Source organism: Battus philenor, unplaced genomic scaffold (assembly GCF_028537555.1).
Source record: "Battus philenor isolate CCGP_79_NKW_IND1 unplaced genomic scaffold, ilBatPhil1.0.hap1 SCAF_16, whole genome shotgun sequence".
NCBI lineage: Eukaryota > Metazoa > Arthropoda > Insecta > Lepidoptera > Papilionidae > Battus > Battus philenor.
Genome location: NW_027181678.1, coordinates 60,339 through 200,458, shown reverse-complemented (window position 1 = coordinate 200,458; position 140,120 = coordinate 60,339). Strand labels below are relative to the sequence as shown.

General features: G+C 47.4%; 11 protein-coding genes and 1 pseudogene across 17 annotated transcripts; 6 read left to right on the top strand and 6 right to left on the bottom strand.

The window, feature by feature from the left end:
- Positions 1-44,638: 44,638 nt before the first annotated feature.
- On the bottom strand, positions 44,639-48,431 carry LOC137919483 (uncharacterized). The gene is made up of 3 exons (XM_068762570.1): positions 48,425-48,431; positions 47,998-48,381; positions 44,639-45,352 (listed from the first exon to the last, which is right to left on the bottom strand). The coding sequence occupies exons 1-3, from the start codon at positions 48,429-48,431 to the stop codon at positions 45,180-45,182; spliced, it is 564 nt and encodes a 187-aa protein (XP_068618671.1). The 3' UTR covers positions 44,639-45,179.
- Positions 48,432-54,796: 6,365 nt separating this feature from the next.
- On the bottom strand, positions 54,797-66,967 carry SA1 (stromal antigen). The gene is made up of 19 exons (XM_068762447.1): positions 66,297-66,967; positions 64,756-64,926; positions 64,337-64,541; positions 64,033-64,258; positions 63,614-63,737; positions 63,286-63,464; positions 62,734-62,953; positions 62,198-62,329; positions 61,825-61,944; positions 61,235-61,393; positions 60,656-60,868; positions 60,128-60,289; positions 59,175-59,369; positions 58,274-58,442; positions 56,579-56,709; positions 56,297-56,467; positions 55,955-56,158; positions 55,730-55,868; positions 54,797-55,510 (listed from the first exon to the last, which is right to left on the bottom strand). Exons 1-19 carry the CDS (start codon positions 66,774-66,776, stop codon positions 55,446-55,448), a joined length of 3,465 nt encoding a protein of 1,154 aa, XP_068618548.1. The 5' UTR covers positions 66,777-66,967; the 3' UTR covers positions 54,797-55,445.
- Positions 66,968-67,799: 832 nt separating this feature from the next.
- Rab10 (RAS oncogene family member Rab10) lies at positions 67,800-71,142 on the top strand. The gene is made up of 4 exons (XM_068762448.1): positions 67,800-68,011; positions 68,319-68,518; positions 68,912-69,001; positions 70,530-71,142. The coding sequence occupies exons 1-4, from the start codon at positions 67,885-67,887 to the stop codon at positions 70,722-70,724; spliced, it is 612 nt and encodes a 203-aa protein (XP_068618549.1). The 5' UTR covers positions 67,800-67,884; the 3' UTR covers positions 70,725-71,142.
- Positions 71,143-72,435: 1,293 nt separating this feature from the next.
- Positions 72,436-74,691, top strand: LOC137919381 (uncharacterized). Its single transcript, XM_068762443.1, has 3 exons — positions 72,436-72,652; positions 73,346-73,620; positions 73,732-74,691. Exons 1-3 carry the CDS (start codon positions 72,601-72,603, stop codon positions 74,647-74,649), a joined length of 1,245 nt encoding a protein of 414 aa, XP_068618544.1. The 5' UTR covers positions 72,436-72,600; the 3' UTR covers positions 74,650-74,691.
- A 1,267-nt stretch (positions 74,692-75,958) lies between these two features.
- On the bottom strand, positions 75,959-80,959 carry LOC137919303 (proteasome subunit alpha type-6-like). The gene is made up of 6 exons (XM_068762342.1): positions 80,807-80,959; positions 80,266-80,442; positions 77,975-78,130; positions 77,359-77,495; positions 76,520-76,656; positions 75,959-76,073 (listed from the first exon to the last, which is right to left on the bottom strand). The coding sequence occupies exons 1-6, from the start codon at positions 80,880-80,882 to the stop codon at positions 76,016-76,018; spliced, it is 741 nt and encodes a 246-aa protein (XP_068618443.1). The 5' UTR covers positions 80,883-80,959; the 3' UTR covers positions 75,959-76,015.
- A 568-nt stretch (positions 80,960-81,527) lies between these two features.
- Positions 81,528-96,200, top strand: LOC137919470 (uncharacterized). Its single transcript, XM_068762557.1, has 4 exons — positions 81,528-81,906; positions 83,061-83,302; positions 94,393-94,489; positions 94,897-96,200. Exons 1-4 carry the CDS (start codon positions 81,753-81,755, stop codon positions 95,049-95,051), a joined length of 648 nt encoding a protein of 215 aa, XP_068618658.1. The 5' UTR covers positions 81,528-81,752; the 3' UTR covers positions 95,052-96,200.
- Positions 96,201-98,055: 1,855 nt separating this feature from the next.
- On the bottom strand, positions 98,056-115,945 carry dachs (unconventional myosin-IXb-like dachs). 2 transcript variants are annotated; one of them, XM_068762555.1, is made up of 11 exons: positions 115,768-115,945; positions 104,793-105,023; positions 104,565-104,713; positions 104,115-104,280; positions 103,281-103,453; positions 103,008-103,207; positions 100,890-102,222; positions 100,357-100,638; positions 99,308-99,532; positions 99,035-99,217; positions 98,056-98,278 (listed from the first exon to the last, which is right to left on the bottom strand). In XM_068762555.1, the coding sequence occupies exons 1-11, from the start codon at positions 115,856-115,858 to the stop codon at positions 98,153-98,155; spliced, it is 3,159 nt and encodes a 1,052-aa protein (XP_068618656.1). In that variant the 5' UTR covers positions 115,859-115,945; the 3' UTR covers positions 98,056-98,152. The 2 variants fall into 2 exon arrangements, with proteins under 2 accessions (XP_068618656.1, XP_068618657.1); XM_068762556.1 differs by having other exon boundaries at positions 100,914-102,222.
- Positions 115,946-124,944: 8,999 nt separating this feature from the next.
- On the top strand, positions 124,945-126,813 carry LOC137919307 (TAR DNA-binding protein 43 pseudogene; annotated as a pseudogene).
- Positions 126,814-126,837: 24 nt separating this feature from the next.
- LOC137919306 (serine/threonine-protein kinase ICK) lies at positions 126,838-129,405 on the bottom strand. 2 transcript variants are annotated; one of them, XM_068762346.1, is made up of 7 exons: positions 129,335-129,405; positions 129,139-129,248; positions 127,974-128,917; positions 127,731-127,793; positions 127,514-127,582; positions 127,247-127,431; positions 126,838-127,165 (listed from the first exon to the last, which is right to left on the bottom strand). In XM_068762346.1, the coding sequence occupies exons 3-7, from the start codon at positions 128,810-128,812 to the stop codon at positions 127,104-127,106; spliced, it is 1,218 nt and encodes a 405-aa protein (XP_068618447.1). In that variant the 5' UTR covers positions 128,813-128,917; positions 129,139-129,248; positions 129,335-129,405; the 3' UTR covers positions 126,838-127,103. The 2 variants fall into 2 exon arrangements, with proteins under 2 accessions (XP_068618447.1, XP_068618446.1); XM_068762345.1 differs by having other exon boundaries at positions 129,139-129,389.
- A 174-nt stretch (positions 129,406-129,579) lies between these two features.
- Positions 129,580-132,861, top strand: LOC137919494 (uncharacterized). Its single transcript, XM_068762588.1, has 3 exons — positions 129,580-130,008; positions 130,844-130,961; positions 131,585-132,861. Exons 1-3 carry the CDS (start codon positions 129,796-129,798, stop codon positions 131,974-131,976), a joined length of 723 nt encoding a protein of 240 aa, XP_068618689.1. The 5' UTR covers positions 129,580-129,795; the 3' UTR covers positions 131,977-132,861.
- TrpRS-m (Tryptophanyl-tRNA synthetase, mitochondrial) lies at positions 131,505-135,346 on the bottom strand. Its single transcript, XM_068762582.1, has 6 exons — positions 135,074-135,346; positions 134,828-134,998; positions 133,452-133,691; positions 133,169-133,313; positions 132,941-133,092; positions 131,505-132,701 (listed from the first exon to the last, which is right to left on the bottom strand). Exons 1-6 carry the CDS (start codon positions 135,200-135,202, stop codon positions 132,360-132,362), a joined length of 1,179 nt encoding a protein of 392 aa, XP_068618683.1. The 5' UTR covers positions 135,203-135,346; the 3' UTR covers positions 131,505-132,359.
- LOC137919492 (reticulon-4-interacting protein 1, mitochondrial-like) lies at positions 134,984-139,572 on the top strand. Of its 5 annotated transcripts, none has more exons than XM_068762585.1 (9): positions 134,984-135,025; positions 135,808-135,916; positions 136,799-136,983; positions 137,172-137,380; positions 137,530-137,733; positions 137,795-137,907; positions 138,213-138,401; positions 138,488-138,605; positions 139,425-139,572. In XM_068762585.1, the coding sequence occupies exons 3-9, from the start codon at positions 136,806-136,808 to the stop codon at positions 139,566-139,568; spliced, it is 1,155 nt and encodes a 384-aa protein (XP_068618686.1). In that variant the 5' UTR covers positions 134,984-135,025; positions 135,808-135,916; positions 136,799-136,805; the 3' UTR covers positions 139,569-139,572. The 5 variants fall into 5 exon arrangements, with proteins under 5 accessions (XP_068618686.1, XP_068618685.1, XP_068618687.1 ...); XM_068762584.1 differs by having other exon boundaries at positions 135,016-135,060; XM_068762586.1 differs by lacking the exon at positions 134,984-135,025 and having other exon boundaries at positions 135,674-135,908.
- The last annotated feature ends 548 nt before the right edge of the window (positions 139,573-140,120 follow it).

Sequence of the window (140,120 nt, the reverse complement as noted above, 5' to 3'; positions counted from 1 at the left end):
CGGAGCGGAGCCAAGGCGCGCTACTTCTGAGAAGTGTCGAAAAGATTTTACCATCCCACGCAATTCGTTATCGGCAGGTCTGTTCCGCCCGAAGGTCAACGGTCAACCGGTTCCCCGTCACCAGAGCTCTCAGTATCATAGGCAGTCTTCTCGGGTACTGCTTTTAAAATATCTAGAGGTCTCTTCGATCATTGGCTATAGGTGTGAAAGCTTTAAAGGAATTTTTTTATTATGTCGCTATCTAAACTTATTCCGCCCAATAGCGGTCTTTTTTCTAAGGTTTGTTTTTTTAACATTTTTTATTTGAATATTATTAATCTTATAATTTATTAAATACGGACTATTTATAACAATTTTTTTACTGTTTCCTATTTTTATGAAAATTTTCTAATTATTTCTATTTTACTATAATCCTTAATTGTTTAATTTTTACATTACTTGCTGTAGTAGTTACCGTTCCTTGCCATAGCTTCATAAGTAATATTTTTTATAAAGGCGAGGAGATGTGGCCTAAAGGCCTCATCGAAGAGAGCCTCCGATAGCGTGTTGAGGTCTAATCGCATGTCCATAACCGACTCCAAGTCGCACCTGCCCCGGCCGTACTTCGGTCAGTCCAACAACAGGTGCAGTGCCTCCTCCTTCACATCCGGGTCACACTCACACGCGGGACTATCCTTCAGCTGGAATCGGTTCAGGTACGACTGTAGACCGATATATTGGGTATAAAGCACGCGGGGACGGAGGGAAACGAAAGGGCGGACCAACTGGCAAAAGATGCGGCCCTAAAGTTAAAGAAGAAACCGGAGTATGAGAAGTGTCCTATTTCCTTCGTCAAGCGACAGCGACGCTTGGCGAATGGAATAGGAGATACGTGGAAGGTACGACGGCTTCAACAACCAAGATTTTTTTCCTGGACCTGGACCGATTCTGCGTATAGAATACTCCGCCAAATTCAGATGGACACAGACCTGGTTCAGATGTTCACAGGGCACGGGGGGTTCTCGGAGTACCTCCACAGGTTCAAACTCAAGGAGATTCCATCGTGTTTCTGTGACCCTGCGGTGGACCAGACTATGGTGCACTTTCTCATCAGCTGTCCCGTGTATGGAAGGCAGAGGTATAAGTACGAGATGGAACGGTGTGCGAGCATAAAGAGGGAAAGCATCTCCTCTTTAATAAGCCACGACCAGTCACGAAAAATTCTCTTAAAATTCTGCAAATATGTCACAAACAACACAGTGAGTAGTAATAAGCCCGGCCTACAATAGTACCAGTTTAAGAAAATAGAATAAGAGCATAATTGTTAAAATAAAGAAAAAAAAAGTCAAATAACCAAATGTAACTTAGCATAGCTGTAATATTAAGAACTGAGGAGAAAAATGAGAGAAGATGAAAGAAATGAATGTAATAAATGATAAAGAGTGGAAGATATTGTGATGGGTGGCAGTAGAGAGAATAAATGATAATGTGACGTATGACAGAAGAAATAAATTAAGAGTGTGAATAACTTATTGGAAATAAACATCCTTAACCTTACGCATGTTAGGGGAGAACGAGAGCCCTCCAATAAAGGGGCCATAAAAAAGGTCTACGAAGAAACTGAATGCAACACTTCCAGCCGTTCTTTTTTTTTATGTGTGAGAACGGCATGTGTCCAGCAAATACGGCTGAAATTTAAAGAAAATATGTTGTCTTTACTTATAGCATTCAGAAAAAGGACTACAATATTAAAATTAAGGTTCTGGAGGTTCCGCAAAGCCAGTAACGGTTGTAGATGATTGAGACCTCATTTTATTATGGTTTTCGTTAATTCACGTTGAAGCCAGTAAATGTTGAGTTTAGACTTAACGGAGTCATCTTTATGACTCGGCCTGGCCGCGCCTCGTGTGGTTGTGGTCGATTAGACAGTCGCGTTCCTCCAGAAAGACTTCAATTGGCCGATGTGAACACTGCTGAATGTAAACGATAAACCACAATTTTTAATGAAAATGCACCAAAGCTACGGCTGCAGGTAGTTTGTGCCGTGCCGTCATCATTATGATATTTTGTACAGAAAAGAAGGCAAGATCACGTCTCGCTGGATTTATCGCTGTGCTGATAAAAGTCAAAAATTTCCTTGACTTACATCTGAATTTTGAATCATTTTGAGTTCATTGCCTGTTCAGCGGATAGTTTAGTATGCCGCGAGTGCAGTCGAGCGCCAAATTTCCGCGAAACATCCGGCGGGTGCGCCGGGTCACCGCCGCTCCGAGCGCCGAATGTAAATTTGTCTCCCACGGTCGCATCTCTCGTTGTTGCGAAAACTACAAGAGAACCTTTGGAAATTTCCCGCTACATTACTTGTCCAATTAACAAACGTTGAAAGTTACGTAACCTGAATGCATTCCGAGGCGCAATGTAATGCCGACCGGTTATCTCGTCGTATTGAGGTTACGCCGTGCGAATGTTACCTTAACCCGATCTTTGCTCCGGACATGCCGCGCATACGTACCGGCTGCATATTTGCAGTCCATTTCGTTTTTTGTTCGTGCGATCACGAATTCGTTCATTGCAAAACGTTAATGTATCGAGTAAAGGGCTCCGCGCCGCGAGGCCGTGGGAGCGTGACGCACCGGAAGTGCTACGGATGCCGCTACGCGCGCCCCACAAAAGCAAAACGTCGCGGGATGCCTGCGGGATGATCTAAGCCTCCGTTAGCCGCGGCCGGGCGTCGACCCGCGCTGTTTGTAAACAAGGCTCGTCGTCGCCTGCGGTCGCGACGCTGCGCTTCAACGTTGTTCGTGTCTCATTAATATTCTTTTGCTTTTGAGAATATCGCAAATTTCCAGAGCTTGTGTGAATTTTCCAAAATAAAGTTTGTAGATCTGTTCCGTACTTTAGAGCTTATGTATAACTAGACAACGGTTACAAGGGGCTAGCCAATGGCTGTGTCGAATTTATGAAGGTTCTTAAATTAGGAAGTTGCATCGCGATGCGATTTGTAACTTGTAACTTAGTCCTAACTATTCGGAATGGAAAAAAAATAAGCACCCATTAGGAAACAGTGCAGTGTAATACTGCACTGTTTCCTAATGGGTGTTTTTTATTAGTTCCTACACAGCATCCTTCTCGGCGGTATCGAGTTCTCTTTACTGCATTACGAAAGTCCAGAAAACCACGCCCATAACCTCAAAGTCTTTTTAACCGCCCACGTCTCAGAAGGCTATTCTCACAAACGTGAATCTAAAGGGATGCCTAGACATGGGTAAACAGATAAAATTTATCAAAAGCAGAATCTGCACGTTTCCGTTCATTGATGTTCGCTCGCCAAAATCGACACCTCGCGGATCCACTTTCTCATGTTATCCCACCAAAAGTTTATAAGACCATCATCATCATAATATCAGCTGCTGGATGCCAACTGCAGGGCTTGTCCATCCACCATAGATCGCCATGATGACCGATCCTTGACTATTGGTACGCCCCTTACACGGGTTAAAAAAATGAGTTTCGAAAATATCTACAAAAGGAAAAAGCGCATTGGAAGCCTTTTATAGTATAACTGCATTTTTTTAGATCTTTCTTATACTGTTTTCCATATGACATTTTCGGAATCCATGAGTTCGAAGGAGCAAGGCGTTGCCTTGAGCCTCTGTTAAAGTAGCGAGTCTCGAGGGTTTGTTAGGAAGCCCTGGGTCGGGCTGCAACATAAAATAGTTGCCGAGACCTCAAAGCTCTCAGATCGCTTAGACAGATGCTCCATGGAATGAGGCTCCTACAAGAGACCTTCGCTTAAAAAGCATTTCTTCTCACGGCAGATCGCCTCTAGAATGAAAAGATGTATAGTTCTTCTTACCTTTAGCGTGCTTTAAGCATGGATCTGCCCAGGACTGCTGCCACACTGCAGTAGTTGTCACCGATTGGTATGATGTAGTTCGCACGCAGTCATTCCTCAGACAGTCACCGTTACGTATCGCGGCATCGGCGAGCGCGGCCACCCGCGCCGCGGCGGCGTGCGCGCGCGCTGCCCGATCTGTATCGGCGGTGAGTGTGCGCACAGTGACGCCCGGCGCGATGGTTTGTAATATCGATATAGCGCTGTACGATATATTGATTATTGATAAACATTTAGTTCCAATCGTTACATTTTATATTACGTTTCGCTGTAAGCACCAAATTAATATGTGCTACAAAATTCTAATTACATCGAAATAAAATTATAACAATTGAATATAAATATAGTTTAGTCAAAATTTCTTACACGATTTATCAATATTAAAAGATACAACTTAAAAATATTTTATACAATGTTTAGACTTGTTGACATATATGGGTTGTTTCAAATACGTTTTATAACACCGCTACACATGATTATTAAAAATTTAATATTATTTCGTTACGTTTAAATCGTGCTTCAACAGATATGTTTCATATTTAATAAAATAAAACCCGATAGTCGATTTTAAATATTAACAATATATGAATATATAACAATACATGAATATAACAATACATGAATATCTTCAATATTATATTGAATTTTACGCCTTATGGAAAAATGATGGCGATATTGATGCAGGTGGAAAGTATAATAAACGAATTCGATGCTGCAACGCTGAGAAATATCGATACAATATAGTCGTGCGTCCCTGAGTGCGCGGCGGCGCCTTTGTCGGGCGGCGAGTTCGCGGGAAGCGGTGCGTCAGGCGCGCTGGGCGGCGCGGGCGCGCTGGGCGGGCACGCCGCGCGAATCTTCAATGAAACGCCCGCCGCTCCCCGTGCGACGCATCCGCGTTGACTCATGGCACAGGCTTCACGGATTTACAGCTGAACGTGCCTACTGCTGTATGTATCATCGCGCTAGTTGGAATACTGCACTCGTTGACTCGCTCCGTTGGTTACATTACCTCACGTCACAACACACTAACAGAAATGAAACGCATCGGTAATACACGCTGACGTACACATGAAGCGAATCCTGAGATAAATCCAACTGGAAAGATGCTGAGAAAACTTTCCGCCCTGGGGAGGCAGGATCATAAGTCAAGTAATATGTTACTTGATTCTTAGCCTCCTCAACAATGTCCCTCTATTTACCAATATCAATGGAAGGTTGATTACGTTGCCTGCGCTTGTCCGCTTTGTGATTTCTCTTCTTCTTTTGACTCTGCACTCTGATCAGGTTGGCTGTGGTCGCGCCCGGGCCGTAATGGTGGCGCGCTGCTCTCGCTGTGTGTCGTCACGTAGCTCGGTGTTCGGCGAATTGAGAGCATTCATTTACTGAGTTTTCACTGACATATTTGATAAGATCGGTTCACTTTGTTGGATTTATGATATATCAACTTTTTGAATTTTATTTTATTTCATTTTGGATATTTTTTCTACAATGAATGTTTTAAGACATTGAGTAAATTTATACAATCACCTTCTATTGATGTTTTATCTTTAGGTAAACTATAGTCGACACCCGTTGAATGAAATAGATTTAATTTAGTTGTGAAGTTTTGAAGAATTTGAACATTATTTATAATTTAAATACCTAATGATTAATTTGCCGACTATTTTTTATGAAATATGATGTCACACATATTTTCAATGTCTGTTATTATTTTTTATGCCTTTTTCAGAACTTATTATTAAATAACACGATACAAGATAAATATACAATCATTATATTTTAACACAAAGGCAAGTCCATCCATCAAAAGTTTTATAACGAGCACTTAGTACTTTTACCGCAGCAGAAAATAAAAAGAAATATATTGTAATGTTGTGGCTACTAGCCTAATCAGGACATTCTTTACGGAAGGGAGGTGAGGATAGCGTGGCCGCCTAGTTATGTGCCGGACGGAACCGATGTGAAATAAAACGCAATCTCCCCGTAATCTGGGCGCGCGAAGTATTCAGAACGGATGAGGTGGAGAGAGCCTGGTAGAAGAATAGTACAACTTTATTCTACTGGTGTACATCAGGAGAAGAATGTCATAACAGCCCATCTATAATATAACTAGAAACAGACTGGCCTCCGCTATAATGACATTCTCTAACGCAGCGCACAATTAACCCGGACCGAACTTCTCGGGGGTCACTTTTACATTTATTTTTATATACCAGTAGAGTAATGCATAACTAAGCTTTATTACAGTTATTTTTTCAAGATTTTTTTCAATAAACTTCCTGATTTTTATTTTATTGTAGTACCATAGACAGCTGCCCACCAATGAGGTGGTTATTTTCATGAAGCCTGGAGTAAAGTATTACAAGGTTATCTTTATTCCTAGTGCTAACATTAGGCATTGAGTAGCTTTTTTTTCTTTTAATTATTAATAATCATATGTATGGTGAAAATTATAGAAGGTGAAACCATCGCTTCTCTCTTGGGCGACAATAAGTGTCGACCACTATTGCTGAAATACTGCAGAAATATTTTGAAGGAGGTTAATGAAAAAAAAACTAATGACCGGAAAGAGTAAGGTAAAACCATAAAACGTTAAATATAAAACAAAAAATGTTGAACCATTCAAATATCAACACAATAAAACCATATAAATAAGTAAAGAAAATAATATAAAACATAAATAATAATAGATCAAATAAATAAATTGTGATACGAAACTATGATAAGCTAAACCAAATAAAACCGTAATAACTAGAAAAGAAATAGAGGGAGGAAAGACGATGGATGAGAGAAACAATAAAGATAAAGAAATGAAAGATTTTATGAAGGAAGAACGATAAGAAAATAACGAATGATAATATGAGAAATGGAAGAAGACAAATACATAAATAAAAATTCTACCTGAAGAAATTATCAACTCTCCCTGTCCCCATTGAGATAAGGGTGAACGAGAAAAAAAAACAAAATAAAATAAAATCATATTTTGTCTGTGTCATGACAATATTTTTAATAATGTTTCTCACGTTATAGATACACGAACAACTCTCTATAGTAGCATAAAAACTGTTTTGATGTCAGCAACAAACCACAGGACATTACGTTATGAAAATAAATAAAACGAACTGTTCTATCACCTGACAATTCATAGATTTTTTTAATTAAACATTTTGCAGAACTGAGCTTATTTGATAAATTTCAAAAATAGTTGCGTCTGATATCAGCCCCAAAACTTAAAGCAACCGCCCATAACCACTGCTAGTCAGACCAAGCGACCAGAATGTTTCATGCGGCAACATGCACCGTGACGCAGCACGTGCGCGAGCTGCGGAACACTCCGCGCCGCAACCGAATCATTTTCTCCGGGAAGCGCGCGCCGCCCGGGACCACTCAACCACTTCGCTCATTTAAAGTGCACACTCATTGCTGCGCGCTACTCATTTATGCTCGTGCGTTCGTGTGTGCGTTTAATGTATTCATACGCAATGCTCGTGTGTTTGTCACTTAACGGTACCGGCCCGGTAATTAAACCTGTCAGTACATGCGCACTCAAACATGAAACCGCATAATTGATCTGCACTATGTCAACACGATCGCAACCAGCTTTCGTGCGAACTGTGACAACGATGACGTCACTCGCGAAACTTTCCAAGGTTGCAGCGAAACGTGGAACCGCGTCAATGCCGCGGTACAGTCGCCGGGGCAAGTTCCGGACGCACAAACATTTCCACATCGTCCACAATATTGAGGCACTCGTCATCTTTGCCCAATACAACTCAGCTCAATTACAAATCAGAGACAACTCCCTTAATTCTACTGCATGTTGTGGTTTACCTAAAAAATAATCCAACTTCTGTTCCATTACAAAACTCAAAACATATTCCGTCTGTAGTAGTCTTACATATGCAATTATAGTCAACAATTAATTTGGCACGTGGGAGTTATTATTCTTCTACAAATACTGTTGAAATTTAATAGGCATTATGCAGTGAAAACAACGTTTCACAAAACCGAACTTGCCGTTGATAATCTTCTTCAATCTTATGTGACAAATCAAATGCCGGGTGCTACTCCCAATTGGACATCATTCTCACTGACGTAGACTTACATAGAAACATATACTAAATACATGCATTATGGAAGTATATGACACTTGCGAGATATGGTGATAAAAGAAAATGCTCTAGATTTCAGACACTACATTCGACACTTTCGCTGGCGGTCCATTTAACGCGATTTCGAAATCAAGTCTAGGCTCTCTGCCTGCTTGTTAAAATTTTAAGTTCTTCACTAACATATCCAGGAAGGGTTAGCATAAGCTCATATAACAGACGGTGATGGAGAGACTTGAGGGAAAACGACTGTAACGTTGCAGTGCCGTCAGTTGGCCGGACTGATCCGCTTGACACTTGATATCAACTTGGAGAAGGTGGCGCAGGATTATCACGACCCTTGTCATCAACACACTGACGCGAGGAATATGCGTCGTATGTGTTACTAAAGGTTTGTTCTAGTCCAAGCGCTAATATATGTATATTAAATAGAACAAACTTAGATTTCACTTTCTTACTACTACTTTATTTTTTCCTATAATTTTACTTGCAATCTATAATAGTCCATTTCAAACAGAAGCGCCGGCAGATAAAACTATGTCGTGGTTTATTCATCAAGTTGTTGCTCTCCACCCGCTTCGCGCGGCTCGCACTGCGTATATCTCGATATATTTGAAAAAATGTATGTTATAGTAAAAAGCAGTTATTTTAATATTACAAACAGGCACTATCATTTTTAGTGATTTATTCAAGACGTCTAGACAAAGAGTGTTGAAGCATTTTGGTTCTACCAAAAACCTACTTTAGCGCTAATTGTTCTCCGATTTGTGCCATTTGCTTGTAAAGTATATTCAATATATTACTGTTTGTTGTGTTGGTTATTATTTTAATTATTTTCATAATTGCTCTTGTCATAGTTAAAATAATAAGTTTCAATTAATTGTGTGCGCATGAATTTTATAGCTGTACTTACAATATGACTGAGGTACGAAAAGATTTAATCAAACAAAGTACATCGTGCATTTAGAACATCTTTATATTTTTATGTGTTTTTTATTCTTTTTATATTGACAGTTTATGCTGCGACTTATGTTCGTTTGTTCCGCCAGTCTGTTGTTACAAATTATTTTATTTTTACCTAGTTTTGCAGAATTATGATTAAATAACCACCATTGTTTTCATTTATTTAATCCGTATATACAGTCCACGCACTGGCCAACAATTACAATGACAATATAATTATGTTAAATTCACTTCGTATCATTAAATAATGTGATCACTTTGAAATACGATTTCGTTGTGTTGGACTGCGACAAACATATTATTATTAGCAGAACGATGCGTGCTGGGATAGCTAGCAAATAACTAGTACATGTATTACTTCAAAAATTACATATCGAATATATTTGAAAATAATGTAGTGTAGATCGGACTGAATTCACTACATTCTTGTAACATCAAACCAAAGGTCGTCGCGTGGTGACCCCGGAGCCTCGGATGTGGTGCAAGCAATAGTACCCACATATCACTGTTCGGTTCGAAAGGCGCCACGGCCAGTCAAAGTCCTGCGATAATGACGTAGTGCTCTGCGAATGCGCGCGGTGACCCTTTATTGCATCACTTCATATCACTAAAAAGAACATAAATTAGCGGAAGCCGGTGCGGCGCGTACATTCACCGAAGTTAACGACCCGGTCACAGGCGTCCTTCCGATTGACGCAGAGCTTTTAGAAAGCGCTATCTCCGCGCCGGCTGAATCACCGGGATTTCCCGCCGCAGCGCTGTTTGTTTTTAAAATCGAGCTGGACAGTTGCAACCGGTTTGGCGATTTGTTTGTGCGCGTGGCAACCACTTTGTTTTGCCAGCGATATAACACAGAGTACATTTTTATTTATTATCTACTTTGAACAATTTGCGTCGTCAAGGGAAGATCATATTAATCCAACTTGATAGAAACCAAAACAAAATTGAGCTTCCTAACAATGATATCTTTCACGGATAGTACGAAAAGAGTTGCTTTTCGAACGAGCAGAGAAGAGTTTGCTGGAAGCCAATAAAAAACTCATTCAGATGTTTTCTGTCACAGATGATACCTGAACTAAATTCAATAGTCAAAACAATGCATTTGCAGATTGTATTGTAATCTGTGTATCGTTCTTTAATCTGCAGTCAGGTTTTATTATAAGTTTTTCCTAAGAAATGTTAATTTGTCTAATGATCTTAACGAACCTTTAACATTTATTGCATCATAATTCCATAGCGCTATTGTTTTTATTTCATGTTAATTTGATAAGTACGAACATAGGTTTGCGTCACTTTTCTTATATTTATTACTGTTTTTAAACTTATAGCCAATATTTACTTATATACTGTTATTGGCAATGTAAAGTTAAAATTTCAAATTTTCGAGGTTCTTGTTATGAAGCCAGAAGTCATGTTCTTTACCACACAGTGGCACGAGAGGTCAAATCGGCGCAGCATCGTGTCAATATGCGACAATTTCGTGCGCCTGATAAGCCATTTGATATGTATCGATGCTTATCAAACTCGGTACGGTAATGCTCGCAAGTTTCTACTGGACGATACCGACACCAGAACTAACAAAGCTGCTGCTGATTTCTGTTTGAAATCGACGCTGTTAGTCCATGTGGAACTGTTACAGCTTCGTCGGTCTCAGGGCTTGACCACTGCAGCTGCTTTAGACATCAACTAATTTTGCTTACGTTTTTATTGTAGCAAGTAGGGAAGCTCCAGCTCAACCATAACACGTTAAGGTTAAGGCCGTGGACGCTGCAGTAGTATGCGGAAGCTTTCCCGTAGTTATGAATAAAGACATGAACGAAGACTCTTTTATCCGGACTCAAGCATAACTCTTCGTTGCCATTCAAATAGAAGGTATCTTCTCTAAGTATATAAATGGACCAATATCTACATAAACCGTCTTTTCAAGAGAACCAACGATAAGTTCCTGTCCGCGCGTATTAACTTTCTCTGTCCCTGAACCCGCTCAGGTAATTCCCCACAAAACCGGTTTTTTTGTCTTTATTGTCGGTTTTCTATCATCGGTTAATTGCTATACACATGAGTTCGAAGGCTGCGCCCGGGGTCAGGCGGCGGTCGCTCTCACGGAGATGTTCGCGAGGTTGAAGACCGACAAACCGCAAACTGAACCCAAAAAAAAACTACAAAATAGTCCGTCGTACTGTATTTTGAATATATTTGGCTAAGAGTAGTTTTCAAACAAAAAATATCTTTAAGGTACCGTTTCGAAAAAAACGTTAGGATTAAGGCGCGGAGTACATTGATTTTAAAGCAGTACCCGGCATTCATCATTCATACAGAAAGGCATGCAAAAATACCATGCAAAAATCATGCGGAAGATCTTGCGACCAGCGAGAAATCAAGACGGATCTTGGAGGCTCCGAAAGAATGCCGAAATTGAGACTTTAGTAGCACAGCCAAATATCATTGGCGAACATAAAGCTCAACGAATCCGCTGGCTTGGTCACTTGGAGCGAATGGGATCGGATCGGAGCGTGAAGGTAGTGTACCTGGAAAAATCGATGGGTCGAAGACCAGTGGGTAGACCCAGGTATCGCAGGATCGATCGCATTGAGGCAGACTTGCGCGAATTGAATGTCAACCTACGGCAGACGATGGCGCAAGATAGAGGAAAGTGGAAGTCTCTCGCTTCGGAGGCGAAGACCCACTTTGGGTCACTGAGCCAGCGGAGTAAGTAAGTAAGTATACAGAAAGGCTCGGCTGACGGCTATGTTCGGCTGGGCTCAGTTTTGTAGAGCGTTGTGTTTAACGTACAGTGCTACCTATACCTTGATATGTGTTTAGAATAGCTAAACCGATTATGGTTATAAAAGAAGTGTGCCAAATCAAATGCAGGTGACAGTGCTTGCCAGATGTAAAAAAAACCTCGGAAGAAAACAGGTATCTCATGGAACCAAAAGGCCTCGTTCCACTAATTTATATCTGAATGACTCACGTTAGAGTATTTGTTTTGTCCACAGCGCTATCGCTTTCAACAGGAAGCGTTTCTGGAAGACAGTTGCGATGCAATCACTTGATGAATAGTCACGTACGTACACATAAATCATTACATAATGTCACTGGGACACATTGAAGTCAACAGACTGTCCAATTATGTTTTTTCTTCTGTGCTATCTCCATGTTCTCCTCTTGAAACCTCTTAGACCTTAGCGAATGCTTTCTAATTACGCTTCGCTATTCTACTCTTTTAAGTTCACGGACCCTTCCGTTCCATGAACTAAGCCCCGATGACGCTGCCAGAGTCCTTGGGCTAACACAGCGACAACTACAACAGAGAATTAGTAAGTAGTCTAGCCCAGCGCAGAGAAACTTGGTCCATCGTTTGAGTTAGTTGTTGTCGCATTCAAACATAGTGGTGAACCATTGATAGTAACTACTACCAACATTGAGACGAGTACAGACATAGTGTTGTATTTCGAGTTTTATGATATTGAGTAGCACAGTTAGCTTTTCAGCGTATCTCCTGTCGTTGTAACCTCGAAAACGAGGTGTGTGTGTGTGTATCAAGGTAATTGTACTGATACAGTTAGACCGGTAAATAATTACTTCGTTATACGACAACGATAGGTTGTAACGCTGTCATGTCAAATAGCACACCATTTTATGGACGCAATGTTCCAATAAATTTGCAAAATTCGGCGGATACTAAACTGTTAATTAAAACGTGGGAATCGTTTCAGTTCAAGTAAATGATTTTAAGAATTAAAATAATATTTTTTTAACACATCTGCATTTGAATTTTAACCTAATGGTTTAAATACATAATTATTTCCGTATTAAAAACAATGACATCTTTAACACGAGCGTAGTAATACAAAATACAGGAAAAAATTAAGTATATTGTCTATATGTGCATAAATATTTTAAGTCGCGCTTTGTTTTCATATTACGGAGCATTGTTACGGAACTTTTGAGCCGATGGACGCCCGCTGCAAGGCACAGGTCTCCCGCAAAGCTCACCGCGATGACCGGTGCCGGCTCGTAGTCGCAACTCGAGAACTTTTCGGCTCTTGCGGCCATCGGTTGCACAAGAGATGTGCCACACCAACTGCCACTTCAATTACGGATTCTTTAATGTCATTATCTAGACATGGTCAGTTACAGTGACCTTTTTTGAATGTCGTGCGAGGAAGAACTGTTCAAGTGTTTAAAATCGTTAATCAGATGTTTCCTCTTGCGTGCGGTCACTTTTATTTTCATTTTTTTTGAACTTGATGTCGTCTGATTTTTCTTTCTATAACGTTGTATATAAAATTTTCAATCACGTATCACATGTGAAGGAACAAATAACAGAACCATTATCTATGCGATAAAATTTAATGTACTTTTAACATGTGTACTGCTGGTGTACCTAAATAAATAATATTATCAACCTTCGTTCCAGAAAGTTGCGAGATAATAAGCAAATCACAATACTCAACTTTGCTTTTGTTTCGCTTTGATCAAAAAATTATGGAATATCTCCATTATGTGACACATTACTCTAAAGTGTTTCATTCATCTAATTATATAAATTTTCATTCATTATTCATTCATTTAAGTCAGCCGTTAGACACCCGCAGCAAGGCACAGGCTTTCCTCAAAGATCGCTTCTATGACCAATCTTGCCTTATCTTATTTTATCCTATCTTATCTTATCACTATAAAAGTGTGTGTTAATTTTGTACTGAGTGAGAAGAAAAAGTTCGGTGTTGCTGATGCTCACTGACTGCATCGTCGACCCGGCGCAATACCTAATAACAAACGTAAAACCCTATAACTCTCAAAGCAAAGGTACTTGTTAGAAGCTAAATAATTTTAGGAGTCATTGGGCATCTAAAACTGAAACGATGTTTTACTTAAGTACTGCAAAATCGGAACAGAAGAAATACAAATTATTATTTATTTCGTATATCGACACGAACACCGATCCGGGGCTGATCAACGGCTTTGGTTCTTACTTCTTGACGGTGTCAACTCCAAGTCGTCATCTATCTCTTCTACCAAATATTTCCAATTTATTATAGAATATAAAGACAATAATGTGCGCGCGCAACTCGTGTGGAACTGGCCTTATCGTGTCGGCGGCGGATTGCCGGCTAATTTGTGCTTTAACCGCAGACCGAGCCGCCACAAGTATTGATAATTAAAATATTTATAGCAGATATAACTAAGCCATATACTATCAATCAGCCGGCCCCGGCATCGCAGCTGACCGCAGCTGAACTTCCGGCTGGCCTCGGGACGGAGCTCCGGGTAGAGCTCACTCGATGACCCGTGCCCGTGGCTTCGTCGAACTTTTCCATGACTATCACTAACGAGTCTAGCGAATGCATTCTGAACTAACTGAAACGATAATACATTGCGTATGCTGTCGTCGCCGGGGGCCACGGCGTGCAGGGCACCGGGTGGCTCACCGTCATACGCAAGGTCACTGGCAGCGCGGTCGTCTTTGGGGGAGACCATAGCCTGGCCGCGGGCGTCTATTGCCTGACATTATGATAATGATTCTATTGTCTATTCTCATTTTAATCAATTAATAGAATATCAAAAAAGCGTGCGTACTTCCTGAATGGCTCCATTCGGTCAATGTGAACACGATTTTCTAATTTATTGTTTTTTTTTACCGTTAATAGACGTACAGTGACTGCCTCAACAAAATAATATCTTCATGACTGTGTCGACTGGAAAAAATATTTGTACGTATTTCCTAGTAGCGCATACGTATAAAATTCCCCGATTCTGATCTGTAAAGAGCTGCTACAGATTGATTTATTGTATTTTGTAACGTATTGTCATAAGCGTAAACGTAATGTTTCGCAATTGAAGGCTGTGCTGGTAAAATCAATGGAAATCCATAAGAAGTATAAACCCGCGGTCACAGAATAAACAGTAGTTGTATCTAGTACAATGTCTGGTGATCGTCTAGGAAGGTCTACCGCTGCATCTGCCTCATATGTCCTTTCCACACTAGATGAGATATCGCCGTTTCCGACATGACTACTGTTTTTACTTCATCTTTATCCTATCTTATATAATTATTTTTCCTATATCTTGAGGTATTGTGCAGTAATGAATTAGCAAGTGGTCATCGGAAGTCCTCGGTGGAAGCCTCTGTATTCGTTCTTCGCGAAGCAAATTTTGTGTTACTACTCGCTTGGAGCGCCTTCTTGTTACAGTCCAAAAGAGAGCAGAGTGTAGATGTCTTTGAATTGTTAAATGGCACTTTGTTTGCTAGTTAAGGTTTGAAGGGCGCCGTCATGTTTTAGACAAAATATTTCCACTGCATGCTTATAAGCATTCTTCTAAATAAATGACATGGATTGTAACCACCGGGCCCTGTACACATTGGCACACGGTGTTGGAGTTTGTGAATAGTGCCAATGTGTCGATAAGAGTGCAAAGTGTCGATCCCGGCAACAAAACCGAGACCAACGGCCACAAGTCGCTCTCCTCAATCATTAAAGTACTATTCCTGACAGTTTTTCTGGGAAAATTTATTTTCATGAACACCAGCGCAATTGTGTTTGCATATCACGGTGCCCGTGGCAATGCCCGCATACGTAACTCCAGCTCTAGGAACGCCGAGTGACGTGTGTGACGTTGAGGACGGTGACGACGCGTGAGTAACGGGAAAACCTGGCCAACTCTGTACATTCGGTAGAGCACGCACTCTGCGCATGCTCCGCTTGCTTTCCGGCATTCTGACCTTCGACACTGTCACCTTTCGAATGCAGATTTGTTACGCCAGACTATTAATTCAGGATGTTCTTTCGAGATATAGTCCCCTAAGGACCGCAATTATGATGCCAAATCGTGCATGTATTACACAATTCCTCTTTTAAGTGTCGAGCAGGTGTCAGATATCATCCAAGTCCTGCTCGGAGTGACAAACTTTTGCCGGACTAATGCCAAAGGAGACTTGTCGAATTATTGTCAGACTTTTGTTGGATTTTTGTCGAACTCTTGTAAGTTTTAATTATAAAAACTTTAAAGAGACTTTAATCAAATAATATTTATTTTACGATGATTTTAATATTTTTTTCATTCTCACGGAAACGCAAGTCGATATGAAAACGATGCAAATAAATACTACACTTTTTATGTCACTCTATGCGTTTTAAACCACGCAATGACAATTTATCTACTGTTTTATGCTTTTAAATAATTATTTACGATTTGACACGCATTAAACAATACAGAAATGTTTTTAAACAATTTTAGTTAATATCTTTTTCTTCGCGAGTGGAGATATTCATAAAAATACTTTGTTATCTCTGAAGTCAATAGTTTTTGGATCGGGTGTAATATAACATATCAACTGACAGCAAGTGATTCATTTACCTCTTTATAGTTTATCAACTCATATATGAACAATATAATTCTGGCCATGCGTCTGATGCGCACCACACCAGCCCGCACCGGGCAGCTAGTCACCCGCGACGCCGCGCTGTTACCAAACCATGTCGTATGGAAAATTCTGTTGCAAGGTAATTAAAGTTTGATTGAAACACATTTTCCTTATCGTTCAATATCCTTTTATGCGCGTATCGCGTCTTCATCCGGACCTGGCATGACGGTATAAATCATGAAGATAACTTCAATTAGAATTTCTTTGATATGACTATAACATAACTTGTGTTGGATTCCCGTCCCGGCTCTGTTTCACTACCGTACGCACTCTCGAAGAAGAAACTCGAATGAGGATCATCAATGAGGTTCGGTCCTCCCATGCAAGTCCCATCTTCAATTATTATAACTATTCCAACCCTCGTATCTGCTCCACAGATTCCCAACAGGAATGGCTAGAAACCACTAAACATCCAGCGTCTCCGGACGGTTCCAATAAGACCCCATGTCTACCTTGTGGGTGAAAGTGCTGCTTGGCGCTTAACAGGCCATGGTCTCTACTCCTTACTCCCCATGACTCTGAAGTAACCGGGCAAACAGGCTCCAATGACTCGAACATGCACTAGGTATGCTCAGCGATTCGAAAGTGCCCGGGGTTGGTGAACTTGGACTCTATCTTTTTCTATTAGATTACATGCTTTAGTCCCATCGACATTCACCAATCATTTCACCTTTGTCTTTGGTTCTGGTCCCCATATATCTATACGCCATTTTAGTTATCCATCACAATCCAGATAATGCACTAATGTTCGTTACATAATTGATGTATGTCTCATGTCGTACGTCGAGAATCGTGTCTATCATAGAGAAGTTTCCTGAGATCCCACGAGATAAGTTTATAGAGAAAAAGCTATAAAGCTATAGACCCAATTTAGAAAACTTAATTAGTCGATAAAAATAATATAGGTCATTGAGGCGGTGCAGTCGGGCGCGTCGGTAGAGTTCCCCGGGCGCGTCGCCTCGCGCTGCGCTTGTTTACGGCGACGCGCGACGCAGACGGCCCGGCGCCGCGCGCGTCACGCCGCGCCGCTACGTCACGCGCCCTCTTTACTGCACACGACACGACTCCGACTCTACACTGAATATATATATCTTCCTGAACACTGTCACCCGGCAAGTTGGCGCTGGTGAGCATTCAGTACTGGTGACAATAATGTAATATCCAAATTCATTTAATTGATGTTAAATAAGTTAGCTAAAGCGAAACTGCGCCGTGATAGTAAAAAGTACTCTAGATACTTTCGTTAAAATTTTACGTATTTTGAAGTAAATTTGCTGCCAGGACTAACTCACGCACAACCTCCCTTACCGAGTTATAAACACACTTTCCATGGCGATATTATTTATATTATTTCGCCATCTCTTGCGGTATTCGTAGTCTCTAGCAAAAACGCAATGAAGTCCTCTTTTAAAACAAATAAATTCATAAAATATAAAATGCATACATAAATATTTTTAATATTTTTATATATAAATTTTATATATAAATTTAATAAATTCATTTATCTTATTGTTTGTAATTAAAAAAAAAGTGGACAAACGGCCGACGTCAGAGTCTCCGGGAGGTGCTGGATACAGGCCAATTCCTGTCAGGTTCTATTGGAAATCTATGCGGTAGCCTATGCCCAGCAGTGGACGTTCCATGGCTGAAATTGTGATGACGACGATGATATGTAAATTACTTTTAACGGAACAAAAAATTCCTCCGCGGTGGAAAGTGCATTTTGCGATTTTTTAGACTTTCCTGAGTCAGTACCGATGTCGTCAATACGTCGTGTTTGTATCGGCATCGTGTCGTTGCCTTGCGTCGGCAGGCGGCGCGGGCGCAGTGCTCTTGGCGCGAGGTCATTTCCTTATGCAGGACAGCCGGCGGTCGCAGGAAGCGACCGGCTTGTTTACTTGGCACGGTTCAGCGCCCGGCGGGTAGCTCTGAGCTACATTAATTGATGTTTATAAATAAAAGTTACACGGCATTTCGCATTATAATCAATCTTGTAGAAACCAGATTCAAGGACTAACCGATAAAAGTGTATGCTACTTGTTATAACGTGTACTATAATGTAACGTAACTATAATTATTGTGAATGAAAATGAATTCCAGCCGCTTGTAAGCGCGCGTGCGTAGTGTCGGCTGCGGGCTCGAAAGTGTTTGGGACCGGCGCGAATACGCACCGTTCAGTAACACGTTCATTGGACGGACGGTGAAGCCTTCGCGGTGAATAATTGCAACACAATTTTAAATCGTTAGCAAACAATGGTTGACGAATAATTTATATTCGTCATCTTTATTTATATTTTTGAAAATTCGTCAGCGATTAAAAAGTAAGAAGCAATAATCGCGGTGCTACGGGTCAGCCAGGGGACAGCGCGGGTAAGCGGGGGCCGGCGCGGGTCACCGCGGGGCCGGTGCGGGTCGGCGCGGAGCGAAGCGCGTCACCGTAGCGTCACGAGCAGTTTCCCCGTGCCGCTGGAAACGAAATGAAGCAATATTTCTTCCTCTTGTCTCGTGCCGTTTCCACCTGTCGACTTCCTCGATCGACTCGGAGCCGGCGGGTTTACCTCGCCGTCGAGATGTACGTGTTCACCGCACCTTGTAACGGAGGCCGTACTTCTATGACGCCATGGGGATATCAAATACACCCGCCGCGAAGCATTACACAACATGTTACACAATTATTGCAAGCAATAGACGCAACAATAATTAACGATAGAGTCTCACAACAAAATTCAAAATATTTCAAAGCCTTAATTTCGTAACCTATCAACAGGCTACCAACACCTTATTGAATCATTTATTGTATAAATTTATTTCCGATTAATACACAAAGTTATTGAATCGTACTGTGCACATACACTGCGCTGCCCCTGCGGGAATGCAACCAACCCGAAACGCATAAGAGAGGTATACGCTATAAGATTTTTTCACAAGTTTGTGTTTTAATGAACTTCCTAATCTTATTACATGGTTATATCAGAGACATTACACAAGAGTGTATTGTAAGAGCTCACAGCAAACTCAGATTAAAGATCAATAACGGTGAAAGAAGTCCGAGGTGATCGTGCGGCAGTTGCGGTATCAGATCCTATCAAGCAACGACCATTCGATCCAAAACGTACTCCTGTTCGGTCATTAGTCACGCGATAAAATGTGAGGCGGCCCCGCGCACGCACTCCACACTAATTTCATCGAAACGCACATGACACAGGAGGGATTTTTGCAATTACGAGATGCCGTTTCATTGGAACACGTTAGTTTTTACTGATAATTGCGTTCACTTCGGTTTCCATTATAATGAGGCTATTAATAATTAAATTACAGTTATGTTCACTAATTTAGCGGCAAATGTCCTTAAAATGCAAGCGATGACTTCACACCTCGCCGCTGACGTAACGCCACGCCGGTGCCGCGGCGGCTGCGTGCAGCAGTCAGAAGTCACATTCTTCATTTCATGGCAGCGTCTTACATCCGCCACGTCTCCTCATCGAGAATAAATATGAACTATTTTATGTATTTTTAGGAATTTCAAATTTCACAGATCAATACATTACCTAGCTGGAGACCAAGCTACGGAATTATCGTTGTCTCCGGAGAATTGGTTTCTTTCCTTATCGGAGCTGGTTGTTTGAAGCACTCGTGGTTGTTCTAAGATGAAGAACGCTATAATAGGTGAATACAGATTGGTTCCAGATTCTATCAAACTGGTGTTCTTCTAGCATTCCCCTCACAGCGTACACAAGTTACTGTAAGAGATGCTGAGTGAATAATAACGTTAACTATTGATTAGCGATTAGTGAAGCCTTTTAATAGACACGAACATTTTTTTATTGCGCGCACGCCGCAGAATGATCGCAGAGAGAGACAAGTAGCAGAATTAAAGAAGTAAACTTTCGGTCATAAATCAAGAAAGTAAGGCAGAAAATGCAGCTGAAGGATCGGACACAGCGACGCACGGTAACATGCTAATGACTATTGCATAAACAGTGCGCTGCGTGAGTCACGGCGCGGCCACGTGCGCTACTACTACTGTCATAGTGCTTCCACAAATGCAATCGCTCTTGTGCCGGAATACTAAACAAGACTAGGTTTAAAAGTCTCCTCGACGAGGTAGTCGCTCTACAGAGCGTCCGCCTGAGAGCTCTCTTCTAGGATTATGTTCTATATTCCACAGATATTAGCGCCCGTGCCTTTGTTCACCGAAATCCGAAGACGTAGCTGTGTGCAGCGGCCCGGGCCGACCCTCCACCGGGAGCCCGCGGACATCGCTGCATTAAAAAATGTGGAGCCGCGGGATCGGCAAATGCTACTCCGGTGGCAAAGTAAAGTCCAATTAAAAAAAAACTCCTTCGAAACAAACATCGGATGAGCTTAGTAGTTATTTTTAAAGAAAGAACATGTTTGCATTACGGGCTCCTCCAGATCTGAGATGGCAGGACGCTGAGAACCGACTCTGAATATCGTTTTTAGTAGTTAACCTCGAAGACTGACTTGGCATCAGAGGTTGGGATCGTTACATTATTTTTTACCGCAGTAAGAGGCTGCCGAGCTGTCGAGTCGCGAAGCCGGACGCGCGCGGAGACCGGACGCGGCACCGAAACCATTCGTTTGCGCGCTGAGCGCGTTGTTGTCCGGTGTTTGCGGTTAAATCCGCGTGATTTGAAATAGTTTGTGCAGTAAGAAGCCATTGATTAAATAACCGTGTCACGCGTGTAGCTCTCGTCATCTCGTTACTTCACCAACACAAACAAACCGCTGAGCAGCTCCGCAAGTTGGGTATGAACCTGCCCTGCCCGAGCGCGCCGCCGAGTTCCCCGCTCGTCTACGTCAATGAACAGACGTGCGTTTGCCTTATATGGCGCTGTTAACGACACGTGAAAAATAAGTCACCCGGCGCTCGCTCGAGAAAACGTCCCGTGAAGTCATTCGTTCTGAAGAAGCGAGCGGACGGATCACGCGTTGCGTCAGCGCTGGACAGGAATTATCGGAAGCGAAAGAATTTCCATTGCCGTCGGGTGGACCGCCACTTAATTCGCGTAAAAGAATTTTGTAGAGAAAACGATGTATAGATTAGGGCTCTGAATCTGATGAAGATCACTAGCGATCCAGTGCAGCAAGGAAACGAAGCTCGCCTGCAAGGAAACGAAGCTCCGCTGCAAGGAAAACGATAATTGTAAAAAATTTGCCTTCGCGAGTCCCCAACTGCGCACAGTTCATACCCGCGTTGATACAAATCTGTGATTTACTGTTTTGCAGTGACATCACGCGAACAAATGTAGGCGACCGAATATTGTCTCAATGCCCCAACAAATCGGGCGGCGGTCACGTAGCCCGCGTGACGTCACGGCCGCGCCGCGCCGCTCGACGCGATGACATTGGTAATTCAACGCAGACGCTGCGCTTGTCACCCGAATAACATTTCAAATGAAACGACATCCGTACCAGCGCACTAATGGTGTCACTTGAGCACGGGTCGCTTGCTCCGACAAGCACAGAGCCGTGAGTCGCCGCGCACATTTAAGACATAATGGTGAATGTATCTTTAAGGTAGTATGAAATTAAAAACAGTTTAGATGTATTCAATTCTATCGTGGAATAAAGAAAGCCGTTCGAAAGAAACATTACTTAACACGACCTCTCTCATTTACTGTTAACAATTAACTTGACTTTGTAAGGAACAAGCGCGGGACGGTAAGGTTTGTAGACACAACATGTCTAAGCATTAAAACCTAATAAACGACCAGACCGTTCCTCCGAAATGACGACGAAACGACAAGTAATATTAGACTAAATAAACTGTTTTAACTTCACTTCGTTAAACAATAACATTTATGAACCAAAGAAATTTGATATTCATTAACAACGCATAACTTAACACTATCGCTATCCGAAAGATCAAATTGTTTCCAGTTTTTATAAAATTATGCTCTCTTAATATTCTACTCTCGGCATGCACAACAAAAACACAAACGTAAATAATAATAATGAAAAAAAAAACAAGTCAATTCCTGCTAATTTTTTATCTTATTACAAAAAATTCGTGTCGTGAGGCCGGTATAAACATGCTGTCGGTTACAAAGGTCCAGCGAGTTGACCCGGTAACAATAAGACACTGCAGGTTTGTCGTCGAAAGCCAACCTAGAAATTATGCAGCGACGGCCCCTTTAAATTATAACGCGGTAACGTTGCGCAATGCCGTCGAAACGCCATCATCAAGTAAAAGACATACCAGTGAAATATTACAATTCGTCGTGAACACATTCAGAGAAAACTTGATTTCGGCTCAGCAGGCTTAACGTGAGCGGGAGCGTGCCCGCGTCGACGCCGCACCCGCGGAGTAGCGCAGGCGGTGAGTCCCCGTGCGCGCGGTGACGTCACGCGGCTGCGCGTGCGCGGCATGCAGAGCCGAGCTCATGTTTCCAAGTCCGCGATGCGGGTTGCTTGGAAACGAAACTGCCTTACTCACCTCCGAGCGGGCCAATTACCGCTGAAGGAAAATTATTTTCCCCGCAATGCCTGCGGATGACCTAGGGTTTAAATTATACAAACATGTTCATTTTAAATCATCGACAAATAAATTGCACCGGCCGGGGAGGAATTTTTAGCCTTCTAATGTATAATACATAATTTTTATATTAAAGCGAAAGGATTAAATTCGTGTCGAGTCCACTTTGAAATTGCCCCCTTCTCCCTGCGGGGCGCGGGACCCGCGGTGGGAAACACTTATTTACAGTGATCGCATGTGTTGTACGTCGTCGGAAGAACACAAATAGCTCAATCTAAAAAAACTAAAATGAAGACCTCCAATAGCGCCCTAAAACTTTAAATGAAATTTACATTAACTTGGGTTTATTACATTATGTATGTAACCAGATTAGAGTACGTAGTAACTTCCTGTAACTACACCGCCACCACCTCCGACAATATCCACCACGTTCTAGCACTCGAAGTCCAGGGTGTGCAGGTTTTGGAACTAACTATGGACATCGATGTCTCTCGCCTTCTTCCTCATAACACAGCGCCCTACACCTCCTCAAGAGATCCCTTTCCCCATGTTTTGAACATTTACACTGACGGCAGCGAGTCGTGGGACTCCTCCGTGGGATGCAACGCTTAGCAGGAAAGCCGACAGACTGCTTCCAGAAAGTACTGAGACCAATTGTAAAGCCTGCGCGTGAGCCGGGCCAACACGTCCAGACGCGTACGCCATCGTTCACACTGACTCGCAATAGGCCCTCGTCGTACGAAAGAATCGAAGCAACACTCACCCTGTCGCCACACAAATTGACACTAGGATACACTTATACACATTAGCTGCATTACATTTTACTCTAATCAAAAACAACTCCGGTGTAACAAGCCGGCCGACCGGCAGCTAATAAACGCGCCACCGTAACACTGTCTGCGCGCCCGTACGCATTCTTTCCTGTGAGTAACGCGGAGAGCGTAACTCGCACCCAACCGCACTTGACAAACCTGCCATCATATCTAACCAGATACGAGAGCTCTGCTCAGGTTCAACACACCATGAGACTCCTTTCGAAACTATCTGACATAACCAAACTACGCAATCTTATTAAAACATTATTCCATCCCTTGCAACTGCTTAGCGGGCACGGGAACTGCAAGTGACGGCTCCACACTAGTCCTCTTAACGCCTACCCAAACACTGTTCCCGATTTGAATCCAAAAGGCGTAACGTAAGCATTTGCGAAAACCTCGGTGAACGTTCAACTTTGCCGGACCACCTCAAGAAATAATCTACTGCAGAATCTTTTGAACTGCTCCGTCACAATGTTTTAAGCCTTTTGTCGTATAGCGAAGGCACTTGGGAAACATTGCATAGAACTTTAATTTTTTAGAATTATATTTCAATTGTGAACACGTAAGCTCTTAACTATATTATATATACTTATAGTTGTCTGTAAAAAGAGATGTTTACAATACAAGGTTGTCGCGTGAATCGCAGCCGGGCGGAGAAAAATCCGCAGCAAATAGCGGCAAACTCTTTTCCAACTGCCTACGCTCAGTTGACGCAACAGAAAAAAACATTGCGAGCAAACACCCTAGTGACACAAATTTGAATCAATAATAAATATTAAATATGTTATTATGGGGAAGCACAATTTGACTTTAATTTCTATTTGATTGAGCTTTTCTGGTACTTTCTTTATATAAACGATCCACATACCGAGAAATGCTTACCGTAACAACAGTGACAGCGCAGCCGTCGTAACAGGTGTTAGTCTCGGCTGCTCGCTAGAGGCCATCAGCGCCCGCCGCCTGCGCCGACAATGAATAGTAATGAATGAAATATACTGAGCGGTCCCAGCCCGTCGTTCGACTGAGACTTGGACACATGAGTCGCGGGCTCTAGCCTCGGCTTACAATCTTGTATAGTCCACATTTTGTACTTTGCAGGAGATTGCAATCGGTAACCCGCAGCTTATCCGCGCCCACTCAAAGTCTCGGACCTTCCCCAAATATATCTATGGCCGAAAATGCCATAACGCCACCACACGCTTGACACGCAAGTTTGCGATCGCAGTGTTGTGTTAGGCTATGCCGAGGATGCTGCTGCTTATCCTCTGGAAACTTATTTGGCCGCAGTGGCAATCCTGTATAATTAATGCACAGCGTGTGCACTACATTCAGTTTTATAGCAAGAGTCGAGCTTGCGAGCTGGGACCGCAAATCTCAGTTCCCTACCGCAGCTCTCCTTGCCCAGGCCTCGCCGCATACACCAGAGCTCCCCGTGATACAACATGACACAGCAGAACATTAGTTTTTTTTTAACCATATCTTGTTATCTAGAGAATAAAAACCAACAATTTATAAAACAAACGGAAATTATTGCAAAAGTTCGTCCACGAAAATTATGGACTGTTTTGTTACTTGATCTTTATGACAAATTATTGTATTTTGTTTTTATAATACACTTGCTGTCCCAACAAACTTTGTTAGAAGTTATTGGCCTAATGATGTATTGAATGATTGAACTATAAATAAATTTATTGTGTGATCCTTATCACTAAATTAATCTATTTTTATTATTTTATTAAGATCCTGATGTGGCTGTTGTTATATAACCGTTTAGCACGTGCGTGAAGTGCCAAACGAGCGAAGTTCAAAGTGAACTGTAGTCAAATGCGCGATGTTCCGACAGTCATTATATTTTCTGAATTTTGAGTGTTATTCCGCAATTTCCTACTGTTTTTCTAAGTAAAAACTTTCTGTAAACTATTAAAAACTAGTGTACATGTGCCTTTAACAGAAAGTCTTGATTAAAAATAATGTAACACACATTATTCAACACAGTTTCCGCAGATTACAAAATTGATTAAAGACATTTGATGCGGTATATGTAAGTACGCATGTCCACCCAGGGGACATTAATTAGCTCGAAAGCTTTCGCTTTTCATTGAAATATTTTCTTTGACAGCGATACAGATAGAAACATCAAACAATGAGTGTCAAAGTTGTACAACTTATTTTACAATTTTCTTAACATCACCTAACTGTACAGTTTCACTGTGAATTATATTAACATTTTCTGTTCCTTCACAGTTTTTGTCGTCAACTGACTTATGGCTTTGGCTCTTGCATTCGCAACAAGTGACGCACAGCGCGTCGCGAGCGTGTATTGCGTGCAGGCCTCGGGCGCATTTCTCTGATACTCTGAACTAATTGATGACTATTTTCCTAACGCGAAAAGCCCGCCGTCAGCATACTAACTCGTGCTTGAAGATAGACAATGGATATACAAACTCGATGATCTTAAGGAAAAAGCCGAAAACAGACGGTATTGTTTAAACCCGGAAAGTCCAAGCACGTAGTTCGATCGGCATACATTGGCCGCACAATTAGTTACTCAACACGAAATTTGTCAACCGGCGAAGGCTTCGGAGAACGCGGCGTGACGTCAGCACTCTCCCGACCCCGCGCCGGCCAATCGGGCACCAGCGAGCGCATTAATGGAAGCGTCACAGAGACGAAATGAAGTCTAAGACGCTTTTCACTTTTACCATCGTCCACTTTCCGGGAAATATTTTTGTTTTACGACAACCTTCTTAAGTTACTGCGGATGAATGCCATCTAGAACTTTATTTTTGGCAGTGCATAAGTTTTTAGACATAAGTAAATAAGTAAACGTATTTCTTACTCGAATAGCGAATGAATGTGTGAAAGTGACAAAACTGTTTGCACAGTGCTCCGCGAGGTGGCGTGGCAGGACGCTGTGAGCGCTGTGCCTCAATCTTGTGTTTGATTGAAAAGCCTTTGGTAGACGATACGAAGGCTTCTCTACGTGCGACCGGGTCCTCGGTACGTTAGCTTAGTCTGTCGCAATGCGCGCTTCACTCTGGTTGGAGGGAGTTTTGTAAAGCTACCATTAATGACAAGAAAAGCGTTGGCATTAAAAAATCATAATGTAGATCAAAGGTCATCCGATACCAAGACATTGCCCAGAATCTCGCAGTCAAGATTTACGTGAGCCAACACTTGAGAGGCAATAACACCGATCCACGCGTGACCTGTGACGTCACACAAGTCTGGACTAATAAAAAGGACGGTCTCATATCGCAAGCCGAGATCCTCGGGGGAGACCGCGCACGCAGCCGCTGTACACAGAGTTAGCATAAGCGAGCTGACAAGCATAGGCTTAGCGGTCTGCCAAACCCTTAAATCCGTTAAATTTCCTAAAACAAGTAATTAACAAGGGATAATTTCTTGCGAGAAAAAAAATCTTTCACGTGTCGAGTCGGCAAAAAATTCATTTTATTGTTACGGCCGAGCCGGGTCGGCCAGCGCCGGGTGGGGTCCCAGCTATGTAGCACTTTGGTACAAAAAATACCGGCTTTGACTATTGTCTGTCGTGTAAACATATTTATCGCTTTACAAACGTTCCGAGTAGCGGCACAAGGGCGCGGCGGGCGACGGCGGGCGGCGGCGGCGGCGGCGGGCGGCGGCGGGAATTCTTGAAGTCATTGTTAACACCAAAAAAAATAGAAAAAAGGTTTCATTAAACGCAAGTACCGGCTCGTTAAGCTGAGCCCGTGACGTCATCGCGGACACTAAACACACAAGTGACGCACGGCGCCGGCGTCGGCGCCGCGCGATTTTTTGCCGCGCCCTCATTCAGGAGTTGTCGCAAGCGTCCATTCAGATCGACGCGTCCAGTTTTTCATTAACGTTCCGTCGCATGAATCACAACCCTTCTCTTAGCCTTTTCAGGTATCACGGCTTCATCGAACTCAGAATGCACGAGCTATTACATTATTGAAACCGATGCCGAGCGAAACGCCGATTGCTTCGCAGTCTCGCGCCCGAAACAATCGAATTTATGGGTATAGAGCAATAGATGTGTGATAGCTGATCGGTCTGCGGGCACCCATACTTTCATGCACTAACTGCGGATGGCAACTTCGTATCTACACCGGTACATCGTGGCACAAAACCAAATCCGGGAGATGCGTGAGATTCGCCAAACCGTACGGCTATGTGCCAACACTCATTACTAATTGTATGTTCTCGTATAGTTTTATGTAATGATGCCGTAGCCTTTGTTTGCGTGCGTAGTCAGTACGTGAGTGCATCGGATTCTGTAATCGTTTACATGCGCTTCTCGTGTACTTTTTTAACATAAAAAAAATAATGTTTTTAAAAAGGTACCCCTAATACTTTTTATTAATACGTAAATATGTCTATACTTTTTATTAATACTATAATATCACACTTAAATGTATTTGAGACTATGTATTCTCATATAGGATACAGTGATATACCAGCTAACATAAAAACATATAAATGTATGATGTAACCTATTTGTTATGTAAACATAATTAGAACGGGATTGATAGAAAAACTTTTCAAATTGGAATAACGTTGGCTGTAGAACACCGAAGCTTTCGAAATACCATTAAACATTAGCTTTACATAGATTAGCTTCCGGTGGGTTCGGTGTGATGCTCGGACTTGCCTCGTGGCCAGCGGCCCACTGCTCGCAGAGAGTATTTGTGCCAGTCACACTCATGTCGGCGTGGTGCTGCTTGTGCTCGGGTTCCGCTACACAGTTTCGTGGGCACGCGTCACGCGGTCACGCGGTCTGGTGTAGCGAGGCCCCGGAATTTAATTGCTGTAGATCTTCTCAACCCCCCTTTGACGACGTAAATGTCAGCGAGAGAACATTATCAATAACAGCATTTCATCCGTTGTACGACGCAGACCGCTCGATATCTCGTGCACCACATGTTACTGCATAGAGAAGGTATTAAGGTACTTGCACCCTGGAAGAGAAGAAGTTCATGACAGCGTCCTTACATTTAGTTATAGTGAAGATATTTAGGCTTAGTTATTTTAGCGATCACCGTTACGTCAGCAGATAGACGCCCTCTGCAAGGCATGGACTTCACCCGAAGGTCGCCACGTTGACCGGTGTCGAACTGCCCGCTTCCGGCAACTCCTCACGACTCTGGCCATCTCGTCGGTCGACCGAGTGGGAGGCTATCCACGCCTCACTTCTACTTAGAGGTCATACAAACCCTATGAAGTCGAACACGTTAACGGCCAAACTGCACTCGTACACAGTCAGCTGAGTTCGAAGGAGCAGATTATAAATGCTCGAGCCTAATTGTACTTTCCTTATGGTTCAGTCCTTTTTGTATGTTTCAGAAATAAAACCAGAACGAACGTGAAATGGCCCGCAAGGCGCCCCGGTTGCCTCGCGTGCCGTATTCCGAGCACGACGCTCGCACGCACGGGCGCCATATCAGTATTCTGCAGGCGCCCGGCGGGTTGAAAAAACTTCAAAACACACAAAAAACTGGTCAAGAGACGCGCTGCGCTACGTGACCACGGTCGCGGAGCCCTCGGGCCGTGAAGTGACCGTAAGGTTGTTCGTTTTTGTGAAATGATTTCTACGCGCGCACAGTTCACACCCCGCCATCGTTCATACCTCGAACTCTCGCACTCGAGCGAATTAAACTCTTTTTTATTCTATTCTCACAAAACGCAGTTTAACTACTTAATGAAATAAAAGACGTAACCTTACCACATTGTTTTAACAGTAATGCCTGGCTATTTTCTGTGAATCTGATGTTTTAAAAATATTTTTTTTAAGAATTTGGATGAAAATGTAATATAATTGTTTCTCTATAGCTGTTCAGGTCATCAGCTGCAACGGACTAGCCTAGTGCTGGTGCAGGTAGAAACGTTTTGGGTTTATTTGAAAACAGCCGGTGAGCTACGCGAGTGCTCGCTGGCCCCCTCAACGTCCACTCGAAGGAGTATCGCTAGCTGCGCCGTGCTGGCCGCCTAATGCATCCACTATTTGGCTATTTCCTCTACTTCCCTCCGCCGCTTTTTGTTTCTTCCGTTTTAGTCGTTCGTGCGTACCCTGTTCAATTTGAACGCCTTAGTTATTGATACATTTATATTTTTTCCATTCCCCTCTCAGGCCAGTGCGAACTAATTCCCAGTTCATATTCATATTAAAGTATTGATAGCGGAGATCAGCTCTCACAGACTGCAGCGCTGGGAGATCGTACGTCTATGATCAGCGAGCAGGGCGGGTGCGGTGATGAAATTCGGAGACGAACTCAAGAGGCGAAGAAAGCGTTGAGTGAATACCAGTAGAGACGGTTTCAGTCAAAAACCTACGTTCATACCAAAAGTTGTTATACCATATTAAAAATGTTAAAGGCAGGATTTAATATTAGATGATTACGTCGATCAAAGTGATTTCCCAATGCTTGTGCGTCAACGTCGCACATGTCGGAGTCTCCCCAGGACGATCCCGGACGACCGCGCTTCTGTCATGAAGTTTGCACGCGTCCGCATCCCGGAGACCGGAGCACGTGCGCGGCCACATGCGCCGGGCCGCGACCCGTGACGCACGACTTTTGAAAAAGGCAACCCGTTACCCACTCCATCTTGATGCTGTAAGTAAAGCCGAGCTTTTATGAAAGCTTTATCAATTTATTACTGGAAGACTTCTTGCGGCGCCGACTTTGTGAAGAAATCGTTTTTATTATATTCTGAGCGAACACGTGCACGACTAAGTTTCACAAAATGTTTCAGACATTCCGTTTCTCAGGAATAAAATTAAAAGTATATTACTAACATAAATAAATCTAGCTATAGCATTCAACAGTTTTTAATTGATAGAAATGTGATGGCCTTTGTTTGTTGACTCACTTGCAGGAATGACATTACGTACATGACAAACATTGTTAAACTTCATTTGAATCGTGCAACTGTTGAGTTTCTGGCCGGCTCTTCCTGACAGGTCAGCGTTCCGAGCAGGTGCTAGCGTACTACTTACAGTTTTAAAATAATCGTAGATTCAAAGGTGTCTACTTGAATAAAGATATCTGGAACATGAAAATTTTAATTTGAATTTATTCGTACATGTTAAGGTCGCAAGTTTGAGTTGCGAAAGATCGCTAACCATATGTCAACACCATTGCTTACAAACGTTGAATGGAAACATTCTGGGACAACAAGCACGTCTTCCGTGGACGTCTCCGCTAGCTCCGCACATCAGGTTGCGACTCCTAGCACCTCAAAGACCTTTCACAAAAGAGGCTTACATCGCCGCACGCAGTGGTGGCCCAGCGGCAGAGGACTGAGGTCAATTCCCAGGATATAATCTTACACAACTCACAGTTTTAATTTTATGGCATTACTACTGCTCACAAAGTAGTTCCCTGGCGACGACCAGCGGCGTCCTCTGCGTACCACAATACCGCACTGCGATCGTTAGCCTGCCGGCCGAGGGTGGCGGTAATGATATATACCCCTTAGATATTTCTGGGGCAGTCTACACGTTGCAGCGAGCGCCCCCGGCCGAAACGTTGAGGCACCGCCAGAACGTTTGCTAACTAACCGGTTCACAAATTTCTATCGTTTTCAACATTGTAATGTAATTATTTCAACAATACTACAACAACAATTACTATGAGACTCATACTTTACTTTATGTTTCATGATTGTTGACCACATCTCCTGCGATAACATCTACTTATATCTCCTTTTCTCTCTCTTCGTTAGCAATATACTGATCCCTTAGACATTTATTGCGACTGCACTCAATCCACGAATCGTTTGAGCGCGTATCGTGTCGACGAATACGTGAGCAGAGTCGCTTTTATCTAAACGAGCACATTGGTGAGACAAGTGGCTGAGGTCATCTAGTGCAGGCATTACTCCCTGACGACCCGACCTCAAGGAACACGGTCTGTGCTCGCCAGTTAAAAACCTTTTTAGCGAGAGTCCATCCACGGGACTTCACTGTGCGCATTAAAAGGCGCTGCAGTTACTAAACTAATCAGACCAGCTACTACTTATGGAAGGGAATTCAGAAAAACCTTGAACACCTCGCAACGCATAGAATGCTTAATTAATCAGCAGCCATAGAAACTCCCGCGCATCCATGTGATTATCAGACTAAAAATATCTGTATAATTGATATGTGCGACGGAGGCGGCGGCGGCGGTGAGCGAGCACGCGACATGCGGCGTCCCGCTCGCGGGCGCGTGCGGCGTGACGCGCGCGACGTCACGCCGCACGCGCCTTGCGTCACGTCGCGCGGCCTTCACGCCCGCCCTGCCCGCGCTGCCCGCGCGCCCTGACCCACTGCCGCAGCAGCCGCCTGCTCGCGCCGGCCATCGACTTTGGCAGTCATTATGAAACTGTTCGAAGCTCAACTTGCAAATGAACGACTTAAGACTAATGTACTCGTCACTTATTTATTATACGTTCGAGTCGTAAGAAAAGAAAACTTTGTACTTTGCGTTTGCTACGCACAAAATAAGAAATAAAAATATGCCCGCTGTAAAAGTAATTGATGATAGGCAAATGTTTTCGTTAAGAATTAAATTAAAACAATAACAATGGAAGTCAAACTACGTAAAGAGTGGTCCGCGCCACCGCGGCTTATTTTATTCCTTAAAAGTAATTCGATTGTAGGTTAAGCAAAGTTTTATGAAAAAGAAAACCCTGCCTGAGCTTGTCAGGTGTCGGTCAGGACGCGCTTGGAACCTACAGTACTACTAGTTTATTTTAAATTTATGGATGCGTCTAAAGGATAAAGTTCCCATCAAATAGGTCCATTTAACATTCGGCTCCAGATGTACACGACTAGTAAGTAACACTAGGTGGAAAATGACATGAACCAATAAATTAATACACCTCTGGCACCTCTCCAGCTCGTGCAGCGGGGCGGCCGCCGCATGCCCACTCCACTGTCACACGACACGTTACGCACGCGAGGTGAACAAACTCACGCACTTAAGGAAACCTGCGCACGAGGTGATGTTTACCTGATGATGCGACGCGTGAGCAACAAACGCGGCGAGAATGGGTCGCCAGTGCACCGTAGTCAGTATGTAAAGTCGTACAGGCGGACGCTCCATAAAGTGACTACATGGGTAAGGGGGGACACGAGAGAAGACCACGGCATGGGCATTTAGTAATTCGATTCAAGGATGCCTGCTTGTTCAGATAGCGAAGCAATTTCTAAACCCACCGCATCTTTCGGCAAAAGGGATACCATGCCCGGGACGCGGTGTCACCGAGGGTGCAGGAAGATGTCCCCGCCGACATCTTCCCCAACTGTCCGCATCTTCATGTGTTACACCATTGAGCCGTTTGACGTGAAGTGTAGCAGTCATCGTTAGGAAAACACATTTGCCTGTTTACCGTCCCCCCGGAAATGAAAATCTGACGTGAATTCATGTGCGGTAAGTACGTGTTAAGAATGACGAAATTAAACTTTTTACTTGCGCACGGATTATGTCAACAAACGGTACAGATGGCGTCACACGTCCTGTGCTAATGGCACGCAGTAAACTCATTCAATTTTTGTACACATCTGTAAAGTAGCTTGTAACACCGAAGCCAGCAAGCAGCCCTTAGTCACGACGACCAATCAACTTTACGACCATCGGACGACTATGCCACTAGACAAAGTTACAGCGTCTGATTACTTACAGGAGAAGTACTGAGGTATATTTGTACAATTGAAAAAGATCGAACTCGTAGTTTGCGTAATATGTAAAGCCGTGTCGGTGTAACGCATCAAAGCTTTGACAAGTGCTCGATAATTTGCATATGCGAGTGCGACACGCGGCGGACACCCGCAGCGCGTCCCTGCGGGGCGATCGCACGGCCGCGGTGAAGGAGGTGAAGATGGCCGAGTCCTCGGCTCGCCCACGCCACATTCTAATCGGCGCGCACCCGGATGTTGTGCTTACCCACAAACCGATAGATCAAAGTTTAACAATCGCAGCGAAGTCATGATTAAACCGCAAGTTAACTTTTAAAACCGCAGGTCGCGCGCCGCCATTAGCGCGCGCTCGCGTCTGAACAAACACGCGCGTGAAAGGAGGTTGCGCGCGTCGCACAAACAGAAAGTGCGGCAAACAACGGGCGGCCCATGCCCGGCCCGGCGACCACTTCAGCCGGCAAGCGGCGCCCGGCCCCGTGGCAACTGTCCAGCTTAGCACCACACTAGCAGTGAGAAAGCGATTAGCACTCACAGAAATTTTTTGCCCTACGAAGTGTATTTACAAAATATTCAGCATGTGCCATTAGAACTTTCGATTTCTTTATGGTTATACTCATATACACACACATTATATATTTCCAAAATATTCTTGCAAGCACTAGCGACCGTGTAACTTTTCCATTCGTATGAACGTTTGCAGATACGAGGAAAAGCTAACGCGCACGCAGCCTCGCAGCCGGTCCCTTTAAAGTAAAAGTTACTTTTAAAACGATAAGCGATTATACGATATAACCCAAAGGACGCGGAAATCATACTCACACAATAGTCGTCGCGTTGTAAGCTGCTAACAACCGTTCTCACAATTATATAGTTCTTTCTACCTAAGAGTTTACTCGACCTCATGTAACTTCCCGGCAAGTGATTCGAACTCCCTGACCCCCAACGCTGACTCTACGGTAACAATACTGCGAGGCGGCCGCAGGGCCCCCGGGGTATTTGCAATTTTATCAGTATAGTATCGTCCGATTGTTTGATAGACGTTAGACGAGCAAGCACACGCAAACGTTTATGCAGTCAGTCTTAAAATGAATTCGTTCATGAATGATGAACGGGCACAACATTTTAATTTGAATCAGTGTAACATGTGGACTGAGAATGAAAAGATAAAAAGCAGAACGTTAAAACAGCAATAAAATTAAGAGCAAAAGGAAATAAACGAAGAGAATATTACACAGACAGCATTTTTTTCAATAGTTATTCTTCTTTAGAAGAAAAGCGTTTACCAAAAATGTTTGTGTAATCAGTAAGAGATGGTGTGTGAGCACATATAGTCGCCAGCGCACAGCACCACGCCGCTGTGTTGTCGTCGGACGGCTGAGGTGCATCTCAGGGACACAAAATAATTTGGGAACTACTTTGGCTGCGTCGCTGCGGTGCAATTTGAAGGCTTTGCAGCTTGTTGCGACGCGTCGCGACCAGACCAGTCCCGCGCGCGGCCGGGCGCACCGCAGGCCGAGCTGCGGTCACGCCGCGCCAAAACGAGTCGTTATACATACATTCGCATACATACATACATACAAACATTCGCATCGTTTATACCGCTTATCAATTATAATTATTTTTTTTTCTATACTTTTTACCTAAAATTTATGTTTTGATTTATATTCGTGTCGTTTGATATGTATCGTATTTACTACCTACACAATGTTAGAATTGACATTCGTTACATATTTTTTAATTTAATTTATGTAAGAATTGTTCGTTCGAACTGGCAGTGGGCGCCAGTGGCGCCTGTCTCGCCAGACTCGACCCGATGACATAGTTAAAGCCGCGAGAAGTTGCTGGATGCCGAAGGTCCAAATGGAACTCCCGTGCTTAGCTACTGTAAAAATGTCTCCCTGTGACCCCCTACCTGGGGCAACGGTAATAAAACTTTTCTACCTCGAACTACCTTATTGTCAGCTTAACGATTAGGCCAGCTGTATATAAAGGTCCCGTGCAAATCAATTCATTTCACGCCGCCACTACGTGTGCCCGGAGCGCTTTCGGAGTTGCTCACGACATTTATCTAAATAATAAGTAACGTTATCGGCGCCGCAGAACCTGTTTGCTCGTCTTTGACTACAAGAATACTAACTTGTTATCGCCCGTGTGGCACTCACTTAGTTTCGAGTTGTTTGGGGTTTTTACTATCAGTTTTCCCAAGCTTAAATAAATTAAAACAAATTGGAGTCGTTGGGACGGCAACTAAACATGAAGTTGCGCATTCGGTAAACAGAAGAACAGTGTACAGACCGACAATTAAAATACAAAAATTCCGACAAAACCGACAAACGTGTAGAGTGTTTTGCCCCGTAATGCCGCTGTGAGGTGAGGGTCGGGAGTACCTCAGTTACTGTCGCACTGCTGCTGGAGGCGTTGGTGCAGTTTTGTTCGCCACTTCTTCTCTCAGTACTGACTCTCCGAAGTAGTAGTAATGTTAACAAGGTAATAACAACCGACCAAGTGGAGGTGCCAGCCTTGCGGCTTCATTAGGCCGATCGTCAGATGGCGTTCAAATGTTCCATAAAAGTGTCTTAAATAGTCCAAAAATGTGTAGTACGTATCGCTAATCCCTTATTGCACGCAAATACACGGCGTCGTGTTAACAAAATAATATAGAAAATGTGTGCGCAGCAAGGAGCTGCTTAGGCGTTTATTTCTTTCATTAAATAGTTTTTTTAATCCTTTATTATTTGTTTGTTCTTTCTTAAAAATCATGATATGTTTTTATAAATATAATGAATTATCATGTTACTTTTTTTTCCTTAAAAGGCAATTTCTTTTGAGATGTTATTTTGACTTTTTTACACTTAATTGTTGCTGTTTCTAATATAATTATCAGCTGTAAATTCTCCATTCTCTAAATAAGCAGCTTGTTAATGTCACTGGTTATGGATACAAATAGTAAGAAAAAGACTAATAATCTTCTCAAAAACCAATAACGAAGCGTGCCTCAGCATGAGGCGCCAAATGAGTGCTCTTCTCCTGAAAGAGTTCCCGAGTCATAAAGAGGATCGACCGGAGTGCGCTCAGCGCGACACGAGGAGCGCGAAGCCGCCGCAAAAAGCTATGTGATGATATATATATATATATATATATATAAATATATATGTATATGTATATTTATAAACGACAACATAATTAGGAAGCACGATCGGAGGCTTGGGTTTTTCTGTGCGATCTGATTGGCCGCGTGCTGCTTGCTTGTTAATTATTTATTTGGTTTCGCGGCCCGTGCGCGTCGGCGCCACGCGCCCCGACCTACACCGGTCAAAATAATTATGATATAAAAAGAATTTGAAGCTTTTCTACGGACTCCTTAACTTGTGTCCGGGAAGGCGCCGGCCGCGGCGGTCGAGTCCGGCGACAGCTCGCGCGACGCGCGGCGCCCGCTATCGTGCGTTGGGCCCATGCTCCCGTGTTTGTTATTAAGAGACGGCCGGCGTAGATTTTTTTCAGATTTATTACTAGAGTCCTAAGCTCTTAGTTCGACGAAGCTACAAAGAACGGAAAGCCTCTCAACGCTCACCACCAACTGCACACAGGCTGCTTGTTAAGAGCTGCTTAGTCCTTTAAGTCCAGCTTCATTCTCTACTAAACAGCTGCCGGGGAATACTAACCCTTAACACGGTACCACTTTCATTTCGAACAATCAATTCGGAAGGCGAGGAAAAGAGTTATTCGGTGCGGCGTGAAAACAAAAGCTGCCCCCAGCCGCGTCGAAGCGTCTGCCCAGCGTCCTCGCATCGCTCCGCAGGTCAGCTCGTGCGTGATGCAATTCATAATTTGCGAGGCTCGTCCGCTTTCATAACGTTGCTCAAGGCTTGCGGAGGAAACTCGCGTGCAGAGCTGCGACGTGGCGACGGGGCGGCGGGGCGGCGGGGCGACGTGGCGGCGGGGCGGAGGCGCGTCGGCGGGCTATCCCGCTGACTCACGGCGCATGACGCACCCTTGTGTAATTCGACCTCAGACTCGTCGTGATATCGTTTCCGAAATTTGATCGGACACAATCTTTCTAAAGTTCAAGTCAACGTTGCGGCGTTTGACATTGATCAGCGAACGTTCGACTTAGCTCGCGTATTTCCACAAAAGTACATCGGAACAAACTCAGAGAAAGTTACCCTCAGGTGAAACTTGCTACGAACAGTCCTCAGCGACGGATGGCTTGCGAGCACACCGCAGTCGGTTGTAACGTTATCATTCGCGTCATTTTCAGAGCTCTCTGCGGGTTTGGTGGCGTTTAAAACGACATATCGTGGAGAGTTTTTCTGACGTTGCACCGATTGTCAACTTTTTTTTGCATTGGAGGGTCTCGTGATGCAAATCGCAAGCGTAATAGGGCTGGTCAGTAGTCTAAGTGAACTTTATAAAACAATGAGATGTCCTGCATGGGTTAGCTATGTCTAGCACGTTTGCCGCATATCTCTCATTGTTCGGATATCGTGTGGGTTACGTGGATGCAGAAATCATAATATTTAGATGTGTAAACGTGTCCTGCCACTACTTCGGTTATTTATGATCGAAAGGTTTCATTCGGTGTGCTTATAACCAAAGTCTCCCACCATAATGATCCTTCCTTCTTTTCCGAAGTGCTTCAAAGCCTGAACTTAGGAACTGGATCACGCTCCGATTTCGATACGGAAAATATATCAAGCCTTTACGAAAGGGGAGTGGTCAGCATTATCTAGTCGACAAACGGGATCTTCTCAATGAGCTAAAAAAAGTGTTGCCGGCGTGGCCGCGGCGTAAGGTTCTTTTAAAGTAATAACAGTGCTAGCTCGGTTGTGGCCGGTTGTTTGGCGGCCTGGGTGGCGAGTGGGACGGTACGAGGAGCGTGTCTCGCAACAACAAATCGATGTACGTAGTTTGTTACACTGTCTCGTTGGTTGCCGGGCCGTTAGCATCAACTGACGCTGTAACTAGTGACCTAGTTTAAGCCGTAGTATGTTCACGAGATATTACAAAGTTCCCAGGGCGTCGCGCGGTGCATTCGTATCGACAAGTTAACTGCAGTTCGGTCCCGTATGCGTCAAGTCTCGGATGAGTTTACTTAACTTAGAGCGTCAAGCCGGAAGACGGTGTCGAAATGTACGAGTGTTTCCACGTAATAACCGCGCGCGTGGCCGCTGCGCCGCGTGCGCACGCGCCGGTGGCTAATTGGCTCGCGCCTTCGATTTTCCCGATCGATCGTAACTCATATCCGCCGCCGCACCTGACTCACGACGGACACCGGCGCACAAATACTGAAACGCTCTTAACAAATGTGGTCGGTGCTGTATATCTCATTCACATGACATCGGAGCCGATTTTTCGACACTATACAAATACAATCTCTGTCAAGGTTAGCGTGTAATTTACAAACGTGTGGCGAGGTAGACCTGAGCAGCAGTCCAAATTAAAGACACTTGTCAGCGAACTCCATGCTTAAGCGAATCGAGGCCTCGGCTGCAATCTAATTATCTAATACAAATAATACATCAGCTGGAGCCAGGTCTCCGCGTGGAATCCAGGAGCTTTATTACTATAAATAGATTAAATTAAACACTTCGGCGCCCGCCAAGGTTGCGGCCGGTGAATTTGTGAATGGCGAATGCGTGCTCGAGACAAACTTTATGCTGAAAGTGTGGACGTTTGAGCTGCGAACAGAGAGATGACTCTCTTCCGAGTTCAAGGTCGCGCACTTGTCCGGTCAATGACGCAGCGCAGTACAGATGCTCCGACAAATCTGTCGTCGGCAGCGCATCCACTGTAACCTATGCTGCGACACGACACACTGGGTCACTAGGTGACTAATGAAACAGATTTGCACGCTGACGACATATTTTTGACCTCAGTTTTGTTAATACTTTCCCATTAAAATGCTCGTAGTACTTTGAGAAAGTTTGTATAATATTGTAATATGTAGAATTATTATTAAATTTAAATGTAATATATTGTTTACATAAAAAAATCCCTGTATGGATCAAACCAAAAATGCGTTCGCGCTCGGAGTTCATACAGCGCAATGTTCCTCTCCCTTTCACTTTCGTGCCGGTTCGCCACAACACGCGCATGCGCACGCGCAGGTCGCGACGCGCGGCGACTGCTAGTTAACGTTAAATCGTCTGCATTAAGTCGCCTACGTCCACAGCCGTCAGCGCGGAATGTAGCACCAAATTAACAATATCAAGTTCAAATATAGTTGTATAGGCTAAAACTTAATTCTGTTATAACTTCACACCGGCTAAAAAATTACCAGCAAACCTCGTCAAAACATTTCGCGTGAAGCTTGCATCGCATGTGTTATCATTTTTTAAATTTTAACGCTATCCACATTCCAGATACAATTTTCGAAAAGTCAATGAATCATTTACAAACAATATATTTTATTCTTTATTTAACAGGTTGCTGATTATTTAAATAAAGAATATTTGACGATCAGCAGTATCCTGAAGCGTTTTTTTTTATGCCGAGGTAGTTTTTTCCCGTCATTTTACGTAATTTTTTTCCTAGTTATAGATAAACAAAATTGAAATCTTACCGTGAATTTGACGTCAATACGTACATGACAGCGACATTGTTTTTCTTCTTAAAAAGAGACATCTGTAGAATAGACAGAGACAAATAACATTCTTGGACGTAAATTTGCCGAAATTAAAAATAGACGGTTAAACAGTGACGGGCAAATTTGAAGAGGAGCTTAACTGCTGATCGTTTGTAATGGAAAGATACTCCCAACCCGCAACCAATCCCAAGTACCATCGGCCCATTAGTCTCCTAATTGTTTTTAGGAAAATCTACGAAAGATTAATCCCTGCTCGAATAAGGAGATTCGCGGAGGCAAAATAACTCTCTACTCCTGATCAGTCTGGTTTTCGCGCCAAGCACTCCTGCACTGGCCGCGGCGCACGCACTGCTTGCTCGAGCAGGCTTAAGCAGTCGAAAAAGTCTGGTATAATGGACTTGTATACAAGCCACACGGTGCCGGTGCGCCGGACCGTGCGCCGCGCGAGTGCAGACTTGCTGCGCGATCTTACGTTACAGTACCGAGGCAGCCTGCTGCCGCCCGCGTGCCGGTTCTACGCACGCTGCACACCATTATACTCGAACTCGTACAAAGAGTGAAAGGGTCGCCCTATCCGCAGACGACTCACATCACCAAACGTCTCAGACTGCAGCCATCACCCGGGGTGATGATTCCGAAAATGGAAGATAAAAATTAACACCTAAAGCGCGGCAATGCTCTTATCGAAGCACAACTGCTTTCTTCTACCAGAGCTGATCACACTGATGGACAGTTCAGTGCCATGGGTGTTGCAAGCCCGCTATCTACTCGTCGTCCTGGAAGACGAATTTAAATAAAGAGGCGACCTTCTTTGAATTACCTCACAACATAAAACCAAAGTATTCTTGTTCAGTTAGTTTTTTTTTTAATAACATTTTATTCCGGCCATTACAAACAGGATCATGACACACGGCCGCTAAATAACAAAAGATTAATGCTCTTTCATTTTTAAAGAAAAAACATCATTCGAGTTATGACGCCGGTGTAAAGGTAAACAAAAAAAAACGCAGTCAATCATTGAGGTGCAAAAAGTGGTATTTGCCCGCGTGTGCGCGCCGTCCGGTGGCTGCGGTGTCATGTTAGAGAATTAATAATGTAATGTAATGACTCCACAACACTGCAAATGTAACTGTTAAGAATTAACTTGGTACGTTTGTATTGCAAACATTCCGGTGTTGTTCACATTTTGGTGGTGCTGAGTGCTATCTCGCACTCGGGGCTCGAGGGTGTGTTTCTAGTCACTAACGAGGATCGCACGCCGCGGCCGTCTGAGCTCCGGCACCAGGCGCAGGCGCAGAGTCACCGACAGACCGAGGTGTATGAACTACATCGCAACAAATCGAAACACAGTCTGTAGTTGACTTTTAAAAGAGGAAATGCTGAAACACATCATCATCAATTCCGCCATAGGACTTCACTGCACCCTCATAGATTTTGAATAGGGAGATCGTGAACCGACTGTGCAGCCGACCAGCATCTTCCATCTACCTCGTCTTCTTCCATAACACGCATTAGTGTCCATTCACACACCGGAAGTTAATAGGAAAACAGGAAAGAGTTACTCTAAATCCTCAGTCCTTACTTTGCGCCGTTCGAGCTGATCCATTGGGTGCTTCACACGGAGCAACGTGTGAACGTTCTCTTATAAATTTTCGACTTCAGTTAACTTTCCGTAAACACTTGCGCAGGTTAAGAAAAGAACGTCGGAAAACCTAATTTGACAGAAATAATACTAATTTGATCCCTCTGACGACATCCACTAATTGAATCAGAACGACAACGCGTTTCAATTTTAAAATAAACTACAAGAAAGTTATTGTTATTTTTGTGATCAGCTTCATAAATGTCCTTAACAGCAATTACTACAATAATTTTTTATTAGATTTGGTTTCATTAAGAAACTTTTTCAGCATCGCATACTGATCATAAGCAGGGAGTGGCTGCTCTGCTCCCCGATGCTTCCCGCTGCACCTCGCGACACCCCGCCGTTGCCAGCACCCCGGCAGCGGTGGCGGCCGCCCCCACGCAGCGGGTTCGTTCCGCCCGGCGCGCGTCCAGCCTGCCGCCCCGTCACCGTTCAGTTTAAAAATAGCCAAACGTTTACACCGAGTCAAAGGCGCGCAGAATGTTAACAGAATTAAGTCAATATTTTAATTGACACCCGCGCCCGGCGTCGGTGCCACCGTTTTAGTGTTGTTTGCCGAAGCAGACGACGCGCGAAGCCACGACGCGCGTCACACCTCGGGTGACGCCGCGCGTCAACCCAATCTCCGCCCTTTTCGACTGGCGTTAAAATCATGTGGTCTCATTAAAAAGCACTTGATGATCGTCAATAAAAATCTTGAGATTATTTATAGTTTTTTGTAGGCATCAATTAAAACTCTTGCGCATCACGGACTGTGTTCTGTAGAACCAAAAGACTCCGCTAGTGGCTGTGTAATACGCACCGCTTTTTCTGTTCATTGAATTGCTAGAACAGCGCATTTTAGTTGTTGCCACAGCATTGCGTCCTGCAGATTGATGCTCTGGAGGTGGAGGTGCGGATATTTACGGCTCTGTGCCGCGGACCTCCTTGAGAAAGCGATTTAAAAAGGTCAACATATTTACAGCGGCCTCGCAATATATTTTTGGTAATATTTTGAACGTTTACAATAGTCATAATGAATTCATAAAAATGGGGGGCGTCCGTAGTGAACGAGACGCCGAGAAAAACTGGCCGAACCGAAGTTCCGACTGCACAACAATCAACATTCAAATATCAGATTTCTCTAATGAACTGCCGCAAAATGTTATTTGACTCTCATTTACAAAATTCAAAGCGCACCTAGAAAATAAATTGACGCCAAGAGCTTATTATTCAATAACAGATTATGTAATGACGAGAGTCCTTCGCAGCGAGCCGCTTGCTTATTAGGCTTTAATTTAAGTAATATCGGACAAATTAAATTTATCAAAAGATGTGTTGTTGTGGGGTTTCTCCTTGCTGCTTCTGCACAACTATAAGACCTTGCGAAGCAGAATATAGATAAAACTAAAAAAGATTAAACAATAGATAGATAATAAATTGATGATCAATAAGAATTCTGTTAAAGGTTTCAATGTTTTAAAAGTTAATTTTATCTTTTTCTTTAATTATATTTTGTAATGTTTAAATTAAGACCAAGCTCAGGGATGTCCCGGCGCCAGTCTGCCTGCTCCTGTAGCGGCTACCCGTGTGCGCAAAGGCAGGCAGAAGTTTCGTCGTCAGCCTTAAAGTTGTTGTGGACTCTTCTCAAATGTGAGCGTATTTGGAACCTCGTTGCTTTAAATTGAATGATCGTGTTAAAAAGGAGAGCGCAATTTGATTCGAGTTTTCGTTTAAGAAGTTTTTGGAGGCTTAATACAGAAACCATAGCCCAGCGACAGGAAGACAGAGTAATACCTCGGTGGTCATCTTCGGCAGTTTGAGCAGCAACAAGAGCAGTAGAGTTACTTTCCAGGCTGAGGGCCCGCTTCATCTTTCGGCTGCGTCCTTATGTGCGCAGAGAGCCGCACCGGCAGCGACAGCGCGGTGCGCCTGTGTATACCTGAGAGCGCTGCGTGTTACACTAGTTTAAAAATTTTCTAAATTGAACACCGCGGACGTTCGAACAGCAGAGCGCACCAACACACAAGCCCGTGAACTTTCTTTAACTCTGTGTTCTAAGTAAAGTTATTCATTTGAAAATGTTTTGTGATAAGAACTGTCGGAGAAATCTTTTCGTCGCGATGCCGTCTCACCGGCGCGCGGTTGCGCGGCGCGAGAAAAAGCCAGCGGTCAAGAGGCGACAGTCTTGCGGTCAGAGCCGGAAGAGCCCCGCACCTAACCGCCTAATTGTTTGTAATTGGTTTTGTAATTGTCGTGTCACGAACACCGCCCGGGCGCGTCGCCGCATCGGGACCATAATAAAACTTTGTTAATTTTGCAAAATGTATTTACTGAGATTTCACAAAAAAATACTCGACACAGAGATGACGCGGACAACAACACACAAACGAACACGGAACCGTTCCTGTTCGGTCTCACGCCGCTATGTCTTGTCGCGTCCTTGAAGTACCGGTCTCGTACAGTAATTATTAATGGTAAAACAAAAAACCACCGCAATCGAAGTAAAGAGAATGAATGTGTTCGTTAATAATCTTAATCGCAAAATCTGTTCCCGGTCACAAGATGTTTTTTGTTTGTAGTTGAACGTTAACATTTTTTGTCCAATTTCATTATACTTTATTTTAACAATCACTGAACACTTGAGAGTGCGCTTCGCACTTATTCCAACTGGTCTACTTGAGCGAAGCGTGCGGCCGCGACGCAGGGCGGGCCGCCCCCGCTGCTCGGCGCTCGAGGCTCGCTCTCCAACCTCCGCCCCGCCAGGCCCGCCCGGTCGCTTCACGTCGGAGCTCACCTGTAACAGCAAACACGATTACGAACAAAAATATTAATGAATTACACGACCGGCTCCTCATTCAGCGGCTCCAACTTAAGCACGCTCGCGTGCAGTGCCGAGTTGTAATCGAGCGGCAACTTGAAATTCTATCCGTGTACGAACACGTAATCCTCCATTTTTATGTACAAACAAATCTTTTCCCACTTGATTACGTCACAGCTTGAAAACGACTATTGAACATTTGACGTTTTTTGTGTTGTATTTGTGTTGAATGTTTTTTTCTTCGATCAATAACTTCTACTACAGCTTTGTCGCGGCCCACGGCGGAGAGGGTGACGTGCGGCCCACAATCGGGAACAGTAATAAAATGGCATATACACCATACTCTACATAGCAGTATATGTATTACGAAAATAATGCTGGTGCAGCCGCATCTCGCTGTCCGTGTGTTCGCTCGCGAGCGCGTGGGCGGCGCGCAAAAACCGAGTTAGCGTTGAGATTCAATCGGCACAAGAAATACAAACATTCCGAACTTCACATGCGGTCGACATAAAAAGATGGGAACTACAGTTGCGCAAACGCCTGTTGCCAAGCGACGCACGCGGCCGCCACATTCACATTACGGTTTATTACTTCTTGATTATTTATGTAAATACACGTTAACAAGATTAGAGCCGTAATGTAACAATTAGTTCGGAATACCGCCGCACACAATACGTTACACATTACAAGCAGGCTGTCCGCCGGCAGCGACGGAGGAGGCTTCCTCCGCCATTTCTTCAGAAAAATGAAAAAAAGAGCGCAAACGCTTTCCTAGCCGGTAGCGATGTAGATAGTGCTAGCGATGCAGCAGTACTCCCGGCGGCCCGGCGGCCCGGCGCCGGTGCTTGAAGACTCGATCTCCTTGATCACCGTCGAGTCCCCCCGCGAGCCCGTGAGCTGAGTCACCCCGTGCAGCGGGTTCACGGCCGGCAGCTCGCTGCGTTCTGGAAATTAGTAAACTGCAATATCTAGCGTCAGTTAGAGCCGGCCACCGGTGCGCGGATAGCCTAGGAAGATTGGAAATGCAAGCTGTACATACTGAATAAATAACGATAGCCACCAGCGGCATCAGCCTTTAAAAGTGGAGCTGTTCGCAAACACGTATACAATAAATAGTTTAGGCAGAGTCGGTGATTGTTGTGGTGTTGGTGACCCGATATTGAAGCTCGCTCCGAGCTGAGACTGCAGACACAACCATCGGCCTTCCGGGTAGATGTGTATCTGCACAAGTGATCGGCGGTATTAAGTAACAAAAAAGTAAAAGGCGAGCAGAGTAATATTGGTCAAAAGATGTCGCGCCCGTGGTGACTGACGCTTGATCCAAACTACCGCTGTCCAGTTCCAAGCCTCTGTGCTGTGCATTTCGATATTCACTTCGGTCATAATACATAAACAACATTATGAACACTAGGACGTCAGCGGTGCCGGCCAGCGCCCCCGCCGGCGGCCGACCGGCCGCGACCAGCTCGGGAACACGAACACAGTGCACCGCGCCGCTGTGTCGTTTATTTTCCGCTGTATTTTCTGCGCTTTTTATTGAAAAATATTTCTGTCATTGCAATTGGAGCATCCGACACAAGCCGGTCGTCGCCAGTGATCCGGACACGCGGAACAAGTTTTACAAGTTGTAGTGTCTTCAAAACTTGAATACGAGGTTGATTATTTATCTAAATTGTTTTGAGAGTAATTATCGCATCGCGCAGAGTTTGAGAAAAGATTTAAAGAAGCTAGACAAACGGTTAATGTTTTTGTTTGTGAGTTTTACTAATTTAGTAAATGTGCGCAAACGATAAGAAAAAATTATAAATAGTAGTTTTTTTTCCTTTTTCTCATAGACCACAAGTTTAAACAGAGAAAATGTTAAAAAAAATATATTGATGTGTCTCTTCGACGGAATCTCAGTAGCGATTTTCAACTTTTTTAAATTTAGGAAATTAGCCGCTGCCCCGGGCCGCCCAGCTCCTCACGATGTGAGCTACTGATGGCCTGGAGTGAAAAATGTTTAATTCAACGCAATTAAAATAGGGATTTAGCGCAAAAGATGATTGACACCTGAGAAAACTTGTCGGTTGAAGTAAGGCTGCAGTGATCTGGACCCACCGGAGGCACGGCAACCGGTCCGGGCCGAGCTCTGCTCGCCGAAACCCCAAGGCCGCCGCCTCGCGCCCGCCCCTCGGGACACCGACCGCAAACCAAACCTGATTTCTACACTTAGCACGGCGTTGCGCAACCTAACGTAACGCAGTAACGTTGGCGGTTGGCGTGAGGTTTCCCGTCTGTAAAAATATCCCGGAGAGTATCTTGAAAAACTTGTGTTTACTAAAGGATAGCGGTCGTCAAAGCTCGGAATGTATTCTCGGAACTCGGAAATGTTTTAGGAGCGCCTCCCGCAACGTTCTCTGGAAGATTAATTGTTATCAGTGATCCGGACCGCGCCGCACACTGGCACGCAGCGCCTCGCCTCCGCCGAGCCCGCGCGCGGCCGCACGCAGCCGCCGCGGTGGACCGCAGGAGGCCGGTGTCTTCTCGCTCTTTGTCCATCAAGTGCTTCGGTTGATCCGAACAGCCTCAATAAGAGAACACGCTCAAAGTAATGAATATCGCATTGATGATCTCTGTGTTTCCTTTCACAGCAATCGCTTGTGTCTGTGTGCGTAAGAGAAAGCTGGAAGCGCCAATCACTTGCGCACTAGAACCAAATCGAGTACGAGCTGTACTGTCCTGACTTAAAGTTAAGGTTTCAAACGCGCCGTGGTCTAAGAAGAGGCTACAGTAAACTCACACTCAGGCCGTTTTTATTAAACATTTCGTACAGCTCAATGTCATCGAACTATTAGATCGCTTGGCCGTGCGCACGGAGCCCGGCGCCGGCGCGGGGCCCCGGATTGTGTGCAATACACGTGAAGCATTTTGATTCGCACAGCACGTCTGATACTTTAAAACTAACAAGCCCGCTCTCGCGCACCGGCGCCGGCCGAGCGCCAGCGAGCTCGCAAAGCTGTCGGCGCAACGTTTCGCAACAGTTAGTTCATTATATCATATTTATTATTCAATGTGGTTTCAAATGAATGCTACGTTTAACCGCAGAATTAAACGATCCGGTGACTAGAACCCAAAATATGTTTTCGCCGAGCAATAATTGCTGCTCATCGGTCTTGACCAGTGTAATTACACGCAATTAGCGGGCGGGTACTGCGGCGACTCGAGCACGCGGTGCTCCGAGAGAGGGGACAAGCGGCGCCGCCCGCCGTTGTCCGACGCGGCTATTTTAACTCAAAAACAAACAATTTAATTCACTTAAAACCTTCACTTCCGATAGAACCGATGACGGTCGGCACAAAAGCAGAGTTCATGATAAAGATGCGGCCCAGTTGTTAATAAACGGTACACCATCGTAGCAGCCGGCAGACGGCCGCTGCCTCGCTCGCGGGACGCCCGATTTTATTAGAGGTCCAAAATTACCCTAAAGTACACAGGCGAGGGGCGGTCGGCTTCAAAGAATAAAAAACTCGCACAACAAATCACCAAAAGATAACTCACGAAACAAAAACAATATAAATGGACTATCGGGGATAAAGTACATACGAACCACACGGATTCAAAGGTTTCTTGAGCACCGACGTTCCACTAACTACGAGGCAGTTGGGCATCGAGCACTTCGGGCCCCGGTGTCCGCGAACGGCGAACGCGGCTTCTTTTTTTAATAAGTTCACGCACAGAACAAACAGCAAGCACTCCGCCACGCGCGCGGGACACTTGGCGCCGGCGCCGCGGCCGCGACGAACACGATGTTCGTGCGGGCGACTACGCGTTCGCCTCCGCTGGTGGCGCGACGCGTGCGACGCGCACACGCGGCCGCGGCGCTCTGCGGCCGCGCGAGCCGGGGCGGCGGGCGCGGGGCGCGGGGCGGCGGGGCGCGTGCGACCGCCGGCTCTACCGTCGCTTAAATACCCCGGCGCGTGCCGACACTTTACTATTCGGCAGATAATCTTATCGTGAACGCACGCCCCCGACACCCGCCATGAGCCGAGCGATCCTGTTGAACCTGCTGCTGGCGGCGGCGGCGCTGGCCCGCCTCGGCGGCGCCATGCCGCACTACAGGCCGCGCACCGTGGACCTGGCGGACGCGCTGAACCGCACCGTGTGCCCCATCGTGGTGCAGGTGGACGACAATCCGGAGCGAGTGCCGCGGCGCATCAAGATGATGCGGTGCGCGCCCGACCCGTTCAAGTGGTGCCAGCACCAGCGCATCCCCCAGCACGAGTGCTGCGAGCACACGCACGACCACCACAACCTCGAATGCGTGGAGATGCACGACACGGTGCTGGTGCAGTTCCCGGCGACGGGCGCCACGCAGACCTTCGACGTGGCCGTAGGCTGCTCGTGCATGGTGGGGCAGAGCGCGCGCGCCGGCGACGTGCGCTCGGAGCACAGCTGACCCCGACACCGGCCGCGCGCCCCCGCAGTTCCTACCTTACTTATTTATTTATTTATTGAGCTAGGCTAAGCCCGCCCCGCCATCCCTTGTGATCACCACTCATCCGACAGCTTGTATTCAGGCATCGGTTAGGCTAAGTGACGTATTATTTTACTTTTTTTATTTTTAAATAAATTATTACAAAACTTTCTTGTTTTATTCCAACACTCGCGTCGAGTGACCCCGGCGGCTGCACGGCTCCGGCTGTGCGCGGCTGCTCGTCGCGAGCTCTGAATCCTTGTGACATATCTTTGCTCTCACGACACGAAGCCTCATCACACGGGTCAAGTTACCGACCTCCTTTAAGCCTGTGTTCGAGTGAAACATTGCGAAACCGAATCACATTAACACTAATTTTTAATTCCACCTCGTAAACAGTAGCCAAGTGGTTTATGGAGTAGTGCTTGTTCACTCTAGGCGATGGATTCGGTTCTAGAAAAACGGACACTGCCGGCAGCAGACTAGTGCCGCCGGCCAACCGGCAAAGCGCGCGCAGCGCCTGCGCACTGAGCAGACTGCGGGCCGCGCCGCCGGGCCGCGCCGCGCCAGTTCGGTGTTTTGTATTATTTCACAAGTTGAGGTAAGCCCGCGAACTGCGATAAGTAGTACATGTGTGAATTTTAAACATACAGGATGTTACTATGACGCCGGTTTGTATAATAATTAAATTAAAAGTGTTATGAAAAGTCGTTATCTTTTACAAACCTCCCGGTATAGCGTGAAATCGGTCTCGTTGCGACAAAGACGTTGGGGAAACTGCTCGAATGCAACCCTACCCTAGTACAGCGACGGTGCAGAAGTTCACTAAACGGGCAGCCGATAAGCCTGCAAACAACTTGGACCTTACAAGAAACGAAGAGCTGCAAGTGTACATGTTACATCTTGAGATGGTCGCGTGAAGGATTTAAAACTGTGGCTCGTAGAGACCGCTGCTGCTCGATTTCATGTCGCGTTGCTCTTCCTTTTCCAGGTTTTAGGCGAAACCCCTCGGAGCGGCCCGGCGGCGCCGACAGTTTGCGCGGATTGCAGGCACCGCACTAACAGAACAACTGACCAGTGCGACCGCTCCAACTCGTCGTTAACTATTGAACGACTAAATATTCTACACGCAAGTGACGCCGCAACTTCAATCGCAGTTAATTATTAGGATGTTTCAATATATTACGTGAAAAAAGCTCGTCTGATAACTTCGAAGTTAAACTGCTGCGTGTGGAAGTGGAGTGCGGGGGCGTGCAGGGGGCGGGAGTCGCGGGTGGGCGGGCGCGCCACGGCCCCGCCCCGGCGGCGCCTGCTCGCAAGCTCAGTCGCTGCGCGTGCGCAGCACGAAGCAACCGTATCATCCGGCGATAGTTTACACGAGGTTATTTTTACTGTAGCAAATTATGTGAGCACTGGGCGGTCACGTGGAGAGGATTCAATTCTTTCCGTAGGGCAGAGTCCTCGATGCGATGTAGAGAAATGCTCAACTTTTGTTGTACACAGGCTAGAAAGTAGGTTAGAAAAAATTCTTAAATTAACCCTCTTCTTCTATCTCATTTTCAATTAGATTGATTATTATATTATTATTAGTTATGGTATTACAACATTGATCATAAAGTAATATTACGGTTTAAGTAAAATAAAGGGATTGCTTCGCGCGGCGAGGCCGTGCGTGCGGCGGCGGGGGGGGGGGGGGGTTACTAAGCAACCTGCGACAGCAAGTCTCGCTTCAGATGTTCCGCTTCAGTCATCCGCGGGCGCAGCACGAGACTGCGAGCAAAGCCGCAAGCGCGGGCCGACCGGGCGCTCGTCTGGCTTTGCTTTCTTTATTTCGTACAAAGAATTGGCGACAGGACGGGGGCGGTCCGGTGCAATTAAACAATATTACACAACAGCAATAATTAATTTATTAACGTGCTGCGTACAGCGTCCGCGCTGGCAGCGAGTCCCCGCGTCGAATTGGCACATCGAGAGATATATCGCGCTTGGCACGTTTGATACACTATTTTCAGGTGACAGAGGTCCGCAACATTTTTTCATTGTTCCGTTCGTTCGTTGCTCCCGCAGCTGCCGCCGCCGCCGCCGCCGCCGTCCCCGCTGTGCTGCAGCGCGCACTAGGGCGAGGAGGCGCTCGCGGGCGACTCGTCGTCGCTCCTGGCACACACGGCAACGTTCAAAGTCAACACCTCTCAGATTTAGTAGATTATCTTGTATTTGTAATTAGTAGACACAAGAACATAGACACCAAACAAACAGCAGTATAGCTAAATGTAATAAGAGAACAAAAAGTCCAAAAATGAAGTTGAAGGTAGAGAGGGCATGTGCAGGGCATGTGCAGGGCGCTGCATACATTTGTGCCTGAAATATTGACAGAGGAACAACAATTAGAGGACTCGTGTTTGTAAAGAGACACGGAGACAGCCAGTAATTTGAGCCAGCGTTCCCGACCCGTGCTGTTCTCCTCCCATGCAACAGAAGTGTTTATGGAACCGCTTGGACTCAAGGCGGCATTCGCCCTCCGATGGAAAATAAAATGCCGCAAAGGTAAATAATAACTTTCCGAAACCAAAAAATCAGCGCCGCAGTGGTAACGACGCCTTTAACCACCAGATAAGGAGCTGCTAAACTGTTCGCTTATTGAAAAGAAAGAAATCTTTTAAGAGTCGGCGGGTGAGCTGCGTGCGGTCGGGGCGGACTGAGTCGTTGTCTTCTTCTCATTTTACCTTTCCTTGATCCGGCTCCCACTTCTGCCCGCGTGGCATTTGCAAACTCTACGGGTTCCGGAGGTTAAGCGCTGTTCGCGCTCTGCCCAAAACCTTTGCAAGGGCAGCGTATTTAAGATGCTCCCAGAGGAACCTATGGCACTGTTGTTTGTTACAATTTCACTGTATTAAGACAAAAACGGATTTTAGAAAGTGCGGCAGTCATCACAGGCGACGTCTCTGATGCCAAAAGAAGCCGCAGGTCGGCCGCGTGCGCGTGCCGGCTGCGGGCGGGTGCGTCGGGGGCTCGCACAGCGCAGGCCGTACTCACCGCGGGAGCAGCAGCAGGTCGGCGTCGTCGGCGCTGCTGCGCCCGCTGTCGGCGGAGGGGCGCGCGCGGCTCCTGCCACACAGCGTTCCGTCACGAGCGCGCACACATCACATGTATCGGTAGTTATTATCAATAATTATTCAATTTCATTCAAAAAGAGCGAGCAGTCGGCGCCAGCTCGCGCGCGCTCTGACCACACTCGCCTTTTTATAATGGCTGTGTGCCTTTTGAGCAACGTCTTACGTTTTGTGACATTAAATTAATATTACCCACGAGAGGATCCCGAGCAAGCTTTAAACACCTGTGCGGACAATTGATTCGTGCAGTGGACTCTGTTGCCGGCCGGGGCTATCTGAAGAAATAGTCTGCTGACGTCAGCGCCGCGCGGGTTTTCACGAGACGCGAGAGGAAACGCAAAAGCACGCAAGGCCACAGGTTCGATGCGGGACGGTGGAACACATCGAGTCCTGACGCCGCCGCGTGCGAGCAGTGGAGTAATAGTGACATGTGACAAGGAGCCGCATCTACAGAAGTTGCATTACAAGTACGATTCGATTGAGAGCGCCCGAGCTGTGTACCGAAATAATCAAAGTGCTACCTGCTGCTCCTCGCAGCAAAGGAGTAGCACTTGCGACAATGAGAAGATACGGCATTACCTGAGCTGGCGGCGCGTGGCGGAGCGCAGGGCGCGGCGTGCGGGCGGCGAGCGGGGAGCTCGCGGCGAGGAGCCGGCGGACTGCGGCGCGGCGGAGGCGGCAGAGGCGGCGGAGACAGCGGAGGCGGCAGAGGCGGCGGGGGAGGCGGGAGAGGAGTCGCGCACCGACGACGCGCAGGAGGCGGGCACGGGGCGCGGCGGCGGGGCGCGGGGCGCGGCGCGGGCTGCGGCTCGGCGACGCGCGCGCTTGGCTGCGCGCTGCCGGTGGCGCGCGCGCCTCATGCGCCGCTTGCGCAGCGCCGCGCTGCACAACACACAGCATTGCCACGCGCTGCTCACACTCCGCGACTCTTCGCTCACACACCAAACACTCGATTAAGATAATCTTCGGGTCACCACAGCCGCGTTCGTCACCTTTATATATTTTGAAACGATTACCCTGGATCTACGAACAAGAACCTGTCTGGCGCGCGGGTGTTAATTCCTACGCGTTTATGACATAACATGGAATAATACTTCCGCAGCGCGCAGTCGGTCAGGTCGCACTGTCTATGCGAGTCGTCCACAAGCTTGTTGTTTTCGTCCCAGTCAGCTAGGTTTTAGTTTTTTCAACACGGACTCTCGCTGTTCAGCCGGCCAGATGTGGCGGCCGCAGTTTGAGCTACTTCTTATAAATAGGATGTCGTCAAGCTAACGTCAACATTGCTAGGACCGATGCTTCTTGGAAGGATTAGGCGCAAAGGCCTCCGCGCCCTGGGCGTGGTCTGTCACTAGAAAGACTAATATTATGTACAAATATTAGAGGGGATCATTTCACATTCTTTACTTTGATATTCATACCTTTGTTACTTGATACAAAATGTGCTAATTATTTTTGAAAGGCGCCAAAATAGTAATCGACTAAAACTACTGCATACGCACCATAACTCGAAGCCACGAGTCTCACACGGCCGTTAGGGAATCAGTTCCAACAGCGGAACATAAAAGTACTTATTAAATTGCTATAGTTAGCGCGACGTCCGCCGGCGCAGGATGGCAGTGCTCATGTAATGAACTGCATCAGAAATTCTATTTAAAAAATCTATTGTATATTTTTAGAATCTCTTATAAAGCACCGCTTTTTAACCCTTTGCGGAGCGAACGCTCTCAACCGTTTCGTTTCAGCGGGTCGGCACAGCTCTCACGTGTATGGCCTTACTAACGTAACGTATTTATGAATAAGTGGATATATGAAATAGAGCTATCCTACCGGGCGCGGCAGGATAGCTATCTCATCTTTCATGTCAATAGCCAGGAAACACGGAAGCTGACGAAGGAGAGTTCCGCAAGAGACAAAGCTTTGAAAAAAAGCTAACGGAAGCGTGTGTCGATGCCGGCTTCCGGAACGTCATGTGATTAGTCTCAATAACTGTTGTGACTCAATCGGTCCGGAACTAGAATTGTATACTTCAGCCCCAAGAGCAATGGTTTGACGTTTGGAAGGATGTGCACCGCGGTGCCGAGGCTGCCCGCTGAGCAAGCACCTCTGTGACAAAACTAACGAGAACAATTGTTTTGTTTACCATTAGGTCACTACTCTTACCGACGGCCAACGCCATCTGTGTGTTGCTTCATACAAAACATTTATCATTTGTTACCGCAATAAACGTTACATGAATGCTATAAAAGGAAATGTAATCACAAAATATAACCGAGTTGTAATTGTTCATATACAAGTGTTTGTTCGGCACGAGTCGTCGGCGCGGGCCCCGCACCGCTCGCTGCGTCACCTCAGCCACAGCGCGGGTTCACTAGCTTATTTTTTACTATTCCAGTGGCACTATAACGTAATACTACGACACATGTTTGCACTTTTAATTTTATTGTGTTGCGTTTATTGTCATTGCGATAAAGGCGAGTCACATCACACCAAAGTCAATTAACGCAGACATCAACTGTTACAACTAAAACTTCATGATACACACTGTTTAAAAAATATCTTTCATTTAACATTAATAACTTATTGAATAAAATGAATAATATCAAAATCAGGATCTCCAAGGTATAGGCAACAGTGAAGTAAACCGGGCGAGCGGCGCCGCAAAGGAGCCGCGGGCAGCCCGCGCAGGCCTCCCGGGCGCCCCGCTGCGGCGGCGTGGCGAGGTCACGAGGACCAACATCGGATCGAAAAGTTAGTCACACCTCGACGGTATAGCGCCGCGGCAGTGCGGACGTGTTAGTAGGAAATAAAGTAGCCTTGTTTGTAGTAACATTTATTATAAAAAAATATATTAAATCTACAGATAGGTGCACGGGCTTGGGCGGCGGACCGCTCGCCGCAGAGCGCGCGCGACCCGGCGACACAGGGACGGCGCCCTCTACGCACAGCGACCCCTAAGTTACGGACGTGTCGCGGAACAACGCACCTAGACCCGGACGTCGGCGCCGGAATAAGATGACAAACAATAGTTGACCGCGCGCACAACTTAAATTACAACACTCAAACTATGACAAACATATTAAACAGTTTTATGAATGTTCTTCGTGCGACCGCATTACAAACAAAAGAAAGTAAATAAGGTAAAACATTAACAAACGATAGTGATCCGCGCCGCTCCAGTCGACCTGCACATAGAGCTAGCGACGTTACCCAGCCACCGTAGACCGGAACGTCTCGGCTCCCGAGCAGTACAAACTAAGGTTATTCCAACAGCAATGACACTTATGTGAAGGCACTTGTCAGCTCGGAGTTTTTCTCCGAACGAATAAACATTGAGATGCGACATGTCCCTACGGAAACTTATAATTAAAGATGAAGGTATCGCAGTTTGTAGTGGTCCGCGGGGCGGGCGGCGCGTGGGGGGCGTCGTCCGGTGGCTTACAGCTAGGCTACCTACGACATGCGAGTTCAGCCTCACCCGGGCTGTTCCTGGTCGGACTCGGCGTTCTCCTCCCCCTCCTCCTCCTCGGCCTGCCCGCCTGCAAGCAAACATTATCGACTCAGCACGGCGCACGCCAAAACGTTAGACACGATCGATTCAGACCAATTATACAGACTTCACCACATCCGATGTCACCGCGTCTTTTCCGAATGTTTCGGCAAGCAACGTCAACAAGACGAGACGATGCCTAATCATGGAGTGTGTAGTGGTGCGCCCAAATGTATCTATGTAGTGGTGTGCGCGTGCGCGTACGTACGTGCGCGGCGTGTGTAGTGGCGGCGCGCGGGCGGCGGGCGCTCGTCGGGCGCGTCGGCGAGCAGCGAGGTGCGGTAGGTCTGCAGCGCCGTCCACTCCTCGCGCCACGCCACGGCCGGCTGCAGCCGGGACTCCAGGAACTGCACCGCGGACCGGGAACATTTGCGTTACTTTATAAATAAATCCTCTACGTAATTGAATGTGATCGCGGCACAGCTACACTCACTTTGAGCACGTGCCGCTTGTCTTGGCGCAGCAGCTTGTTGGAGAACTCTGAGAGCGGCTCCAGGAATAGTAGATTCGGCGGCGGATTAGTGGTGCCGGCTTCGAGCGCAGCAAAGCTAATCCCGGCGCGGTGCAGCGCCGTCAGTGCCTCCCGGTTCTTAACCGCGTCCAGCCCAAACATCACTGAGAACCGCTTCGCCAACTCCTGCAAATGAATGGGGAAAACAACAAATTTTACAATAATTCAACACTAGGCATTGTTGCCGAGGTAATGCCTCAACGCGGCGAGCCAGCTGGTTGGCTGTGCACTTGCCGTCAGGAGAGCGAGCGCGGCGCTACCCACCTTGAGCTCGACGAACTCTGCAAGGCCGCGGTGCGGCACGCCGTGCGCCTCCTGCATCTCGGTGAACAGCGCCTGCATGGCCAGCTGCATGGTCAGCGCGCAGTTCAGTTTGCTGATGTCGCGCGCCTTCGTCACCGTCGACTTGATGATGTCGCCGTAGTCGTTATAACACTGCAAGTTATATTATTGAAAATTTGTCACAAGTCACGAACGAGAACACTACGAATAATGTACATTTGGGGGTTGCATACAAAGCGTGAAATCAGTTCTGACGCGAGATACCTTGATGTAGTGCTTGAAGAGGTCGGCGGCGCGGCGCATGGGCACCACGTTGTAAGCGATGAGCTTGCAGAAGGCGGCCAAGAAGTTGCGGCGCTTGTGCAGCTCCTCGATGCGTCTCTCATCTTGACCGTCTGCAAGAGCGCGCGCTTAGTGTGCGGCCGGCGGGCGGGCAGCGGCGAGCGGCGCGCGCGCGCGCCTTGCGCGGTTTGCGCGGGTCGCGTCGCGCTCCGCTCGGCAGCTAAACAACGGTGGCCGAAGCCCGACCGGCCGGCCCACAGTCGACGCATGCAGCTCGTCTAATATCAAATCTACGGCTCTCGTGAACAAGAAGCGTTACATGAATGTTTCCGTATGGCAGCTCGATCGGCAGGACAGCGAGAGTTCAACAACCAGTTATGAAACTTAGTAGAAGCTACGTGAGTTTGATTCGGCTCCGTCGGAAACGTACCGCCGACTATACCGACTGAGAGAGCAACAGGAAAACGCAACGCAAAATAAAGAATGCAGTGTACAGTACAGGCATGCACAAACTGGACACAACTCCTCAAGTGTTAATGAAACAAAACTGCGATCCGAGACCGCGAGCGGCCGACGTCACGGCAGAGTACCGGCGCGGGCGGGGGGGAGCGCGGGGGCGGGGCGCGAGCAGGCGCGGGCGCGGGAGCGGGAGCGGGACGAGCGGGCGGGCGCGGCTCCGGTTTCGGATCGGTTTCTTTGAAGCGGGCGCGACAATTTTCCCTTAGTAATGTCAAGTGTATCGCACGCGGGGTGGCCGGGGCCGTCGAGACAAAAATATGCATTATTGGCGCGCGAGGCCGGCTGTAAGGTTCGCGCCATTACTAAGGTAAAATCCGCCGGCGCAGTGTCGGCGAGTGCGAGCGGAGTGCAACTGGCTTACCGGCGTCGGCGCCGCACGGAGCGCCGCGGCGCGACATGCAACCAAACACACCACACCGTTATAGCTCTCCACGTGGACACGTCGTTACAACGGGAATAATGCATATTTTTTCTCATCGTACTGCAAGGGAACGGAGGAGGCGGCTCGGGGCGGGCCTTGCGACCACTCCGCGCGCCGGTGCGCGCCCTCCCACGTCTCGGTCAACGCTTAACCTATCTCCCCTCGAATGCAACACTAAAACCCAAAACCCAATTGCAAAGTGCTCAGTCGAGCGGCCGCACCTCCCCCGGCACCGACCCCGCCCCGGAGGGCTCACTCGCTAACTTTACAACACGCAGTACAGAATTAGACAGCCTAAATATTTGAAGTTATTTGTATGATAAATTAGTGGCAGCCAAAAGGATGTCGTCCCGCGACCCGGCTGCTGGATTGACATGAACATAAGGAGAGGTGTTTCGCAACACGGAATCGCAAATCAAATCAGGCGCAGAATGACGCAGCCCCCGCGGTGCGGGCGGCGCGGGCGGCGCACGGAGCTTCATCGTGTAAGAGATTACTGCTCCATAGCTATACATTCACATTCGCAGGTTTATATTTCAAAATAACTTGTTTTATAAAAAACTACTCGTTATGGGTTTTTATCGATCGAGGTCTTTATGAAATGCGCTGGTTAAAAGTTGTGTACGTATGTCTGTGTGTGAGTATATGTGTCTGTGTGTGAGTGTGTGTGGCTGTGTGTGTGTGCGTGTTTGTATGTGCATGAGAGCGTGTGCGTGGTAAGCGAGTGGCGACAGTACCGTAGTCGTGCAGCACGAAGACGTACTCCTGCATGAAGTCGTTGAGCAAGTCGCAGAGGGCGGCGTCGGGCTCGTACACCAGCCGGCGGAACTGCGCGTCGCCCGCGTGATGCAGCGTGTGCAGCTGCTCCGCGAAGAAGATCAGCAGGTCGCAGATGCTCGTGTACGCCTGCACGCAAACAACCACACCCTCTGTATGTGTTGACCACTTGCTACTTTTGTACTAACCTCATAATAATACCTTCGTTATTTAACAAAACTTTATCGCCACTGTTCTTTTCAAATTAATAACTATAATACTAATTACAATTGTTTCTTTATTATTATCATTTATCAATTTTCTTATAGAAATGTCCAGGGCAGCATTAACCATAACTAAACAGAGAACCTTATTTCCTTACATCTGTGTGTTTACTGCTGTGACATCTCTAAGCCGTGGCGCCCGTCACAAGAGTGAAGAGGAAACAAATACGCTTTGCACAAATGTTTGTGATTTGCCTGAGAGTCGTGATGTTAGTGCTAAGGCAGTGGTCTCCTACGTACAATGTCCTGCAACGTTTGTGACAAGTGGCTGTTGTTTGAGACAAAGCTGCATATATTATATATAGGTATGTTGGGTATTGACGTTTGGCTCACTGTATGTCTGTACACATGTATACAGTTCCACAGGGCAAGATAAGGACGTCTTTGTTTCAAATCTAAAATTAAAAATATATTATTTATTAAATCTCATCATTATTACAGCATTTAGGAACTTTTAGTTGTGTTTCTGGTCATCATTCCGAGCCGGTGGTAGCCCGCTCGCTTACCACTTATAATGTTACAATAATCGACAATTCAAAAGTGCATTTAAATGCCTTCTCGAACAAAAATATCTTGAGTAAGAGTTTGCGCGAGCGACCTCCTCGCGCAGCTCGACGGTGGGGCCGCGCGCAACGATGTCGCGGCAGTGGCCGAAGTAGCCGTGCAAGCGCTCGCGCAGCTGCTCTACACCCGCGCCGCCCGCGCCGCCCGCCCCACCCGCGCCTCGCTCCTCCACCTCGTGCAGCGACCACACGATGGAGTAGAAGCACGCGCGCACCACGTACACCAGCGCCTGCAACGCACACCACCCCCTACATTGCCACTCCTACTCCTGCTGCTCCTCACTGCACTCACGACCCGCCATTGCATAAGCTTGCACAAATTCATTGTTGCCATTTATCTAATGCCGAGCACAATAAATCTCAATAACATATAACACTGTTTGCCAATGTCCAATTCATACAAGTCAAGTCTTGTATGAATTGGACTCTGGACAAGTAGACAAGCAGATTTCTATAAACAGTACTTGCTTTCGTGTAAAATCCAAAAAACTATTTTAAGCAACAATAGCATCCCCGACAAAAAAACTACTCAGACCACTCTTTAATAATGAATATGGTAAAAACATCACAGCATCTCTAAGTAACCTACCAACCCACACAAATGAAATATAAAATTGCACAGAAACTATTAAACATCTACTCAAATTGCATTTCTTGAATATTTAACAAGGGTATATATACGACAATTGGAGCAGCTTTGCACCCGTGTGCCAGTCAGACAGACAGTTCAGTTTTTAACTAGCATTCAATTTGTCGCGGCTATTCCTTGGCGGTCACCACTTATGCAGGAAAACGTAAATGATAAACTCATTCAAGGTTTAAGGACATCATCTGTCATTCCTATTGTAAAAAAATATGTAAAATGAAACAAAGGAATATACCTCCCTACCTGTTCCAATCACAGTTAAAATGATTTGTCAATTACGAGTTAGTAACACTTAGCAAAGTGGGTGAGCATTTTATGTGTACAGCAACCGCCTATAATTACCTGCGCGGGCATCAACTCGTTCTCCTCGACGCACTTGGGCAGGTCCTCGAACAGCGAGTCCCAGATGTTGGTGTCGTTGAGGTTGTGGCACATGTACATTATGGAGACCTTGCGCAGCGAGTTGGTCACGTTGAACAGCTCGTCTGCGTCCGGCGCCTCGCCCTGCGCAACATCAGACAGCTGTTCTTTTCACAAGTTCTTTAATTCATTAGTATAGCATTATTAAGAATCACATTAAGAAACACTCAGTGAAGGCCTCCTGACTGAACACAGAGGCAAACTTGTAGACAACAGCAATACAAAGTGATCTTGTTGTTGCGGTATGTATCGCTTAATTACCAATAGGACACTGCTGCTAAAAGTGAAGGCCAGACCACCGACTTGTGGGTTTTTGTGGACATAAATCTGATATTATCATTCTTTTCTCCTAAATAGCAGGGTATTTTGTGTACAAAGAATAACTATTTTTTAGAGTTACTGCACAGAGTAGAGTTAGAGTTTGTTTACAGGAGGGCGCCAGTGACTCACCCCCTCGATGAGGTTACGGAAGTCGTCAATGGCCTCCTTGTACTTGTTGACGCACATGTCGATGACGGTGGCGCGCGCCACGTTGCAGCGCGAGTACACGGCGCACTGCTCGCCGCACAGGTACTCCAGCGTGCGCCCGCACGTCTCCAGCACTTCGGCCTCCGTCTGCGCGCTCACGATGTCGCGGATCTTGTTCAACAGCAGGGTCAAGTTCTGGAAGCAACAAGTCTTCATTTAAATTACAATTTGTACATACACACTTGTATATAATACACATACATACGTACGTAATACACATACATATGTGGACACGTTGCTACACAAACCCTCACACAATCACGTCAAAGGAGTTTTCTTATTAGCGAGATCCAATGTAAAATATTACGACGCTTTACGAGGTAGCGAGAGGTAGAGACGGTTGTCGTCTCAACAACGCTACGATCTCTCTATATATGTTCGATCCAACGAAACACGGATATTTTTGTGCATGCGCTCTGGCGGCGCAGTGTGAAGGGGTCTCGATCGTGTTCTAAACAATTTTACAAAATACAACGTGATAATACAGAGATCTGCACGTACCGCCTCCTGGCGCTGCGTGGTGTAGAGCTCCAAGTCGAAGTATTGCGGGATGGCGACCAGGTTGGCGAGCTTCTCCGGGTCGGCGCCGAACTTCTCCAGCAGCGCCGGCAGCGTCACCATAAAGTGCGCCGTCATCTTCGCGCGGTCCTCGCTCACCATCTATGTTTAATAAAACAATGAAGAGTGAATTGAGATTCACCCATATAAACATATATTGCTGCCGACACGAAAACGTGTACTATATACAGACACCCAGATATTAGAGAGGTGACAAAGCACTACTCACTGGAGCATGGAGTCAGACAAGCGCGTTACTTAGAGACACTGACATAACAAGACTATAACGGGCCTCGTAGTAGGGCACGTCACAGCCTGCTACTGGAAGTATTCTTAACAAAATCACACTCAGCAGGTGCAGCTGCTGTTGTTCCATCCACTCATACTGCTGATAATAATTTTGCGGTAAATACATTTCATGTGGAGAAGACACTAGAATTAACTTCTTTTTCCATTTTTTTAAAGTAACATGGCGTGGAAATATGCCATAGTGTATTGGGCAGATACAATATTTGTTAAAGTGCCTGCAGAACCTTGGCTTGCTCCTTGGAGAGCAGCTGGTGGTGCTTGCGCGCCGGCTCGCGGCCCACCGGTGGCTCGCCCGTGCTGGCCTGCCGCACGCAGCACACCATCAACTCGATTAGCGACGATTCCTGTCAAAAACACGCCAGTGAACAACAGGGCGACCATGCGACCGTGCGACCCTCAAGTCAGGGTTTCACACACAGTAAGTCAGTTGTGGCGGAGGTCTAGTTCTAGACTCCGCTATCCGAATAAGTCACCGTCAAATCGCCATGTATTTGTTAAAATAGACAAATGATTTTATTTTGCAGATTAGATATTTGAGGTTTTATAGGATTGAAGCCCTGTCCTCCAAATAAACCGCTACACGCGCCATTGGCTTACCTGTCTATTATCGAGGGCCTCCTCCCCAGGTCCCGGTTCCTCTAACAGCAGATCCGTCATACACTCCCAATCCTTCATCATAGGATTGGAATCTATCAGCGAGTCCACTAAGTAAGCCCCATGTTCGTGCAACTGTGGATACACAAATATTTTAAGATGATTCCTACCAGCGCAAACTTCAGTGAGTGTGCAGAGGTTAGCAACAGCTGCACTGATTAGAACGCTGCTCAAAAATAAATTACGTTGTATTGGCACCTTGTCTGCCGTAGACTTAAAATTGAAGTGTGCAGCAATCCACACTTTTTATTAAATTACCCTGCCCGATTACAACATTATTTAATGTGTTATAGTTACGTTGCACATGTATTAGGCAACTATATTTAAAAATTGATCAATGCAAATGTAATAGTATTCAAGCACAATCTAATTGGTTGCCGCATTTGTCGCGGCTCAGCAACGGATCGCTTAGATAATCATTTTGGTAGCGCGGACATGAACTGCCAGCGATTATTTTATCCAAAAGTAGTTGAGATCACCTCAGACTCGATGAAGAACTGCACGAGGTCTCGCAGCAGCGGCGAGTTGGGCAAGCGCGTCTTGCCGCGGCGCGAGCGCAGCGGGGCGGCGGCGTCGTCGTTGCGGAACAGCCGCACGTTGAGGAACTCGCCGGCCGCCGCCGCCACCGCGCGCCACGACGAGTACACCAACTCGTACACGTTCTCGCAGTCCTTGTCCGTGAGCACGTCCGGATGCATCCTTATGCAACACAATCACAGTTAGGCATTCACATTGCTCTGTTCACAATGTATTGATCTTTGCAGTGGTTACCTTATAATAAGATACTGTATATATTGTTGCTAAAGTTTTAACTCAAGAAAATTAATACCCATACAGTCATCTTTATCAACATCAACAGAAACTGCATCATTCTAACGGACACAACAGAGCAGGGTAGAGTAATTCAACAGTACATCAAAATAATTCAAACATTGCACACGTTAAGGCGCGCGGCCACCAGGGTATAAATATGATGTCCTCCATTGTATATACAGTACACAAACAGTATGTTACAACAAATGTCTGCTCACTTGAGGATGGCTATGACGAGCTTGACTGCGTGCACTGCCACCTCCGTCTCCTTATCCAAGGTCATGGACACAATGCGGTCCTTGAACTTTGATGTGAACAGCTCCAGTTTGCCCTTCAACTCCTCGCACTCATACAGTGGCTGCAGCGCCTGCAGGCAGCGCAGTCGCACCTCTCCCACCTGTCGCATTTAAACTTTCTGCTAGCAAAGTGTTTTTTAGGTAGTTGATTTATTTAAATCACATGTTTATTTATATCATAATTGGACACATGGTTTATGTTGTACATATGTCCTATATATGCCAACCATTTTTATAGACAACACATTACCTTGTCATGCAGAGTCCAACCAATGTATTTCAAGTACAAGTCATCAAGGAAGTGGGCAGGGAACTTCTCCATCCAGATACCAATCTCGGCCATTGTTATGGCTCGGATGTCAGGCAGAGTGTCTCTGTAAGCAAATATCTAATATAAATAGATCAAAAAGAGTATCCACAAACAGCTGTAAAACCAAATTCATAGTAACAATATTTTTGCTGTGATAATATTATAGCCATATACAATATATACATAATATACATCTTTCTTAATATATCACATTCCCAAACAAGAAACGACGAAGACGAGATATGTTTTGTCTCTGCTATTCCTTTTATTTATAATGGACTGTATTATAGGAGCTACAAAAAGAAAGCAAGTTACAAAATAGACTAAAAATTTTTCTTGCCATCAAAAAGGGTGCATACCTGTATCTATGCACAAAGACAGACTTGAACATGTAGGAAAGCATGTTTTTGATCTCCTCCATGTTCTCCTCCAACTCCTGGCGCTTGGCGACCAACACCTCGAGGCGCTCGCTGGCGCGCTTGTCCCGCGCCTTCAGCCTCTCCGCCTCATACTGGCGCAGGCAGTTGTCGCAGTTAACACTCGTTAGCAGCGCCACGTCCACCAGGGCTGTCATAAGCTTCATCACTGAAGGACATAGTTTAATAAAAGTGTGAACTGTGAACTATGGAAACAATAGGGCTATGCATTGGTAAATATTGTCACCTGCTAAAGTCGCCGTGTGCCTGAAAGCTCGCACCTGAGAGTCGGACAGCCCCGTCAGCAGGGATATGATGTTGTCCATTAGGTACTGGTCATAGATTATTGAATACTGACACATCTTCACCAAAGTCTGAATGAACTCACAGAAGTTTGAACGGAACTTCTTCCATGTCTGTCCACTCATTATCAATGGATATTCTCCACTTTCCTAAAATTAAAAATTAAAAACTTCACCTTTTGCTATATTCACCATATATTGTGAACTCAAGATTTACTTATGCTACATAATATGCTTGCAGCCATTATAAATTAGGTTGCCAGTGCTGTTTTCTAACGAATGATTGATTTTGGATAAAAAATGTTATTAAACAAACAATGAATCTAAAGTTAAGTCAGAGACAAAATTTGTTGGTGTTGCATACCTCATCAAATTCCTGTGTCATTTTCTTAATAATTAGGGTGTGGTCCATGGAGGCCATGTCGGGAGTCACCTTGCCACGGCACCCCGACGAGTTTATAAAGAACTGCATCAATTGCACTAGGGCACTCTCCCGGTTTGTCTTGTACTCCTCTATCCACATGTCCACCACTTGCTGCACAATAAAATGTATAATAATGAACACAGCTTTATGTGAACCCTACATGACAAAGAGTGCAACCATGACAAAAAAAATATAGACCAATGCAAAACCGAGCACAATACATTAATACTATGGAACTGAAATGAAACAGAAAATCACTTTCTCTGCTCAAAATGCGTCTTAACAAACTGGAGCAAGTAGGCTAATGCTACTGACATGAAATCATATTAAGTTTTCTCAATGTGTAAATCACCTTTAAATAAGAATGGATTTAAAAATTCAATACAAAAATAAATGTAAGCAATACAAGTTCTATACCAGTATCTTTATTTAATGAAATTTTACATCTAAAAGCAAAAATACATTAAAAATTTCTAGAAGCATCAGGAATAATTTTTGTTTGTTCTTATGGGCTAATTTAAACAACCAAGCATGTACTATGCTCATTTTGCATAAAGAAATAATACTTCCTAACAGATTTCTCTAATCTATTTGGAGTTCCAGAGAGCCCGGTTCATGAAGAATTAAGATTCCAATTAAAACATTAGTACCTTTTTAAACACTCAATGTTAATGCATCCATGATCTGCAGTCAATGATTTCCACTACAAGGAAAGAAACTTTTGACTAACGACATTACAGCATATCATGGGTTTACAACCTTTTAATAGGTTACTGTTCCCTTCATAGAAAAATGGAGAAACCTACCATCCCCATTAGGAACTTTTAGTCTACCATATATATATGTAAGTAAATAAAAAAAACACCATTTCATGTTTGAATACCTAGTGATGCAAGTGTACCTAGGGAAAGTATGGGAAGGAAGGAATGGACTCCTCTACAGAGACTATTATTTAAATATATAGTCAAGGAATGTATTGAAGAGCTTAGGTAGATTTAAATACTATGGAATTTTTCCTGTCCATATGCAACCATATGCATAATGCTAATTTAAGAGACTGATAAACAGTGAGTGAATATGCAAATGACTCTTAATAATCTGACTGCCAATACTGCTCTTAATTTTAGCCTAGCTAATACTTATTAAAAATAAAGTACAAACATTCTGGATTAAGACAAAAAAGTTTCTAGTACATATATTTCAATATAGTGGCACCTCAGCACTATTGTTTTGGGACAGGAAATAGAAGACACAATGGTGACAGCTTTGGACAAGAAAAACCCACAACCAGTTGTATTGATGATTTGTCTATAAAACCACTTGAGGAGCAGCCATTCTGTGCTCAAATAGACTCCTAAAAGGCAGCCGGTCTTTACAGACGCTTATCATTATTGTTTCGTTGATTTTATGCTAAAGTTTTAAATTTTTATATATGCTGGTCTGTAGTTTCTGTTCAAGTAAATGGTTAACATGTAACTTACGTTAATAGCAATTTTGTTAAATCTTAAAATGTTGTAGAGGCTGCTCTCGTCGTCGCCGGGCAGCAGCACGGGCGGCGGCGATGCGGCGGGAGGCGGCGCGGCGCCCCGCCCGCGACCTCGCCCACGACCGCCGCGCCCGCGTCGACGCAGCGGCGGCGGCGGCGGAGACTCCGCCAACCGACCCACGTAGCCGCCGTCGCCGCCACGACCGCGACTTCTAGTAATGCGCTTGGTTGGCGCCGGAGACGGCGACCGAATCTCATCCTCTTGGTGCTCGTCCGGTTCCTCTCTGGCCGCCTCTGCTGCCGTGGAGTTAGCTACAGCCCCGACGTTGAATGCGGAATAGTTAACGTTTGGAGTCTCCGGCTCGTGAATCGACTGTCCGCCATAATCGGTCATCGGGGTCGCAGGAGTCATTGGGTTTACATATTCCGGAGGAGGATCATCCATTCGGATACGTTTCCCGCCTCTTCGATGCATGTTGACGAATACAGACTCGTACTGGACAAATAATTTACCTCCTATACTTCACATTGTTAATCATAAAACTATATTCTTTATTGCGATTTTAATATCACTAATATTGCTACATTAATTTAACACTGCTTTCACACGTCTTATCGATTTAAATGAAATCGAAACGTTGGCGCATAAGAAGCGCATCGATCGGCCATTCCGTTTACTATAAGAGTTGCCAGCATGTTAAACAATCTTTAAAGAATAACATTCTTTGATGCTAAACTATTAAGTTTAACGTATATTTAAAATAATAAAACAAATATGTAATCGTATTTAACATGGAAAATGAAATTAGATTAATTTTCAGACAATTCTATAATCATATTTATATTCCTAATATTTCTGTTCTATTGATAATGTTATGTTAATGTTCTACCCACTGATAATTTTTTAAAATCAAAAATCTAACGTGAAATTTAATGTAAAATGTCTTATTTCAATGAAACTTAAAGAAAATATATAATTTACATGTTTCTTGGACAAATATTGAGTTTAAGTTTTACAACGATCAATTTTTTTGCTTTTTATATAAGGTATAGACATTTACAAAAACTAAAGTTTGCTTATTCTAAGATGTTCAGATGTTTTATATAGACAAAAAGTAATTAACAATTTCTAAATATAACAGAGCGCATACGTTTAAGTTAGGATAGGCTGATTTTAAAAAACTAGGACATATTTTTGAAATCACAAAAGCATAAAGGCTTAAGGATTTTTTTGTCTTCTTAATTTTTGATTCATTTTTAATTAAACAATTTTTTCGTATAGACAAAAACCAAAACTAAATATTTTATAGTTATCTTTTTATTTAATATTAACGTCTCCCATTTGTGAACTAAGTTCGTATGAAAGAAGCGCTTGTGATTACTAGGTTTGTATTTAACATTTTTTTTTAAACATTTACCGACTAATTTTATACAATAAATTTATGTGAAGCGCTGGCAGCCCTAAAATATTTTATATACTCTATAGTCCGAGCACCTATCTGTCATATTTTTACATTAGGATTTAGGATTGAAAGATTTTAGATTTGTAGTAGCTAAGGTTTTGGTGAAATTTAATCATTAAAATGGCCAAAAAGACTTACGATTTATTGTTCAAATTGCTGCTGATCGGCGATTCCGGCGTGGGAAAGACTTGCATACTGTTTAGATTCTCAGACAACCATTTTACCACAACTTTCATATCCACTATCGGTACGAAATTGTGACCCATCTTTGTGATTCTGCCCGGCCCTGTTCCCTTTGATAGCAAACAAAGTGCATTACACTAGTGCAGTGCTATTGTATACTGTAAAAGCATAATGAAAGGGTGCTAATTAAAGTGCAAAAAAAAACATACTGCGCTTTAATTATTAATTTAAAGTTTTGTCTAATACAATCACGTAAATTAACAGCGAACAGCTTATGACTCAACTAGATAATAATTGTCAAATAAAAAAATAATCATGATGAAATACAAGATTATTTATTAATGAAATTCATGTAGTGATAATTTTTTTAGGTATTGATTTCAAAATAAAGACAGTGGAGCTCCGCGGTAAAAAAATTAAGCTGCAGATCTGGGACACAGCAGGACAGGAGCGATTTCATACAATTACCACATCTTACTACCGTGGAGCGATGGGCATCATGCTTGTTTATGATATCACCAATGAAAAGACATTTGATGACATTGTCAAGTGGTTAAGAAATATAGACGAGGTGGGTGGTGATATAACTGCATACTGTACACATTGGACTCGGTGAACATTTACATTTACAAATGTTTTAAAGTTGCAACTGATTTTAAACTCACTTTGACTCCTATGCTGTCAATTCTTGTAACAAATTAAGAGATTATGTATTTTTGTCAAGTGAGTGGAAATAAATGGATGAGACAACATGAAAGCATATCATAATATCTTTCACTTTGTTGAACAGCTCCAACTACTGTCAAGTGTATTACTGTTCACTTGCTCTTAATAGGGTTAATAATGATTTTGTGTATTTTTTTCTAATCCTCAATGTTTACTTCAATGTCAATTATTCACATTTTTATCTTATTCAGATGTAAGTAAAACGCTTTTGTTGCATTATTATTGAAATAATTTTCAGCATGCAAATGAAGATGTGGAGAAGATGATCTTGGGAAACAAGTGTGATATGGAAGAAAAACGTGTTGTTAGCAAAGAAAGGGGAGAAGCTGTAAGTAAATCTAAAAAGTTTATTATCCAAAAATATTAAACAAATATTGACATCAGCATGGATTAAGTGGTAAGCACCTTGTTGAACTCTTGGAACACACTGGATGCAGGATTCAAGTGGTTTTATAGGAAATCTACAGGGGAGGCCTATGTCCGCTAGGTCATGTTTATGGTTGAAACAATGGCTGATTGATGTAGTGGTAGTATAATATCCTGACAATGTATGGTATTTTTCTGTGGATGTTTTTAGATCATTTTTGTTGTGAAAATGCAATTGTAGTCCAGTGAGAAACTAATTGAGCTCTACTCTCATAGCTTCCTTAAACTTAATGTTTTTGTATTTTTTTTTCACTTTATCACTATCTATTTAAAATGTGGCAAGTTTTACCAAATATTTGGTTATTTACTAAATAATTATCAAATGTTTTATTGTTTTTAGTTATTATTTGTTACATATCTTTGTTTTCTATAAACAGTATAGATTATTTGTAAATGTAACAAACACTACTTTTATTGACAATTTTTTTTTTCTTCACAATATCAAAACTTTGATAGAGATTAATTTAAGTTTTAGTCAAGTTAAGGTATTTTATTGTAATAAGTCTATAATAAATTTATCTTAACATACTCAAGGTTAAATTGCTACAAATTTTTCCATTAACTAAAAATGACTAAAATTATAAAGCAATGTAATTTTAATACAGCCACACATTGTCTTCTAAATATTGACAATTATGATTAAAAACACTGGACCCCTTGCTCTGTGAAGAACACATTTTTTTTGTTTATAATTACTGCTTTAGTTTGTGTAGCAGTTTGCTGTAGACAGGAGTAGTTAGGGAAGATAAAATATTCTGTCAACATTAACATGTTTTCTAAACATTTTTGTAATGCCAAAGTTGTTTATTCACTCCATGTTCTGCAGATGCCAATATTTATGTTACAAATCAAATCAATTAAAATTTTAGATTTTTACATGTTGAATTGAATATTTAAGGGCTTTATTGCAATTTGCAACAGAATGGCTTTGTTCAGAAAGCTTTAAAAATTGCAGAGGTGATAAAAACAAACAACAGAATATTATAGAAATTATTAAAAATAGTTTGCACAGAGGCTTAATGTAGCTAATTACACAGCTAATTGCGCTAGTGGGGCCGACATGTTGTAATTGATGGCACTCCAACAATTAACCGCCATAACATTCGGCTGCTAGGACGGGCGGGCACGTTTTTAATGTAATCACTAGTGAATGCAATCAGGTGACGTCACCCGGCCGCCAGGGCGCGCGGCGGCCGGCGTTCGTAACGTCCAATCAATTGTTGTGTCGGCCTGCACGTGCTTTTACTGTCTGAACTGGGCCTGCGACTGGTCGCTGGCATCAGCTCGCGTCAAAAAACACACAGGGATGCCCACATCACGCGACAAGCGTTCCAACGCGGGTAGGCCGCGCAGCTGTGTGACCAAGTTAACGACCAATGTAAACGAGGTCCATGTGACTGAGAGTGTGCTCGTCCGGCGGTGGTCCACAGATCGCGCGCGAGCACGGCATCCGGTTCATGGAGACGTCGGCCAAGTCCAACATCAACATCGAGCGCGCGTTCTCGGAGCTGGCGGAGGCCATCCTGGACAAGACGGCGGGGCGCGAGGCGGACGCCGACGCGGCGCGCATCGCCGTCGAGCGCCGGCCGTCGCGCGCGCCGCCCGCACGCGCCTGCTGCTCCTAACTCCCAACGCCTCCCGCCCCTCCGGCCCTCTCCCTGTCTCCCTCACACCCCCTCCACATCACCACCGCTATCACGTTATGGCCGCTCTTACAGATGTCCATTACATCACACACGCGCCCCCCGCACTGCACGGTCGCGTACTCCTCGCAGGAGTGGCAACAATGCGCGTGCGTCCGCGCTTCCCTGGTCCGCAAAAGCTAAAGGAGCATACCGTTGTGCGGCCGTACCCTTGACAAATAAAGTGCGGCGCTCCGCGTGCGGCTGTGTCGTCTGTTCATCTCGCTTACTTTGAGTTTCTCTCTCTAAACTCAAGAATCTCCGATCTCAGCCAAAGGACCGTGATTTGTTTTTTTATTTGGAGTACTCGGCGCGCAATGATCATTTTAATTCGTACTTACAACGCGCCGCCCACGCTTATGTCACTTGTTGCGGATCAGGCGGAGTGGCCACACCTGGCAGTGGGGCTGTAGGTGAGAGGGAGAGGTCCGCGCTCGAACTCGCTGCAATATTCGTGTACCTCTATTGCTGTATCATCATTTTGCGTTAGCTTAGTTCATCGTTTCAACCACCAGCTGCAGTGCGCGACAAGTTGTGTACCTAGTGCAGCGCATGGCTTGCTTTTGCCAGCACTTTTTGCGGAAAAGCGACACATTGTGTTGGAGCAGGCGCGGGTGTTCCCCGTGCGCTCTGCACGCGGTACTTCCCCCGCGCGCTCTTTGTTCGTCTACCCGCGACCGCTATTGTACGTAAGCAAATCCAAATCTATTTAGCTCGTTAAGGAGAGTAAAGACGCGCGTGTTCACAGCGTTAGCTTCGACGTTTACTCAGCGGAGCCGTCAGCGGGCGCGCGCCTCTGTTAGTGTATGTAGTGACGGCAACGTGGAGTCATTTGTGTACACGTCTGCCGCGGGTGGTGCCACGGGCCCGCCGCCTGGTTCTAGCAACAAGCGGCTTCCTAGTTCCTCGCTTGGAGCGGCTGGCTGTGCTGGGAGTGCGGGCGCGTCGGTCGCGGGCCCGCTGCACGCGTGCGCGTGCGGATGTGAACAAATGGCTACTTTGCTGTTCGGTGTATGTGTTTCGTCGGTTTTTACCCGCTTTTATAAATAAATATCGGCATTGTATATTATGTTCATAATAAACGACTTATACGACAACTGCGCCTTTCATTGTCACCGCCCCGCCTACACGCCACACCTAATGAATAAGTAAACACAAGGAGTTGCCTACCTCGTCAATGTTCGCTCCGGATCTCAAACGAACACCGGATTTTTAATTCCTGCGCACACAGCTGCGCCAGTTGACTGCACGGCTATCAAAGCTACGGAAATTATTTTTGTGATCCACTACCTCAATAACAAGTCGAACAAAGCAATACTCAGTGGCTAACTTCATTATCGGCCCCCCGGCGCAGTCCGAGCCGCGTGCGGTGCGCACGACGCGAACAAGCGAGCCGAGTGCATGACATCGTGCGAGCGAACATCGGCCGTGACAGCGCAGGCGGCGCGGCGCAGGCCCTGTTCGGGCTACGATCATTCAGATAATGTTTAGAGGCCACAATTTTTTCGGCAACGTTTTTTAAATTGACACTTTTCATTCGAGATCCAGTGTAATGCAATGTAATTCTGTTAGTGAACACTTGTTATTTCCTAGTTTACTTATAACCGCGCTATTGCATCGTGCATATGCAATGGCTGCAAGTCTTCAATACAAATAAACAGTGTGAAAGTGGAGCCAGACAATGTTCATCGACGTTATGAGTGCGAGTGTCTGCGTGAGCCCGCAGTGAGAGGACTGCGCAGGGGCTGTTATCGCGGGTCGCGGGTCAGGGGTCACGGGGCGGCGGCGCGGCGCGCTATCAGTCGGGCCCGGCCGCGCCATGCTCGCGCTCGCGCTGCTCTGCTGCCTGCCCGCGGCGCTCCTCGCCGACCGTGAGTTAAACTGAATCCTCACAATTTTCCATTCGTCTCAGATAATAATAATTGTCTTACTCGACTGCGAGCACTCTGCGCGTGCCCGAAAACAGAGAGACAGACAATCCGTCCGACGCCACAGGCAACTAGTTGCAATCGAATACGCAGCGGCGGTTTGCGCGCCCGCTTGTGTGCACCGACGTGTTCACGCGTCCCAACCCACCAGGCCACCAGCCCGCACATTGTGTACTGTTTAGTCAGTAATGGCCTTTACACATTTTTATTTGATTCAGTAGATAAATCTAAGTTTATCCCAATATATTCCAAATTGGCACAAAATAACATAAGAAACCACCAACTCATTTTGGTGCTTTATTACAAAACTAAAAAAAAAAACAATGTCTTTGGGTAAAAAAGATATCATAAAGAAAAAAGGAGGCGTGTCAGCTTATACCGGCTGGACCGATTTTCGTTCTCTTTTGTTTCGCAAGGTATTATCCGGTTCTAGCGTGTGCATGCTTGTGCTTCTGCGTGTGTGAGAGAGTCATATAATTTCCTATTCATGAAAGAAAATATTTCGAACTGCTGTCCGTTAGGGGTTTATTCAAATTCCTTTAAGTAGCATAATGTTGCGTGCATTGTGCTACTTGACGGTGCGGACGGTGCGCCGGTAGAGTGAGTAGTTGTACGAGTGAAGCGCCCGTGCCGCAGCGCCGTGCGAGATCGAGCTGCACTGCGCGGAGTGCCTGCCCGAGCACATGCCGCTGGTGCGCTCGCACCGCGCCGCCGGCGGCCGCGTGCGCCTGGCGCCCGGCGAGGACGTGGTGCTGGAGTGCCGCGGCGGGAACTTCCTCGCGTACCCGTTGCGCGCCGCGCTCACCGCCGCGTGCGAGGCGGGCCGCTACCGCCTGCGCCACGACGGCACGCTGCGTCACCTGCTCGAGCTCGGCTGCCAGGAGAACATTTTTGAGGACGTCTTGCATCAGGTGCATCTCTTTTAGAATCCATATTGCGAAAGATCCAAAGAGTCGACTCGAGAGCCATATGCTATAAATCCGCCAGCGATAATGTACGACCGGTGCTTTGTGTGATCCGAGGTGGAGCACTGCGCGCCGCCGCTGCAGGGGCGCGCCTACCAGCTGGCGGGCGCTGCGGGGGCGGCGGGCGCGCGGCACCTGGCCATGCTGTGCTTCGACCCAGATCGCGGCGTGGCGGCGAGAGCGCGCGCGGCGGCCGGTGCCGCGCTGCCGATACCGCCGCACGCCGAGCCGGCCGCGCCGCGCTCGCTGCTGGGCAACTTCAACCACATGTTCGACGCGTCCACGCGCCACGCCGCCGAGAAACTCTACTCGGACGACGAGCGCATGAACCGGCGCCTGCGCGAGCTGCTCAAGCACGACCGCTACTCGTTCGCGGGGCAGGCGCTCACCTCCGCGCCGCTGCTCAGCCCGCTCTACTTCGACGACCAAGACATGCGCGTCGCCGATTTCGTGTCCAATCGCGTGGCGACTTGGCAGAGCGTGGCGGCCGGAAATCTGCGCCACCTGCAGCGCGACGTCGCCGACTTGCTGCAAGCAGCCGGGCCGCGCGCGCCCATCGACGTGTATGCGGGCACGCTCGGCGTGCTCGCGCTGCGGACCAGCAGCAATCGCACCGAAATCTTTCTACATCATGAGAGGTTCCCCGTACCCAAGTATATTTGGACGGTGGTTCACGACAGGCGCGGCGGGCGGGCGCTCGCGGTGATGGTGCTCAACGACCCGTTCGTGGCGGTGAGCGAGGTGCGCGAGGCGGTGTTCTGCGAGAGCGCGTGCAGCCGCGTGGACTGGGTGCGCGAGCTGCGCCGGCAACGCCGCTTCGAGAGCCCCGTGTACGGGCTAGCGTTCTGCTGCGGGGCGCGGGAGCTGGCCGCGGCCGGCGCTGCGCTGCCCGCGCCGCTGCTCGCTGGCATCGCTGAAGGCAGCGCCGGCTTGCTCACCGACTTGCCCACCGGCTCCGAGCCGACCGCGCCGTGATGGTGTCACACGTATCCACTGAGCGTCTTAATAAATATTGTTCGATTGCATCGCATCTTCTTTTAATCACCTTATGTTCTACGTTTTTGATTGTAAAGGGCGAAATCTCCACGCGATAGATTTTATTTTTATTTTTAAACGTATCGTTCTTCACAAAAGTTTTCGCAGGGCCATAGACAACAGGTAAACAGTGAAATTAGTACAAAAGTTATATAACTCGCTTCGTACGCCAACTGGACACAACACACACACTCGAACTTCTAACTAAATCTATGAACAAACGAGTTCATCTACAAATTTATTTAAAATTCAATTTAAAAAAAAATTATTGATTTTGAACAAGGAGCAATAGTCTGTAAGCTTTCTTTGCAATAAATAAAAATGTTGCCAGGGGTTGACGTGCACTGCAGGGGTATGATCGTGCACTTCTTAGTTGCCAAGAAATTAGTAAAACTATGTTTTTGCACTACATGCAAAGTCCCGTTCATCTGCAGCATGTCGACAACGGGAAAGCGCTCTCTGGACGCGACGATGAAAACAAGCCGCTCTGGATATGCTCATAGCAAAGAACAGAAACTGTTAACGAATGCAGACTCCAGCTCGTGCGGACACAACGAAGACCTGCATGTCGACTTAAAGTACAGAGGTCGACATGCTGCTCAACGCTCAATTCACGGATTGTTGGCGCCGCCGCTTGCATAACAATCACACCCGGTACGTTCAAACGCCGCACCGGCCTGTCGCCGAGACAGTGCGCGGCGCGACCGCAAGCACAACGCAAAGACAAGCCGCGCTCAGTGCACACCGTCACATCACAGGGGGCGCTAAATCCAATCGCGGTCATACTAGATAGAAGCGTCGCTGTAGTTTCTTCCGCCACTTCTACCAGCGCTGTCGCTTTCCGAAGTGGCAGTGTAGTATGGGTGCAAGCCAGGCAATAGCAACCGGCCAAGTCGAGGTTCGCTCTTGCCCAGTCCCAGAATTCCTCGCCCTTAAGCCTTGACACTCCATGGAGCGTCCGCCGAAGCAACCTAACAGCTCGGTCCTAGTTGTGTTCAGCAGCTCGAACGGACGATGCCCTGGGAGTCCTCGAGCCTCGCTCGCAAAAGAGGTCTTAGCCTAGGCGCACTGCCGCCTTCAATAATACGCGATACCTGCAAATTACATTTGGGCTGCAATGAATTTCGCCCCAAAAAAACCGTGTCCACGTGTGCTAGCGCGAGGCCACGGTGTGCAGGCGTGAATTTGCCTCAGGAGCAGGTGTGTTGAAGAGAGCCGGCGGTGCAGCTCGCCAACAAATAAAACACCGTTTAAAAATGTTTATCGAACTGTATATTTAATGTAAAGTGATGCCGGGGCGCCGCGCTCAGTCCCGCTCCGCGATGGCGGTCAGGTGCCGGTCCACCTCGCTCTCCGACAGCACCCTGCGCGACAAGCCTCACCTTTACTGGCAGTAGCTTTTGGTACGACATCAGTGACATACACATATTGGTGGGAAGAATATACAAAAAATATAGTCAAGTTATTTTTTGACAGTGTGACTGCATAAAAATAATCACTGTAGGGAAAACACTTATTTTTAAAATAATATGTGGGTAGACAATTATTTGTAAGTCCCAATGACGAATGTAAATAATGACTGGCTGGCGACACAAGGAATAACCAGTTTTCACTTGAATTGCAGTGTTCAAAGTAGAAAAGTGTTTCTCTTAAATACAACAGGACTGATGTTCTGTCTCAAGACTTAAGCAATCTAAGAGTGGACTACAAGTTTAGTGCAAGCTTTGAAAACATTAAAAGTATATCATCATAACCTCATATGTAACCAAATACACCAGTGTAGCTGTACACAGCTATGGGCTGCAGTCACCTGAACGTGGGGTCGTCCTTGGTGACAATTCCGATTTCAATGTCGGATGCCTTGAAGTCGACAGCCAACACCTGCGCCAGGCACGCGACCGCCAGCTGTACCGCCTCCTCCGTGCTCAACGACGAACGCTTCTTCAGCTACAGGCACAATTAATTGCAGTTCAAGTAATGGCTGATCATGTAACACATTACGACGCAATGCTCGGGGATAAGCCCATCTCTACTAGTCAATGTTTACATTGGTTGCTAACTTAATTGCCATATATAATATCAGAAGTCTGTACAGACACATGTACAGTCTACAAATGAGCAAATTTATTATCTGACCTAATTCACAAATTTATTAATAGATGTATATAATGAGTAGATGCAAATGGATGTTATGTGAGATCATAAGTAGAAAACAACTTGCGAGAGTGTGGGGGAGCAACTTGTTGAATTGAAATCTCCTGCTCACTGAAGACGAGCGCTCCAATGACCAATGAAAATGCACCTTTATATAAGTGTTTGGTTAGTTGAGTTGTGGGATGAATGGTCCACACATGTGGCAGATGGTTACTTTATGAATTTCAGTCCTCGGCCTCATTACTTTATAATTATGTGAGATGATGTACTTCACAAAAATGGTGACGAGCAGGATCTAGGTTTCATTACAAGTGTTCCAGCTATAGCCTTAATCAGGACAAAAGATAGATTTTGTTGTTATGTGGAAGTGTGTAAAATGGTATTCCTATATTTTCGACAATATGCATAAGAAGTATCCAAAGGTCACTATAATTGTTTCATTCCTTAATAGAATTTTCCTATGGTACATGTGTGTAGAGTGTGCAGGGAGGTCACCTTCTTCTCGAGGTAGGCGTTGGCGTCAGTGGCTTTAGCGCCAGCCGCCACCGCCTTGTAGGAGCAGTAGTAGCCGGATGGGTCTGTCTTGTACACGGCCGGTCCGCTCTCGGGGTCGTATGCGATCAGCATCATGCCTGTGCAACAAAAATACACAAGGAAAATTAAGACTCATTTATTATTTTAAAAACCTTAACACTTTTAATCTGTTTTTGTGAAAAAAAATCCCACCAAATATATTGCTAAACACAAATGTCGGGACAGCCTTACCAATTCAACCAATTTGAAGAGTTAGAAAATTGTAAAAATAAAACAATTCTATACCTGGGCGACAGAGTTAAGCATTTGACTACAATCATTATTAACTAAAGTCATGTTGTGTATCAAATAGAAATCCTTTCATTGTAAACAATCATTGTTTAATATCAAGACAATAAATCATTAAGTTTGTTGTTAAGTAAATATGTACTGAATTGCACTTTACAAATACATTGATAGCTAAATTGTAAGTTATATGTTTTAGTGTTTGGTTAAATTTGAAACTTAAATGTTTAGATACATTTGAAATGTGTAAGTATGTCTGTATGTGGCTTTAAAATGAAGGAAAAAAACTGACTGCATCCAAGTGGGCGCATCTCCGCATTCTGTGTGTACAGTTGCGAGATGTCGGCTATGCGTCGGCACAGCACGTGAGCAGGCACTGGGCACCCATACTTGTACTGCCAGTTAGCAGCCTCGTAGCGCGCGCGAGCCACCTGTGACTTGCTGTCCGCTGTTGAACAATGCAACCAGTATAGTAAACTATGTATACAAGCATTTACCTAATCTAAACTTGACCATTCACAAAAACATTGTGTTTGTTTCATGTACTTAGATGTAATACAACTCTTTTTGTGTTGTTACCTTACTGGCTTGGTCACTTTTGATAAATAACATACAATAACAAGAAAGATCAAAACGAAAACAAAAATAGTTTAATAGTTCCTTTTCATTAGCAGAGCCCTTTGCATGTCTTTCAGTCAAATCAAATTACTTTGTTTTTATTTAATTGAGAAAAACTTCAACAATTTTTATCAGCCTTTCCACCAGCCACAGGTTATTGGGTTTTAAAAGTATCAGTTCTTAGAAGCCCACACTTTTACAACACTAACAATACATATACTACACAACCTACCATACCTTATCATATTTTGTTTGATTCAGTTGTGAACTTTATAAAGAAGTGTTTGGTTAGTGGCTGTAGTCTTGTAAATTTAAACAACTATAATCAAAAGGCAATCATTTATATTTATGAGGTCAGTTATGTATGCAGGGATACATTAGCAACAATAGAGTACAATTTCTCTTCAAACTGTTATGCCCAAACTGTGACAGGAGGACACAAAAACAAAACTCTGAGAATAGTCAACTTTCCCACAACTATCTTATGCTTGAACAGCATGGTGTGTGATTTTTTTTATTATATGTTATATAAGCTGTATTTCATAGACACATGTGGTGTATACAGTGGCGTACCTAGAACTTTTGCCGCCCGGGGCGATCTCCAGTTTGCCATCCTTTCTATTATAAGTCAATCAGTAGTTTTTATAAATTAATGAATAAATAAATAATTAACACATAAATAAATTATTAAGTTATTTAATCAATATTAATTAATATACAGAGTAAATTTTTTTAGACATATTTGTATGCATTCGTAAATATATTTATATAATATCTACTCTTCTAGCTTTCATACTAGAAAAATCGTGTATAATGCTCTCAAAATTTATATTATTTGTAATTTCTTGTTCTTTTTAAAATATTGCAAGATTTTGTAGTCTTATTGACTCATTGTAGAACCCAAGATAATTTTTAATCAACTTCAATTTTGAGAAGCTTCTTTCGCAACTGGCGACACTGATTGAAATTGTTATAAAAATTCTTAACAAAATTACAATGTTGGGAACAGAATTTTCCAACCTATACTGCTGAATAAATTTTAGCAGATCAAGAGAGCCCTTCTCCCCGTTTTTCTAAAGTTTTGCCTCTTTTTTCAGTGTAGGTACAGCCATAAAAACCTGGATCCTTTTTCTTTCAATATGGAACTGTTCTTTATCAATGTCAATCAAGTCATTTATTTGACATTCAAATTCTTCATTTAGTAGGTTCCACGATATTATACACGAATATTTTCTTACAAGGCCATGCAACTGATCGAAGCGTTCTTTTATTTCCTTTATAATTCTGTCCATAGATGAAAACATTTCTCTCCGTACTTCTTCTTCTAAGAATAGCCCCACGTCTCCACGTCTAATTTTCCCCACTCATATTTTTTCTCCTTCTAACTCAACGCTCAGTCAGTATCTCCAATTCTTCACAAATTATTTTGACTCCTATAACAGCGTTTTATACTAGCGTATCTCTTTGTTCCATGAAAAGTGTTTGCAAAGAATTTAGTTTTATATAGCATTGGTGGACATTTAACCCTTTTACTTGCAGGTATTTTTGAGCGTCCTTAATTTCCAAAAGGACAGGTTCCCATAAATGAAGGTAACATAGAAAAGAAAAAGATTGCATAGAATTGAGTAATATTCTAGCATCTGATCTCGTTTTACTATTTTCTTCTTATAATCATAATTATCATTTATTATTGAAGAAAGAAAATAAATATGAAATGAATAAGTTGCTTTTTACAACTATAAGTAAATATAAAAAATGCCGCCCCAAGGTAAGTGTCGCCCGGTGCGGACCGCTCCCACCGCCCCCCCCTAGGTACGCCACTGGGTGTATATTTTGGGAAAGACAAATTGGAAAACAATGATAATACATTTACAATTTCCTAAATAACAAATTATTGAAAATTGCATGAATGCTGAGACCCTGGTAAGTGGTAATACAAATTGAACTTTGAAAATTTAAACATACCAATCATGCCAGTCATAACGCAGCCAATGTTATTGGTGAGTGCAAACAGATGTGTGACAGAAGCTGGATCGAGAAGACGGTCAGGCACTTTGCGCTGAGCAGCTACCACGGCTGCCTCCGCGCCCCGCAGCGCTACTGATGTCAGACCACCCTGGTTGATTGCTTTCAATGCATACTCTGAAAGTTAAGTGAATTGTTATCAATTAACCAATGCCATTGTTTTGTTTAGTCTATTTAAGCAAAAAATAATTTTTAAGTATATACATACTTATTGTACTACAACTGCATGTAGTCTTGTTAATCTCAAGTCTCAACTGATGGAAAGTTAGAAATATAACACAATAAAAGCATTACAAAAGTATCAGCTTTTTGGAGACTATCACATAAAATTTTAGGGTTAAGGTTTTTATAATATACTTCTCGTGCGTCTTTCAGGAAAAGTGGTAACTTTTTTGTTGTGTACTGTTATTACACTAATACCTTCATCACGCGTGCACAACCAAGTAAATATCTTCATATTTCACATATCCAAGCTACTCACCGACTTGATAGAGTCTGCCTTCAGGAGAGAATATAGTAATATGTCTATCGAACCCTGCACTACTCTCACGAGCCATTATAACTTTGCTACGATTTATTCAATTCTAACTATTAACTTGTCCCAATGTTTTTGACAACCGCTTTTGCTTGTCATTGGAAGAAGCATAGCTTCAATTTTTAACAATCATCCGGTGTCTCCACATGAATTTTATAAAATTTCCCCAAATTACACATATTTTTACCTCAAACATTAAAGTATTTTTCTTATTGCAATAAGAATTTAATAAAGATACTGTATGTGCTATACTTAATGTTTTATTGTTTGCTATTATCGAATTCATAAAATTTTGAAATGTTTTGAATAAATGTTAATTTTTTATGACATATGGAGCCGGTTTTGCTTAATTTTTAGTTATAAATTTATAATATTTAATCCTTTAGTTTAAGATCGTTGCTAACAGAATTGTGTACACCGACAATAGACATACATATTAAACATTATACAATAGCACATAGAACGTATGATAATTTAAATTATGTTATACTGTTCATACGCCAAAAATAAATGATATTAATAAAAATAGTGGAATTAAACTTTTTTCATTTAAAAAATCTATAGATAGCGTCAGAACACTCTTTATAATCGTTTCATATGGCAATATTATAGTTTATAACCGCCATTACTTGTTCGCGCGGTTGGATGTACTGGACTTTTGAATCTGCCAGTTCTCGTCTCTCCGTCTTGTCATAATTTCCTGTTAGTTGGTAGTTGTGGGACGTTGGAGAAGGTTGTGTTGTTTAAAGTTTTGTTTCGATTTATTTTCAGAGCTTTTCCGTTTTCATAAATTACTTCAAAATCATTCAGGATTAGTTTACAGTTTTTTTTAATATTCATTTGAGAAACATCGCTAGTTGGAGAAATTGATCAAGTTTCAGTTATCATTATAATGACAGAGACCGTTACAAATACAAACGAGAGGAAATCTCTATTTTCCTCTTTTCTGGAAGTTTTAGAGGCGAAGGACAAGCAGGTTCTTGCGGAGAGGCAGCTCGAAGAAGAAAAGTATCAGAGGAGAACGCAGAGAATTTATGATTTTTATGGTACGATCCTATCAGATTTAATTTGAATAGATTAATAACTTAAGGCGCTCTTCGCTAAATTAAAAGCATTTCTTTGATAATGTATATGATAAATGTATGCAGGTAGCAATGCATTCAGAGAAATATTAGTATTGTATTTTTGTAAGATGTAATTAAAAACTAAATTTAAGCAACACAAAGTTTGATGCTTAGTAGGTTAAACAGTAATTACTAAGTTGAATTCAAGCAGAGGTTAAAGGTTTACTCACTGAGATGAGTCAATAACATTTATGGTGCTTCTGGTAATATGTAGAGGTCAGTTGGATTTTTTATTTTAATTTTGAATTGCATGCAAAAAATCTTTTGCAATAGTTAGGGAGCACTGCCTCAAACTATGCTAAGGTCACATGCTGTATTGTGTGATAATTAATAAAAATATTTATATATTAGCCACACTGCTGTCTTTGGATTTTGATTATTAAATTAATTTGCATCATGGCAAATTTGAAAGCTGCAGTATTTGAGCACATTTTATATATTTTCATACACAGTAGAAGGACCTAATCCACAGTGCTATATATTTGCACAGCTTGCCACTTGGCCATTGTTACTGTGTGGTATTTGTGGTTTGGGAGATATCACTGTCTGTAAAGTGATTGAATATCAATATGGTTTAGTTACAGGAAGTGGTCAACCACACACTCATAACAAGGAATAGTGGGGCTGCAAGTTACAATCACTAATTGTTTACTTTTTAGATCACTAATTGTTTTGGTCTCCATACAAAGATTTTCACAATACAATGTAGTATGCATGGTAATTAGGACAGAGTTCAATAGCATCACATTGACACTGGTGCTCATTTCTATATTCTATTAAATGCTCGCAGTGGCCGCGCTTAGTCAAAAGGTTTTCAGACGGCGGCTACGACCCGGTAGACGCGGCACGGGCAGGCTCCTCGCGAGGTAGACCGATGACAAGCAATCTATGGCCGCTATGCCTTGCGGCGCGCGTCTATTGGCTGATATGGTGATGATGAAGAGTAGACGACTGAAATGTTGATAATAGCGATGCTTAATGGTGTGGAAGTGAGAGAGGCTAGCAGCGCCCAACAGCGCCCAACAGCGAGCGGATGCTAATATAGTCTGCTAACGAGCGACGCGCGGTGTGAGCAGAGCGGCAGCGGCGCGAGGCGGCGGAGCTGCGGCGGTGCGTGCAGTTCGTGTCGCAGCACGCGCACGCGCTGGAGACGGCGCTGCGCGGCGGCGGCGAGGGCGTGCCGCTGGGCGCCGCGCTGCTGCGCCAGGCGGCCGCGCTGCAGCGCTGCATGGCGCAGTGCGTGGCCAACGCCACGCGCATCCGCCACCTGCTCGCCGCCGCGCACCGCCCGCAGATGGACACCATGCTCGCTAAAATGGTGAGTACTGGCCCCGCCTGGCGGGAAGCTTTTGCAATCACGCGGGTTACACTCATCAAATCCAGCCCGAAATTGCGGACAGCTGTTGCTTGATCTAGCTCCCGGAGATAGACACTAATGCAGCGCTGAGTCTACAGCACCATAGCGTTCTTCCCCGGCACTATATCTCCAAGACTTTGATGCACTTTCGTTTTCTCTGTTTTGCCGTCTACGTTCCTGCGCTGTAAAACATGCCTCGATTTCTCACGCGTGAAGCCGAGCCATCAATACTGCGTCAGTATGAGTTAATGCATGCTTTCCTCCCGGCGAGCCATTGAAGTATGAATGGTGTCATGACCGCTCTTATTTCGTTGTATCCCGGCGTCGCGGGGCGCCGGGAGCACTACTTATTTAATTGTGGGAAAATGAATTTATTTATACCGACAAATTGCTGCCCGATATAAAATCAGTTGTGAAGTTTTTTACCAGCACTAAGTGGTGGCCGTTTGGTCGGCCAAAACTCTCAGGAATTACTTTCTCTGCCCGATTAAAACACTGTCCAAACATCAGTCGGATATCAACGACGCGAGACAAAAAACCGATGAGTTATTACAGTTAGCGCTCAGTTAGCTACGTTTTCGTTTTCTCACGCCCAGATCCTGACGCGCGCGCGCACGCGGCCCCCCAACGCGAGTGCGCTGCGTTGAGTAGTTGGCCCGCGGTATATCTCGGCGCGCCTCTCGCTGAAAACTTAACTTCAGCTCTGCCCTGAGTGACCGCCAGCGTTTTTGTTACGATAACTTACGAAAGCAACTTTAGGATTTTAATCAAAAAAATTCCCATGTGTCCTGTGAAAACAAGTGTCGCGGGCCGGCGGAGGCGCTCGCGGCCTTCGGCGCGACTATTGGGGCGCGCGGCGATAGCGATAAGGATCCGCGAATGCGCCGGCCCTTATCTCGACCTACATGAAACACTCCCGACCAATGGCCTCTAACGAGGTTTTTAGATCTTTTGAATTTGTGACAAGCTCAAAACAACAGATTTGCGATCAAATCGTGTAACTTTGACTCTAGTCGCAAGTGTTAATTAGTTTCTTTTTAAATAGATGGGCAAGTGATTATGCAGTTGTTGCCTATATTACTACATTGGATGCACCGGGCTCAGCTGGTTGTCTGCGCTGACATTAAAAACTTTTAGTGAAAAGGTGGTAGATATTTCATCAAGATTCAGGCGCGGTGGGGGGTGCGGTGCGCTCGGCGCGGCGTGTCAGCTGTATCTCCGTTGTTTCGTCGGTGATAGTGCTTTGTTGGCCACCGTTTGTAACAAATTTCCAAGCGTCGTTTACATTGGCCGCGGGCAGGCGGGCGCGATGTGCGTCCGCTTTGCAAACTGGTCGCTTCCACGCAAGAAGTTTCCCGCTGCTCGCCGTGTCTTTACATGAAGACGCGCACGGAGCTTCCACGCTTGTGGGTCACGCCGCCGCACCGGTCACGGAGGCCGCACGTATTAAATGTATTGCCTAAACGATATAGTTTGCTTTAATTAAATCTGTACCCGTAAATAAAATGGGTTCAATAAAATTGGTAAATAATTTATTCGTAGCAAGCGATATGATCAGGAAGAACTATACGCAAGCCTGCGGCCGGCGTCGGGGTCCGGCTCGCGCGATATCGTTTGTTTGTTCGGGATACGAGACGCTTCAGAACTACTGCGCGACGGCTCTTGCACCACTCGCACTTCCACTCGCGTCGTGTGCTCGGTGCCGCGAACCATTACGTCCGCGCCGCAGCGACGTCGCACGGGTGTGATCAGCGTTGCACAGGCGGAGCAGCGCGTGGGACTCGTTCCCCGCTACACCATGCATGCATGATGCATTTTGCCACATCGATAAAGATAATTAACATCCTACAGACTTTAGTACTCTGAAGAAGTCGCGAAAGTTTCACGAACGGCTTCTGCCCGATTTTAACTAAATCACTTGTCTATAAGTGAGATCGTTTGGCGGCGCCGCACCGCACTCACGCCGCACCGCGCTCATCAGGGCTAATGTGAGCCGGCCGGAGCGCGTGCGGGCGCGCCGGCCCGTGACGCGGCTCCCGTTTCTGGCAGATTTTCGAAAGTGCTCCGCCGTATATTGTTACCGTAACTTATCCGCTTTTTGTTCCATTGTCCGCTTTCGTTTCACGCGGCGCACGCCGTCAAGTGTGTTGACGCATCGCTGCGACGCACGCGCTGCGGTAACCAGCTGTTTAGCGTTTATTGAACCGTTTCGGCCACTCGTTCATTGCGGTGTAAACTAAACTGAAGCGCTCGGTCTGTGCTGACCACCCGTCGTCGGTGTTGTGGCGCGGCTCTTGACTAAGGTCCGCAGTGTCCGATGCGTCGTGTGACCTCGGTACAGGCGAGGCCACGGAACGACGTCTGCGCGCACGTCTGTACCGCCGCCGCGCCTGGCCCGTGCGCGTCGGCAGCGTGCGAGCGCCGCGCTCGCTTCTCTCGACTTTGGACGTTCGAGCAAGTACGAATGAATGAGAACAATTGCTTTTTATGATTTCACAATACGTATGTTCCGCGTAGAAAATTTCCCACGCGTTGGAAGCGACTTCACGGAGAGCCGCCGCTATGAAGTTGTCGTTAAAGCGATCGGCACGCGGGCGTCTTTTGCGGCGCTCGGTATGTTGAAAGTGTTTTAAATTGAAAAAGTTTGCTTCCGCAAAGCGAAGTTGAAAGTTCGACATTAATGCGACTGCAGAGTGTCTAGATCTACGGATCCTTATTCCTCCTGTCCGTGTTGTCTCTCCCCTTCTGCCTTCAGCCAAAAAAATGTCCACTTGTAGTAGAGTCGCCGGCGCGGCCGACCAAATATAATCTGCTGTGCGTTCCGGGAGCTTCGTACCTGCGCGCGCTAACAAACTAACAAACGCAAACGAATAAACATCAAGTGAGTGCCCGACCGCTGCGGCCGTGCGAGCGGGGCGGGCTTTGTCTGCGGCGTGCGTGTCGTTCGAGTGATATAGAGCAACATGTAACATTTCTATGAAAGTAATGACCGCTGTGGCGGGCCGCGCACTCATTACGCGGTAATCGGGTCGGCGACACCGGCGCTCGCAGTTACCACTTCTCTCTAATTACTCGGCGCGCGATGTTTTCGTGTCGAGTGCCGGCCGCGGGAATGAGTAAGTGTGAGGAGAGAACCCGCGGCAAGCGTGCTCACTTTTGCATTCAAATCAGTACTCGCCCGAAGCGATGCGAGCGCGTGTCGGTGCGACCATTCTATCGCCATACAGAAAGAATCAGCACGATCCCTTCCGGTCGGGCGCGGCGAAGCCCCACGCGCCGAGTCCAACAACCCTGTATCTGCCCCCCGCCCCCCTCGTTCCCGCGCGGCGTACGCACCCGCGCTCTCGGCGGCTAGCCGCGCGACCACTTGTTCTATGCGGGAGGCTTACAGTGCCCTCCCCGGCGCTGACCGGACAATTTTCCGGCGAACCGCTCACGTTTGTTTGATTTGAATTCGTCGCCGGGATCGATTGTGTTTACGGACAGCAATTACGTCTGCGACGCGCGAATGTCGGCCGAGGGTTCGACGGCCAGGCGGCCCGGCCTCGCAATTTCCTCCGCCTGTCTACATTTCTTTTTCGCCGTGACGTGAAAAACGTTCGCTTAGTGCCTTTCGGCTGTGCTCTCGTGCATGCCGTCACTCGAGTTAGTTTACATTTTCCTTTTGAAATACAGTCACAGTAACAATACAACTTGTTACTTTTTACATTGCAACCCCAGTGGTGAAGTCGTAGTAGAACTCGCGACGGGTGACACCGACACCCCCGCGATAAGGAATTCCTGAGGCGGTGGCGTCGCGGCGCGGCGGAGCGCCCCTTAGAGAATCAAGTTGTTCGCGCTCGAGCCCGAGCGGGCCAGCTCCTCGCGAACTATCCGTGCGACCGGGACTCGAGCTGACTGTCGATCACCGCGTGGCTAGCGGCAGCGGTTCGTCTGCACTCGGTCACGTGTTGTTTTAGATTACATTATAAATAAGTAAAGGAAGTGAAGTACAAAGGCGGGCGCGGTGTCCTGCTGCTGCCCCGTTGACGCGGGCGTCTTGGCTGGCTCGGCCCAGGCCCCCGTGTCGGGACGCAGCACCGTAGTCTCCTGTTTCTCATTAGAGAAATCTATTAAGATTCAGGCGTTACTATGCGGAAGTCCATCCTAAGTAAGAAAAGGAGTCGTGCAATAAAGTGCACCGCCCGCCAACCCGCTGATAAATGCGCATTGACTACTGCTACATAGCGGAAGTAGCTATATATTAGTCCTTTTCTTACTTTCCTCTGTTTCCACAGACAATCTGCAAAGGGCTCCATAATAATATTATATACGTCGCAGACGCGCCGTGCTCCTCCTGCACGAGTCATTTCTTGTCTGCGTGTTGATTCGCCGGACTTTACTGAAGGTTTATGAAACTCGAACGTACATAACAATATATTTTCAATTCAAGTAGTAAATCTCCCCTGAAATGAGGACATTTGGAGCAAATTATTTTTCAATGTCTACAACCTTTGCACTTTTCTATGAAATTTTCCATGAGTTCCGTTTTCGACCAAAGAGAAATACCGCAAGAAATCAGCACTTTTCGTGCGAAACCACAGAGTGTATGACGCCGCTTGTGTTTGCACACGCGCGCCAAATGAGTTCTCATGGAGTTGGTCAACTGGATTTGCAAGTACATGCCCTGATGACCATCGCTCACTACTTGACACCAATGACCCTTGTTGCCAACATGTCACATTTACAGTACAAATGCAACAGTACTATCTTTATAACGTCTTTGATATTTCATACAAGGTGCCCTCCTTATGATTTAATTGTTGAAATGCCTATACATACCAAGAAGAATAGATGTACTCGAGCTTTGCAATGAACTGCTCCGCTGCGCATGGGCTCTCTGTGAGTGAGTGAGAGTGATCACAAAACAATTACTCGACGCAGTGCGGCTGTTGGGAGCAGTCGCCCGCGCTGCCAAATGATACCAATCAATGTATTTTCCGTTCTCTCGCGCTGTCGGCGGCGTTGAGAATGTGTGAATGGTTCACTTTGCGGGTCCGTGCGCTACACCTCTTAATTACAAAGGGTTCTACAAAGCGCCCCGTGCGGTCATCCCCGCGACGTCCGGCTTTGTTTTGCGGCCCCGGTGGCCCCGGCGATCCCGGCGGCCGGTGACCCCGCCGCTGCCTGATTACCGGCGTTACGGATCACCGACTTGATTATTCGCGCTCGTCTAATTTGATCTCGTCGAGAGAAATTGTCGTAATGGCCGCCCGGTCCTTTATGCGGGTCTCATTATTTTAATGGCGTATCATTGCCTCGTCGGCCGCGGCGCGCGCCGCCGACCACTTCAGGGCATTGGCCTGCCGGGGACTTGACGGCTTATTTATAGTCTGCGCGCGTTTGAAGACGGGGTGGTTTGGTCCGTACGACGTTGTCCGCGGTTTCTCGACATCATGGAGTTTATCAGGAAGATGGCGTCTGCATGTTCTAAAAGTTTACTGTCAGGTGACGTCGGCGCGCGCATAGCTCGCTCTGCACCTTTGACGCATACCGTCGCTCCTACGACGCTCCCTCGGGCATTGTGCAGGGAATGCTTTTTTAGGCACATGCCCCTGCAATTGTTTGACTTTTTAGCGCAGCATATGCGGCGCGCGCATGTCTGTACTTTTAGAAAGTCCCGCACACTCGGCACAGCGCACCGCGCAGCTGTCCGCGATGCGTTACTAACTTTATTAATATTTTAATGCAAATCAGTTGATGCATTGTGGCGTGCGCGTCCCTCACGCGTGACGCACGTGTAATTATATTTTAATGAATATGATAATTGCGAGTGGACAGACGTGAACCCCGCGTGAACTGCGCTAAGCTGAACACTTGTACGTCGGGTCGGACCGAGGGGCGCGCGGCGTCGGCGGCGGCGGCGATGTTGCGACCTGTGCTGGCGTGGGCCACTAGTTACACAGCGAGGTGCTTCATCCTGACCGGCTACTTTGTTTAAAGGCAACGACACAAATTGTACGAAATATTCCACGGACTGTATTCTAATTTCGCGGCGCTCAGATGACGGTTCTTCTCGATTAGATTCCGGCGGCGATAGTTTTGGCGAGGCGACGTCTATGGCGTGTCGCGTCACGCCGACTTTGTGCCGGTTACAGAGCAGAGAGACAATGAGCGGCAAAAAGCGACGCGCATTCGCAGCGACGCGGTCCATTGTTAATTAAAATTGAATAGAGGCAAAAAAACTGTTCTCTCCGAGAGTCTCGGGAAGCACATGTGAAGGGAGGGTCTGCGGGGCCGCTGCGCCGGCGAGGTGGGCCCGCGCTGCTCGCGACTACGACAAATAACGATAGTGATGTAGTGATGAGTGATCACGACAAAGCAACGAGCACTTGTGCAAATTTCGATTTTTTATTGTAAATATGGTTGTGGGCGGCGCGTCGCTCCCTCGTCTCTTCTTGCCTTTGCCCTCGCGGGAGTGCTTTCGTTACAAGGCTGGTGGGAAAAGTAGTATAGCGCCTACTACTTGTCGCAGCGTACGCTTGAGCAGACCGCCAAAGTGTTTCTGTGTAATATTTCCACATCGCGTGACACGGGCGGGCATTGCGCGCGGAGAGCTTTACCAGGCACAGATTACGCAGGTCGCCGTACGAGCAGGGGCCCATTAATATTTGGCGGCGGCGTCTTTGTGGTCGGCTTAGTTCCAGATGAGGGTCAGGCGCGTGGACGGTGCCGGGTCGGCGCGTGATGTCACCCGCGTGGGCCGCGTCGCGGTCAATTAAAGCGGCCGCCCAATTGAACGCGCAATTATGCAGCGGCGTGTCGATCTGTCGGGGCGCTGTCTGCGCCGCGGTCTGCGCTGCGGTCTGCGCCGCGGGCAACGAAAACTCAAACTGATCGGATGAGCATCAACAAAAGCTGGGCAGAGGTTACTGCGAGCTTCCAGATGGAATTTGTAAAACTTGTCCTGCATGTTGAGACACGTACAATTGTATCCGCTTGATGCGACGCCATCGAACGTATAATTGAGTACGAAATTGTTACGAAGTACTTTTTCCACAACTCCACTCTGGCGGTTGCTCGGCCGCTAGCAAACTGTTTTGCGTCAGCAAATGTTGTGCTTCATCGGATGTTTATGAAATACACTCCGGCGACTGTGCTGGCGCCGCACGGGCAGTGCATGTGCGTCGACGTGTTTCCATATGAGAGCAGCTTGCCGTGCTGTTTGAGTTGAAGAGTCAGCACAGATCTTACAATTAACAGTTTGAGTACTCTTCTGTTCTGACGGGCATCGCGTGCAACTACACGGCCTCTCCGATGGTTAGCCAATAAATCATTTATAATTTTATGTTAGAAAATAACATCGGTAAGGGTTCGCTGATAATGTTGTGTGGATGAATATATTTTGAGTGGGTTTATGATGTTGTTGAGGCCGAGGTGCCGCCTGCCGCCTATTGGTTCAAACCTGTTGCCGGGAGCAGCTTAGCTACGTGCCGAGTCCGCGCCCGGAGCGGTGCGGCACCGGGACCGTATCGGGGGAAAGTTACCGCGGCGGCGTCGGACGGAGCAAAGATCGGCTCGCCAGCATTACGTCACGTGCCCAATCACGTGTAACCCTTTGTTCCAGGCGTCATAGAATTTGCCAGGAGATTTATCCTTTTTTTATTTTTGTTTGAACAGAAATACACCGACATAATTTGCAGAAGCCATAACATAATTTAAGCTGATTTTATACAACACCAGACACCCGACGCAACGTCTACTCGTTTTGTTCTGTCGCATGCGATGTCAACGCCGCGGCCCGTGCGGTTTCGCCGCGACGTGTGTAATCCGCCACTTGCAGCGCGTCTGGACCGGAGCCCGAGGGCCCTTCGCACGAGCCGCCGCGCTGCTCGTTAGTGCACTTGTTTAAGCCGCACTGCGATCCTCTTATTACTTCGTCTGCGATAAAAGCGCAACGAGTGTGAAAGCGCTAAAATCTCAAACATTCGTCACCTGCGGTCTGCGAAAGGACGGTGACAATTTTTGTTTAATTTCGCGGCGTTTGGGTGCGGTAGCAACGGAAACATTTTTCACAAAGAATGCGAGCGGCCGTCGCGTTCGCGAATCGCAATCGCGATCGCGCTTCGGAGGGTTTCTGATTAATAATTGATCAATAATGTACAATCGTCACAGACCGGCGGTGCAGCACTGGTCTGCATGTTACGACGTGCTTGTACTAGCGCTGCACCCGACTACGGGAGAATTGTCAACGGCTTGACAAAGAAGTGGATAATAATAAATGGTAAGAGGATGCGAAAATAATTCATACCGCTAAGAGTAACTCGAGATCGCTGCGCGCACGCGGCCGGCGCGACGCGAGCGAATGGGTGCGGATAAGCGTGTGGGCGGATGAGCGCTTTCTAACGCGCACCGCGCAGTGAAAGCGCACACACACGAGGACGAACGGCGGCTCGCCCCCGCACCCGCCCCGCGCGCCCCCCGCGTATGTGTTATGGTCGCATAAATCTGCACAGATGGAATAAGTCGTGAACGAATTTCATGCAGCTAATAGATACTGCGGCCGATTGCTGAAGTTTTTTTTTTCTTACAGAAGCTCACTGTTGCCCTGTTGACATTGCAGATTACGTGCGTTTGAGGTGATGGAGAGCAGTGGCTTTTAACTTAACCCTTCGGCCCTTCAGCCGCTAGTATTGTCAGCGGGTAGGATGCGGCCATGAGTGCAATCGAAAGAAAGCAAGGAGCGCTGGCTGCGGTTGCAACGGACATTGTTTTGAGTCGTGTGCCGCGGCGGTGAGTCGTGCGCCGCGGCGGTGAGTCGTGCGCCGCGGCGGTGAGTCGTGCGCCGCAGCGGTGAGTCAGGCGCTGGGTGTTGCGGGGCCGCAGCATACGCGCGGGGAGCGTCACCGCTTGTCTGTTAACCGAGATCATTTTGTAGAGAGCGCTCGTCGCACAATCTGCCGACAGCGGCGGTTCTTCTCAGATTAGTTAAATATGATTATCGGGTCATGGGTGCTGCTATTGCTGTTCAGTGTCAATTTTGTCGTTTGAGCAGCTGTTCGTTCTGCGGCTGTAGCGGCCGGAGACCGCGCGACTCGACACTCGCCGAATCGTCGAACGAGCTAAACATTAAGATTACGCAAGGCGCTGGCCGGCGCGGTCAGCGGCCGCCCGTGGCCGCCGCAGCTATTTATATGCGCCGCCTCCCGGCCCCGTGACGCGTCCCTCGCGACGCGCCGCCCGTGACGCGGCGCCCGCAAGTTCGAGGCCGCGCGTGGGCAGCGGCCGCGCACGTTGCCCCACTGACCTCGCCCCCGCGCCCGCCCCGCACCCGCACCAAAATAACGAACATGCGGACACGGCTATTGGATCAGTTAGCCGGTCGCCGCTCGCGAGGTGTTCGGCACCCGTACTTGCTAATTATTGATTAGAGCGCCCCGCCGCCGCCTCGGTCTCTGTACACACGCCCCCTCCTTTTTATCATGCTCCGTGCTAAGTAGCAAGTCAGGTAAACAACCATCATATAGTTCCGGGTGTGACGGTGTCTTGCTAAGATAACTAGAGCTTCTCATATAATAATAAATTTTGCGAAGCAATCGATATCATCCTGACTGTTCATAATTCATATCCTCGAGATATCGAGGTGCCGGACGGTCTGCGGGCGGCGCTCCTATCAAAATTGTCTCGTATTTATATTGGTCGCGTGTTCGCTTGGCAGCACGCGCAGGTTATTTTTATATCCGCTACTGAGGTCCCGGGGCCGCGCGGGTTGTTTCGCGAACTTGTGGCGCACCGCCAGCCCACGCCACGCCACAGGCGAGAGGCGCCCGTGCATGCAGCAGGAATACCTGTGGCGACGCGGCGGGGGCGCCAGCAACCGCGAAGCGGTTGTTGTAACTGCGCCCGCAGCGCCACCGAGCACAAACGGCGGCTTCATTTAATTCCCGGCACATGCCTCGGTGTCGTTGACTCCTTGCCGGCGGGACGTGTCTCCACTTTAACATGTTTTATTACATTAACCATTGAAAACTTGTAAATAAAAACTTGCTTAGCTTGTTCCCGGCCGCCTTGTCCAGGTAGAAAAATAAATAAAAAAAGTATTTCAGCGTAATCGAACTATTTATTTTTAGTGTTTTTTCGCAGTTTTTGTTTATATCGCTAAAGAAACCCGTGCCTTACGAAAACATGAAGAGAGTTATTATTCGAGTCGTCCGCAGCGTGCCCGAGGCGCGGGTCAGACGACAGGCGATGTCCCTGCCGCGCCGTGCTAACTGATCCACAAGGCCGACTCCGAGCTTTCCGGAGTGACGCCAGCACGAAATGTTTCGTTTTTACAAACTGAAGCATCGGCTGAGCGACGGTGCTCCGTTGCTCCCAAGTCCTGCGCGGGCCACGCAAGGGGGCGGGAGTAAAGTTCCATTCGTGATTTTTTGAGTTTGGAGCGGCTGCTTCGTCAGTTAGTGTCAGTACACGTCGGGATATCGCATGCACCGCATCAGGCTATCGCACGCCCACACATGTATCCGCTGTATGAGAGAACTTGCATCAGACCGCGAGTGTTACCGGGGCCTGCTGACAGGTGCTCTTAGCAAAGAGTTCGCGACCCCTCCCGATCAAGGCACGCTGTAACGTTACTACGCTACACCGGCACCGGCGAGGCTGAGTACTTGTCCTGCTGGTGCCGGCAGAGCGCTCGCGTCTTTCCGAGTTGTTTGCGTCGGTTGTATGGTAACCGGTCTCTTGGTGAAGCCGGCCAGCCCGAGCGAGTAATCGTCGTAAGTCCGCGCGCCTTGCTGCTCCCTGAATATGAATTCGGCTCTCACCGTCTCGGCGGTGCCGGCGACTCCCTTGGCTCGGGTACGTCCGGGATGGCGCCTCACAACTCGATCGTCTTCACTTCTCGGCCCATGCATTACCACAAAACGTAAACTTGAAACGCGCGACGGCTAGTTCCGATGAACCTGCACTATGTCCTTATACAATAACATGTGACGTTTAATGTCTGGCTGCATCCGCAAATTGGCGTATAAAAACGTGAATAGTTTGGTTCATTACGCGCGCGACTGTTGCAGGAGGCGGAGCTGAGCGCGTGGACGGCGTTCCTGCAGCGCGCCGTGGACGCCACTTACAGCACCGAGATAGCCATCGACAACCTGCACAACATGATCGGTGAGCGCCTCGCCGCTAAGTAACCTGAGCTCGCTGTTGTGCGCGCCGGGGCAGCGCCGTGCACGCGGCCGTCGCTCGACAATACTCTTCGATTTGCGGCGGGACTCTGTCAGTTCCCGTCGGGTGCTCGACCATTTTCCTTTCGTATGAAATGAAAAGAAATGTTCACCAAGGAACCTTGTCCGGGAATCAGACTTCCTCGGGAGTTCGCAAACCGTTTGGGTTCTACTCTAGATTTTTTGTTTAAGAATTTGAAGAATTCCTGATTTTTTCTGTAGAACGAAATAAAAGTGTTTATTTATTAGCGGTGAAACAAATTTCGTTTCGTCGTCTTCTGAAAACCTCGCTCTCTTGTGTAGTCGCAGCGAGCGGTTGACACGCCTCACACGGCTGTTCTGTGTCCGCAGCGGAGCAGCGGCGCTACGTGCGCGAGGTGTCCGCCAGCCCCGTGCTCGCGGCGCTGTGCGCGCCCGGGCAGGCGGTCGACGCCGGGGACGACACGCCGCCCGCCCGCGAGCGCGCGCTCTGCACGGCCAGCAGCACGCCCATCGCGCAGGAGTAGCGGCGCGGCTGCCCGCTGTTCTGCCGCGCGCTCTTCTCCGCGTGAGCGTGCGGCGGGCGGGCAACGCTCGGGACGCTTCCGCACGACGGCTCGCTTCTGTGTCAGTGCAGCGGCCCCGTGCAAGTGCTGGTTCTTATATATGAGTATATCTCCGGGAGTTCCCCGCCGCCGTGCGTCACTGCCTCACCACGTGTTCAATTGTTCAATGGACGCCACACGTCCAGTGTTTCCGATGCCACAGTGTTCTCGTCGTGTGTGGGCCGCGTGTGCGGGTGCATGCGTGTGTTGCGTGTGTGCGGTCGAAAGCTGCCCTTAAATCAGAATGACTAAGCACAAGGTCAAATCTTTTTTAATATACTTTTAACTGTCACGTGTTGCGCTTTTATATTCTGATCTCGTCGGTGCTTTGTTGTTGTTGCGCTCGGCGCGGCGGCGCCCTGCAGCGGCGACGGCGGCGGCGGCGGACGCTCGGCGTCGCTCCGTCGGTCGCTTCTGTTCGAATGCAAACAGAACTTGCGCAGGGCGCGCCCGTAATTCTCCAAATTTTATTAAAACTAATTGTACGGTTCTCGACGCGGATGCTCTGGTACGTGTGCTAAATAAAATTGTTAATAATCATTAATAGTGCATCGCGTGCCAGAGCCAACCACGGTCAACAAAAACCGAAACAAATTATTGAATAATTATATTTATTCGTCTTTATGAACGTTTTTAAAATTTTATAGCATTATATCTTTATGAATTCTATGGCTGCGTCGCGATCGTTGTGTGCGGAGTTTTTCGAAATGTTATTTAGTCGACGCTTTGCCTAGACGTGTTGTCAAATGAAAGGTTTATAACGAGTTTGGAGGCGGCCCCACGCGCCGACCGGACGCCGGGCCGCCCGGGTCGGCGCCGGCGGTGCATTTTTGAAGTTTGTATTTTAAGCGATCATTGTACAAATTCCTATTCGACTTTACACTGTTGTCTCGGCTTGCCGCCGCTGTTGCGCTGGTCTGTTAGTGCAAATGTATTTTAAAACTTTTTATGTACGTGTAAGTTGCTCTCGAACATTCCAGAGGTATTTTGTGTATTCACTACTACAAATAAAACATTGAGTATTTTGAAATATAATCTTTATTTTGTACCATACCTACTATCTACTGCGTCGCCAGCCGAGCTATGACGGCACCAGACTCTAGTGGCAGGTGCGCGCTGCCCCTCCCCCCGCCCCCCGCGCGCTATCACAAACTTACTCTACGGCGACCTTCTAGCGGGAGACAAACGGGTGTAAAAGATCCGGGGGCGGGAAGTACCGTGGCTTGTCAAACTACACAGTACTGTCAGTTACTGCTCCGGAATGCTCTGCCCTGAGAGCAACGGCTCAGGAGTTATTGATATCATAGAGGTTTTTGACCAAAAAGTTCATAATTATAGTTTAAACATTTTTTTTAAATAAAATTCTTTATTAATCATCACTTAAAGCTAAAACTTTTATTATAAATAATGTTTCCCGAAGCCGCCACAGCGACGAGTGCGCCGGGAGCTGCCGTTCTTATTTAATCGTAATTTATCCTTAGCTTTTATTTTTTTAACAAAATAAATTGTAGACATAAATACCTATCTGTCAAGTTATAAATGTACTATGTATAAGCTTTTAAACATTTATAAAAAAACACTTTGTAATAAGTGGCTGTGGCTCTTCACACCCAACTATTTTTTACACAAGACACGTTCTATAAAAAAATACGAAAAAAAAAATCGTGTCAATTTGAAGAGGTTTAAGATATTTTGAAAATCGTGTGAGGTGAACACTTGATATTTTCTCAAAAAACGCGTAAAATAAGTAATAATGGATTCCATATTACACAAGTACTTTGAAATAAAGATAATTCGTTTTTATTACAAAAAAAAAATGGAGAGCGGGAAAAATTGAATCGAAAAGAAATTATTTTATTCGGTCTTTCGTATTGAAATACCTAACCTCTTACACGATGTTAAATGAACAGTCCAGCTTCAATAAACGACAAAGAAAAACGCGGTCTAAATAAAGTGGGCGCGAGTCTCTCAAATCTGTGGGCACACAAGCAACAGGCGGTTCGTTGAGCTCTGTGCATCTGGGGTCCTACCGTTCCCCGTGCTGGATTGTTGCCGTAGGGATAAGTTGCTGCGTTCACTGTTGGCAGTGAAAAGAGGTGGTTGCACTAGGACACGCCACGCAGTGCACTCACAAAGCTAGAGACGCCGGACGCGCGCGGTTGGCAAACAACCTGCGCGGTGCTGGTGTCGGTGAACGAGTCGGGGTTGCCTTCGCTAACACGTTTATTTCACATATGATCCTTAGCGACCAGGAGTCGCAGCGAGATGCTGACTTAACACAATCCAAAGTGTGGACCGCTGTGCACGAGGCAAGACCTCGCGAGGTAAGGCTTCTGCCGTTTATTACTGGTTATTATTAGGCTCAGTGATCTGTGATATGAAAATTCCTTCACGACTAGAAAAGGAGCGCATCGGCGAAGATTTTTACGAAATATTTATTTTGATTATCTGGAGGAAATACCACGAAGACCGGAAGATGAGCACTCGCCGCCGCACTCTGCTCCGATTAACATTTTGGAAGAAAAAATCGCGCGACGCCAGAGAGCACCTCGCGGCGAGACGCGGCACAGTTCGTGCACCAGAAGCCGGGGTCGGCAGCTTCAGCAAAAAATAAAGTAAATATTGTTTGATTTGTTTCATCTTTATTTCGTTAAGAGGGCTTTCTCGGATGCCATAAAAGAAAAAGAAAAATCAGTCGACGACGCCGGGCAAAGGGTCAAATTGTGCTTTAACAGGAGGGCTCGTTTGCGAAACTCATCCAGCGGCAAGAGTTGCGGCGCGGCGGGGTGGGGCGCGGCGGGGCGGGGCGCGCGCACGTACATACTTAACTTTATTATTTACACTTCACCGGAACACGGGGGCCGCGCTCCTGCACACGCACCCACATCGGTCCGTCGCCGGCACGTGTGCACGGGGCACTGCGTACGTGATAAGTAATAAAACAGATATCAGCGCACGCGTGCGGCTAACGATGAGCACCAATGGTCGTGTCGGCGAACGCGGCTGGTCGCCCGGTCGCCGACTCAGGCGAGAGTGGGCGCGGGCGTGGCGGGCGCGGCGGGCGCGGCCGGCGGCTGCGGGGCCAGAGGGCGCGCGGCCCGCGGCGGCGCAAGCACGCTGTGCGGCACGGGCACCGTGCGCCCCATCACCTGCAACAGGCGACTGCACATCAGCCTCTCGCCATACAAAATAGACAAGAACTGCCGAATCGCGGCGGTCGATGGCCGGGGCGGAGCTCCGTTTTATTTATTCTTTTTATTTAGTATTTTGGATCACTCACAGAAAGCAGCCCGACTTTAACAAAAAGCTAAAACTTGAATCAAATTGCAGTACTTTCATTATAACTTTCAATTGAAAATATAACTACCCGGGTTCTAATGCGCCCTGTCTATATAAAGCCTGTTACAAAGTTGGCTTATTTCTTCAGATTATTATTTTGGGTGTGTACAAGTTTTTCATATTTACACAAACTGACAGTCATGTCTGCTGTCCGGAACTTTAACTGAAGTGTACAAATGTCACATATTGTCATATTGCTGCAACAGCATGCCTCCATGCTGCGGAGATTGTATCGCTGCGCATTAGGGTTATTTTGTTAACTGTCCCGTGTAAATACGCCCCGTGACGCCGCGCGCAGCTGATTGTTTTGCTTTAAAGGTGTACGCTGCGGGCACGTGCTCATTTGCTTAATTACACACACCGCGCGACACCGCAGTCACGCGTCCGATGCCTTACGAGTTGTAATTTAGGCAAAGTCAATTTCAAGTGTTTAGACTCCTTTTTATTCAGTAATAAATTATAAAAATTCTCTCTCGCTCTGTTTTCATCGATCGATATTATTTTACGTCTATCAGATGTAAGCATTAAAGATGCATCGTCTGAGGAGGTGGAACAAGGGGGGGCACCTGCACGGCCACGTGCCCGCGGCGCGCGGCGCCCAGCGCCAGCACGGTGTCGCCCGCGCGCAGCCGCAGCGCGCCGCCGTCGTCCGCCCAGTCGGCCGCCACCACGCGCTGCTGCGGGTAGCCTAACTTGACGCCATTGGACACGGTGTAGGCGCGCGGCGGCGGCAGCGGCGGCGGTCGCTCCTGCGTGTACATTCGCTTGGTTTAGTTCACGCGTGAGGCGCGATGAGGCGCAATGAGGCGCAATGAGGCGCGGGGCGGGGGCTAACTCACGAGGTCCAGGCCGAACAGCGAACAGGTGCGCTTCACGAGCGTGGCGTCGCACTTGTCGGGCGGGTCGGGCGGCGGTGTGCCGGCGATGGGTGCGGGGCGAGGGCGCGCGGGCGGCGCGGGCGCAGCGGGAGGAGGGCGCGGCGCGCGGCCCCGGTGCCGCCGCCACGCCGCCTGGATGCACTCGGCCGCGGCCTGCCGGCGCGCGCGCCGCATACGCTCCAGCACCTGCCGACAGACTTCTTTGTGTGACCTCCTTCCTATAACCGATCGACATCTCTTCCTCTTTATTTAAAGAGAAACTATTACATGTTTAGCTGCACGTCGACAGTAAAGCAGGAACAGTGCGCAATTAAAGTCCCATAGTTTTTAAGTTTTATTTTTGCCGTCGACGTGCGTAGTTTCAGTGTGTGTGCCAGAGCTCGGAGGTACTCCCAGGAAACTCCGAACTTATGATTTTACCGCCGACAACATCTTAGATCGCTTGAGTAGAAATTTCATAGTGTGACCAGTCACACGCAGCCGCAAGGGTCCTGCCCGGGCCGTCACTCGGATCCTAGTTGGAATACGCAGTCGAGCGCGCTCCAGAGGACGGACTCCCGTTATCAGGTTATCAAAATTTCTAAACCTGACATTATTGCCACTACGGCGTTGATGTTACAAAAGTTTATGAAGAAACTCTAGCAACACTGTTAACAAAAAAACCTGCCTGATACGCGGAGATATAGCCAGTTTATAATAAACGTGCGATTTGGATGCAAATATGTTTAATTGTAAATACAAACACACTGTTTGTATTTCGTACCACAGAGATAATGCTCTACGAAGCTGAAATTAGCCGATTGTCTCTTTCCAAAGGTCGATGTGCAATATTTATCGCCGGGTATTGTGGATCTTTTAACATTCGTTCTGAAACTCGTTCCTAAAAACCGCTATGCACCTTCAACTTCTCGCCGGAGATTGAGTACCCGTTCACGGCTCGAGAGTACCGGGACCTAGCGGAATTGCGAGGCGCCACTTTCTTAAATAATTTTTCTTTAATATCCGGTCACCTGTCGCATCCCCTCGCTGAGGAACACGTGTCGCTTGCCCAGTGCCCAGCGCACGGCGGCGGGCGACGAGGGCGCGGGCGGCGCTGCAGCGGCGGCCACGGCGCGCAGCACCCGCGCGCACGCCGCGCCCGCCTCGCGCTCCCCCGCACCGCCTGCGCCCCCGCACGCTGCGCCGCGCCGCCAAAGCGCTCGGTAGCGCGCGCCGAACGCGCGGAAGCGCATGCGGTGCGGGTACCCGTTGGCCATCAGCTGCACCGTCTCCAGAACCTGCAGCGCTCGCACCTGCGCGTTACACAGCAGCGTTACTCATCAACCGATGGACAACGTAAACAAGGATTTTACATTTACATGCACGTGTGCTGGGAAACAAGACTTCTCTTCCCTATCTGTCTCCTGGGATTTCATCAGTCGTATATACGGTAATCAATCCAAGCAAAAGATATGATATGGCCTCGCAGAAGACGTTCAATGAATTCCGCAGACAACCCTTTGAGCGGAAGCAGAAGAGACGTGAGTGGAGAATGTGACAGTACATCGGAGGAAGCGGTGAGTGGGACCTGCTTGGCGACGGCGGCGCGCTCGAACAGCATGGGCGTCTCGGCCGCGTTGGCGCGCAGGCAGCGCACGAAGTGCGGGCGCGCGTGTACCAGCGTGCGCAGCAGGTTGTCGAGGCGCGTGTGAAAGTCCTGCGTGAGCGTGGAGGCGGGCGCGTCGGCCGCCGCGAGGGCCGTGGGCGACGCGCGGAACTGCGCGCCCGTGGCGCCGCCGCCCGCCGCCAGCGCCTTTAGCTCGGCGCCGAACAAGTGCGTGGCGAAGCCGAACTCGCAGCTCCGCGTGTCGAAGGCGGCGAGCAGATCGTCGGGCACAGTGTCTCGATTGGCGTCCAGGAACTCGCTGGCGTCGTAGGTCACCTCGCCCGCGTAGTGGCGCACGGCGAAGCGGCGCGCGTGCGGGGGGCGCGCGTCGCATAGCCGCGGGTGGCCCCTGTGCGTGTTTTTGATCCTCGCGACGTACTGCTCCGGCGTGCCCTTGGCGGCGCACTCTGCGTCGAGCGCTGCCAGCAGGCCGGCGCGCAGCGACGATACCAGGTCGATGCACGGCACGTTGTCCACGTATTCCACCTCGAGTGCGCCCGCGACGCCCTCCTCGCGGCACGATTCCGCCGACGACTTGAACACGTGTGTATTGTAGAAGTGCTGCATGGTCTCCGCGCACAGGTTCGCGCACAGGTGCTCCAGTCGGCTGGGCGCCGCGTCCTCGAAGCCAAACATGTCGAGGATGCCCACGAAACCATCGGTGGCGTGGCGCACGGCGTCATTGAGCGCGGCCATTGAGTGTGCACCGGCGCGCGAGCGGCCGCCCGCTGTGGAAGCGCGCCGCGAAGCCGCGTCCTGATTGTGCACAGAATCGTTGGAGTCGGAGGACAGCGTGCCGAGCGTGGAGCCCAGCCGCTTGAGCGAGTTGGCGCGGCGCACGATGGTGGCGACGGTGCGGCAGTACAGCGCCTTGGCCAGGGCATCGCGCGCCGCCGCCGCGTGCGCCGGTCCCGCCGCACCGCGAACCGCAGCACGCGCGCCCCGCGGCGCCGATCGCGATGCCAGCCCACGCAAGAGCGCCGGTGCCGCCACTCCCAGCAGAGCCGCGGCGGCAGCCAGCTCCGCCTCGCCTACCGGCTCGGCCGCGCCCGCGCCCTCTGTGCCTTCCGCGCCCTCCACGAACTGCACGTTGCCCAGTAGCAGCACAGCCGCCAGCACGCGCACCACGTCCAGGAAGGGGATGCCCAGTATACCGAGGCACGTCTTCCACGCCTGGAAGCGCACCGCATCCTCCGGCTCAGGTCTGCGGTGATGGGACGACGCGAGGTACCTGCGGGCAGCGAGGCGCGAGTCCAATTATAATTGGTTACATAGCACCACGCACGACGACTGATGCTTTAGTTTGGAAACGTATTTAGTAACAGCTGTTGTTGCCTTTCGAGGCGGTACTATGCAATCTACCTGTTTATTTTTGTAATAAACATGTTTCCATTTTCCCCTTTAACTTAACCATGTGTGCACACGTTTTACCATTAGAAATATATCTAAATGTTCACAAAAACAATACCTTGTATTCCTTCTAAATCATTTGAGGTCATTTTTTTTAAATGGAAATATTGTGCCAGTCTACATATTTCTGCAGGACTACAGTCACAAAAGAAAATGACTAAAGTTCAGGTTTTACGGAACACACTCGGTCACTCTGTCCACTCGTCTGCCGCGCCACGGCTGCCCCACTGCTCCGCTGTCCGACGCGGTGCTGCGCGAGGTCAGGGTGTCCGTTGTTGTCGGATACCTTGATTCGCACCACAGCTTGTATTTCGTTATTACAAGCAGCCCCAAACTTTTAGGTAATAATTATTTGTTTGCTCAGACCTTGCGTTATTGAGGGCCACTAAATCGCGTTTTTTTTGGACTTCCTGTAACACTTGACGACATTATGCGAGGACTCCTTGGCTTTATGCCCGAGCTCTTTTCTTGTATAATTAGTAATAATCAAATTTTCTGGTCTTTTTGACCTGCTATTTTCTGAAGTTCTTTGTCCTGTTTTCAAGTTACTACAACGCTGATTTTAAAAACGTTTAAAGTGTGTGGTACTCATAAAGAGCTACTTGCCGCAGGTCCTGCGCCGAGTAGCCGTCCAGGTGCAGCTGCACGCGCTCTTCGGGCGTCAGGCCGGCCAGCAGCTGGTAGAAGATGTGATAGTTGCGCTCGCCGGCCGGCGGCCGCACCACGCGCGTCTGCTCCAGGAAGTAGCAGTGGATCTTGGTGCGGTACAGTGCGCCGTCGGTCACCTGCACCTCGATGAAGTGCCCCTGCAACGGCAACGCGCACCATCTCGTGAAACTTGTCGCGTCCAGACGGCTCGGCGCGCGGGCCGGTACGTACGATGCGGCTGGAGTGCGAGTTGGCGAGCGTGGCGGCCGTCCCCAGCGAGCGGAGCACCGTGAAGGCGGCGGCGAGGTGCTTGAAGGCGTCGGTCTCCGGCCCGCCGCCCGCCACGTCGAACAGCCGCCTCAGCAGCACCATGGACGCGTGCGTCTTGCCCGATCCCGACACGCCTGCAACGAAAAGTTTTAGTTCATACCCTGCACACAAACCCTCTAAAATAACTGCTCGTCTCGCGTCTCCCTCGCGGTAATTAGGCGCCGCAACCACGAGTGCCTAAGTACTTTTGGTCTAGGGCGAACCTTGTAGCGAAACAATCGCAATTGTCAAAATGCTTTCGCTTATCTGTCAATCCATCCGTCTACGCATGCGTGAAATAATAAGAATGTCGGACGGCTTCAAGTGCCGTGCGTGTTGTTGTTTGTGAATTTGTAGTAAAACTTTCGTGCTGCGATTGAATAAGGAATCAAAAACCATCTTATATCATTCTGCATCAATGTTTAATGCGTACATCTGAGTGGAGAGTTTTATGTAAAAATGAATTAATTCGCAAGACTAATAATTTATTACGGCGTTGGTGTATCTGAAGTTGTAGGCGGATGACTTTTAAAATAAACTGTGTCTACCTTTCATCCGAGCGTTTTAATTATTGAGCTCCAGCTCGTTAGGTGTTGCCTCTGAAATTTTCTAATAAACCAATTAAACTCCTCACACCCTTAGTTTCCGATTAAAGGTTAAGAAGAGAAGCAGAACACGGAATTTTGACCTGGCGGTACAACCTGAATAATTCTTTGGATTATAAATTAACTTGCCAGTGTTTAAGGCGTGCGTCACCTGATAGTATGATGGCCTGCGGGCAGCCGGTGTCGGCCTGGTGGCGCACGGCGTCGTGCACGAGGCGCGCCAGCTCAGGCCGGTGCGCGCGCGCCGCTCCCGGCGTCAGCGCGTTGGCCGAGTCCGTGTACGCGTTCAGCGCGATGAGGATCGGCCCCACGGATGTCTGCAACCCGCGCGTGTGCGTCAGCACCGTCGACGATCCCTTTGCATTCGCGTCGCCGGTCTTTGTGTACGCGGTCGTGTTACGAATGCAAAAGGAAAACATCAAAAATTCTTATGACATGACACGCGCTGTGCCTTGAACCAGTCGTAGTGCGTTGCACACCTAGCAGTGGACACTTGCAGTGAAGAGCAGGGCAATCGCGAGCGGATGTTTCCGCTTCAGTGTCAAATTGTTGGGGCGTTAACGCTTGGCTAAGGGGTCGCGGGGAAGACGACAACACTCACGTAGAACTTGTTACGGTAGAAGCGGGCCTGCAGCGCGCGCACCACCGCGTCCTCCGTCAGCGGCCCGCGCAGGTGGATGAGGTCGTCCACGTCCGCGCCGCCTGCAGCGCCCGCGCCGCTCGCCGCCGCCGCACGCCGCCGCGCGTCCGCTGCGCCGTCAGCAAGGAGTAGGTTATTGTTTCATCGTAAACTGATCTCATCGCAGATCGAAGGGATCGCATGTCTTACCGAGCGGCAGTGGCGGAGCCTGCGTGGCGGCGGGGGGCGCGTGCTGTGTGTGCGGCGCGGGTGCAGGCGGCGGTAGCAGAAGCGGCGCACGCGGCGGCACCGCCGGCTGCGAACCGCCCGCGCCCGCGGCCGCGCCGCCCACGTGCAGGTGGTTGCGGAGCGTCACCAGCTCCGAGCTGAGGCTCAGCAGCCGTCGCTGCAGGTGTACGGCCTCGTTCGACGACGATGCGTCTGCGAACAGTTGGGTATATTTTTCAGCGCGCACTTGCACAAACTCCTCCGCCGCGCCCGCTCGCCCCGCAGCGTGCCACGAGCGATATCCGGCGGCGGCGTGAAATCTTATTATTGCACATCGACGAGGAAAACATCGGCGGTCACGCGACCCGCCGCGGCCTCGGAGTCCGTTACTGTTCCAATCAACTCCGCGACCGCGAGCGGGGGCGGGGCATCTTGCCTACACGCGCAGTCATATTCGATTCTTCTATCAATGAAGGAATTCAAAATACGCGAAATGAGAACCTGATTACATTAGAGCGGTGCGTGTGCGGCGGGAACCGGTCGATGGGTGCGGGGGCGCGCGGGGGGCGGGGCGTGCAGGGGGCGCGCGTCTCTCCGGCCGGGAGCTCGCTACGAGCTTTATGAACCGATTTGGGCCGAGGCTCGACCCGTCGAAACCCTTCTTATTGCCGCGCGCCCGGCCGCCAATAATAATATATTGAGTGCAGTTTTGTTACAGTGGTAGTTTCGATGCGAGTGGAAAGCTCCGTTCTGTGAAAGTCTTGTGCCGAGCCGGCAGCTGGCCGGCGCGGGGCCGCGCGCACGTTGCCGACATTACAAAACAACTCCCGGAACTGAACATAAATTTATTTTTATCTTTTTTACTTTATATATAAGTTTGAAAGCAGCGAGGTAAAATGAAATATAACAAAATTTAACGATCTTCAATTACTTATACTGATATAAAATAAAGAATTTGACACAAAGTAACTTGGACCAAAGAGAAAATTAACAAATAATGGGAAACGTAATCAAATTTTACCTTCATCAAAGTGACCACCTTTTGCTTTAATGATTTCAATACAAATTTCAGGCATTCTGTTAATTAACTTCTAAAAATTAAATTTGTTCCGTTCACTCTCTAATAACTGCCCACTGCCCGTTCATAATTTTTAAACCTTTTCATCTGTTTTTTTTTTCTTAAAAAAGTTTTGGCACAGTTTGGATGAACGCTTAGAATCATTGTCTTGCTGAAATGTAAATCCAGGACCAATCAGTTTTAGTCCACAGGATACGGCCGTTTCCTGAAGAATTTTTAAATAACCTTCTTCGTTTAGTTTTCAGTTATCCATGTTTCACTGTTAGCACTGTACACGCTTATAAACACACGTCTTTTGGATCCGAAAATCTAAAATTTCAATTCATCACTCCATAGAACATTTTCTCATTGATCTGTAGTCCAATTGTTATGTGTCTTTACCCATTCTAGTCTATTTGTCTCGTGTCGAATTGTTAATTTGGGCTTCTCAACAGCAACACATCCTCTTAGAGCCGCAGCCAGAAGTCGACGTTTAACCGTTGTTGCTGAGCTGCGCGTTTCTCGCGTGCTGTTCACTGTGGCAGTAATTTGTGACGCAATTGAGCGTCGCTTCCGTTTGGACGAGCTCTGATGAAGTTGTCTTCTCGAGTAGTTGTGCTCTTAGGCCTGCCTGTGCTTTTTCTGTCTCGATTCGTCCCCGTTTCTTGTTTCCCTGCAAGAGTGCAGTGAACACCTTTGCATGAAATTTTGAGCCTTGCTGCAATTTGACGTTCACTGTATCCTTCGTCTCGAAGCATGCAAATAGCAATTCGCTGTTCAAACGTGATTTTCTCGCGTTGTGCCATGTTGTTGTGTGTTTTCAGAAGAAAAATTGCAAGAAAAGTCGTCGGCAATAATTTTCGAAAACAAATAATGTTAATGTCACGACTTGCCCGTGCCAATACTCAAGAGCGTCTAAACAGGACCCAAAAAAGTTAATAATTAAAAATAACACCGACAGCAAGCACAAGCACTTCAAATCAAAAAAAGATTGCAACCGCCGTCCCAAGTCATGAAACACCTTTATTGTCAAAATCTAAGAAATTGGTAAAACATGTTTAATGAGAGCCGGCGATCGCTTTGTTAATATGTAAACAATAGTAAAAAGCTGCAAAGATAACATTCATTGCAATTTTTACCGCCTATAGCAGGTATTGTTTCGTTTTAGCTAATAACAGACGAGCTTCCAAACTTTTGGACGGTAGTGTGTGTGTATATATATACGCACACGGATACGTACAGAGACACAGTATGTATTTATGGAATGTTGGGCCGGCGACGCGCTGCGCCCTGATGTTTCGTCATACACTCGATTTATTCCTTGGTGGCGTAGCGTCGGCGCAGGGTCGGCGCGGGGCAAAAGCGCTTTATCCTTCTGCGGTCCGCAACGAGGGAAATCAGTAGAGTAAATACTAACCAAACAATAGTCGTTTGCCACTGGAGCCATCAAACGAACTGCTCACAGCTCTCTGGCGCGCGAAGTGGTTGCGTTAGTTCCGCTCGCTCGCGACTTCATACATTTTAGGAGGAAGCTGAGTCCGCGTGACAATTTCATATCGATTTCCGTTTAAGTAAAATCTGCATTCGCGTAGTGCGGGCCGGCGCGTGACTCAGCGGTGTCGCGCTGCGAGCGCGGCCGCCGCCGCCGCAGTGCGCCCGCGCGTCCTTCTAGAGCGACACTCTAATTTGGGCAAAACCATTCTGTCCACATTCTTTTGTACTTTGTGTTGACGCGGCTGCTGCTCCGGCCACATGCCCCCGGACCAGTTCCGATGTCTAGCTGCCCGGCCCCGCCCCTACCCTCCTCTTTCAACTCACGGCAATTTATATCGACAACTATAATGCACAAATATGTTTGTGAACAATGAAATGAACGTGGCCGAGTTTCATGAAGCGCGCGGGCGGTCGGCGTGCGCGGGGCGTGCCGGGTGTTGTGCAACAGTATTCAAACGTGATTCAAGGCTCGGACGTCACGCAAGCTCGTGCAGGTTCTGAAAAGGGACCCTCAAACCATTCTTCTTTTACCCTATTCTTTGAGATCGATCACTCTCTAAGGAAACGCATTGCTAATAAAAACCAACGCAATGCACTACGATACAATATGATAGACAAGTGCGGCGCGCGCGTGGAATGCGCCTTATTACCGGTGCGGCGACGGGCCTGCGACAGAACTGCTTTGTAATGGCAAACGGCAAAAACGCGTAATTGCGGTCCGCCGCAAGAAACTCATCAAATGGCACTTAGAGCGGCGCACGCGCAGCTCCCCCTCCCCTCCCCGTGCATTCGCACGCGCCTTCGTCGCAACACCCGCCGCGCTACAGGCACACGCAGCCTCTCCGGAAGAGGTATCTAACTTGGATCTGACAGGAAGTTTTCATGTGGAAGGGAAAATGAGACATTTATTTATCCTTTTCCAACCCTGGTATGTAATAAGACTAAACGAAAACGATTGTAGCAATTCGCGTCCTGCCGCGGAATGCTGCCGCTGGGAAAAGCCCCTTATGTGGGCGACGAGTGGCCGCGACCGGCGCCGCGGGTGTCGTGGCGGCGCAAAAACAGGCTCCCGGCGAACACCTCGACCACACGTGCGTAAGAGACCCGGCACGCGCTCACCCTTCCACTTTCGGATATTAGCAACACGCTTGTTGGATTGGACCTATGGACTACTAGCGGAACTGGCCAGTACTCCCGCGAACCTGTGGTATACAATATGTGACGCCTCAACACAGACTTGAGTCGATGCGGAATCATTTATGTCTTAGTGCAAGTAATTAACTAATGGAATTGGTGTTACCAAACAATAAACCACTAGTTAATTACTGTTGCTTTCCCGGGACGCTAGAGGATCCTCGTCACCTGCAGACTGCGCGTTTGCACATCGTGTCCCACTGCACAGCTCTCCACGTCACACAGAGTATTGAATAAAACAAAAATAAAACAGTAAATGATGCGGGCGAGGATGTGTAGAGTGCCTATATCAGTACACACATCGCAGTACCATAGCGGTCGGTAATTTTAAATAAAAAACGCGGGCCGTCGGGCATCACATCACTACAACTAACCTAAACAAACCCTCAGGTCGATAGACGTCGCTCCAAAACATAACTTCCTTATGATTTGCGTGGCCGCAGGGAACGTCACCGAGTAGCGCCTCTGGCCCGTCTCTTGCGCTGCGGACGCGCCGGTCGATGCGCTGGAACTTGTCCGGGGACCGCGGACTCGCGCTCGTGTCCACGTCTTGACAACTCTGCGGTTGCTGGCCGCTGGGAGCCGCGGGGCCGCAAGCGGTCGCGGCGACGCGTTTCACTTAAGAGACTGCGTCGGTCAGTTGGACGATGTGAAGCGTGTGCTCCGGCGCCCCGTGCCGTAAAAACATTATGAATGAAGTATTCTTCCTTACGGCTGGACAACATTGTACATATTCTATTTATTATGTGTTTAATGGTCAGTCTGTATCTGGGTATATTTATTTACAATATTTAACATTTTGTTGTGTTAATTATTCCCGATCTTTTATATTAAATGTTTTAGTAATATTATTTGCAACGTACACACTCTCGTACTCTGCTCTCTGTTTGTACCGCTTTCTTTAAGTGGTAACTGGTAAATGTCCTTCTGTTACTATTATTAAAAAAATGTCGGGTTTGATTGAAGCCCAAACAGCGTCTAAAGTATTTATTTGAGCCGAAAAGAGGAATTCGAGTTAATCAAGATATAGCGGACGGCACCGACGTCACTCGGGGAGCGGGAGCGCGGCGACGCTGCACGCGCTCCCCGCCACTCTCCGGTGTCTGCACGTATCTATGTTGTAATAGCATTGTCATCATCCTCGTGCTGACAATGCTAATTTGCAATGCAAATCTACAATGTTTGCCACAGCGTATCGACGCCATATGCAATCTAAATGCGATATGAGCTCGCCATTAATTAAACAAGCTCGAGATTATGACCGAGGGAGAAATTCAATGTTCACTACCCGATGCCTGATGCGTGCAGTCGTGTGGGTACGTAGCCAGGAGGTTACTGGTAGCAACGCCCGTGGTGTGTCAACAACGCCTGCCAATCAAAGGATAGTCGGTGTAATTGCACGCATCACCGAGCCGTCCGTACAAGCACCTCGGCTGTGTCGTGGATGTCCGCGGTCAATCGCAGCGTTCAAGGATAACGTCGCGTATCCCTCAGCATAGACCGCCTCCTTTACCCGCTGAATGCCGGGAACCATCTAACCTCCAAACATCTACCGGGATCCGTTCGCCGCGGTGCTGCATGTTTTCAATTTCTTGTATGGGGCGGAGTCACGGACGCTTACTGAAACTATCAACGCACGTCACCAGGCGTTTGGAGAGTACAGGAGAGCGCAGAGCTCATCGTGAACGGATGTCCGACTGTACATCACAATTGAAATCGAAAGCTGCAATGCTGTGGATATGTAATTCATAAAGAGAAATTCCACCAGGTAGAGCGCGCACCACGTGCCGGAAAATCCCAGAAAATCAAGGCAAAGGTAATCAGCACCAGAGCGCTGTTCAGAGATGCTGCGTCGTGGGCCAAGATAGCTCTAACGGCAGCCGGCCTAGCGCAGGAGGATGTTCGGCAAGAAGAACAACTAACAAAACAATGCATGTAAACAGTGCATTCGATAGCAAGTGTCGAATTGAACGTCGGTGGGGGTCGCGGGGTGCGGGGCGCGGGGTGCGGGGCGCAGGGAGCGCGCCGCTGTTGACACTTTTGTCTCTAACGAAGCGTGCGGACGGCTCGTGGCCAACCGCGCGGACACGCACACGCGCGCCGCTCGCACACGCGGACCGAAGGTCGCGCGGCGAGCACGGCGGCGGGCACGGGGGCGGGCACGGGGGCGGCGGGGCGCGCCGGGGAGCGTACTCGTTTGACTGGCGTTCAAATATTTTGTAACAGGTTTCGTATAAATCGGAAGACCTAGTTATTGACCGACTACCTATTTGACTGTAATGCGTGTTAACAATCTATCGCAGCATCTTCCGAAGGGAAAGAGCCGGAACGTTAGCGGCACCCGCGGACACGCAGCCGGGCACGGCGCGCTCGCAGCCAATTAATGCTCATTGAAGGGACCAGCGCGGCGGCAGCGGGCGTTATTTTGCAGAACTCCATCCTAAATATATATTGGTCCTTTTCTTACTTAAGATTTATCTACCAAAACTAAGAGAGGAAGAAGCGCAAACAGAAAGATTACCGCCACGATCTTTATGCGGACAGATTGTTATGCAACATTCTCAAAAACAAAAGAACAGCAAAGCTGATGAGCAACACCCTAAAGTCCTCTTACACGAAGGCGACGCCGGGGCGCGCTTGATCAAGCGCACAGCCAAGTACTTGACTACAGCAGGCGCGGCGAGCCGCACCTTGTTAAAGTTACAATCGTATACCGCGCTACTCTTATTCCCAGCGAGGAGGTAAAAACTTGGGTACGGCATCCTGCCGTTACAAGAGCCGCTGCTTTAGAAACCGCCGTGAAAAAGCCCCCTTCAGAAGCGCGAGCCCGCCGCTTCTTACAATGGATTTTAGCTAAAACGATAGTGCTAGAAAACAATAAATCATAGGTTTAAGTGAAATCAGGGTGTTGCAAAAATGCTGTGTTGCCTCTCGTCTCGTTACAAGTTATGAGCATTTACGTCGACGAGTGGCCGGTCGGCCGGAGCCTTTCACTCGCGCGCGCGTGCGGGGAATGAACTTTTATCCCGACGAGCGGCGCGGGGCCCCGGATGCCCCGATTGTCAGTCTGCTGGCAGAATCTTTCACGTGTCCGTCGTTTCGTTCGGACCCTGGATTACAAATATATAGTCTGCGTGGCGAGGAACCAGTCGGCTCTTGCGCCACTTCCACAAGCGAACGGCCGGCGGCATCGCAAGTCAAAATTACTCAGGTCGCGAGAGCGCAAGCCTTTCGCAACGACGGCTGCGGGGGGCGTGAGCTGCACGCTCGGGTGCAACGGCGCGCTCGGGCACCAGCATGGCATCCGGCACAGCAGTGCTACACGGCAGATCTGTGGCCGCGACGGAAGGCTCGCAGGTCGCGCTTACGCACGTGCTGCTAGAAATACTGATCGGAAGGCCTAAAAAGACATATTCTCATGCAAAGCCCTGCAAAACGGTCGCCCTGCACATTGCTTGAGAGAGAAGATGCGATGGGCACTTTAAGGTGAACAGGAAAAGGTTCGCAGGTCAAGAAATTAGACAAGCTAGCAGCAGTACTAACATCGTCGAGAACTTTTTGTACTATTCATTTATTGAAAAGTATTGAATTTTTAATTATGTTCATACGAGGCACCCGGTCGCTCCTTGTGGCACTAACGCAAGAGGTGGCAGCGTCACGGAGCGGCTGCGCGGTCGCGACCCTCCTCGTGGTGCGAAGGCTTGTTCCATCGTAGCCGCGTGCACAAGCTGCCACTGCGCCACTGCTTTATCCGGGTAACTATCGAACACGACATCGTCCCGCGGTGCCGTCGCGCTGTTCCTCGTGACTCTGGCCACTTTCAGTTTTCATAAATAACGACGCGGCAGCCGACAGACGCGGGGACGCACAGCGCGTGCCTGTCGCGCTGGAGGTCGGCTATGGACTCGGAGGTGCCACATCGCGTTGGCTGAATTCGTATGTTTTGAAATTTAAATCCGGAACTGGCGACGTTGAGATTGCACCTCTATTCAAGTAATAAGAGTTGAAAAGTATCGTAAGAGTACTATCTCTGCGAAACCTATAGGCACTGTTTTGCATACCGGATAACTTTTTCAGCAGACACCCCGAGATATCCGTGTTGTGTTGGGGGCGGCTTCTGAAACGGGGAATTACGAAACGTTAAGCGTTTGCAATCTCAGCGCTGATTGAAATAAAATGCGCGCGCTTGCTGCGTTGGCCGAACGTGTCCCGGAGACGTGACGTGAGCCGGCCGCGAACATTGAACAACAGCGCACTGCGCGCTGTTCCGCAGGAAAGGTTCAGGAAAAGCGTTCCTTCCGTTACCAATTGTAAGATGAACGTTGAGCGCGTGTAATAATAATGAAGAAACTAGAAGATCCCACCCCGAGCGATGAACAAGACACATGGAATATTTTACAGAATTTCGTAAACATTTCTACAACAGAAGGCTGTAACCAAACAAACTATCGGTGTGACGGGAGTCGCCCGGCGACGCACGCCAGGCAGAGTCGCTGCAGAATTAGTATTTGGACGTGGTAAGTCTACTAGCGTGACAAGCGCAATAGATCATCGGCATTCGGTAATCAACCGGTCTTGTAGGAAACGAAGCCGAATCTGTATCACATCACAGGAAACGCCTACTTGCCATCATGATAGATATAAGCGCTGCTAGATTTTACCGGCGCCAGCGCTTTGCGGAGTGGCAGCGGTAGTGTTATTAGACAGGCAATAGAAACTGACCAAGTCGAGCTACGGCCTCCTCGGCCCTTGTACCGGAATGCTAATGTAAACGGAGCAATATAACGAATGTAATGTAAATGTGGCTATAGAGGCATTAGTATTTTTTTTTATTTGAACATCAGACTACCACATTCAATAAAAGTATCGACAAGTTGATATCATCCGATAGAAGCCCACGGCGAGGTAGTTCATCCATACGGATGCTTATTAAAGGTTGCTCGTTGCATGCGCATGAGCCCCATCCCGCACGCGGCGCAGGCGTCGAGCCCGCGATACCAAAATCTCAAACGAGACTGCAAAACAACAGTCGATAGACCCGCGTCGCCGCACCGAACAACACCTAACGTACTCTACGGACACGTACTCTACGAAAATAATACACGTGTTGTGAATTTTGGCTAGCAGCTCGATTGATTGGTCTGAACTCCTGCAGCACTGACACCTTACGCACTGATCCAATCGGCACCGGACGATAACCTTGCTGCGAGTGCCGACAGCCAGCACGACCAGCACGACCGACAGTCGCAATGCGTTAACCTTATGAAGTGCCGCAAACTTTAATTATTTCCCATCAGAAAGGAAAGCACTTCGAATGAAATATCACTTCGTGGATGTTTTTTCGCATCGGATGAAGTCGTTTTTGATGACGCTGTACTGCTCGTCGTGTTTTAATGTTTATTTTTGAATGTCTGTCAGTAACAAACACTGGTAGCGATCCGACCCGGCAACGGCAACAGATCACAGTTTAAACAGAGCTTTAGCTTTATTATGTTCTTATACGAACATGATGTTCTTGGATCACGTCCAAGAACTGAAAAGTCCTCCGAGATCGTCGTTGGCGTGCCGTGCTTTGAGGCTCAATGCTGGGCCTTGCTTTTGTTTTGGTCGAGACAAATCATATATATAAATACATTAAAATATTCTTTGCCGAATGAAAACTTGAAAATTGATCCTTATACAATAATCATAATAAAATAATAGTGAAGGAGTTTTACGTGCTTATACAGTTAGGAAATGCTTCAACTGTTGTGGATCTGGATACTTTTAGAAACTATCACTTGCCGTTGTAGGTAACGCGATTTGGTTCTGGTTAGTTTTTGAGTGCCTTTTGGCGTTCTTTTCTTGACGTTCACGGATGCTCACGGAAAATGATTCAAAGTACAAAACGATATTAATACAAGATCTAGTTCACGGACCCTTCCGCTCCGTGAACTCGGTGCCGATGAAGCTGTAAAAGCCTTAGGGCTAACAGCAATAACATCTTCATAAACAATAAAATATTAATACAAGGCAAACTCTCGGTCCGCAGCAACTTCCACTGCAGCGATTACTCGCTGCCACTTGCATAACTTATCCTTATTTGCGAAGGTTCGTGCGCGAGGGTTTTGCGGTGGCAAAGCTCCCGGCGCCGAAAATAATCGGCCACTAATTAAGTTTGTTTGCCATGTAAATGTGCAAGAAGCGAACGCGTCGCCGCTACGCAACCACGGCCACGACGATTGAAGGAAAAGACTTCAACGCGCGGCCGGGGGTTTGAGGTTTTTTTACATTCGTCGTTACATTAGCTGGCGGGCGGCGGGGGCGCGGGCGGGGGGCTGGAGCCCTGCTCGACGCGCCGCCCCGTTCACGGAGCCGAGGTGCGTACGAGTTCTTTTTCTTTGTTTGTTATTTATAATTCCTAATCCGTTTTCTTGCATCTTGAGACGCAATCGACAAGGCTGCTGTGGCTTAAAGTTTAGAATTTAACATATCACAAGTACGACCACTTTACTATATGATGTCACGTAGCGTCATGTTCACATTTGATGTTCTTATTTTCTACTATAATATTTATTAGGAGCGCGACCGCAGGCAGCCGCCCCGGGGTTGCACCGCAACACGTCCCGCACCGCGCTTAAACATCTCCGAAATGGTTGCCTCCCCGCGGCTGCAGGACCTGTCCTGACATCCGATCTCGCCTCCGGCCCTTTCTCGTCTACTACAGCGTGCGGCCAAAATCCGCCGCTTGTCTGTTGATTTATAAAGCATGCAATTACCGTCCCGGAGCCCCGCCGAGAATGCCCTTTACGTCCGTGTTACAAACGTTTGCCTCGGGCTGAACGAGGGAATCTCGGCGGAGGATATCCGAAATTCTAAAGAAAAATCCGAAAGGAGAATACACAGACAAGTGTTAGAGCGCGAGCACACATCACTTTCAATAGAGTTGACAGCCAGGACAAGTAAACGAATGTGATCGTCACTTGGCTTGTTCCACGTTTGGGTCTTTGAGGCCAGAGGCGAACATCATGCAAAGCTCATCAGGTGCGCAGCCGGACGTAGACGGTGCGGTCGGCAGGCGCGCGCTGCTCGCACAGGTAGTCGCTTATTACTCAGAGCGGACGGCGCGGCCCGGCTTGCGCGCTGCCACAGTGCGACACGGCTAGCGGCGCCGGCGCAGGCGGGCCCGCCCCGCTGTGGGGAAAAACGTAACGCGCGGGGACTGCCGCTCACCTTGCAGCTTCCTCTCCGTCTCCCAGAACTTCTGCAGCTCGGTGAAGTACTTGTCGAGGATGAACACTTTGGACAGGCCGAGCGTGGCCATGGCGGGCGGCACGCTCGCATCACAGTCCGCGGCCGCGCCGCTGCAAGCCGATAGCGGCGACCTATCGCGCGCGCGTCCCGTCGCGTACTGCCGCGCGCCCGCCGCGCCCCGGCCCCGTCCCGCGCCCGCCCCGCCCCGCGCCCTGTTGACACATACTTTTGGGCTAAGCGTTCGTCGAGCCCGGGCTAGGCTTTCGACTTGTCATTCGCTCGGCTCGACCACGTCCCCTGCAGCCGGGCCGCGCTCCGGGGAAGTGCACGGCGCACGCGGAGAAAGCTATAGCGAACGTCACCGCGGGGCGGGCGCCGCTGCGTTTGGGAGGCGACGCTAAAGGTTCATTTCATGCATTTAAGCGGATAATGCGCGCGGGCACGGCGCGGTGCGGGGCGGCGCGGGGTGCTGTTCGACAGAACAGGTTTGTTTGTTTGTAAGCTCGCCGAAAGCTGCGGCCGCACGCCCCGGCCCGCGCGCCGCGCCCCGCACCGACTAATGCCTCGCACCGTTACCAGTCGGCTCTGCATACTTCGACCGACGCACCGAACCTTCAATTTTACCAGCGCCACGAATCGCGCCGCTCTCAACTAGTTTGTTGCGCGTTGTTGCGACGGCGCGGGCGCTTGCTGCGTAATTTACAACTAAAGCTTCTTCACCTGTCTGCTGAAAATTCTTTGACAGGAAATGCTCTGTACATGATGACATCAACGTCTAGTACGCGGCGAGGTGCCGGCTCTGTGAAGAGAAAAAAATCGGAAAGGTGCGCAACCCTCCAATGCGCCGCGTGCTGAACATTCTATTGGGTTTGGCGGTTTGTTTATGCGAAACTGCCTCCGCAGTGCCTCCTCCTTGCCACCAGTGTGGGTGACGCGTCGCCAGCAGTCGCGGGAACAAAGGCGGCACCGCGCTAATGTGCCCATTGTCGACTGAACGGCGTCGGTGGAATAGTTGCGCTTTATGCCGGCGCACAATGGGCGCAGACTTCTCGTCTCCCAGTATTTGGTCATCAGCGGTTATTAGAGTATCCCACTACACGCGAGCCCCGCGAAACTGCAGCGCTCGATCTGTGCGGCGCCAGCTCCTGTCGTCTCATAGGATCAGAGCCGGCCAGTGCTCATTACCTCTTAAAAAATTTTTGAGCATTTCCGGTGACATTATGGACATCTGCAACCGATGTTTTTTTTTAAATGGTCGATCATCATCAGCTTTGTTCGATGGTTCACTAGTTCCACGTAGGTGCTATTTAAAAAAAAAGGCAAATACGAATAGAAAATAGGCCGTCGCGCGCTGCGGTCACCTGCGCCACGCAGTCGCTGAGTTCGCTTACAAATTGCCTTCCGTTGGGGTTGCCACGCAGAAAAAATACCTCAAGTACCGTCGCACTGCTCGCGGCTCCGCGCACAACGCACGTAATTGCGTTCACTGCAGTAACAGCACAAGAGCGCGCGCTTGACGCTGTGCTGTGGGATCCGGAGGAATAAGTTCCAATCCTGAGTGTTGTGCGAGACGGGGTACGCTTCCCTCGGCCCCGCGCTGTGCTGCAACGAGGCTGTTTCCTTGAGCGCTCGGCTCTCGGCACAATTTAACACACTGACATCTAGCGGCCCCGGCCTCATTGCGGGCCGCGCGTCTGGCGCCACGATTTGCCGCGCAGCCATCGGAGGGCGCTGTTTTATAAAATTTTGATAATTTTACTAAGAGCCTGGAATTATAACTGCAAAAGCAACCACAGTGCCACTAAAAGACCGCAGCGCCTCCGAAGCTAACAGGCGCTCGAGGGAGCCTCGCATCGACACCGGCAGAGCGCGCGGTGGTGGGTGCGGCCAGTAACAAGGTTGACAGGAACGAAAATAAATAAAAAATAGTTAGGAAATTGGTTCCGTTCGATCATAAACATTAAATTCACCGAAACGAAATCAGATTTCACTATGTAATATTTTTCATAGGACAAAATTTAATTATTTCCTACGATTAATACGACTTATCATACAGGATGATTGCTTATAGTTGTAAAAACTTTAAAGGGGTAAATGTTCAGAAGTATGGGAACTTTAGGTAAGTAGTGCTTTCTTCTTGCTTGTTTTGTCGCAACCCTAAATAGCTTGCGCGTATTTACACGTGCGGCAATTACATCGCAAACGTTTTCTGCAGTCGCAGGCGCATAAGGTATTGGTCTCTAGCACTTTAGCTTTTACACGAAGTCCACCGTCGGGCAGCGAGACGGTTATTCTCTTTGCTAGGAGTGTGCGGTCGATCCGGACTCGCGAGTAAGAAATTAGTCGACAAGGTATGAGCGTGGCACCTAAAATGTGTAGTTCATTTGCTGTGAAATAATATGTAACTTGCGCACGACACTGCTGGCAGCACACGCCCGTGCGGCGCTCACGACACCCGCTCGCTTCGTCTGCTGGCAACACCCACCCGCGACAGTCGCTTGCGACACTGCTGGCAGCACACATCCGCTGGCAAAATTCATCCGCTATGCACACGCGACACCCGCTCTCTTCACCCGCTGGCAGCACCGACCGCGACGGCCGCTCGCGACGATTGTTTAGATTGTGACTTGTAATTTTGTCCATAATAATTAACGTAAAAAAGTACAATACGTGTTGCGCTAGAAATATTTTAAATAGTACAAAATTTTATTAGTTGGCGGTGTTAACGTGAAGCAGAAATGGATATCAATGGACTCACCCGGCAGCGCGGCGCGGCGGCCGCGGTCGTCGGCGCGGGCGCAGTGGGCGCTGTGGACGCACGCGACGGGTGCGCGGGGGGCGCGGCGGGTGCGGCGTTGTCGCGCACACGGCGTGCCGTCCGGCTCGGTCGGTACCCTGCGCACACGCAGCAGAGCACATACAACGCCTGTAAATAACTAAACAACATTCATGAGATTTTGTATACCGATTAAAAGCTGCGACCGAACGCATCCGACCTGGAACGCTGCGTGCGGCGGCGCGGGCGGTACGCGCAGAAAAACTCGGGTCGTACGCGGTGCGCGCGCAGTAGCGCCAGCGGCGGCTCGGGCTGCGCGTGCGCGTGCCCGGCCCGCTCGACGCACTCGATGCGCTCGGCCCGCTCGTAAGTCTGGTCCGGCAGCAACATGGCGCGTGCGTACGGGCGCGCCGCTGCCACCCGCGCCTGCGCCCGCCCCCTCCGGTTCCGAGTCAGGCCGACGCCGCTTAGCCGGTTGCGTTGCAGCTTCCTGCGGGGCTCATCGACGCGCGGTAGGGCGGCAGAGAACGTTTCTACAGCGTGGGGCGGCATCGAGCTGCAGCCTGCAAAAGTAACATCTACTATTACTTTCCACCGTCCACGAGAACGCACTTTTTACAATCGCTGCCCTTAGCTCTCGCTCCGAGTGGAATGTGGCCGAATAGCGACAGCCCGCATTCCGCGACCTCGGCCCGCGTTAGAGATTCCTGCGCCGGTTGCCGAATATGACGAATGTGCGAAGAAGGGGCGCGCGGCGCAGGCTGCTCCGCACGCTTTTTGCGGTCGCGCGGCGACGTCGTGAGACGATCCCACTGTGTCAACAGGCCCGGCCGGCGGCGGATTCTTCGAAACGAACGGGTATTCGCGAGCTGCGGCCGGCTTCGTGGAATCCACGAGAGCTCGCGGTGGCTACGCGCTGCACACGACCGCTCATACGACCGCTCACACGAACAACCGATGCCGGTCCGCGCTTTCGTGGTCGGTAATCAATTAGCGAGCCGATTTCTGCACGACTCACACTTGTATAAGTGTTCAATATACGCATATTGGCAACGTGCGCGGAACGAGCGAGTGCTGCGAGTTGCGAGTTGTAGCTGGCTCGAGTCCAGGGAATGGGCTTGCACATCGCCGAGCTGTTCGTTGTTTGCACGATGGCACTTACAGCTTAACCGGCACAGAGTAATGGAACTCCGGAAGCAATCAGCCTAATCGGAGGGCGCCCCCGGAAGCCTCCGCCCGAACAGTTACACATTACGTATTCCACTGGATCGGAAGGCCACCAATCACATAACTGGCTTAGTCGGACGCCCTGCGGGGTGAGCGAGTGAATGACCGCTATGAAAGACTGCGGCTTGCACTGTCACTCGATACGCCTGCCGACCCGAGGGAGAAGCCTGCGCGGGCGGCGCGTGATCTGGTTACGAAGCTACTAGATGGTCGCGAGTGGACCGCGCTCGTCTTGTCGTGCGGAGATATCTCCCGATGTACCTGCGCTCTCGAGGGGGGAGGATAGTGACGTGCCTTTTTTATTTCGATCGGCTGTTTTCGTCACCTGCGCTCACCTTCGTCATTGGCTTTAACAGGTACCATCGTTGGTGCGGTCGTAAGTATACTATTAAGTTTAATTATTGAGTAAATTTCAAACAATTAATACAATACGGCATGGAATACTTTACTTAGAAGTATAATGGAAAGATAAGTAGCGTGGTAGTCGCATAGGCTCGGTGTACCTGACGCAACGCGCTTGCCAAATGCGCAGCAGAAGAGACAGGCCAAGCGCCCGGTGCGGGGCGCTGCACCGCGGGCGGCGGCTCGCTCCAGCAGGGAGCTCCAGCGCGAGCCGTGGCTGTCGCCAGAATTTTGTTGACTGTGTTGGGGTCGCGGGTGTCGCGAAGGATGCAAACAGCTGCGCGTGGCGCTGCAACCTACATGCTTTAATTAATACTAAAACGCTAATAACCCATGAATGGATGTCCGAAACTAAGCCATTTGTTAAACGTCGGTGCCGAATAAAATCAATGTGCACTAGAATTACCTTATCGAGGTCAGCTCAGTCTGCACTCGGAGGACCGCGCGTCGCCGCGTGCTGCCGCGCGCTCGCCGCATGCGCGACTGCGGCGCGCGACGGCACGCGGCCGTGGTGCGCGGGCGGCGACGCGCGGCGCACTGCTCATCTCGCGTTCCCACAGCGGGCCACGCGCGGAGACTCTCTCGGCTCTCACCGCGAACGAACCGAACCGCCGGCGAGTGCGTGCGGTCGACGGAATGCAGCTTCTTGAAGCAGACCGCATGTGTCCCTCCGCGAGCATGTGGCCATTGCATACATACCGAGACAGAGCCGCGGCCGCAACTCGTGCCGTGTGAACAGCGAGCGAGCCGGCGGACCTGACGGAGCGGGCGCGCCGGCCGCGTCGGCCGCTCGGGGCGCGACAGGTACCGCGACACCGTGTCTCTGCACAGGGGCTGTACGCGTGTACCATTCAGGAGCCAAAAAAGAAGTGTTGTGTTGTACCGTGCACTTTACGTAAACACGGGTTTTTCGTTTTTTTCCTAAATTTTGGTGTAGCGTATGTCATTAACAGGATGTGTTTGATTGGTCGTGACTTTTTTTGATGAAGCCACCGTCATCACCGACCTTACCGAATGTTGGCACAAATAAATTAAGCTGAACCTGACCAAAAAAACGCGACTCTGCGACTCGTGTGTAGGACGAATTAGTTTTCTTAGAATTTACTCCGAGGAATGCAAGACGATAGTGCCACCCATGCGCATAAACATTGTTGGTGCGTCGATACGACTCGGTACGACGCGGTACGACGCGGTACGACGTAGTACGACGCGGTACGACGCGGTACAGCGTGGTACAACGTGGGGCAGCGTCACGGATTCCATCAGGAAAGCGGCACGTCGGCCGACCGGGGCGACACGTGCAGTCTTGGTGATGATGGCCACAAGCAGCGGCGGCCCGCAGCGTGCCCCCGAGCGATGCGCCGCAGCATTCACCTCTGCGCGCAAAACCGACGTGGCAAACGAAGCGACCGCTGCACCGCACAACGAAGCCATTTTGCGTTGTCAATTGCGCTGAAAGTAACCATAGTGACCGTAGCGGGCGCGGAGCTGCGCGCGCGCTTCAGAAGCAAGCAGCGCGGTAACGGAAACGCACACGAAACAATAAATCAAAGAAAACTGCCTTGCACGTGCGGTGCGAACGGCCGGAACGAGGCCCGAAGCGAGCAAACACACCGGCAGCCTCCGACCCCTTGCACCGGCTCAAAATGCTGCTCAGTTGCATGAGAAATTGCAATGAAAATAGCGTTTTCACTTCTCAACAGCGAAAGTCTGTCGCAACAAACGATAAGCAAACAATAGCTCTGAAGCTCACTCTGTAGCCACGCGTGGGAACCGAGCAGCTCATAGATTTGAAAGTGAAGGTGGCAAGTGCCAGGGCGGTGCGGCTCGGGTGCGGCTCAGGTGCGGGGCGCGCAGTGCACCGGCGGGCCCGCGCATCAATAAAACATAAGCGCGCGCCTCACAACGGATTGTTTTAAATTTTTTGGTCCGCGGAGAAACGAGTCTGGTCTCATGATTATTCACTTATCCGACGACGATCTGCGCCTGCGCACGTGCCCGGAAATAATTGGTGAACGTGAACGGTGATCAATAAGCAACAGACGCCCATATTCTATGATGTTGGCTGCTTACTCCATAATAAACCTAAACGTGTCAAGGATATTCAATACTCGAAAGAGTGCGGCAGAACCGCGCAGCGCCGCCGGCGAGCCGCCGTCGTCCTCCGAGAAGCGATCGCTCTATGCATCTGTGGTTTGCACTCCACCCGTTAAATTATGTACGAGCGCTATAGTGTTTTAAACAGATCGAAAATCAGCTCGAGCCTGCATTAGACCTGTCCGTGTAAGTGGGTAATGAATGTGTGCGCGGAGTGACCTGCAAGCCCTTGTTTAACACATATGTTGCCCAAACAACCGCTTAGGAATTAAGACAGGTTTAACTCAGAGAAAAAGTTTGCCCGCTGCCCCTCCCCCTCGCCCCCTCGCTGCACGCCCGCTGCCCGCTGCCCGCCTGCTGCCATCCCGGCGCGTCCCTCTGACCGACTGGCGCCACCGCCTACTGCGCCGTGCTGAACGGACCCGCACCACATTCGCGCTGCCGGTTTCAGCAGCAGCAGTGCAGCGCGCACCATCTTACAATAACCTAGTTCTGTCGCGTATATCACGATATGTTATTACAACGATTTCGTAACAATTGACGAAGTTAATTAAATTTCTCTTATCACTCCTCTTACATGTTTAACTGTTTCAGACTATTAACACTTCATGCAATAGTCAATTCATGACACTATTAATTACCCAAAAGTACAACAGGAACATGTGAAAGGGCCGTAGGGCACGTGCGTAGCCGGGCGCATGTCGTGCGTCGCTACGGCAGACTGCAATGTTCCACTCTTCTTGGCACAGGTGATACATAAACACCGTGTACCTACATCACAATCATCGCGTCCTATCTTATAAATTCCAAATAATTGCTAGCTTTAGTAAAGATATCGTTTCGCAAATATATCTACGATGTAAGCCAACGAAAGTGTTGTAATTGTCTTTGAAGTATATAAATAGAGTCTGTAGGCACACAAACATGTTATTATATGTTATATTGTCGTCTTTTGGCGACGCGCGAGCGGCGCTCGACCCGTGTCGCCGGCGGTTCCCGTGCGCCCGTCGCGTATGCTCGTGTGACCCATATCCGCGCATTAATTAAAGATAATTTAAACTGTTTTCAAAAACAATCATTCCATCCCCCCTAGCCGTGTAGACCTAGTGAAAACACTGAACTCTCATATTCGACAAGTCGAAGAACCATTTTCTAACTTATTACTGTCCATGAGTGTGCTCGGATCTGTTAGAAAGAAGCGTTTTCGTTACGAAAAGAGCGTTGTCACACTTCAAGAGGTATTAATCGTCACAGGGCGTTGGCTGCGGTCAATGTTCCTACCGAGTACCGGCAAACGTTATCAAGACGCAATACTCTTTTCCAGCAGAGACGGATGATGGACTGGAACATTATCTCAGAAACATCCTTATCATCGCCTGCATCGTACACGGTCAAATCTTTTTCCGTTACGCAGTTCGGTTGTTAAATAGGTTCTTTAACTATAAAATGGGCAAAATCAATACCAATGTTTGATAATAATTTTAAGGAATATTTTTTTGACAATTTATTATTCATTTATTAATTAACATTTTTGTGTTCTCTTCTCTCTCAGGCAAATGTAATATTTATCCAAGTTGATGTGATATTTTTAATTATTTAGTTTTTATTATTATTATTCAGTTTTTATAATTATGATGATGGGCTTAATGAAGTATATTATACATCGTTAATATAAACAACTGAGCCCATCTAGTAGCACGCGCGGCACTTTAAAATGAATGTTATGAATATTCAGAAATTAAATATAACTTGAATATCTAAAGTTTCTTCGTGTCAGTAATGACTAATTTACTTAACCTAAAATTGCAACCTACATTGCAACTGCTATGACAAACTTCAGACTATAAATGACACCGTTCCAGAAGCAAGATGGCGTGTTTCGGCCCGCCTTTTTAACAACTGTCAGAATTCGTGTCGGTCGTTAGGAGCGTTTTGACATATATAATCTTTTAATGTCAGTATGCTATTTGGAAGACCATATTCGCGACATGTGGAAATCAAATTTAACAATACTGTAAACGTAACGCACATATTACGGTCGTTCAAATTTGAAACAATTTATTTCCCATGACTAGACTTTACACCAATTAAAAAAGTCTCTATCTAAGATCAAATTTAATATCGCATGATATTTAATTATAATTAATTGTTACTAAGATACATTTTAATGTAATAAATTCTTTTAAAGTTTATAGACAATTAATTGTACATACTTTTTAAAATTTTTAATCACTATTTGTAACTACGTAGAGAGTGAGCAAGAACGTATTTACTTAAATAAATTTAGGGTTTAAATTCCAAAGTACTTTCTCTTAACTAGTGTAAGTAATAAAGATATTTAATAAGTGAAGCAGGCTAGATAGTATCTAGTATAAGCTGCAGCCAACGTAATGGTAATTTTAACATCAATAATTTATACCCGTTCCAATTCACTAAAGAAAAGATTTATCGTTGTCAATATATAAACAAATAGGTTTCACTATAAATATGTTCATGTAAGCAAAGTTACCAAAATTATTCTTAACACATATGTGACGATTAATAAAAAGTTATCAAGTATTATTGATATGCATATATAAACAATCTGTACGTTTTTGTGCAAATATCCGATTTTGCTTCTGACAGTTTTATTTATGACATTCAAGAAACGTCACGTCCTACGTCACGCATAACATGATAGATGACATTGCCCAGACGAAATTGTCGAAACCAGAAGCTGGAACAAACGGCACGGTGCGACTCGTGGCCACTGATAATGTGAACGCAATGACGCGTGCGCGAGGAGAGATCGGCTGGTGAGCGCCATGTCGATAGAGTACGTGCTGGTGAGTGAGGGCGAGCAGGACGAGCCCATCGAGCTACCCACCGAGGAGGACGGCTCCTTATTACTGAGCACGGTAACGGCGCAGTTCGCGGGTGCGAGCGGACTGAAGTACCGCGCCGGCGGCCGCCTGCGCGGGCTGCGGCTTGTGGAGGAGCGTGTGTCCCCGCCGGCTGGGGGCTGGGCGGCGCACCGCTATTTCTGTGCGTTCCCGCGCTCCGGCGCGCCGCCACCACGCCCGCGCTGCTCCGACCTCATCGTGCTCGGGTTGCCTTGGAAGACGGCGGAAGACGCAGTTCGCGACTACTTTTCGTCGTTCGGGGAACTGCTGATGGTTCAAGTGAAGCGCGATGCCACGGGACTGTCCAAAGGGTTCGGATTCATCAAGTTCGCGGAGTACGAGGCGCAGGTGCGCGCGCTCGGGCGGCGGCACATGATCGACGGGCGCTGGTGCGACGTGCGCATACCCAATAGCAAGGACGGCGGCGCCGCCGCGCACCGCAAGGTGTTTGTGGGCCGGTGTACCGAGAGCCTGACGGCGGAAGACTTGCGCGAATATTTTGGAGCCTTTGGTCAAGTGACCGACGTGTTTGTACCGCGCCCATTTCGCGCGTTCAGCTTTGTTACATTTTTAGATCCAGAAGTGGCCCAGTCTTTGTGTGGACAGGACCACATCATCAAGGGAGTTTCAGTTAACATCTCAACGGCGTCTCCGAAAAGAGACAGAGGTTCTCGTTCCCAGCTGCTAAGCTGGGGTTTGCTGGACGGCGGAGCCCCTCGCGTATACAGCTGGCCACCTGAGGCATGGCCGGCGCACTCGCAGCCTTCTGGGCATGTGGCACATGCCCAGCACATCCCTCAAACTTCACACGCCCCACAGACTACACACTCTGTGTCCGCAGACACCAAGCCCTACCTCAAGTATGAATGATGCTTCACCATTTCCCTTGTTATAATTACTAACAAATTTTATATACAAATATGTAAATAGTATATTGTAGTTGAGAAGTTACCTATTTGTGTTTTAGTGTGCATTAAATCAAAATGTTAGTCAATGACAATGTTATATAAGTAAATAATAAACTTGACCTGTGGCTCTGCCTGTTACAAAAACAAACATGTGTATTGCGGCATCCTGCAAACTGAACCTGTAGGCCTTGATGTCTTGCCGCCTCACAGGAAGCTACAATTTTAGAGTCCAATGGCAATGTGACTGACTGTAACAACAGTCCTTGTAATGTAGTTCATGTTGGTGTAAATGTGTGAACATCCATACTACTGTAAGACCATCATCTCATATTGATACTTGTCTGTTTATAAGGTAGAATATAATTCTCAAACATTACTACATAAGAATTTGAGTGTGCCTTGATAAAAATAGTAATAAATGAATATTGTAAATAACCACAACTTATTTTCTTATTTGAATGTTTAATGTTCTGGACATGTATATAGACACAATGCCTGCTTCTGTAGGAGCTCATACCACTTCAAGTGATACCGCATACCCTGGTCCAGTCAATGTAAACACTTTGTAACTCATCGACTATCACAATCTCAACTGCCATTCGGTTGTATCTACTTTTTGTTGTCTAAACTTTATTTTTCCAAAATTAATTTTGTTAGCGGGCTAGGTCATTGTGCGGTTCTGGTGGAACTTGGAGCATGGTTGTGTAAATAAAAAGTGGAGCCAACAAGTAAAACTACAGATTATACATGTGTTTTATTTTAAATTCCATACAAGTCAGAGCCAGCAGTTTGCCCGTCAAGGGCGCTTGGCCGGTCTTGCTCCGGTGCGCATTGGGGCTTCTCAGTCAATTGCCGTATCTCAAGGATATGTTTTGGTTCTTTGGTCAAAAACATACCAGGACACAAGTGTTTCGATTAGAGTCACAATCACACTAAATTGTATGCAGGCGGAGGTCCATTTTCACAGCGTCGGTGACGCCACTCTAACCACTGACGGTAGTGCCATGAAGCTTAGTTTGTCCATCAACGGAGATACTTAGCCGCCCAGTCGACGCGCTGGGCTCCGCTGCCCACCATCGCAGTCTCTGTAACCATCACAAACAGTTCGTGGTTATTAAACAGCGTTTTAATTTACACATTACTAGCCAAACACACGCGGTGCTCACCTCGATGTGACCGGAGCGGCACGGGGCGGAAAAGCGACGTGTCGATACGCGCCCCAGCCACGTAGCGCGCCGCGCCCAGGTATGCGGCGGCGGCGGCGGGCGGCGCCGGCGGCACGGCTGGCAAAGCTGGCGCCGGCGGCGCTACACTGCGCGCACCGCGCTGCGCCTCGTGCACCACCTCGTCCCTGCCGACGGATCACAAGCAGATCGCGAGTGGAAGGTCTGCCCGCACCCGTCAGACCGCAACCAGCTCGCCGACGTACTCACCCAAGAATGTCAGCGAAGCGGTCAGCGCGCGCGCCTGCAGCGTGCTCCACCTCCGCGCGAATCGCACTCCTGCAACGCGTGCAATTTTAATTCTGTAACATCTGTCAAAAACACGAACATTTCCACAAACTGAGAGAGGCTCCGAAAATGGATCGCTTTGGTGGAGGACACAATCTCAACGTCTTGTAACGTAACCGCAAGTATTATCTTTACTTACCTTCTAGCTCGCGATGTTGGAGGAGGCAAACCCAAGGCGGCTCCGACTGCGAAGTAAGGAAATCTGAAAGTAAGGCATTGCCAAGTGAATGCGACGCACCGACCGTCGAGGTGCCGATGCCGGACATCGTCGCTGGGAGCGCTCGATCGTGGTATATTATCATCAGGATTGATCCCAGATTATCTCTTAAAAAGCGTTAAAAAGAAAATGAAATAAAGAAATGGAGTGGGTAGCGGGCGGTACCGGAGGGCCTGCGGCGCCGTGGGGCGGTCTCGCGGCGGGTAGCGGAGTAGCGCAGCGAGCAGGGCACGTGCGGCGGCCGATGCCCCCGTCACCACTCGCCCCAGAGGCACGCCCGCGCTCGTCGGGAACCGGAATCGCAGCGCTTCCGCTAGGGCGTAACCTTCGGGCCATTCGTTTCGGTCCGGGGTGCCCAGCACGGCGCAAATCTTGTACAGCTGGTCGATCTCCGAGTTCCCTGGAAACAACGGCCGGCTCGTGTAGAGTTCGGCCGCTATACAGCCGAGCGCCCAGAGATCGATAGGGGCTCCATAATGGGTGTCGTGAAGCAACACCTCGGGCGCGCGGTACCAACGCGTGGATACGTAATCTGTGTAGGGCGGCCGCGAACGGACCTCGCGCGCAAGCCCCAGGTCGGCGATCTTCACCAGCTCAGGGCCGGCGCACAGCAAGTTCTCGGGCTTTAGATCGCGGTGGAAGAAACCGTGGCGGTGCATGTGGGCCAAGCCCTGTAGTACTTGATACAGGATGTTACGCAACACGGGCTCCGGAAAGTTACGTTCGGCGTCCCTTATCAGTTGATACAGGTTGCCGCGCATATACTCGAACACGAAGTAAAGGGTGTCGTTCTCACGGATCACCTCTCGTAACTTCACGATATTGGCGTGGTTGAGCTTTTTGAGCGAGCGCACCTCGCGCAGGTTCATGGCCTCATCCCACGAGTAGTACTTTCTTTTCATGCGCTTGATCGCGACCTTCTCGCCGGTATCCCGCCGCTGTGCCAACACCACCGACCCGTATGTGCCGTCGCCGAGCTGCTGCAGCACCACGTAGCGGTTCATGGCGATGCGATGTTCGTCCAGCTGGAGCAGCTCACTCTTTCTCGAAACTTACAATACATGCATACTCTGATATCGAATATAGCTTAGCGTATTACATCCTGACCCCTGAAAAAACAAAGGTAGGTTGAGTACTTAAAAAATAGAAAATTAATTCTGTTTATAACCAAATAGGAATGGCAATAATTTGCAAAAACCAAATTATGAGAAACCTATTAATTTGACAAATAAAATCAGACATGTCAGGACTTATAAACATTACTTATAAAATATAACGAGATGTTAATCTCATTCTAATCTTTAAGAAACATTTTATATTTATTTGGTACCTGTCCAAAAATTATTTTATACGGGTGAAGGATTTAGCTTGCCAGGCGACCAAAACATCTTTGTCTCGGAATTAGTTAAAGGAGGCCGGTGCTGCACCGTAACAAAGTATCTGATTAACAAAATTTACTTTATTTTTCTATCATGAAGAAACTTTACAACAAAATAATAAATATTGAAAAGGCAGATGAATCTAACTTGTTTAACTATCTGTTGCCACAGTAACCGAACGAAACTTATGATATAAAAAGTACTGAACATTATGCTTGTACGAGCATCTAATAAACTTTCTTTTTATATTTTTCCACCTTTTTATTGTATTAAGCGTCAAAACTTCAATAATCAAAAATTATAAAAATAATTTTTATTGATCCATTTTATGGCCAAACTTATATTACCTATAACTAAACTAGATTATAAAAAAAGTTTTTTGTCAAAATACCGACTGCACAGCAATGTATTCCATGGTTGATATAAAATGTGTATTTTTATTTGTAACCTGCAAATAACCGCGCTAAAAATTAGAACAACAGGTGATATCATTAATAGTTGTTTTTGAAATGTCAATTAAGGCATTCTATTAGTTCAAATCGAAGCAGCGTCAACGCGGAAACAAAAAGTTTTAGAGTAATTGTGAGTTAGCGCTATGTGTTGTAAACATGAGTGCCGTGCTGACCAGATGTAGAGTGAGTTCGGAGCAACTGGATCTGCTGTTGTCGTTTATGGAAGAGCACCGTGACTTTGCCGCCGGCAAGCAGTCTGTGTACTCGCGCTTCAGCTCCAGCAAACTGTGGCGCCTGCTGGCCGAACGCCTCAACGCGGCAGCGGCAGACACCGGCGGCGCACGCAAGTCACCCGACAAGTGGTGCCGGGTAAGTGCAGATGCCGGCGACCAACTGTACCTACTAATGTCATCTTGCCAGAGAGCGCCGAAAATTTACAAATGGCCGAGCCTGAAACCAGGCAGTCTTACCCTACTTCAGTCGTAAATTAAACGTTTGTGTATACAGCATCATGGTATTGCCAATGAATTAAAAAGATCTTATTTTAACAGTAACATGTTCATAACTTGTTGTAATTTTATTCAGAACTATGGTGTAGCACCACATGAGTCAAGTCATGAGCCAAGTAGAATGTTTACACAATCATATACTATAATGCACATTGCACTTGAACTTTATGAATGTGCTATATTCTTGTGTTTTTTAATACAAAATAATATTTATGCTATACTGTTCGGGCAAAGAAATGGATGCTGCAATGATACTTGTTAGCTGCAGTATAGTAGTAACTCCTAATCCTAATGACTTCTGCAATGGTATCCATCTGATGTTAAATAGTTTCCTGATGCCACACAAGAGTGTAGTAGTGTTGTATGAAGTATTTTAAATGGTTAAAATAAAATTTGTTCCTTAAGAAATGGTCTGTCAAAGAACTAGCCAATGTGCATTAGCATCGCTGATACTATGTTGTCTCTGCAGGCATTCTTGTGTTCTACATGGTAATGCCTCAAGGGTTTGAGACATTACTTCATAAATACTAAAAACGGCATTGAGGTTAAAATCAATTTACAATAACTACATAAAACAGAAAATTCATCTTTAATAGAGCCAGGCAAGCACATAGTTAAATAGACATCTTGCTCTAAAACAGTAAATTGAGAGCCGCAGTCAATTCACTCAAACTTTAAATAAAGTTATATTTCAGTATTGGGCAGACATTAAGTATAAGGCCCGGAAAAAGTGTGCTGCTGGTGGGGCCCTGGGGGACCTCTCCAATGTTGAAGAGCGCCTGCAGAGCATATTGGGAACAAGACCAAACGAGTGTAAGCACTTGAAATTTTCATGTTTGCAGATTTAGTTGATTTTCTACAATTTCTTCAGATCCGGTTAAGTCTAAGTGAGAAGACTTAATTGTTCCTTATCTAAGGATCAACATTTTACAATATTAATTAATGTTATTAATTTAGGCCCCCGAAGAAAATTTGAGCCTGTCTCAAACATTCATGCAAATTAGCTCAACTACTCCTATTAACTTTCAGATGCAGTGTTTATGGACTATCAAATAAATACCAAGTGTCAATTTATTAGGCACTGCACTAGGGCCTAACATGGTCAGTTGCTCTGGGTGGATGAGGCTGATAAAGGTGTAAAATGTGTTCAAGGGAACACCAATTGCTGTTATCTTGCTGTCAGTTGTAGTCAGACGGACAGGCAACCTGGCAAAACATTGGTTGCTTATTGCATTGCAGAGCTAGAGGACTATCTTAACTGATAAGTCTTTAAGTTTTAGTATTCTTTTAATAATTCATGTATGAAGGGTCTAGAAGTCTGCATTGGGTGGAAGGCATTGAAGGTCCATATCAAACTCTTAGCAATTTATTTTTTAAAGGCGATGGTTTTAGTTCTATGTTGTTTATTATAATTTGTACATCAATGTAATCTTCAGGCGGTGGACGCGGAGGGAGCAACTCGGACGAGGAGCGTAAGCCCGTGTTGGACGACGACATGTATTCGGAGGGTTCAGGCGCGGCTGGCGGCGACGCGCGCCTTAGCACCGAGGAGCTGCTGGCCGAAGCGGCCATGCGGAGCGCGCTCGCCGCTGAGAAGCAGGCCGAGGCGGTCGCGCAGGCCGTCGACTTGTTGCGTGACATGGTGACGCTGATGCGCGAGAGGGTCCATGTGCCCACGCACGCGCAGCCGTCCCACGGTCCGCCGGCGCACGCCCCGCACGCACCGCCGACACACGTGACGCATGTCACACACGCTGCACATGCCACACACGCCGCGCACGATCACGGCATGATCGCCATGCAACAGCAGCATCATCCTCGTATTTGATTATTGATTAATCCATCTCTCTCGTGCACAGGCAGCCAGCGGCAGCTAATTAATTATCAATATTGTATGGTGTGCGTATATGCGTAAACGAGTGGGACCGACGCCCCCGTACCGCACGGTAGGCCGGGAGGGGTCTACGCGGACAGTGCAGTGTTTACTGCATTCAAACATTTTGGTGTTGTTGGTAGAGCGTGTAACATTTATTATACACAAACATATTTCTTATGTACAACATTTTAACTATTCCTGTACACAGATAAATACTCAAAACGTTCACGATACACATTTGCATTATGTTATTATATTCATTTAAAACATCACTAGCCAGGTAGTGCACATTGTAATTTACTATTGCGAGTGATGGTGCAGCTGATGCAACTGGCCTAGCGTAGGATGCCGGAACGCTCTGGGCGCAGTGCTGCGGGTGACGTCAGTCCGGTGAGCTCGGCCACGCAATTGTAGACTGCGTCGGCGCGGGCACGAGCGCGGGTCGCTCCGTGCTGCAGCACGTCGCGCAAAAAATCGGGGCGCGCTCTCAGCTCGGCCGCGCGCTCCCGCACCGGGCCTAGCGCCGCACACAGAGCTTCCGCGACCACTCCTTTATACTGAGCCGTCGTTAGCCCCTCGGCCTCCTCCACCGCCTCTTCCGGCAACAGGCCGCTCGCCAAACAGTGCAGGTTCACCAGATTCGACACACCTGGACGATTTTCTGGGTCAAATGTCACCTGCCAATGTTACTGATTGTTTAGAATACTGGATTGGACCAATCATATACTAATGCGAAATGTTGCATTTTCTAAGCGTTCAAATAAGTCGGAAGCAGTTCTGGAGCAGCTGTTTGTAATGATTTATACATAGATTAATAAATGAAGATAAAGCAACTAGGGTTCTGTTTTAATTCTTAACCATCTCATTGTTTCTCGCGCCACAGCCCGGGAGGAGCAAGGAAGACTAGAAAACTGACCTGAGGAGTAAAGTCCGTGACTGCCTTTCTAATTTTGTGCCTTATTGTATCATCGGAGTCGATTAACAGTATTCTAGACTTAGGATCAGGGTCCGACTTTGACATCTTCTTGTTTGGGTCTCGCAGACTTCTAATTTTGTCGCTGCCGTCCTCTGTGTCATAGCACAAAAGTACACAATGAAAACAAGGTCCACGCGCAGCACCACACCAAAATCAATGACACCTCACCAGCAAGCAGCGCGCGCGGCGTGGGGAAGGCATCCCCGTAGCGGTGACGGAACGTTCGCACCAGCTGAGCAGCAACTTGCAAGTGCTGCAGCTGGTCTGCGCCCACTGGCACGTGTGTGCCACGGTACACCAGGATATCGGCCGCCTGAAACCGTTACCCACGTACAGTTTAGAAATTCATTATACCTAAAGCAAACAGTGATCTGTTATCTTTACCTAAAACTACTTTGTTCCAAATCCTTATATAAACGAATAATGAATATGAGTGTTTGAGTCAAATTACCTGCAGTACGGGGTACAAAAGGAGGCCGACGGGCACCTCCTTCATGGTGGAGGCCTTCTCTTTGTACTGAGGCAGATGCGCGAGGCGGGCTTGCGTGGCGAGGCACGCTAGCAGCCAACACAGCTCGGCGTGACGAGCCACCGCTGACTGGACGAACAGCGCGCCACGCTCCGGCTGCAGCCCAGCCGCCAGCGCCACAGCTGCCAGCTGCAGAGTGTGCGCCTGCAGCTCGCCCGCCCTCTGCCAGAAACCTGTTACATTGCAGCTGCTCCAATATTTATAATTGGTTTAGTCAGTGATGTGCAATTACAAATCACTTTTTGTGGATGATAAACTAAATACTTTTAAATTCTTCCTTTCTGACTGATAAATATATTATATTTATGGCTTGATTTATAACCAGTTGCAACATGTTTACAGGGCAAAGTGTTTTACTGTAACAGAAAATGCTGGCATTGAATCATTGCTGAATAAAACCAGCCAATTCTAATGGTATTGATGATCTTGCAGTACAAATATTATGAGAGATTATGAGATTTACCTACATGATGCAGGGAATTTAAAACCAATTTTAAGCAAGTTATTTATAGTGTTAGTTAATAGTGAAGTAAGTTAAATTGCAGAGACCTCAAAAATGGGCATAATGCCACCTTTTATTTTAAATTGTACTGGTAGAAAATATTATTTATATTGAAAGGGAAGTGATGATTTGCTGAGCCAACAGCATGCTTCCACATTTTCACACCACTTGAGATGTGCCCCTTCAAATGTTCAATTATCTTTACTGTATTACAAATTATGAGACATTTCTTCAATTTATAGGTTTCTTGTTAAAATTTTTATTTAGACGCATGGAACGCTAACATGCAACATTACAAAATAAAGGTAATTGATAATTGTAACTACTGTCTCTTGGGGGATACAAACCAAGAACAAGTGGAGAATAAACAGTCAAGTTTTTACAAAGTATAGTAAGCAGAGTAAAGTAAGGAGAGATTGCAAATATGAACTAACCGAATTCACATAGCTAATACACAAAAGAAAAGATCTACACTTGGGTAAGTGTAGATCAAAAAATTCCGTAATAAAAAAAATGGGATTCAATGGTGTTAATGTTTATTATTCAGGAGAGTTATTAAAAATATATAAAAAGTGATAACTAACTCTAGTGCTTTGACAATTAAACTTATGAATTTACAAAAATTGGAGTTGATGGATTTGCATACTAAACATTTCCTAATATTTCATGTTAGTTGGAAATTAGCAGCATAAACATAACATACTGAGACAGAAATTAATTTGTGACAATGAACATGGTAATCACATAGCGTTTAAATGTAGTAATTAAACAACAACAAAATAAATTAGAAAAAAACCTGGTGAGAAGTAAACGAGTGCAAATCGGCGATGAAGAGCATGACGTCGTCACCAGCTTGCTGCAGCTGAACGCAGCGCCGCAGCGCACCGAAGTAGTTGCCTACGTGCAGCTCGCCCGTGGGCTGCAACCCCGACACCACCCGCCGCGGCCACCCCTCTGCCGGCTCTGGCTGCAACACCGTACTCACGATATTCTCGTGCGTGCGCGCGGAACTGACTACTTGTTCCTAAAGTATTGCTTTTACCTTGCCACAAAAACCTCTATTTGGATTTTTTCCGTAATGTCTGATATGTTTCCTGCTGAAAGCTCTACGTACGGCCATTGTCAAAGCAGAGGCCAAAGGATTTGAATGAAATAGTCTAAAAACAACCATCGTCTAAAGTTTTTCATTAACAATATCTTTCACCAGTTCTATACCATCGCATCAAATAATTTGAACGTTTACTGTTGCTTTGCTATTATAATCAAGTTTAGGTTAGTCACCGTAACACTCCACAGCGAGTCGATGTCATAATACATAAACTTTCCGTTTGACATTCCGAATATAAACTATACTTATGCTAATCAATACAAATAATATCTAATAAATAGCAATATTTGTTGTTAACAGCACAACATTGAAATATTTAGCGTAATGAAAAGAAAAGTTTAATTATTTTCAACATATCTTAAGCATTGAAATTTTTATTTTAAAACAAATACTTTGCATGTTAATCGTCTAAATAATAAATTTCAGAATACAACATTAAAAAATAGAACAAAAATTCGTAGAAAATATTAAAAATGTTTATCACCTATTTTCAAATATTTCACGTATTTAAATAGAATTGGGATTGGCATTTGTAAATGTCAGTGACGCAACAGCTGATAGCATTGTTTACTTCGATAGAATTATAACCAAAAAATCTTAAAAACATTGCTAGTCTGGTTGTAGGATCTTTTCTGATAGCCATAACATCCTTTTAATTGTTTTTGCAGATGTCATCTTTATCTTCGACGATAATTGAATCATATAGTAATAAATAAAGGAGTGAGAGCAGCTATCTGCTACATAAAAACGGCCGGAATACTACGATAAGGTGAAATAGTGAGTTAAGATTTTAACATCTTTTCAATTTGCTTCATAACAAAGAAGGCCTTGTGACTACAAATTAAACCGAGTATTATTTATTGTTAATGCCACACTTCTGCTACAATCTAGTATTCACTCTTTTGAAGGGGATACACAGTACCAAAGTTACAATGTTGTTTACAAGAGGAATATACAGCTGAACTTGGAGCAAGCGTAGCTAATTCTATTCATATAATGTTGTGATGAATTTCAAAATGTTTATTTTAATGTAAAAATATTTTCGCCTCAACAAAGCTTACATGAATATTATATTTATTAGCAAAATGTGAACCTGGAGGTAAGGATAGATTATCCATCCATATTCGTGGAGACCCCTTATTGCAATTGCTCTGAGAATTAAGAATAGTGATTTGCTCAATGCTGGCTTAAGATTCATATTAGATGCATTCTAGATAAAGGGATCCACCCACACCTACATTTGGTTATATGTTATCTCCAATGTCGATAGTACAAAAACAAACATTTCTTACACTTAGTTTTATTTAATTGATTTGAAAGAGCAGTGAATATTCAAAACAACACTAATCTTTTGTAATGGCTTGTACAATTCGTGGGAAGGCCCCCTCAGGGTTAACCAATAACATAATTGAGGTCATGGAATGTCGCCACATCCAGGCAAAATCATTGTGGCAATCATTGGGGAAGCCTTTGCCGTGCATTGGGCGTCTGTGGCCTGACATAAATGAATAAATGGCTTGTCCATGTTTATACTGTTTTGCTTGAAAAAGAAAACAAAACAATTGTCTTGGTCAATCCTGGAGATTTGATACCATTAGGTAGCAAGAGTTTGGTTTGGTTGAAAAAATAACGTTGTGAGTCAATGCGGGCGTGTCGCAGGTGCGGCATGGGACGCTCGGCGGCTGCGGGGGTGGCACGCATGCGGGCCTGGCGCGCGCATTGCTACGGGCCGCCCGCCGAGCTGCGGCTGGAGGAGGCGCGCGTGCCGGCGTTGCGCGCGCCCGACCACCTGCTCGTGCGCGTGCGCACTGCGTCAATCAACCCGCTCGACGTCGCTATGATAGGTCTGCTATGGCAACGCGGCCCCTTGCCGCGCTCGCGTGATATGCTTCTCTTCACGCGTACAAGCTCTGCGAGGCGCGCTGCCTGCCTTAACTTAGCCATGTAGTGACGCCTCACGCCTCAAGGGGCGAAGGACGTCGATATTGCATCTGAAATTGCACTCTGAGCATGTCATTCCGTCCGGTCGCAGGCGGATATGGAGCGCGCGTGCTGAACGCGCTGCGGTCACTGGAGGGCGTGGACGTGGAGTTCCCGCTGGTGGTGGGGCGCGACTTCTGTGGCGACGTGGCGCAGGCGGGTTCGGCATGCACCTTTCGCACCGGCCGCCGCGTGTGGGGCGTGCTGCCGCCGCACTGGCCGGGCTCGCACGCGCAGTACGTCGTCGTCAGGGACCGGTGGGTCAGTTCTGCTCTCCTATCGAATCTCCGCGTTCCGTCTTCTGTAGTAGCGACACTGAAAACATTGTTGCGCACGCTACCGACCGGTTCTTGAATATCGGTGAACAATTTGGTTCCGGTCTTTACGAGTGGTGTGGGCGTCGCATGCAGGTTGGCGAAGCGCCGAGCGCGCTGGGGGACTTAGAGGCGGGCGGCGCCCTGTACGCGGCGCTATCGGCGTGCGCCGCGTTGCGAGCCGCGGGGCTACCGCCACGCGCCGCCACCGTGCGCCGACCCGCGCCGCGCGTGCTTCTGCTGGGCCTGGGCGGGGTGGGGCACGCCGCGCTTCAGCTGCTGCAGTACTCCGGCGCGCAGGTAAGCCTATGAAGTCGCCCAGAGCTCTGCTCTTGGATACCACTCACGCGTCGTTGTGCAGGTGGTGGTGGGGTGCGCGAGCGAGCTGTGTCCGCGCGCGCTAGCGCTGGGCGCGGTGGCGGCGCTGGACCGCCACGCCGAGGACTACGACCGCGCGTTGGAAGAATTGGGGCCGTAAATATTTTCTACCTATTCATTATGATTTTAGCGGAATAGGGTATAAATGAGTCGCATTACGTAATCAATTATATTATTTTGTTTGTAAAGTCCAGACGAACCGCACCTCGGTAGACCGACGACATAGTGAATGTCGCGGGAAGTCAGAGGATGGCAGTGCAGAAGCGGTCAACGTGACGATCTTTGGGTGGAGCCTAAGAATGGTAGTGGGCCTGTATCGGCTGATATGAGCCTGGTGTCAGAGTCGAGTTTTCCTTGTGCAAGGTGTCGGCACTGCGGATAACGGAGGCGCGCGTGCGCAGGTACGACGCGATCCTGGACTGCGCGGGGCTGGGCGGCGCCGCGGCAGGCGCGCGACGCTGGCAGTTCGCGCGCTATGTGACGCTGAGCGCGCCGCTGCTGCGTGAGGCGGACGCGCGCGGCCTCTTGCCGGGCGCCGCTTCCGCCGTGCTTTCGCTGGCTGCGCACTCAGCCGCCGCCGCGTGGGGCTCGTGAGCGACACTCCTACACTCCCAGCTCCCTATTTCCAGCTGTACACGAGGATATTGTTTCTATTTTGTTATTATGACGGACGCAGGGCCGCGGGCGTGACGGGCGGTGCGGGCACCTGCAGGGCAGCACAAGTGCGCTGGGCGTTCTTCTCCCCGTCCGGTGAGGACATCCAGCTGCTGCGCCGGCTAGCCGACGACGGCAAGGTAGTCCTGAGTAACGCGCTGCTCATACTGTGCCTTCGTGCATCTACTTCTCTTCTAGGTGTACACTCCGAAGGCGATTAGAGGCACACCGCTCGTACTCCACCGCATATTCCTCGGAATGCGCCCCCAGATAGGGACATGCACAGAATCTCGGCGAACCGAGAAGTTCACAGCATGAAATCTGATGTGAAAAGAGAGAGATCGTACTATACGTACATGCAAAGTGTTGTGGTACTGCGGGTACAGCGCGCAAAAGTATGTTGCCTTCTAGCCGGCGCGCCGTGGCCCTTGGGGTTTGAGCGGGCAGGCAGGCGCGACGAGGTTCCCGCGGTGACGTCACGTCGTCATCGAACAATAGACAATGCTATAATCCCACACAAAGTCATTAAAGTTTGGTTCTCACCTGAAAAAATGTAATACGCAAGGTGAAACGAGCCGCGTACCAATTGTACTAGGCAAGGTCTTCCGGGGCCGGCGCGTCGCGTGCGGCCGCGCCGACGAGTCATTGTCTTCGGTTCAGTTTCAAGCAAAAAGATAGTTCCCGGCAGCTGGGCGACTTGTTTTTTTCATATTTTTGTATTCGCTAACGAACAACACAATTAAAATGTTTTTGTTTAATGAAGTAGTTTACGTTTAGCGGCGACCGGTTACGTGGCCGCGTTTTGCGTAATAGCGAAACCATTGTCATGCAAATGAAATGGAATAATACAAAAGCAATTGTTGCAAAAGTGAAGTAATGTCTCTGCGACTCGGCCCGCGGCCGCGAGGGCGGCGTGGGGCGGCGCGGGGCGCGCGGTGCAGCATGCGGTGTGGTTGCAGTTCGCGGTGGCGGTGGAGCGCGCGTACCCGTGGTGGGCGGGCGGCGCCGCGTACGAGCGCGCCGCGGCGGGCAGCGCGCGCGGCAAGCTGCTGCTCGACTTCACGGCGGCGCCGCGCGACGCTCCCGGCGCAGTTGCACAATAAACGATGCCCAAAAATCGCTTCCTTTTATTATACCTTTGCCAGTTATTAGTGCGTCGTCGCAGCAGCTATATGACGCGTCTGTTCAAACACGTCGCCTCGAGGCGGTACCTAATGCTCCCAGAAATGGAGGATCGAAATGAACCTTTCTAAAACTTCGCCAGCTAAATGCACCAGATTCTGTAAACTCGGTAAGGTTCGTGCCGGGGGCGCCATCCCAGCTAATGGACAAAAGCAGTACCAAGTCGTGTCAATATGCGTCTCTGCAAGTCAGTTTTTCGCGCAATAGTGGCACACGCGCCGCCGCTCACCATCCAACGACTGTGGTCATATAAAATAGATTATTGCGCCGTAATACGCAATGAAATTCATCATATACCCATTTTAGTTCAATTTCTTAAAGGAGCATCACAACAGTACTGTGTCTGCCGCAAGCGATAGAAATCGTATCGGAACCAACTGCCTACAACCCGCACCAGTAACGAAAATTGAATCGTCACACCCTCCGGGGACCGCGACTCCCCGGACGTTGCGACTGCAATGCAAAGCCTCGCA

Bases quoted from the DNA above. Each gene is read 5' to 3' on its own strand.
- Rab10 (XM_068762448.1), top strand. From the start codon at position 67,885: ATGGCCAAAAAGACTTACGATTTATTGTTCAAATTGCTGCTGATCGGC. The intron at 68,012-68,318 runs GTACGAAATTGT...TAATTTTTTTAG, and splicing joins AACTTTCATATCCACTATCG to GTATTGATTTCAAAATAAAG. The intron at 68,519-68,911 runs GTGGGTGGTGAT...AATAATTTTCAG, and splicing joins GGTTAAGAAATATAGACGAG to CATGCAAATGAAGATGTGGA.
- dachs (XM_068762555.1), bottom strand. From the start codon at position 115,858: ATGGCCACGCTCGGCCTGTCCAAAGTGTTCATCCTCGACAAGTACTTC. The intron at 105,024-115,767 runs GTGAGCGGCAGT...AACTGTTCGCAG, and splicing joins GACGGAGAGGAAGCTGCAAG to ACGCATCGTCGTCGAACGAG. The intron at 100,639-100,889 runs GTACTGTCACAT...TGTAACGCGCAG, and splicing joins CACTCACCGCTTCCTCCGAT to GTGCGAGCGCTGCAGGTTCT.
- LOC137919483 (XM_068762570.1), bottom strand. The intron at 45,353-47,997 runs GTTCGTATGTAC...ACTAATTTCCAG, and splicing joins GAAACCTTTGAATCCGTGTG to AACGCAGCGAGCTGCCGGCC.
- LOC137919381 (XM_068762443.1), top strand. From the start codon at position 72,601: ATGCTCGCGCTCGCGCTGCTCTGCTGCCTGCCCGCGGCGCTCCTCGCC. The intron at 72,653-73,345 runs GTGAGTTAAACT...CCCGTGCCGCAG, and splicing joins CGCGGCGCTCCTCGCCGACC to CGCCGTGCGAGATCGAGCTG. The intron at 73,621-73,731 runs GTGCATCTCTTT...GTGTGATCCGAG, and splicing joins TTGAGGACGTCTTGCATCAG to GTGGAGCACTGCGCGCCGCC.
- TrpRS-m (XM_068762582.1), bottom strand. From the start codon at position 135,202: ATGGTTGTTTTTAGACTATTTCATTCAAATCCTTTGGCCTCTGCTTTG. The intron at 134,999-135,073 runs GTAAAAGCAATA...ACGGTGTTGCAG, and splicing joins ATAGAGGTTTTTGTGGCAAG to CCAGAGCCGGCAGAGGGGTG. The intron at 133,093-133,168 runs GTGAGGTGTCAT...GCTATGACACAG, and splicing joins GCCGCGCGCGCTGCTTGCTG to AGGACGGCAGCGACAAAATT.
- SA1 (XM_068762447.1), bottom strand. From the start codon at position 66,776: ATGCATCGAAGAGGCGGGAAACGTATCCGAATGGATGATCCTCCTCCG. The intron at 58,443-59,174 runs GTCGCTCGCGCA...GTTTGCGTGCAG, and splicing joins CCGTCGAGCTGCGCGAGGAG to GCGTACACGAGCATCTGCGA. The intron at 56,159-56,296 runs GTGGGTAGCGCC...ATTCATTTGCAG, and splicing joins CAGAGTTCGTCGAGCTCAAG to GAGTTGGCGAAGCGGTTCTC.
- LOC137919306 (XM_068762346.1), bottom strand. From the start codon at position 128,812: ATGAACCGCTACGTGGTGCTGCAGCAGCTCGGCGACGGCACATACGGG. The intron at 127,583-127,730 runs GTAAGTAAAGAT...CACGCGTTGCAG, and splicing joins CCAACATCGCGAGCTAGAAG to GAGTGCGATTCGCGCGGAGG. The intron at 127,166-127,246 runs GTGAGCACCGCG...TGATGGTTACAG, and splicing joins GCCGCTCCGGTCACATCGAG to AGACTGCGATGGTGGGCAGC.
- LOC137919494 (XM_068762588.1), top strand. From the start codon at position 129,796: ATGAGTGCCGTGCTGACCAGATGTAGAGTGAGTTCGGAGCAACTGGAT. The intron at 130,009-130,843 runs GTAAGTGCAGAT...GTTATATTTCAG, and splicing joins CACCCGACAAGTGGTGCCGG to TATTGGGCAGACATTAAGTA. The intron at 130,962-131,584 runs GTAAGCACTTGA...TGTAATCTTCAG, and splicing joins GGGAACAAGACCAAACGAGT to GCGGTGGACGCGGAGGGAGC.
- LOC137919303 (XM_068762342.1), bottom strand. From the start codon at position 80,882: ATGGCTCGTGAGAGTAGTGCAGGGTTCGATAGACATATTACTATATTC. The intron at 78,131-80,265 runs GTATGTTTAAAT...ATTGTTCAACAG, and splicing joins CGTTATGACTGGCATGATTG to CGGACAGCAAGTCACAGGTG. The intron at 77,496-77,974 runs GTCAGTTTTTTT...TTTGTTGCACAG, and splicing joins GATGCGCCCACTTGGATGCA to GCATGATGCTGATCGCATAC.
- LOC137919470 (XM_068762557.1), top strand. From the start codon at position 81,753: ATGACAGAGACCGTTACAAATACAAACGAGAGGAAATCTCTATTTTCC. The intron at 81,907-83,060 runs GTACGATCCTAT...CGGTGTGAGCAG, and splicing joins GAGAATTTATGATTTTTATG to AGCGGCAGCGGCGCGAGGCG. The intron at 83,303-94,392 runs GTGAGTACTGGC...CGACTGTTGCAG, and splicing joins ACACCATGCTCGCTAAAATG to GAGGCGGAGCTGAGCGCGTG.
- LOC137919492 (XM_068762585.1), top strand. From the start codon at position 136,806: ATGGGACGCTCGGCGGCTGCGGGGGTGGCACGCATGCGGGCCTGGCGC. The intron at 137,381-137,529 runs GTCAGTTCTGCT...CGTCGCATGCAG, and splicing joins TCGTCGTCAGGGACCGGTGG to GTTGGCGAAGCGCCGAGCGC. The intron at 138,606-139,424 runs GTAGTCCTGAGT...GTGTGGTTGCAG, and splicing joins GGCTAGCCGACGACGGCAAG to TTCGCGGTGGCGGTGGAGCG.